This window comes from Lampetra planeri, chromosome 63 (assembly GCF_965212315.1).
Source record: "Lampetra planeri chromosome 63, kcLamPlan1.2.h2, whole genome shotgun sequence".
Lineage (NCBI taxonomy): Eukaryota > Metazoa > Chordata > Hyperoartia > Petromyzontiformes > Petromyzontidae > Lampetra > Lampetra planeri.
Window position 1 is genome coordinate 2,680,373 of NC_136169.1, and position 130,107 is coordinate 2,810,479.

The 130,107-nt window shown below is 46.8% G+C and overlaps 4 protein-coding genes and 54 non-coding genes across 59 annotated transcripts; 57 read left to right on the forward strand and 1 right to left on the reverse strand.

Moving 5' to 3' along the window:
* Positions 1 to 9,514: 9,514 nt before the first annotated feature.
* Positions 9,515 to 41,922, forward strand: LOC144736789 (B-cadherin-like). Its single transcript, XM_078619424.1, has 18 exons — positions 9,515 to 9,979; positions 13,954 to 14,079; positions 16,012 to 16,167; positions 19,281 to 19,425; positions 20,201 to 20,361; positions 21,699 to 21,833; positions 24,055 to 24,240; positions 26,106 to 26,377; positions 27,240 to 27,382; positions 28,937 to 29,058; positions 31,137 to 31,236; positions 34,015 to 34,275; positions 34,615 to 34,736; positions 35,545 to 35,757; positions 36,746 to 36,907; positions 38,456 to 38,548; positions 38,958 to 39,080; positions 39,647 to 41,922. Exons 1-18 carry the CDS (start codon positions 9,941 to 9,943, stop codon positions 39,779 to 39,781), a joined length of 2,694 nt encoding a protein of 897 aa, XP_078475550.1. The 5' UTR covers positions 9,515 to 9,940; the 3' UTR covers positions 39,782 to 41,922.
* Positions 41,923 to 44,622: 2,700 nt separating this feature from the next.
* On the forward strand, positions 44,623 to 44,704 carry TRNAT-CGU (transfer RNA threonine (anticodon CGU)). Its single transcript has one exon. It is a non-coding gene; the product is annotated as a tRNA-Thr (tRNA).
* Positions 44,705 to 44,995: 291 nt separating this feature from the next.
* On the forward strand, positions 44,996 to 45,077 carry TRNAS-UGA (transfer RNA serine (anticodon UGA)). Its single transcript has one exon. It is a non-coding gene; the product is annotated as a tRNA-Ser (tRNA).
* Positions 45,078 to 45,373: 296 nt separating this feature from the next.
* TRNAS-UGA (transfer RNA serine (anticodon UGA)) lies at positions 45,374 to 45,455 on the forward strand. Its single transcript has one exon. It is a non-coding gene; the product is annotated as a tRNA-Ser (tRNA).
* A 464-nt stretch (positions 45,456 to 45,919) lies between these two features.
* Positions 45,920 to 46,001, forward strand: TRNAS-UGA (transfer RNA serine (anticodon UGA)). Its single transcript has one exon. It is a non-coding gene; the product is annotated as a tRNA-Ser (tRNA).
* Positions 46,002 to 46,294: 293 nt separating this feature from the next.
* Positions 46,295 to 46,376, forward strand: TRNAS-CGA (transfer RNA serine (anticodon CGA)). The gene has a single exon. It is a non-coding gene; the product is annotated as a tRNA-Ser (tRNA).
* A 291-nt stretch (positions 46,377 to 46,667) lies between these two features.
* Positions 46,668 to 46,749, forward strand: TRNAS-UGA (transfer RNA serine (anticodon UGA)). The gene has a single exon. It is a non-coding gene; the product is annotated as a tRNA-Ser (tRNA).
* A 292-nt stretch (positions 46,750 to 47,041) lies between these two features.
* On the forward strand, positions 47,042 to 47,123 carry TRNAS-CGA (transfer RNA serine (anticodon CGA)). The gene has a single exon. It is a non-coding gene; the product is annotated as a tRNA-Ser (tRNA).
* Positions 47,124 to 47,419: 296 nt separating this feature from the next.
* Positions 47,420 to 47,501, forward strand: TRNAS-UGA (transfer RNA serine (anticodon UGA)). Its single transcript has one exon. It is a non-coding gene; the product is annotated as a tRNA-Ser (tRNA).
* A 464-nt stretch (positions 47,502 to 47,965) lies between these two features.
* TRNAS-UGA (transfer RNA serine (anticodon UGA)) lies at positions 47,966 to 48,047 on the forward strand. The gene has a single exon. It is a non-coding gene; the product is annotated as a tRNA-Ser (tRNA).
* Positions 48,048 to 48,340: 293 nt separating this feature from the next.
* TRNAS-CGA (transfer RNA serine (anticodon CGA)) lies at positions 48,341 to 48,422 on the forward strand. The gene has a single exon. It is a non-coding gene; the product is annotated as a tRNA-Ser (tRNA).
* Positions 48,423 to 48,713: 291 nt separating this feature from the next.
* TRNAS-UGA (transfer RNA serine (anticodon UGA)) lies at positions 48,714 to 48,795 on the forward strand. Its single transcript has one exon. It is a non-coding gene; the product is annotated as a tRNA-Ser (tRNA).
* Positions 48,796 to 49,087: 292 nt separating this feature from the next.
* Positions 49,088 to 49,169, forward strand: TRNAS-CGA (transfer RNA serine (anticodon CGA)). The gene has a single exon. It is a non-coding gene; the product is annotated as a tRNA-Ser (tRNA).
* A 296-nt stretch (positions 49,170 to 49,465) lies between these two features.
* On the forward strand, positions 49,466 to 49,547 carry TRNAS-UGA (transfer RNA serine (anticodon UGA)). Its single transcript has one exon. It is a non-coding gene; the product is annotated as a tRNA-Ser (tRNA).
* Positions 49,548 to 50,011: 464 nt separating this feature from the next.
* Positions 50,012 to 50,093, forward strand: TRNAS-CGA (transfer RNA serine (anticodon CGA)). The gene has a single exon. It is a non-coding gene; the product is annotated as a tRNA-Ser (tRNA).
* Positions 50,094 to 50,389: 296 nt separating this feature from the next.
* Positions 50,390 to 50,470, forward strand: TRNAS-UGA (transfer RNA serine (anticodon UGA)). The gene has a single exon. It is a non-coding gene; the product is annotated as a tRNA-Ser (tRNA).
* Positions 50,471 to 50,934: 464 nt separating this feature from the next.
* On the forward strand, positions 50,935 to 51,016 carry TRNAS-CGA (transfer RNA serine (anticodon CGA)). Its single transcript has one exon. It is a non-coding gene; the product is annotated as a tRNA-Ser (tRNA).
* Positions 51,017 to 51,308: 292 nt separating this feature from the next.
* TRNAS-CGA (transfer RNA serine (anticodon CGA)) lies at positions 51,309 to 51,390 on the forward strand. Its single transcript has one exon. It is a non-coding gene; the product is annotated as a tRNA-Ser (tRNA).
* Positions 51,391 to 51,682: 292 nt separating this feature from the next.
* TRNAS-CGA (transfer RNA serine (anticodon CGA)) lies at positions 51,683 to 51,764 on the forward strand. The gene has a single exon. It is a non-coding gene; the product is annotated as a tRNA-Ser (tRNA).
* A 296-nt stretch (positions 51,765 to 52,060) lies between these two features.
* On the forward strand, positions 52,061 to 52,142 carry TRNAS-UGA (transfer RNA serine (anticodon UGA)). Its single transcript has one exon. It is a non-coding gene; the product is annotated as a tRNA-Ser (tRNA).
* Positions 52,143 to 52,606: 464 nt separating this feature from the next.
* On the forward strand, positions 52,607 to 52,688 carry TRNAS-UGA (transfer RNA serine (anticodon UGA)). Its single transcript has one exon. It is a non-coding gene; the product is annotated as a tRNA-Ser (tRNA).
* Positions 52,689 to 52,984: 296 nt separating this feature from the next.
* TRNAS-UGA (transfer RNA serine (anticodon UGA)) lies at positions 52,985 to 53,066 on the forward strand. The gene has a single exon. It is a non-coding gene; the product is annotated as a tRNA-Ser (tRNA).
* Positions 53,067 to 53,516: 450 nt separating this feature from the next.
* On the forward strand, positions 53,517 to 53,598 carry TRNAS-CGA (transfer RNA serine (anticodon CGA)). Its single transcript has one exon. It is a non-coding gene; the product is annotated as a tRNA-Ser (tRNA).
* Positions 53,599 to 53,890: 292 nt separating this feature from the next.
* Positions 53,891 to 53,972, forward strand: TRNAS-UGA (transfer RNA serine (anticodon UGA)). The gene has a single exon. It is a non-coding gene; the product is annotated as a tRNA-Ser (tRNA).
* Positions 53,973 to 54,268: 296 nt separating this feature from the next.
* TRNAS-UGA (transfer RNA serine (anticodon UGA)) lies at positions 54,269 to 54,350 on the forward strand. The gene has a single exon. It is a non-coding gene; the product is annotated as a tRNA-Ser (tRNA).
* A 478-nt stretch (positions 54,351 to 54,828) lies between these two features.
* On the forward strand, positions 54,829 to 54,910 carry TRNAL-CAA (transfer RNA leucine (anticodon CAA)). Its single transcript has one exon. It is a non-coding gene; the product is annotated as a tRNA-Leu (tRNA).
* Positions 54,911 to 55,200: 290 nt separating this feature from the next.
* TRNAS-UGA (transfer RNA serine (anticodon UGA)) lies at positions 55,201 to 55,282 on the forward strand. The gene has a single exon. It is a non-coding gene; the product is annotated as a tRNA-Ser (tRNA).
* A 465-nt stretch (positions 55,283 to 55,747) lies between these two features.
* Positions 55,748 to 55,829, forward strand: TRNAS-UGA (transfer RNA serine (anticodon UGA)). The gene has a single exon. It is a non-coding gene; the product is annotated as a tRNA-Ser (tRNA).
* Positions 55,830 to 56,122: 293 nt separating this feature from the next.
* Positions 56,123 to 56,204, forward strand: TRNAS-CGA (transfer RNA serine (anticodon CGA)). Its single transcript has one exon. It is a non-coding gene; the product is annotated as a tRNA-Ser (tRNA).
* A 478-nt stretch (positions 56,205 to 56,682) lies between these two features.
* TRNAL-CAA (transfer RNA leucine (anticodon CAA)) lies at positions 56,683 to 56,764 on the forward strand. The gene has a single exon. It is a non-coding gene; the product is annotated as a tRNA-Leu (tRNA).
* Positions 56,765 to 57,054: 290 nt separating this feature from the next.
* TRNAS-UGA (transfer RNA serine (anticodon UGA)) lies at positions 57,055 to 57,136 on the forward strand. The gene has a single exon. It is a non-coding gene; the product is annotated as a tRNA-Ser (tRNA).
* Positions 57,137 to 57,817: 681 nt separating this feature from the next.
* TRNAS-CGA (transfer RNA serine (anticodon CGA)) lies at positions 57,818 to 57,899 on the forward strand. Its single transcript has one exon. It is a non-coding gene; the product is annotated as a tRNA-Ser (tRNA).
* Positions 57,900 to 69,743: 11,844 nt separating this feature from the next.
* On the forward strand, positions 69,744 to 69,825 carry TRNAS-CGA (transfer RNA serine (anticodon CGA)). Its single transcript has one exon. It is a non-coding gene; the product is annotated as a tRNA-Ser (tRNA).
* A 296-nt stretch (positions 69,826 to 70,121) lies between these two features.
* Positions 70,122 to 70,203, forward strand: TRNAS-UGA (transfer RNA serine (anticodon UGA)). Its single transcript has one exon. It is a non-coding gene; the product is annotated as a tRNA-Ser (tRNA).
* Positions 70,204 to 70,884: 681 nt separating this feature from the next.
* TRNAS-CGA (transfer RNA serine (anticodon CGA)) lies at positions 70,885 to 70,966 on the forward strand. The gene has a single exon. It is a non-coding gene; the product is annotated as a tRNA-Ser (tRNA).
* A 292-nt stretch (positions 70,967 to 71,258) lies between these two features.
* TRNAS-CGA (transfer RNA serine (anticodon CGA)) lies at positions 71,259 to 71,340 on the forward strand. Its single transcript has one exon. It is a non-coding gene; the product is annotated as a tRNA-Ser (tRNA).
* Positions 71,341 to 71,636: 296 nt separating this feature from the next.
* On the forward strand, positions 71,637 to 71,718 carry TRNAS-UGA (transfer RNA serine (anticodon UGA)). The gene has a single exon. It is a non-coding gene; the product is annotated as a tRNA-Ser (tRNA).
* A 464-nt stretch (positions 71,719 to 72,182) lies between these two features.
* Positions 72,183 to 72,264, forward strand: TRNAS-CGA (transfer RNA serine (anticodon CGA)). Its single transcript has one exon. It is a non-coding gene; the product is annotated as a tRNA-Ser (tRNA).
* Positions 72,265 to 72,560: 296 nt separating this feature from the next.
* On the forward strand, positions 72,561 to 72,641 carry TRNAS-UGA (transfer RNA serine (anticodon UGA)). Its single transcript has one exon. It is a non-coding gene; the product is annotated as a tRNA-Ser (tRNA).
* Positions 72,642 to 73,105: 464 nt separating this feature from the next.
* TRNAS-CGA (transfer RNA serine (anticodon CGA)) lies at positions 73,106 to 73,187 on the forward strand. Its single transcript has one exon. It is a non-coding gene; the product is annotated as a tRNA-Ser (tRNA).
* A 292-nt stretch (positions 73,188 to 73,479) lies between these two features.
* Positions 73,480 to 73,561, forward strand: TRNAS-CGA (transfer RNA serine (anticodon CGA)). Its single transcript has one exon. It is a non-coding gene; the product is annotated as a tRNA-Ser (tRNA).
* Positions 73,562 to 73,853: 292 nt separating this feature from the next.
* Positions 73,854 to 73,935, forward strand: TRNAS-CGA (transfer RNA serine (anticodon CGA)). Its single transcript has one exon. It is a non-coding gene; the product is annotated as a tRNA-Ser (tRNA).
* Positions 73,936 to 74,231: 296 nt separating this feature from the next.
* TRNAS-UGA (transfer RNA serine (anticodon UGA)) lies at positions 74,232 to 74,313 on the forward strand. The gene has a single exon. It is a non-coding gene; the product is annotated as a tRNA-Ser (tRNA).
* Positions 74,314 to 74,777: 464 nt separating this feature from the next.
* Positions 74,778 to 74,859, forward strand: TRNAS-UGA (transfer RNA serine (anticodon UGA)). The gene has a single exon. It is a non-coding gene; the product is annotated as a tRNA-Ser (tRNA).
* A 296-nt stretch (positions 74,860 to 75,155) lies between these two features.
* TRNAS-UGA (transfer RNA serine (anticodon UGA)) lies at positions 75,156 to 75,237 on the forward strand. Its single transcript has one exon. It is a non-coding gene; the product is annotated as a tRNA-Ser (tRNA).
* A 450-nt stretch (positions 75,238 to 75,687) lies between these two features.
* TRNAS-CGA (transfer RNA serine (anticodon CGA)) lies at positions 75,688 to 75,769 on the forward strand. The gene has a single exon. It is a non-coding gene; the product is annotated as a tRNA-Ser (tRNA).
* Positions 75,770 to 76,061: 292 nt separating this feature from the next.
* TRNAS-UGA (transfer RNA serine (anticodon UGA)) lies at positions 76,062 to 76,143 on the forward strand. The gene has a single exon. It is a non-coding gene; the product is annotated as a tRNA-Ser (tRNA).
* A 296-nt stretch (positions 76,144 to 76,439) lies between these two features.
* On the forward strand, positions 76,440 to 76,521 carry TRNAS-UGA (transfer RNA serine (anticodon UGA)). Its single transcript has one exon. It is a non-coding gene; the product is annotated as a tRNA-Ser (tRNA).
* A 478-nt stretch (positions 76,522 to 76,999) lies between these two features.
* On the forward strand, positions 77,000 to 77,081 carry TRNAL-CAA (transfer RNA leucine (anticodon CAA)). The gene has a single exon. It is a non-coding gene; the product is annotated as a tRNA-Leu (tRNA).
* A 290-nt stretch (positions 77,082 to 77,371) lies between these two features.
* On the forward strand, positions 77,372 to 77,453 carry TRNAS-UGA (transfer RNA serine (anticodon UGA)). Its single transcript has one exon. It is a non-coding gene; the product is annotated as a tRNA-Ser (tRNA).
* A 478-nt stretch (positions 77,454 to 77,931) lies between these two features.
* On the forward strand, positions 77,932 to 78,013 carry TRNAL-CAA (transfer RNA leucine (anticodon CAA)). Its single transcript has one exon. It is a non-coding gene; the product is annotated as a tRNA-Leu (tRNA).
* A 290-nt stretch (positions 78,014 to 78,303) lies between these two features.
* Positions 78,304 to 78,385, forward strand: TRNAS-UGA (transfer RNA serine (anticodon UGA)). Its single transcript has one exon. It is a non-coding gene; the product is annotated as a tRNA-Ser (tRNA).
* A 464-nt stretch (positions 78,386 to 78,849) lies between these two features.
* TRNAS-CGA (transfer RNA serine (anticodon CGA)) lies at positions 78,850 to 78,931 on the forward strand. Its single transcript has one exon. It is a non-coding gene; the product is annotated as a tRNA-Ser (tRNA).
* Positions 78,932 to 79,222: 291 nt separating this feature from the next.
* Positions 79,223 to 79,304, forward strand: TRNAS-CGA (transfer RNA serine (anticodon CGA)). The gene has a single exon. It is a non-coding gene; the product is annotated as a tRNA-Ser (tRNA).
* A 290-nt stretch (positions 79,305 to 79,594) lies between these two features.
* Positions 79,595 to 79,676, forward strand: TRNAS-UGA (transfer RNA serine (anticodon UGA)). The gene has a single exon. It is a non-coding gene; the product is annotated as a tRNA-Ser (tRNA).
* Positions 79,677 to 82,181: 2,505 nt separating this feature from the next.
* On the reverse strand, positions 82,182 to 95,799 carry LOC144736829 (menin-like). The gene is made up of 10 exons (XM_078619473.1): positions 95,453 to 95,799; positions 92,756 to 93,266; positions 90,537 to 90,772; positions 89,702 to 89,830; positions 88,512 to 88,552; positions 87,978 to 88,065; positions 87,719 to 87,855; positions 86,117 to 86,249; positions 85,719 to 85,895; positions 82,182 to 83,466 (listed from the first exon to the last, which is right to left on the reverse strand). Exons 2-10 carry the CDS (start codon positions 93,219 to 93,221, stop codon positions 82,954 to 82,956), a joined length of 1,920 nt encoding a protein of 639 aa, XP_078475599.1. The 5' UTR covers positions 93,222 to 93,266; positions 95,453 to 95,799; the 3' UTR covers positions 82,182 to 82,953.
* A 1,100-nt stretch (positions 95,800 to 96,899) lies between these two features.
* Positions 96,900 to 100,260, forward strand: H1-10 (H1.10 linker histone). 2 transcript variants are annotated; one of them, XM_078619474.1, is made up of 3 exons: positions 96,900 to 97,140; positions 98,737 to 99,215; positions 99,770 to 100,260. In XM_078619474.1, the coding sequence occupies exons 1-3, from the start codon at positions 96,915 to 96,917 to the stop codon at positions 100,070 to 100,072; spliced, it is 1,008 nt and encodes a 335-aa protein (XP_078475600.1). In that variant the 5' UTR covers positions 96,900 to 96,914; the 3' UTR covers positions 100,073 to 100,260. The 2 variants fall into 2 exon arrangements, with proteins under 2 accessions (XP_078475600.1, XP_078475601.1); XM_078619475.1 differs by having other exon boundaries at positions 98,740 to 99,215.
* A 12,828-nt stretch (positions 100,261 to 113,088) lies between these two features.
* MIOS (meiosis regulator for oocyte development) lies at positions 113,089 to 124,831 on the forward strand. Its single transcript, XM_078619495.1, has 10 exons — positions 113,089 to 114,500; positions 116,045 to 116,140; positions 117,323 to 117,682; positions 118,328 to 118,497; positions 119,316 to 119,381; positions 120,709 to 120,867; positions 121,381 to 121,533; positions 122,787 to 122,994; positions 123,607 to 123,736; positions 124,260 to 124,831. Exons 1-10 carry the CDS (start codon positions 113,171 to 113,173, stop codon positions 124,348 to 124,350), a joined length of 2,763 nt encoding a protein of 920 aa, XP_078475621.1. The 5' UTR covers positions 113,089 to 113,170; the 3' UTR covers positions 124,351 to 124,831.
* The last annotated feature ends 5,276 nt before the right edge of the window (positions 124,832 to 130,107 follow it).

Here is a 130,107-nt window from a genome sequence, read left to right on the forward strand (position 1 = left end):
GTCAGGTGAGGCAGGGGAGGCAGAGCCTCACCTGTCATACTCCAATGAAAATAGCTTTTACGAAAAGTAAAAAAAAAAGAATAATCAGATAAAATAAATATTAATATTTTCCCACTGATCTATGTGTTAAAAATGTAATTTCTGTACGATTCCAATAAATTTCATCGTCAAAATCGCAAAATTTGCGGAGCCCCGCTGCGAATACAGGAAGAGACGAGAGGTGAGGCAGCGACGAGCTCTGCCTCCCCTCAGATTGCGCAACCCCTCAGTAACTGGATGGAGCGCGGCCAATAAGCGCGTGCCTCTTTTTGGTTCTGTCGGTAAAGTCACGTAGAATGGAAATAATAAAATAATAAAAATCAAACATAATAAAATAATTCTCACGACGTTTCGGCCACAACGCAAGCAGCCGTCCTCAGGTGGAGGACAGGTCTGTCGGGAAGACAGCGTCTGAATGACAGACCTGTTCTTCACCTGAGGACGGCTGCTTGCATTGTGGCCGAAACGTCGTGAGAATTATTTTATCATCTTTTATTCTTATTATTTTATTATTTCCATTCTACGTGACTTTACCGAAAGAACCAAGAAGATGCATCCCTGCAGTCACGAAAGCTTTAAATCGAAATTTAAGCGCGTGCCTGGTACTCTCTCTGTATGTCATCAATGTCATGTTTGTAGACCCCTTCAGTTCATGTCCTCCCCTTCCATTCTCCAGGTTAACTTATTGCACGTGTGTGTGTACAGAGATATTTAGGCTCGCTGGTCTCGCCATGAAACTGCAATGAAAAAGCACCTCGCACCGCACGCCACTGATACATGCACACAGACACGCACGCACACACACAGAGAGTCCGATCGGTGTGCACAAGACAACTCAGCCCGTCACGTTGCGTAAGCCGGTGGCGTGTGAGTGAGCTGAATGAGATCGAATTGGATGTCATGCGAGCCACGGTGCCATCGCTATAGGCCCTGGGGCTCAGTGTACACGCCGAAGATGGGAGGAGACGCTGGGAGTTCATAGAGGTTTTTTTGGTGTTAGATCGCGTAAAATATGTGTCGTTAAAACCCGCCACCACCCGACAACTGGTAAGGGTTGTCACGTAAACAGAACATGCCTGTACTAAATTTCGATTTAAAGCTTTCGTGACTGCAGGGATTCATCTTCATGGTTCTTTCGGTAAAGTCACGTAGAAGGGAAATAATAAAATAATAAAAATGAAACATAATAAAATAATTCTCACGACGTTTCGACCACAACGCAAGCAGTCGTCCTCAGGTGAAGACCAGGTCTGTCGGAGAGACAGCGTCTGACAGACCTAGTTGTGGCCAAAACGTCGTGAGAATTATTTTATTATGTTTTATTTTTATTATTTTATTACTTCCCTTCTACGTGACTTTACCGAAAGAACCAAGAAGATGAATGCCTGTACTAGCGTCGAATTGGCACGTTTCGTTTACGTGACAACCCTTACTAGTTGGCTGTGTCAGCTGGTGCCGGGTTTTAACGACACATTTATATATTTACACGATCTAACCCCCCAAGACGAAGAGACAGGGGACAGACAGAGGACACGAGGAGGCAGGTGCACGAGAAGACAGAGACACGGGAGACACGGAACACAGGGAGACAGAGACAAAGGGAGACGTGGTTACAGGGACACGTGGAGACAGGGGACACGGAGACAGGGACACGTGGTTACAGGGACACGTAGTTACAGGGGACACGGAGACAGGGACACGGGGAGACAAAGAGACAGGGGACAAACAGAGGACACGAGGAGGCAGGTGCACGAGAAGACAGAGACACAGGGGACACGGAACACAGGGAGACAGAGACAAAGGGAGACGTGGTTACAGGGACACGTGGAGAGAGGGGACACGGAGACAGGGACACAGAGACAGGGACACGTGGTTACAGGGACACAGAGACAGGGACACATGGTTACAGGGACACGGAGACAGGGACACTTGGTTACAGGGACACGTGGAGACAGGGACACTTGGTTACAGGGACACGTGGAGACAAGGGACACGGAGACAGGGACACGGGGAGACGAAGAGACAGGGGACAGACAGAGGACACGAGGAGACAGGTGCACAAGAGGACAGAGACATGGGGGACACGGAACACAGGGAGACAGAGACAAAGGGAGACGTGGTTACAGGGACACGTGGAGACAGGGGACACGGAGACAGGGACACGTGGTTACAGGGACACGTAGTTACAGGGGACACGGAGACAGGGACACGGGGAGACAAAGAGACAGGGGACAAACAGAGGACACGAGGAGGCAGGTGCACGAGAAGACAGAGACACAGGGGACACGGAACACAGGGAGACAGAGACAAAGGGAGACGTGGTTACAGGGACACGTGGAGAGAGGGGACACGGAGACAGGGACACAGAGACAGGGACACGTGGTTACAGGGACACAGAGACAGGGACACATGGTTACAGGGACACGGAGACAGGGACACTTGGTTACAGGGACACGTGGAGACAGGGACACTTGGTTACAGGGACACGTGGAGACAAGGGACACGGAGACAGGGACACGGGGAGACGAAGAGACAGGGGACAGACAGAGGACACGAGGAGACAGGTGCACAAGAGGACAGAGACATGGGGGACACGGAACACAGGGAGACAGAGACAAAGGGAGACGTGGTTACAGGGACACGTGGAGACAGGGGACACGGAGACAGGGACACGTGGTTACAGGGACACGTAGTTACAGGGGACACGGAGACAGGGACACGGGGAGACAAAGAGACAGGGGACAAACAGAGGACACGAGGAGGCAGGTGCACGAGAAGACAGAGACACAGGGGACACGGAACACAGGGAGACAGAGACAAAGGGAGACGTGGTTACAGGGACACGTGGAGAGAGGGGACACGGAGACAGGGACACAGAGACAGGGACACGTGGTTACAGGGACACAGAGACAGGGACACATGGTTACAGGGACACGGAGACAGGGACACTTGGTTACAGGGACACGTGGAGACAGGGACACTTGGTTACAGGGACACGTGGAGACAAGGGACACGGAGACAGGGACACGGGGAGACGAAGAGACAGGGGACAGACAGAGGACACGAGGAGACAGGTGCACAAGAGGACAGAGACATGGGGGACACGGAACACAGGGAGACAGAGACAAAGGGAGACGTGGTTACAGGGACACGTGGAGACAGTGGACATGGAAGACAGGGACACAGAGACAGGGACACATGGTTACAGGGACACGTGGAGACAGGGACACGTGGAGACAGGGGAACACAGGGAGGCCGGGACGCTTGAGACTCGACAAGCGGACGGGAGAGATGAAGGGAAGGAGTCACCCACCCTGGTGGTGCTGGGGGACCTCACGCAACCGGTTCTCAGGCCCGAGGTCACGCGAGCTCAGAGCGACAGCGACACGGGGGGGGGGAAGATTTATGCGGCTCCTCGGGGCAAGCGGAGGAACTCTGTGGTGGTAGTGGTGGTGGGGGGGGTCACGATGGTAGCGCTGTGGTTTAATTTGATTTGCCGCTGTTGTTTTCATAGCGCGGTCACCTACCGTGCAAATGCATTGATCGTTTCTCAAGTTCGTACTCGCCTTTGTCATCATCGTAACCACAAAACATTGATGGTTATCACCAAGCGAGAGCCCCTTGAGACGAGACCCTTTTAGAGGACATGGCTTAAAAACAAACAGCCGAAATAAATATTTATCACCACAATGATTATTATCATAATCCTTATCACCATCACAATACTCATCACAACATGTATCACCACTATCATTTTGCACCTCCGATTAGCACGATTGGCTACGTACGGGGCGAAATAAGTTCAACATACATATATCATCATCTCCAACATCAGCATCACGACCATCACCACAGTCTTCATCATCACCACAATCATCAGCAAGTTTCAAGTTTATTTTGTTTGAACCAGGTGAGAACTGAAGACGCAAGGATAAGTCTTACTTGCAAGAGTAACCTGTCAGCACAATGATAAAAGCCATACACATCATAGCAGAGTACAACAATGAAGCACATATTAATAAGAGCAAAAACTACCAAATATCAACCAAAAAGCAGCAAAATAACAACCTTACATACATTTCGATTTAAAGCTTTCGTGACTGCAGGGATTCATCTTATAGGGTCTTTCGGTAAAGTCACGTAGAAGGGAAATAATAAAATAATACCAAATAAAACATTATTAAATACAATTCTCACGACGTTTCGGCCACAACGCAAGCAGCCGTCCTCGGGTGAAGAACAGGTCTGTCGGAAAGACAGCGTCTGAATTATTATGTTTTATTTTTATTATTTTATTATTTCCCTTCTACGTGACTTTACCGAAAGAACCAAGAAGATGAACCTTACATACAGGTACGAAGCAGTACATTGGAGTTTAGATTGATGTCGCGCCTAAGGGCTGTACAGACACCGTCGGAGTTACAGAGAGACAGCGAGTCGTAGGCAATGGGTAAGAGGAAAGAAGGTCTTGGGCTTGGACTTCAAGTTAGTTCAAGTTCATGTATTAGGTATAGCCCTGTGAGCCATTCGGCTCTTGAATCGGGTGCAACCGCAACAAACAAAAAACAAAAACATGAACAAATAAACATCTTAAAGTGAATATGTGACTGAGTGCAAACAGAAAATCCAAGAAAAGACAGTAAAATATTGCAGGAAAAATCACCGTACACCAACGCTGTGTGCAAAAATCCCAGTGGGATGCAAGTCAAACAACCAACAACAACCACGAGACAACTTAGATTAAGGCCATCAGTCTAACTCTGTACTACAACAAACAAACATGGCTAAACCAATACACTTTTCGAAATCACCAAAATAAAGCCATAAAAGCAATGAAACATGTGATCATAGGAATTGTGACGGAATTTTCACAATAAACGACATAAACATGTACTACCAAAAACTCTGCAGCCATAGCTGGCTGCATGAGTCACTCCACAACAGCAGCAGGAGCATCAATCGGAGTATTATAATTTTTCAATGCACCTTTAAGATCAGCACACTAAATCAAAACACAGGATCATCAATCGGAGTATTGGAATGTTTCAATGCACCTTTAAGATCAGCACACTAAACTTGAATTGAGGCATGGAGCCGACAGCACGGGCGACTGGGGGGAGCCGGGGGGGGTGGGTGGCGATGACAGACACGTGACCTGTCATCCAGCACTGTGGAGTCAGCAGCGAGGTTGGGTGGCTCGCACGATTCCCGCTCCTGGCCGGTCCTGGGCCTCTCCTAGGTCGACTCGGTCTCAAATGAAAACCCGGTACGGTATCCATAATCAACGTTTTTGGGTTTAGATCGCGTTATTTATAAATGTGTCGTAACCCTCCACCACCCGACACGGCCAATCAGTAAAAAAGTGTCACGTTGACAAAAGACAAATAGTTCACTGCTTTAGCCCACCGGTGTGTTGAAGCGTGAAACCACAACATTTACAATTTGAGTACGACGTTTCGCTGGTAATTGCATCCAGCATCATCGGGCAATTCGCCAGTGTGTAAACATCACCACTGGAAGACAAAGACGGCCGGGCGTGGTGTTGGCCACCCCACCCCTTCGTGTGCCGTGCCGGCCTTCATAGGTGCTACTCGCTAACAGCACTTGCCCCTACAGTCTGGTGACGGCTTCACGTGCAAAAGGTTGATCTTGACCTGTTACTGCGCGTGTGTTTGCTGAAAGGCGTGGGTTTCTGCCAAGACATGTCAGATGTGTGCCTCACTTATCCCCCTCCCCCCATCCCCCCCCCCCCCCAAAAAAAAGTTGAACCTCATTATGAATTAGAGGAATGCGGGAGTGACCCCCCCCCCCTCTCGTGTCGAACAAGACCACGTGATGCTCACGACAGGGCTGGGTCCCTGTCCCTTCACTGATTTGTGCGTATCTGTTAAAGCGGTGTAGAGGAGTAAAATGGGGACGTGACGTCAGGTGTGCCGTTCAGTGCGATGACGTCACGTCTCCTGGGGTACTTAAGGGATACCCCGTGACGTAAGCGGGGTCACTGTGGGAACGGGTAGAGTAAGCAGGGTGAAGAGGGAACCAGGGGTAGAGAGAGGGATCGAGTAGGGAGTCTGGGGAGAAGCCGGTGGTAGCCGTAGAGGTGCTTCTCTCTCCGCTCGGTGGAGCGGTGGTTCTTAACCTTCTACTACAGTCTGCATCCATTTGGTTCTCAACCATTAACCACTGTGGCAACATGCAAAATGGTTAGGGGGCCTGGTTCAGTTATCACTCGGCAATGGATGCGACCAGTGTCCCTGGATCGAACCCAGGTCACTGGGAGGGGGGAGGGGGGGGGTGTTTGTTTCGGAGCGAAATGTTCCACAAGCTGCGCCACATCGCAGCAATGTCCTACGTTTGGTGTGTTTGCTCTGTGGGATGGTGACATCACCACGCGTTTCACAAATCGGTTCGTGGCTGCTTGGGGTTGGGGGAGCCGGGGGCAGCAGGGGAAGAAGGGAGGAGGGAGCGAGGTGTGGGGGAGAGGGGTTACCTGGGCGAGGAGGTGCACGGATAAGTGGTCGCAGATTATGTGGAGTGAGCAGTGATGAGATGATGAGGATTGTCCCCCACCCACCACCCACCCACCCACCGCTCCCATGACACTCCCCAAGGCGCTGTAATTAATTGGGGGGACAAAAAAGAACAGCAAGGAACTCCTCTTCCTCCTCCCTCCTCGTCCTGCGGGTAGGCCAGCCCAGCTCGCCAGGGCAAGACGCCGCAGCGCGCACACCTCAATCCCCGTTCTAATTCACAGCCCCGCGGCCAAATTTGAGGACGGTGATGAACGTAACATTTCAACTGGAAACGCCGCCGCCGCACAGAATTCACTTATTAAAATACATGTTTTTTTTTTTCTTTAACAGGTAAGGCACACTGACCTATAACAGCTCTTTTTCAGAAGCGACCTGGCCACACACGTGATAGCTCAATGAAGTGTTTTTATCACGTGGAAATGTGTAACAGCCAAATACTATAAACGCATGATGTTGATTCCCAATGTGGAGGGAAAAACCGGAGGACCCCGGATAAAAATCCACGAGACCACATGGAGAAAGAGAGACTTTTAAACTCAGAATACACAGCCGGCGTCAGGGTCGAGATCGAACCCATGCCCTCCTGCATACCAGGCGAGGTAGTTAACATCTCCTAGCCACGGTGGTGATGATGAGAGAGAGAGAGACGCAAATATACAGCAGCAGGCGTCAGGGTCGGGATGGAACCCATGACCTCCTGTATACCAGGCGAGGTGATTAACATCTCGCAATCTCTGGCGCCCTCTCTTTTGTTGCGTGCAACTTCATTGTCACCAAAGTCGCCTCCAACACCGAAGCGATCTGTTGCGTGACAAAATCGCTCATCCCGAAATCCGTGTGATTTCATTGCTACCTGCAACTGCTTTGTCCACATCTGAGCAAGCAGGCGCGCAGCAAGGGAACGAAACAGCGAGTGTTGTGGTCAGTATAGTAGCGACCAACCGGAGGTTTGCAAATGTCCATCACGTGATGACGAAACGCGTTGCCGCAGATCGCTCGCTTGAAAACTGAGTGTGTCTCTACTGCGAGCAACCGGTTGCGCAACTCGACTGGAAAGAAGAGAGACCCCAGGTTTACAAAAGCGATGCAGTTCCATGCAACCAAGTTGGACACAGCTGATCGCTCGGGTGAGGAATGTGCGTTTATGTATGCGTGTGTGGACCCCCTCTTGCAACCAATCGCGCAATCAGTTGCTTGCAGTAGATAGTCAAATTCGGCTTCTCAATGGATCTGCTCGGCGGCGATTTGGAGCGATCCGTTTCGTACCAACGCGTGCCGCGCGTTCGCAGACTCCGACCGGAGCGTCCCGATCGTCAATAAACGGGCACGCTCCCTTCGACCGTTCCTCGTGGTGCTCGCCGCTCGCTTGGATGTGGACAGGGGAGTCTATCCCAGGGTTCTAGACTTGAAGCTTTCGTGACTGCAAGGATTCATACTCTTAGTTCTTTCGGTAAAGTCACGTAGGTAAAAAAATGAGATTAAAATTAATAAAAACATAAAAACAATAAAATCACGACGTTTCGGAGGCAACACAAGCTTCCGTCTTCAGGTGAAACTGTCACAGCAAAAAATCTGCATCAAGTGGACTTGATACAGATTTTTTGCTGTGACAGTTTCACCTGAAGACGGAAGCTTGTGTTGCCTCTGAAACGTCGTGATTTTATTGTTTTTATTTTTTATTAATTTTAATTTCATGTTTCATCTACATATCTATCCCAGGGGTTGTTAACCTTGAGGTGCACGCACCCCCTTGGGGTTGCGAGATGCCCTTTCTGAGAACCACTGCGCTGTCCCGTCGCGTTGAAACCTCCCGCCCCAGATTGCGCGAAAAACGAGCAGATAGATAATGAACATGTCAAGATAATTACCAGTCCTAGGAGAGCCCCGGGGTTTTGTTCTATCGTTTTATTCCTTCTTTTATGACTCTCAACCGAGCTGGTATTTAATGTTTATCACCAACTGCGTCGACTTGTTTGCTTGTGACCGACACCACTGTTTGTTAGCATCGTCATTCTTGCTTCACACCCAGAAGGTCCTGCGTTCGATGCCTGACACGGGCGCCTTAAACTATTTGGAGTTGGTATGTTCTCTCCCTGATTTTGAGGAGTGTGTGTGAAAGCGTGCGTTCATGGTCTCAACCCGGTCACCAATTACTGCAACGAAAAAAAATATCCGTATTATATTTTGTGGTTTCACTTATATTTTGGATAACTTCCAGCTCTGAGAATAAAATGTGTTTTGTCATGCGACTGAGGCTAATCTCAAAGGCAGAGTGGGTGATGAAGTGCTGCCCCACGGTATGTGAACCCGAGGTCACTTAGAAGGGATCTCAGAGGTAGCTCTGTGGTATCGGCTTCAGTTGGCCGCTTTTTGACACGAAAACCAAAATATGAGTTTGATCGCCACATAGATAGATGGGTTGCGAGTTCACTTGCGGATTTATAAAGCATCACAACATATTCTTGGTTATTTCGGTAAAGTCACGTAGAAGGGAAAAAAACAATAAAAATTAAACAATAAAATTGTTTATTATTTTCTCTTCTACGTGACTTTACCGAAAGAACCAAGCATATGAATCCCTGCAGTCACGAAAACTTTTAATCGAAGCATCACAACAAAGTGAGTCGTGGCTATCAGAGAGAACAGACAGGGACGAGACAATTCTAGCCGTGGCGCTATCCAACGTTTCTCACATTGCCGATGACTGCCCAACCAAGTCCAGCGGAAGGGCTGACGAGAAAACGCACAGGACCACCGAGCACACTTACCGCCGAGTGAATGTTGTTCATGGACACTCCCCACTGCGGCGCAGGTCAGGGGGACTCGGGTTAGGGTTGGGTAGCGGCTGCGGGGAGAGGGGGGTGTTGGTCAGGATGCGGCGGTGTGGGGGATGGGGAGCGCGTTGTGTGTGAGGTGGGTGTCTGTCGAGACCGGCTTACGCATTTCTCCGGTGAGTTTGCGCAGAGCGTGCGCGTCTACTGCTCAGTGGAGCGGCGGGTGTCGTAGCGGTCAGCGCTCTGCACCGCGACAAACCTCAGCGACGCCGGGCTCGATTTTCACGCTCACAGCCGCCAAGACCGCCGGCGACTATCTGAACCGGTCGTGGGCCTCCCCTTAGGTCGACTCAGCCTCAAATTAGTAGCTTTGCGTGGTGTGTAGTCAACATCGTCACTCGGCAAAAAAAGCGGCCGGGCGCGGTGCTGACCACCCACCGCGCTCGTGTTCCCTGCCGGCCTAATAGCACTTGTCCCCAACAGTCTGCTAAGGCTACAGGGGTGGGAGGATCTTTGTCTTTGTGTCTTCTACCAGTGGACGACGCTGACAGGCTCGCGATCAACAGAAGTTTCGACGAACTGAGCGCGGGGGTCATGGCGCGCGTATGGATTCTCCTCTGTCTCTGTTGTGGGGTGAGTGCCAAAGTTTGTTGATTTTTTTGTGGGGGTCATTTAACTACCCAGAGTTCATCCCAAATTGTGCTCTGGGCATCACGCCCAAGGGAACAATAATCCCCTTTTCGGGATCTCTCTCAAACAAAATGCGATGGAATTGTATTCGCAATGTATTCGCATGGGCGATGTGTCGCGAGGATTAGAGTTTGGGATACCCTGATTCACATTTTTGGTAGAATCAAATATTTGACTAAACCAAGTTCTTTCGCATAGCGAGGGAGCGCTTGGTTTCAGCCATGCTCTGATTTGCATTTTTCTTGCTTCTTAAAATATATTTTTTTAAACTCCTATTGAGACGGCAGGTGGAAATTCCACATTCCCATGACTGAGATCAGTCTACTCATAGTACGATCGCTGATGCGGTTGTGGAATAGATTCGCATTTATTGGGCGCTTACATTACATGGTCGCACTCATCTTCTTGGTTCTTTCGGTAAAGTCACGTAGAAGGGAAATAATACAATAATAAAAATAAAACATAATAAAATACAATTCTCACGATGTTTCGGCCACAACGCAAGCAGCCGTCCTCAGGTGAAGAACAGGTCTGTCGGAAAGACAGCGTCTGAATGAGCGTTCAACATACGTTCAACATACGTACATACATTCAGACGCTGTCTATCCGACAGCCCTGTTCTTCACCTGAGGACGACTGCTTGCATTGTGGCCGAAACGTCGTGAGAATTGTATTTTATTATGTTATATTTTTATTATTTTATTACTTCCCTTCTACGTGACTTTACCGAAAGAACCAAGAAGATGAATCCCCTTGCAGTCACGAAAGCTTTAAATCGAAAAAAAGTATCGCACTCATTACAACACACAATGCTTGCCATAAATGAACCGCAAAACCTTGCTGATCGTCTTGGTTCTTTCGGTAAAGTCACGTAGAATGGAAATAATAAAATAATAAAAATAAAACATAATAAAATGATTCTCACGACGTCAAGGAGCATAAACCATCAACCACGTGAACTGCGGTCACCCTCGCAGCAGCAGCAGCAGCAGCGCTTTTGTCGAACCACCGAACAAAGACGGGTTTCACCGCGTCGTGCGGCGCTTTCAGATACGCTTCTGTGGCCGTCTGGAACGCTCTTCCTTCAGATATCAGGAAGCCGCTGGAGCTAAGCACTTTAAAATAATCTAGGTTGACAAACTCATTTCTTTAGAACTGCTTTTTTGTGTTAAGCGTGTCCTTCCTCCGCAACTCCGATTGACACGGCTGGCTACGTACCGTGCGAAAGACGTTCAACATAAATTTCGATTTAAAGCTTTCGTGACTGCAGGGATTCATCTTCTTGATTCTTTCGGTAAAGTCACGTAGAAGGGAAATAATAAAAAAGATAATGTTTTATTTTTATTCTTTTATTATTTCCCTTCTACGTGACTTTACCGAAAGAACCAAGAAGATGAATCCCTGCAGTCACGAAAGCTTTAAATCGAAACGTTCAACATACGTACATACATGTGCTCGCCTCTCAACGTGTATCCCGTCTCATCTCCATCATTCTACTGCTCGGCTTTAAATTTTGATTTAAAGCTTTCGTGACTGCAGGGATTCATCTTCTTGGTTCTTTCGGTAAAGTCACGTAGAAGGGAAGTAATAAAATAATAAAAAGAAAACATAATAAAATACAATTCTCACGACGTTTCGGCCACAACGCAAGCAGCCGTCCTCAGGTGAAAACCAGGTCCGTTGAAGCGACCTGGTTTTCACCTGAGGACGGCTGCTTGCGTTGTGGCCGAAACGTCGTGAGAATAATTTTATTATGTTTTATTTTTATTATTTTATTACTTCCCTTCTATGTGACTTTACCGAAAGAACCAAGAAGATGCCCGGCTTTACTTTGCACGTGGTCTATCGTAGGAAACCCCGTGATTGAACGCTGTCCCCGTGCGCCACAAGGTGAACGCAAGCAAGTAGGCATTCCTCTATCAGTAGGCGGCGATGGTTATTCCATTGAAGTAATTCGGCAAATGTTGGGTATGACGCCAGCACACATGGTGGTGATGATGATGTTAAAATGTTGACCTGCTTGGGTGTGTACTTGTTTTGAGAATAGGTTTTCTACTTTTTTCTGGCAACAAAACAGGTGTTAAGATGTTAAAACACCAAACTGAAACCTTTTACAAGTAACCATGTCTGCATTAACCACAATACTTGTGGTCAGAATGCAAACAAGAACATACTCTGATAATCTATGCATTGCCTTTGAAACTGATGGGTCCACACCAGAGACAGCTTTCGTTTGAGCCTAGTCTCAAACGGTGTTCGACCAGAGGACGCCAAAAGGGGGAAAACCGATTCTTATATTTTGGTACTGGCAAAGGAGGTCCCATGATGTGTACTTCTTGTTGAGTAGATTAACAACACCCACCCACTCATCAACAAACCCTCCCACCCACTCACCCATGCATACACACAAGCACTCATCCACCTACCCACCCAGCCACTCGTTTATCCACCCATCTGCTCATCCATCCTTCCACCTATTCACCCACTTATCCATCTATCCACTCAACCACTCAATCATCCACTCACCTATGTACTCAACCACCCACGCACTCACCCATCCATCCTCCAACCCACCTGTCCACCTAGCTACCTACCATTCACTCATCCACCTACTCACCCACGCACGCACGAACGCACTCATCATCCACTCACCCTTCTATCCACCCATCCATTCATTCAATAACCCACCCAATATCTCACCCATCCACCCACCCACCCAACCATTCACTCATCCACCCACTCACCCACTCACCCACACACGCACTCATTCACCCACCCATCCACCCATCCACCCACCCAAATACAAAGATCCCCCGTATAGCCTTGACAAGACTGTCGGGGCAAGTGCTGTTCGCGAGTACCTATGAAGGCCGGTACGGCACACGAAGGGTGATTGGCCAGCACCAGGTACTCATTTGATGCTGAGTCGGCCTAGAGGAGGTCCAAGACTGGTTAAAATAATCTTCGCTGGTGTTGGCCGTGAATGGGAACCGAACTTGGAATGCCGGGTTTGGAGCGCAGCGCGCTAACCACTGCACCACCGCTCCCCACCAATTAATTAACCATATTTCAATCCACTCACCCACTCACCACCCACCCCTGACCACGAGGGCGATGCTGCATTCCACTGCATCTTTCTTTCTCTCCCCCTTTTTTTACGATCAGTGGAAACAAGAAGATGCTCGGTGTATTCGGCACTTTGCTTCGTTCATCATTTCGTAATTTTTTTTTATTTAACTTTATTTTTTGTTACTTTGCTTTATATAAACCCCCACCTCTCGCTCACTCTCTCGCTCACTCTCTCGCTCTCTCTCTCGCTCAATCTCTCGCTCACTCTCTCGCTCACTCTCTCGCTCTCTCTCTCGCTCTCTCTCTCGCTCTCTCTCTCGCTCACTCTCTCGCTCACTCTCTCGCTCACTCTCTCGCTCTCTCTCTCGCTCACTCTCTCGCTCACTCTCTCGCTCTCTCTCTCGCTCTCTCTCTCGCTCTCTCTCTCGCTCACTCTCTCGCTCACTCTCTCGCTCACTCTCTCGCTCACTCTCTCGCTCACTCTCTCGCTCTCTCTCTCGCTCACTCTCTCGCTCACTCTCTCGCTCTCTCTCTCGCTCTCTCTCTCGCTCACTCTCTCGCTCACTCTCTCGCTCACTCTCTCGCTCACTCTCTCGCTCTCTCTCTCGCTCACTCTCTCGCTCACTCTCTCGCTCACTCTCTCGCTCACTCTCTCGCTCTCTCTCTCGCTCTCTCTCTCGCTCACTCTCTCGCTCTCTCTCGTTCTGCACGCAGCCCTTCTCGCATTCCGACGGCCTCCGACGGGTAGCTCATATCTGCATGTCCGTGTCCCCCCACCGCTCTCACTTATCCCCACGCCAACCCCTTCCCCCTCTCCTCTCCTCCCGAAATCCAAACTCTTCCTCTAGGTGTCAAAGTGGTGGGGTGCGGAAGGATCCCCCTCCTCTGCCATCAGACGACGCAGGAGCTGGGGGACCCCTCCCATCGCCGTCACCGAGGGCGATGGGCAAGGAGTGCCCAGATACCTCAGATTCGTAAGGAGGAGGAGGAGGACGATGAAGACGACGATGATGAATGCTGATGATGATGATGATGTTTTTTCTTGGTTCTTTCGGTAAAGTCACGTAGAAGGGAAACAATCAAATAATAAAAATAAAACATAATAAAATAATAAAAATTAAACATAATAAAATAATTGTGAGAATTATATGCTATGTAGCTAAATTTCGATTTAAAGCTTTCGTGACTGCAGGGATTCGTCTTCTTGGTTCTTTCGGTAAAGTCACGTAGAAGGGAAACAATCAAATAATAAAAATAAAACATAATAAAATAATAAAAATTAAACATAATAAAATAATTCTCACGACGTTTCGGCCACAACGCAAGCAGCCGTCCTCAGGTGAAGACCAGGTCTGTCGGGGAGACAGCGTCTACGTGACTTTACCGAAAGAACCAAGAAGATGAATCCCTGCAGTCACGAAAGCTTGAAATCGAGATGATGATGTTGTTGTTCTTGCTGTTGCTGATGGCGGTGGTGGCGATGGTAATTGATGGGAGGCTGATTATTGTGGTTGCTCATGGTTGCTAAGGGGCCGTCCATAAATGACGTCACGCACCTAGGGGGGGGGGGGTCAGACATTTGTGACGATGTGTGACGAGGGGGTGGGGTTGAGAAATGTGACGTCACATCAAAATGCGCAACTTTAAATAAACATAGACAACACGTTCTACTTAATTAAATTGACTTTTTAATAAATGTTTTCTCCTACAACATCAGAGTGCAGCGCCACATTAAATACGCACTACAATGACAATAGTTTAAAGCGATTTGAAGCATTTTTTTGGGGGGGGGGGGCAGAGCTTTGTGACGTCATATTTGAGGGGGGGGGGCTCTGACTTTTTGTGACGCCGTATGACGAGGGGGGGGGGGTCAAAAATCGTCCAAAATCGCGTGACGTCATTTATGGACGGCCCTAAATGGTGGCGTTGCTGGCGGTGAAGATTATATCCGTTGCTGTGATTCTAATGATGATTGTGATGGCGGTGGTGATGATCATATCTGGCTTTGTGCTTAAACATCGCCACTGGGGAGGCAAAGGCGGCCGGGCGTGGTGCTGGTCACCCACCCCCTCGTGTGCTGTGCCGGCCATCATAGGTGCTCGCTAACAGCACTTGTTCCAACAGTCTGTTAAGGTTATAAGGGAGATATTTGTCTTTGATGATCATGATTGTGATGATGATTGGAGTGGTGATGATGGTTATGGTGATGGTAATGATTGTTGTGATCGTGATGATTGTGTTAATGAATGTGGTGATGATTGTAATGATGATGATTGTGGTTATGATGACGATTGTGGTGGCGTTGATGGTTATTGTGGTAATTCTAATGATGATGATGATTGTGGTGATGATTGTGGTGATGATGGTGATGATTGTGGTGATGGTGATGATTGTGGTGATGATTGTGGTGATGGTAATGATTATGGTGATGATTGTGGTGATGATTATGGTGATGATTATGGTGATGATGGTAATGATGATAATGGTGATGATGGTGGTGATGGTAATGATTATGGTGATGATGATGGTAATGATTGTGGTGATGATTGTGGTGATAGTAATGATTGTGGTGATGATTGTGGTGATGATTGTGGTGATGATTGTGATAATGAGTATGGTGATGATTGTGGTGATGATGATGGTGATGATTGTGGTGATGATTGTGATAATGATTATGGTGATGATTGTGGTGATGATTATGGTGATGATTGTGGTGATGATTGTGGTGATGGTAATGATTATGGTGATGATTGTGATAATGATTATGGTGATGATTGTGGTGATGATTATGGTGATGATTGTGGTGATGATTGTGGTGATGGTAATGGTTATGGTGATGATTGTGGTGATGATTGTGGTGATGATAATGGTGATGATTGTGGTGATGATTGTCGCGATTTCCGCAGGTGATCTCGGACATCTCAAAGCTCATGGAAGTGACATACGTGATGACAGGGGAGGGGGTCGACCGACCCCCGCTCGGGGTCTTCTCGATGGACCCCAAATTCGGACGCATTTACCAGCAGAAGGTGGTGGACCGTGAGGAGATCCCCACTTACACCGTAAGGCTCACTCGCTCACTCTCTTGACAGCTCAATCACCCAGCCAACCACCATCCTAACCATTCATTCACTCAATCACTCACTCGCTCACTTACTTTCTCACTTGCCTGCTCGCTCACTTTCTCATTCGCTCGCTCACTTACTTCCTCGACGGCTCAATCACCCAGCCAACCACCATCCTAACCATTCATTCACTCAATCACTCACTCGCTCACTTACTTTCTCACTTGCCTGCTCGCTCACTTTCTCACTCACTCGCTCACTTACTTCCTCGACGGCTCAATCACCCAGCCAACCACCATCCTAACCATTAATTCACTCAATCACTCACTCGCTCACTTACTTTCTCACTTGCCTGCTCGCTCAATTTCTCACTCACTCGCTCACTTACTTCCTCGACGGCTCAATCACCCAGCCAACCACCATCCTAACCATTAATTCACTCAATCACTCACTCGCTCACTTACTTTCTCACTTGCCTGCTCGCTCAATTTCTCACTCACTCGCTCACTTACTTCCTCGACGGCTCAATCACCCAGCCAACCACCATCCTAACCATTAATTCACTCAATCACTCACTCGCTCACTTACTTTCTCACTTGCCTGCTCGCTCAATTTCTCACTCACTCGCTCACTTACTTCCTCGACGGCTCAATCACCCAGCCAACCACCATCCTAACCATTCATTCACTCAATCACTCACTCGCTCACTTACTTTCTCACTTGCCTGCTCGCTCAATTTCTCACTCACTCGCTCACTTACTTCCTCGACGGCTCAATCACCCAGCCAACCACCATCCTAACCATTAATTCACTCAATCACTCACTCGCTCACTTACTTTCTCACTTGCCTGTTCGCTCAATTTCTCACTCACTCGCTCACTTACTTCCTCGACGGCTCAATCACCCAGCCAACCACCATCCTAACCATTCATTCACTCAATCACTCACTCGCTCACTTACTTTCTCACTTGCCTGCTCGCTCAATTTCTCACTCACTCGCTCACTTACTTCCTCGACGGCTCAATCACCCAGCCAACCACCATCCTAACCATTCATTCACTCAATCACTCACTCGCTCACTTACTTTCTCACTTGCCTGCTCGCTCACTTTCTCATTCGCTCGCTCACTTACTTCCTCGACGGCTCAATCACCCAGCCAACCACCATCCTAACCATTCATTCACTCAATCACTCACTCGCTCACTTACTTTCTCACTTGCCTGCTCGCTCACTTTCTCATTCGCTCGCTCACTTACTTCCTCGACGGCTCAATCACCCAGCCAACCACCATCCTAACCATTCATTCACTCAATCACTCACTCGCTCACTTACTTTCTCACTTGCCTGCTCGCTCACTTTCTCATTCGCTCGCTCACTTACTTCCTCGACGGCTCAATCACCCAGCCAACCACCATCCTAACCATTAATTCACTCAATCACTCACTCGCTCACTTACTTTCTCACTTGCCTGCTCGCTCACTTTCTCACTCGCTCACTCACTTACTTCCTCGACGGCTCAATCACCCAGCCAACCACCATCCTAACCATTCATTCACTCAATCACTCACTCGCTCACTTACTTTCTCACTTGCCTGCTCGCTCACTTTCTCATTCGCTCGCTCACTTACTTCCTCGACGGCTCAATCACCCAGCCAACCACCATCCTAACCATTCATTCACTCAATCACTCACTCGCTCACTTACTTCCTCGACGGCTCAATCACCCAGCCAACCACCATCCTACCTATTCACTCGCTCGCTCAGTGGCTCGCTCATTCGCTCACTCAATCGACGGCTCACTCGCCCACCATTTAATTCACCATCTATCGCTTCACTCACTTATCTATTCGCTCACTTGCCCATCTACTTGCCTGCGCGCCCACTCACTTGTTGACTCACCTGTTGACTCGCTCATCCACTCGATCGCTCTCTCACTCAAACACGTTCCTTCGGAGTGGACAGGTAGGAACTTATTAAACAAATAATAATTCCTGCAGTCACGAAAGTTCTAAAATTAAGGTAGGAACTTGGTTGGACAGCGCATTCGTGCACGACAGAAAGCTCGCGGTCACGTGAATCACTTCAACCAATCCGGGGGCGTGCTTGTTTGGGAGGGGCTATGCACGACAGACAAATAATCCCTGGTGGGCAGTGTGGAACTGTTGTTCCTACCTGTATAATCCACCGACCTACTCACTCACCCATCCATCCACTAACTCAGTCATTCACCTAGCGACTTACTCACCCATCCACTCTTTAAATGGAGTTTTATTTTTACCGAAATCTAAAAAAAAATTGTTTTTTCTTATTTTGGTTTCCAACCCCTGGTGTAGGCTATATCATACGGTGGCAAGATGTTAACTCCCTCGCCTGGTATGCAGGAGGTCGTGGGTTCGATATCTACAATTACGCCTGTTTGTTTGGAGTTTGCATGTTCTCCCCGTGATCGCGTGGATTTTTATCCGGGTCCTCCGGTTTTCCCTCCACATTTAGAATCAACATGCGTTTAGAGTCAGTTTAACACGTAGGCTTTCGCGACCAATATCATCCAAAATAGAGTTTTTTGGGGGGTTAGATTGCGTAAATCTAACCCACAAAAACCTCTATTATCGATGCGTTTAGAGTATTTGGCTGCTATACATTTCCACACGATGATAAGACACTTCGTTGAGCTGTCATTTTTGATAGCCAGGTCGCTTCTGAAAAAGAGCTACACACAGCTCAGTGACGCCTTCCCGGCCGCGGTGATTGAGATGTTAACTTCCTCGCCTGGTATGCAGGAGGTCAGTAGTAGGGGCCTTGTACATGTGTGGGTTGGTGACCTTGGTGTTAATTCTAGATTTGAAGCTTTCGTGACTGCAAGGATTCATATTCTTAGGTTTTTTCGGTAAAGTCACGTAGGTAAAAAATTTAAATTTAAATTAATAAAAGTAAAATAAAAATAATATAAATATATTTTTCCCCTTTTATTTTTATTAATTTTATTTTTTTACCTACGTGACTTTTTACTTTTAGTAATTTTTATTTTATACCTACGTGACTTTACCGAAAAAACCTAAGAATATGAGACCTTGGTGTTGTTCACGTGGTGTGTGTGTGTCGGGCGGCAGCTGAAGGTGCAGGCCTACGATGAGCAGGGCAACGCGCTGGAGACTCCGTTCGACCTCGTCATCCACGTGAAGGACATCAACGACAACGCGCCGGAGTTCTCGCGCGCCACATACCCGGCCAGCGTCACAGAGGGTGCCGCCAAGGGTACGTCCTCACCACCCCACGGGGCTGCGTGTGGTCGAGCAGTGGAGTGGATTTTTATTTATTTTATTTTGTTACAAAAAATTGTATCAGGTAGAAAGGTCCCCCCACCTCCCCCTCCCCAACTAACTGGAGCTATGTACAGTAGTTTGACACGTAAGGCTTTCGCGACCAATATTATTCATAATAAAGGGTTTTGGGTTAGCTCGCGTTATTTATAAATGTGTCGTAACCCGGCACTACCCGACACGGTTAAAACAGTAAAACATGTACTCTTAGGTTTTGTCGGTAAAGTCACGTAGGTAAAAAATTAAATAAAAAATTACTAAAAGTAAAAGTAGAAATAAAATAAAATAATAAATCACGACGTTTCGGAGGCAACACAAGTCTCCGTCATCAGGTGGGACCGTCACAGCTAGATTTGCTGTATCAAGTGAGGCAGAGATTCCAAGATGCAAGTTCTTAAATACAAGTTAAGGGGGGAGGAGGGAGGGAGGGGCTCATCACGAAAGCTTCAAATCTAGAAGTTAAACATGTGTCACGTTTACAAAGGACAAATAGTTCACTGCTTTTACAGGTAGGAACAACAGGTTCCACACTGCCCACCAGGGATTATCTGTCTGTCTGTCGTGCATATCCGGAATTCCGCCCACCCATGCACCTCCCCACAGAGCACCGAGCTACGCCGAGATTGGCAGTGGATTGACTCTGGCCGACGACAATCGTGATGAGGGTTCGTTGCATGCACGCCATGTGCGTGCACGCCATGTGCGTGCAGGTACATTCGTAGTGCAGGTGATGGCATCGGACCGGGACGAGCCCGGAACCCCGGCCACTGCCCTCGCCTTCCGCCTCATATCCCAGCATCCACAGGGGACCGACTTCAGGGTCAACCCCGCAGACGGTGTCATCCGCACCAATTCCCAGCTCGACCGCGAGGTCAACCCACTTTGATCGCTCGCTCACTCGCTCAGCCACGCAACCACTCGCTTGGTCACTCAGCCACTCACTCGCTTGGTCACTCAGCCACTCACTCACGCAATGATCAGCAGCTCACTCACTCGCTCGCACGCACAGTCACTCAGCCGCCTGTGAAACAATTCAAGCATCCAAACGCTCAGCTACTTAACGGCTCACTCAGCCACTCGACCACTCACTCGCTCATCCGTTCACTCATTCACTCACACAGCCATTCACTAATTCACTCACTCAGCCACTCAAATGTTCACTTGCTCATCCACCCAGTCATTTGCTCACTTGGCCACGTGAGCATGTGAGAGCGTGGTCACGTGTGTGTATGTGTGTATGTGCGAACCTGGGTCTGCCCCGTGACCTCCTGCCAGCGGGCGTTCGACACTTCACGTGGCCTCAACGTGCACATGGCCTGGCACAAGCGTCGTGGTGACGTCACTTCCACTTAGTGGCGAATGGCGGTTGTTGTTGTTGTTGTCTGGTACCATAGTGGTTGGCGCACTGCGCAACGAACCAGGCTAACCGACTTGAATTCCCACTCACGGTCAACGTTCAGGTGTTGAATATCTGAACCAGTTGTGGGCCTCCCCTAGGACAACTCAGCTTTGAATGAGTACCTGATGAGTTGTGCAAAACATCGGCATTGGGGAAGACAAAAAGGCCAGGCATGGTGCCCCCCGCCCCTCCCTCCACCCTTGTAGGTGTGCTACAGTCCCGGCCTTAATAGGTGCTCGCTAACTGCACTTGCCCCCAACAGCCTGCGTAGGCTACAAGGCCGTAATTATAATATACATTGGGGGGGACACATCCCCCCCCAATTTTCAAATGTGCTCAAAATGCCCCCCTCAATATATTGCTGTAAACAATATTTATTGTTTTAATAGCTATGCTGTGTAAATAAAAATAACAATTTGCTAACCCTTGGCCACAATATCTGGACTTGTCTTCATGTAACAATGCATAGATTTCTGTTTATATGATTGTAGTTATGGTTGTATTTTATTCATCCCTATCTCTGCCATTACATACAATGGAACAAGAAAAGGTGAAAAACAGAGCAACGTAATACAATACACTATTCGACATTATTGTAAAAAAGAATAATGACAAGTCCATCCAATGTGTTAGTGAATTTTGAAATATTTTAGGCAGGAAATTAGTTTTCGAATTTAGATTTTTTTTCTGGGGGGGGTGACCTCTAGACCCCCTGGAAGATTTGGTCCCCACCAATGTTGACTCCATGGCTACGGCCTGCGTAGGCTACATGGGTGTTGAGAGATCTGTGCCTTTATCTTTGTGCACAGACGGTGGAGTACTACGCGCTGGTCATGGAGGTGGCAGACAACAACGGAGATGGAAGCGGATTGTCCAGCACGGCCACCGTCTCCATCACTGTGGCTGACATCAACGACAATGCCCCCAAGGTCGTGGCCAAGGAGGTGCGGTAGAAACTTCCCAACGCCCCTCCCATGTCCAGGCTCACGAGTAGGTCATTCGAGGCAGACTGGAGGTCACGAGGCGGAGCGTACAAAGAAGAGCGTGGAAGCTAAAATATGACCGGTTGCCCCAGGGTGTGTGTGTGTGTGGTTTGTATGTACGTAGGTATGTATGTTGAACTTCTCCTTGGATCTTTCGGTAAAGTCACGTAGAATGGAAATAATAAAATAATACAAATAAAACATAATAAAATATCTTTTTTTATTATGTTTTATTTCTATTATTTTAAAATATATTATTTTATTATGTTTTATTTGTATTACTTTATTATTTTCATTCTATGTGACTTTACCGAAAGAACCAAGAAGATGAATCCCTGCAGTCACGAAAGCTTTAAATCGAAAAAAAACATGTATTTATATGATAGGCGACGTTTCGGGCAAGGGCCCTTTTTTGCAGCTATTCCACAAACAAGGCAGGAGAAACGTCGTCAATACTCACTTCTATTATTTGGGTCTTTCGGTAAAGTCACGTAGATAAGTTCAAAGAAAATAACCAAAAAACTACGACGTTTAGATCGCTTGTGTTGCCATCGAAACGTTGTAGTTTTTTGTTATTTTCTTTGAATCTATCTATGTGACTTTACCGAAAGACCCAAATAACATGAAATGCTGCAGTCACGAAAGCTTTAAATCGAAATATGTTGAACTTATTGCGCAATGTACGTAGCCAACCGTGTTAATCGGAGGGATGGATGAAATGTGAAATTCGAAATTCGGGCTCTGACCTCACAGGACGATAAGAATCTTGAGACGGGTGGTCGGTGTGATGAGCCACCCAACTGTTGCTAGGTCACTGCCACAGCTGGACTTTAAGCTGATGGTTTAGGGTTTGATAACACTGGTCAACACACTTTTTCTGGTATGAGGTATTCCAACGGGTTTAAGGTAATTTTGGGGTGCTGATTCCAAATCTGGCATCAGTTTTTGTCTATCACGTCAGGTTTTTGAGATATAAAATATTGCATTTTCAATAAAATCTGCGGAAGAAAAATATTAAATAAATGTGGATATCTACATAAAATGATATTATAAACACACTATCCTAAAAATACAGCACCATATTTTAACACTAAAGCAGTCACTGACTCGCAACAACTTGCAATCATAAGTGACAGAGTTAATTTCGGGTAAAATCAATGAAAATGGGGTATGCCGATAGCATAAAAATCGATGTGATAGAGCAAATCTGAGATCAGATTTGGAATCAGCACCCTGAAATTAGTCTAAAACAGTTGCAAAAGTCCAGGCCAGAAAAAAATGTTTTTTTTTTTGTTGACCAGTGTTATTATTATTCTTTATATTGGCCGTGAAATCCTATGTATAACATATTGCACTATTGTTGTTATCATCTATCAATACGCGTGTATGCGGTGGATCAGTGGTAGAGCGACCAGCTCACAATCCTTATTTCCTGCGGGGGTCGATAAAACGAGTACCAGTTTGTGGGGATATCAACAATGGGTGTCCCGTGGATAGACTCGGCCCCATCGTATGTGTTGAACTTCTTTTGCACAATATGTAGCCAACCATGCTAATTAGAGGCCAACAAACAAAACACAAAAAGCAGTTCTAAAAAAATGAGCTTTCAATCTAGATGATTTAACAGTGCATAGCTCAAGTGGCTCCCTCATATCGGAAGCAAGAACGTTCCAGACAGCCCGGGAAGCGCATCCAAAAGCGCCGCGATGCGGTGACCACCGTCTTTGTTCGATGGCGAACCAAAAGCCACCACCGCTCAGAGGTCGCAACCGGGTACCCGATACCCGTACCCTACCAGATACCCGGCTACCTGTACCCGGCCGGGTACGGGTAGCGTTTGTCACTCATTTCCCAACGTCTTGTCTCTTCTCATAATTCAAGTTCCTAGAATCAACCCACCCGCGCCTGCAACATGGCTTCATCCCAGAGGTCGCAATCGGGTACCCGTACCCTACCCGATACCCGGCCGGGTACGGGTAGGGTACGGGTACCCGTTTTTGACCCTGGTGCGGCCGGGTACGGGTAAGGAATCAAAACCCGTTTGCGACCTCTGCGACCGCTGCAAGGAGTTCGCGACTGGGAGCAAGAGACAGGGCATCAATTACCCCGACGCCCATTGTTATTGAATCAGCACAACAGCCCCAACTCCTAACCCTGACCCTGTCCATCTCCTCCTCCCCAGCTGTCCGGGGAGGTGGACGAGAACACGAAGGAGGTGGTGGTGGGGCGCGTGCGCGTGTCGGACGCCGACAAGGTGAACACGAGCGCGTGGCGAGGGCGCTACACCATCGTGCGGGGCAACGAGGGAGGCCAGTTCCGCGTGGACACCGACCCCGTCACCAACGAGGGCGTCATCACGCTCATCAAGGTGCCCAGCCACACCCCCACACCCAGCCCCCACCCCCCCACCCCACACCCATATATACAGATAGTCCCCGAGTTACGATGGGGTCCGACTTACGATATTTCGAACTTACGATGACGATAGCGATTCGACAAAATTGCCATCAACAACCTAACATCGTATTCTTGGTTCTTTCGGTAAAGTCACGTAGAAGGGAAATAATAAAATAATATAAATATGAAAATATATATAATAAAATAAAATAAAAATTTGTTTTAATAATAAAATCATATTAATATACAACTATTTTTATTTTTTAAAGTCACGTAGAAGGGAAATAATAATAAAATAATATAAATATAAAGAACCAAGAATATGAATCACTGCAGTCACGAAAGCTTTAAATAAAAATTTTACCTAACATCGTTCAAGTATGCAGACGACGGACAGAATCTTGGTGAGTACAGTACAATATGATACGTTACGATACGTTCAATGCATGTATGATACGTATCTTTAGCGATTTCATTTTAAGGTTACCACGATACGATACGTTCAATGCATGTTAAACGTTTTTTTAGCAGATAGGATTGTTTCCTGAAAAAACTTTCTATTAAATTGCAGTTCATATAGGTAGGCTAAGAATTTACCTTGTTTTTTTTAGTTTACACTGTACTGTGCAATACAGTATTGTAATTAATAAATGCATACAGTGGATAGTTTATACAGTACGGTAATGTAAATTGCTGTTTTGATAAATTATCACCATTCTTTAAGACTCTTGGGTAGGCTAGGCCATCTTCGACTTACGATATTTTTGACTTACGATGGGGTCGTCGTAACGCATCTCGATCGTAAGTAGAGGACTACCTGTACTACACTTTACTATTTTTATTTTAGCAGCAGATGAGGCTCACACTGAGGTACGTAGCTCAGAAGCGGCCTGGCTATCACTAATGGTAGCTCAACGAAGTGGTTTATCATCGTGTGGAAATTTATAGCAGACAAATACTCTAAACGCATGTTGATTCTACCACTACTACCAGGTAAGGCCCACTGAGCTATATAGATATGTTTAGAAGCGATTTGGCTACCATAAATGAAAGCTCAACGATATTGGCGAAACTGTCATTTGGAAATTGATAGCAGCCAAATACTCTCTAAATGCGTGACGACGATTCTAAATGTGGAGCGTAAAATTGGAGGACCTGGAGAAAAAATCCATGCGACCATGGGGAGAGAGACATGGATACTCCAAATGTACAGGTGTCAGGGTCGGGATTGAACCTCCTCCTGCATTCCAGACGAAGGAGATGTATTTATGTTGAACTTTTCTTTCACACTGTACATAGCCAACCATGCTAATCGGACGTGCGGTGGTTAAACACAAAAAGCAATTCTAAAGAAATTAGTTCCAGTGGCCTCCTAATATCGGAAGAGCATATCAGACTCGCTCCACCACTGCTCCCCACCCAGAGGTCGCAACCGGGTACCCGATACCCGTACCCTACCCGATACCCGGCTACCCGATACCCGGCCGGGTATGGGTACGGGTACCCGTTTGCGGCCCTGGTGCGGCCGGGTACGGGTAGGCCGTGAGTCACTGGTGAGTCACCGTTTGTCACTCATTTCCAAACGTCTTGTCTCTTCTCACAATTCAAGTTCCTAGAATCAACCCACCCGCACCTGAAACATGGCTTCATCCCAGAGGTCGCAATCAGGTACCCGATACCCATACCCAGGCAAGTACGGGTAGGGTACGGCCGGGTACGGGTGCAGGTACCCGTTTTCGACCCTGGTGCGGCCGGGTACGGGTAAGGAATCAAAACCCGTTTGCGACCTCTGACCCCACCCCACCTCACTGCCGCCTCCCCCCCCCTCCCCACCAGCCACTGGACTTTGAGAAGGTGAGCTCGCTCAAGCTGGCCGTGCTCGCCGAGAACGAGGTGCCGTTCATGGGGCCCCCCCCAGACTCGGCCACGATCGCCTCCTCCATGGCCAAGTTCACGCTGCGCGTGCGCGACGTGGACGAGCGGCCCGTGCTCACGGCGCGTCACTTGGACGTGAAGATGCTGGAGGGCATCAGCTCGGGGGGCACGATTGCCACAATGCACGCCGTGGCCTTCGCGCGACCTGATGGTCCGGCGCAGAGCGACATCAGGTGGGGGCAGGTGTTTGTCTCACGGTGTTGTGTACGCGTGCGCGTGCGTGCATTTGGTATGTGTAGCGGTTAGCGCGCTGCCCTATGAGTTCGATTCCTGCTCACGGCCAACACCAGTAACGATTATATTTCGATTCAAAGCTTTCGTGACTGCAGGGTTTCATCTTCCTTGGTTCTATTTGATTATGATAAACGTTTTTTTACCCTTCTATCTGGCAACAAAACTGACACCTTTTTTACAAGGAGTCATGTTTGCATAGACCACAATACCTGCAGTCATAATGCAAACAAAAAACATAACTCTGATAATGTATGCACTGTCCTTGAAGTTGATTGGTCCACACCCGAGACAGCTTTCCTTAGAGCCTAGTCTCACATGGGTTGGACCAGATGACGCCAAAAGGTGTCAGTTTTGTTGCCAGATAGAAGGGTAAAAAAACAATTATCATATTTTTTTACTGGCAAATGAGGTTCCCATGGTGTAAATCTATTTTATTATGTTTTATTTTTATTATTTCCCTTCTACGTGACTTTACCGAAATAACCAAGAAGAGTAACGATTATCTGAACCGGTCCTGAGCCTCCCCTAGGTCGACTCAGCCTCAAATTAGTACCTGGTGTGGTGTGTAAACATCGCCACTCGGGAGACAAAGGCGGCCGGGCGTGGTGCTGGCCACCCACCTCCTCGTGTGCCGTGCCGGCCTTCATAGGTGCTTGCGAACAGCACTTGCCCCAACAGCCTCTTTGGGCTATACCGGGGATCTTTGTCTTTGGTGGCTTTGGTGGTGGCTCCCTACCACCAGTATCCACTTGGCCGAATTGATCTTAATAGGTGCTCAGTCATTACTCTTCTTCCTGGCAGGTATGGTGTGCTGTCTGACCCGGCAGGATGGCTCATTATCGACCCAAAGACCGGCGCCATCACCACAAAGCGTCCACCCGATCGCGAATCGCCCTTCGTGGTCAACAACACCTACACTGCCACCTTCATAGCAGTCGACCCAGGTGTTGTCACGTGGGCGCCGCAGTGGCGAGATGTTAACTGCCTCGTCTGGTATACAGGAGGTCGTGGGTTCCATCACGACCCTGACGCCTGCTGTGTATTTGGAGTTTGCGTGTCTCTTTTCCCGTGGGCACGTGGATTTTTCTCGGGTCCTCCGGTTTTCCCCTGCATTTAGAATCAATATTGGCTACTCGAAATGTCCACGTGATAAACCAATTTTTGTGAGCTATCATTTGTGGCCGGGTCATTTCTGGTAACGAGTTATACAGCTCGTTGGGCCGTTCCTGATAAAAAAAATAAAAACACTTAAAATATGTTTTAGTTTATCCGCCCTATCCCATAGACATCTACCCTAGAGCCAGGTCCGCATCTGAGCCATCAGTTGCACAACCAAATCGCTTTCGACATCACGCAACATGATCGCCTGCAACTGCTTCGTCCGTGTCTGAGCGGGGCTGCAACAAGGAGCTTGAACAGCTTGCGCAGGATTTTAACGACCAATGTTGGTTGCCTCAACGTTGCTACGTGATTAAATACATCACTGAGCAGATCGCTTGGAGGGTGAGTCCGTCTCTCATCGAAGCAACCGGTTGCACAACTGCTCACAACCGGTTGAGTTGCATGCAACCAAGTTGTGCAACTGATTGCTCAGGGTGTGGACACAGCTTAAATGGGACACATGGTAAGCTGTCAGCCTCTTCCTCTGTCAGTTTAGCCCCTTTATCAATAACCACGCCCGCTCAATTTCTTTTTGTTACAAACTATTATTAACATAATTACTTTTTACGTAATAATTGGTGATCAAACGTGGTCTAGTTAAACTAACTTGAAATGCTACCCTGCTACAAGCAAAGTGTATTCATGAGTAATTGGCCCAGATAAATGAGTCGTGAATAATATCATTGGTCAATAATACTAATTAGTTGTGAATAATATAAATCGTCACACCGATCGCGAATCACAATATTGCCAATTGTGAATCACAATATTGCCTGCAAAATCCTGCCTGCTAAGAGACTGTGACGACGATGATGATGCCAATGATAACACTGGTCAACACACTTTTTCTGGAATAAGGTATTCCAACGGGTTTAAGGTAATTTTAAGGGGTGCTGATTCCAAATCTGGCATCAGTTTTTGTCTATCCCATCAGGTTTTTGAGATATAAAATATTGCATTTTCAATAAAAACTGCAGAAGAAAAATATTAAATAAATGTGGATATCTACATAATATGATATTATAAACACACTATCCTAAAAATACAGCACCATATTTTAACACTAAAGCAGTCACTGACTCGCAACAACTTGCAATCATAAGTGACAGAGTTAATTTCTGGTAAAATCAATGAAAATGGGGTATGCCGATAGCATAAAAATCGATATGACAGAACAAATCTGAGATCAGATTTGGAATCAGCACCCTGAAATTAGTCTAAAACAGCTGCAAAAGTTCAGGCCAGAATTTTTTTTTTTGACCAGTGAATCAATGAGAGGACAGCGTCACACGGAAACCGGCCGCCGTTTCAATCCCACGTCCCCCCTCCCTGTGCAGATTCTCCTGGAGGCACGAGCACAAGCACCCTGACCATTCAACTGGACGACGCAAATGACAACCCCCCTGCATTGGTACAGCCTGCCGTGGCCCTGTGTGACACGGGGCCCAACTATGTCAAGGTGAAACCACTTCGCCGCTCTGTTGGGGGTGTTTGGTTTTGGTTTTAAAAGGAAATAATAATTTCGATTTAAAGCTTTCGTGACTGCAGGGATTCATCTTCTTGGTTCTTTCGGTAAAGTCACGTAGAAGGGAAGTAATAAAATAATAAAAAATAAAACATAATAAAATACAATTCTCACGACGTGAGTCCTCACCTGAGGACGGCTGCTTGCGTTGTGGCCGAAACGTCGTGAGAATTTTTATTTTATTATGTTTTATTTGTATTATTATATTATTTCCCTTCTACGTGACTTTGCTGAAAGAAGTCCAACATACGTACGTGTTTCGATTTAAAGCGTTCGTGACTGCAGGGATTAATCTTCTTGGTTCTTTCGGTAAAGTCACGTGACTTTACCGAAAGAACCAAGAAGAGGAAACAATAACCCGCACTGTGCATAAATCTTGCTCCAGGGTTCAATGAATGTGGGGTACATCGAGCTACACTCGGACGCACTTCATGCTCCTTTAATTCACCAGCAGATAAAGTGCAGTGCTCTTCTTGGTTCTTTCGGTAAAGTCACGTAGAATGGAAATAATAAAATAATAAAAATAAAACAAAATAAATAATTCTCACGACGTTTCGGCCACAACGCAAGCAGCCGTCCTCAGGTGAAGAACAGGTCTGTTGAGAAGACAGAGTCATTCAGATTCTGTTCTTCACCTGAGGACGGCTGCTTGCGTTGTGGCCGAAACGTCGTGAGAATTATTTTATTATGTTTTATTTTAATTATTTTATTATTTCCCTTCTACGTGACTTTGCCGAAAGAACCAAGAAGATGATTCCCTGCAGTCACGAAAGCTTTAAATCGAAAAAGTGCAGTTCCTTTGGGAGACTTGCAACATCGCCCTGCCTTGCAAGGGTGGCCTGGGTTACGTCGATACAATTTGTTTGGCGAAATAATTAGACAATTTTTTAAAATATATATATATGCATTACAATTCTTAACGTAAATGTAACGATCATTTAGCACAGATTTTAATACGGCGAAGAAGGTGAATTGAACTTCACGGAAATCCCAAGGAAACCTGTGGCACACGCACGAAGGCCCAGGAAAATCTATATATTGTTGATATTTACCGGAGAAAATACATTTAATGTATACATATATTTATTCATGTAGGGACTCTGTTTAGAAAAAAAATACATTACAGACCCCCCCCCCCCGCCCATTCCAGCACTGTGTATTCATATGGTGCTATAATGAAAGATATAAACCATACATCCTTTACTACATGTCATTATTTTCTGTAAGGGGAGGAGAAGACATTTAATGCTCTGGTTTTCCCAGAAAAGATTCCCAATTCCAGCCCTGGTCATCGCCAATACCCAGAATATTGATATTTACGGGAGAGAACACAGTGCATGTTTTTTTATTTATATCATTATTATCTTCATGCAGAGAGGTCAATAAAAAAAAATCTGAGAGTTCAGGATTCCACACTCCCACCCTTTTCCACTCCTTAACGTTTTAAATCAGGCTCTGGCAGGATCTCTGTTGACGTGACACGTGGTGTGTGTGTGAGTGCGCGTGTGGGTGTGTGAGTGCGCGTGTGGTGTGCGTGCGGTAGTGTAGCGGTTAGCGCGCTGCGCTACGAACTCGGCGACCCGAGTTTGATTCCCCCTCATGGCCAACACCAGTGACGATTATCTGTACCGGTCCTGGGCCTCCCCTAGGTCGACTCAACCTGAAATGAGTACCTCGTGCGGTGTGTAAACATCGCCACTGGGGAGACAAAGGCGGCCGGGCGTGGTGCTGGCCACCCACCCCCTCGTGTGCTGTTCCAGCCTTCATCGGTTCTGGCTAACAGCACTTGCCCCAACAGTCCGTTAAGGCTATACGGGGATCTATGGCTTTAGGGTGTGTGTGTGGTGTGTGTGTGTGGTGTGTGTGGTGTGTGTGTTTGTTGTATGTGTGTGTGGTGTGTGTGTGTGGTGTCTGCCTGTGTGTGTGGTGTGTGTGTGTGTGGTGTGTGTGTGTGTAAGTGCGCGCGTGTGTGCGTGCGTCTCTGCGTGTCCACAACCCCCATGTGCTCGCAGGTCACGGCCAACGACTCGGACTCGGACGCCAACGGAGCTCCGTTCACGTTCGAGATCCCAACGGAGGCTCAGGAGACCTGGGCCATCACCGAAACTGATGGTGGGCAGTCCGACTGACCCATAGTCCCAACAAAATTCGTCACGGCCGGATTCCCATCCGAGCACGATCTCTCCCGCTCACACGAACCATGCCACTAAGCCTACCTCTAACACAAGCTGGACTATAACACGAGCCCTACCATTGAAACTAACCATGTCACGAACACTAGCTCTACCACTAACACTAACCATCCCACTAACACTAGCCCTACCTCTAACACAAGCTGTACCATAACATGAGCCCTACCATTGAAACTAACCATGTCACTAACACTAGCTCTACTGCTAACACTAACCATGTCACTAACACTAGCTCTACTGCTAACACTAACCATGTCACTAACACTAGCTCTACTGCTAACACTAACCATGTCACTAACACTAGCTCTACTGCTAACACTAACCATGTCACTAACACTAGCTCTACTGCTAACACTAACCATGTCACTAACACTAGCTCTACTGCTAACACTAACCATGTCACTAACACTAGCTCTACTGCTAACACTAACCATGTCACTAACACTAGCTCTACTGCTAACACCAGAGGTGGGACAAAGTCATTGTTATGCAAGTCCAAGTCGAGTCGCAAGTCATCAAATTCATGACTCGAGTCTGACTCGAGTCCAAGTCACATGACTCGAGTCCACACCTCTGGCTAACACTAACCATGTCACTAACACTAGCCCTACCACTAATACTAACCATAACATTAGCACTAGGCCTACTACAAATCTTGCCCCACAATTAACCCACTACAACTAACCGAACCACGACACTAAGACCTACCACCAAATCTGTCACTATCTGGTACCATTACTACGCCACTGACACTAACCGGGACTTTTTACTGTGTCTGATGGGATTATCAATCCCAGGGGAGTTACCTTTTGTTCTGGATTACAAGGCACACTTACCCTCCCCTCCCCACCTCCCCACTTAGTTTAAAGTAAAAAGTCGGGGGTGGGTCTTACAATCTGGTGCGTGCGCGCGTGTGTGTGACAATATTTGTGTAACTTTATTGGCACCTTGTACAAGTTTGGGGTGCATTTTGCTTTGCGAAGCATCTTATGTATGCATTTATGTTGAAACTTCTTTCGCACCGTATGTAGCCAACTGAGGATTTGGTACTCACTACCTGCTATGATGTATGGTGTGTAAATATGGTCATGAACAAAAAGTACACAAAGCAGCGTGGAGAAATGAATGCTTTGAATTACACTGAGAAACAGGAGGAGGAACCACGTGGATAAGAGAGCACAGGCTATGTACCAACATCATCCAAACTATTAAATATAATTTAAAAAATTGTAAATGTTGTGGCTTGGCTCTCCAAGACAAATTGGCATGTTCTGTTTACGAAACAATCCTTACTAGTTGGTTGTGTCGGGTGGTGGTGGGTTTCACGACACATTTATATATTTACGCGATCTAACGCAAAAAAACCTCATGGATGAAATTGGTCGCGTACGCTTACGCGACCAATATTTTTTTTCTCTCCACCTGAAGAAGGCCGCTTGTGTTGCGATCGAAACGTCGTGGGTTTTTTGCTTTTCATTTTCATTTTGGTTTTCTATCCACGTGACTTTACCGAAAGTACCATGGATATGTAAGCCAGCGTGTTAAACCAAAAAAAAATTAAGTGGGGACTTGGGCAGGACATGTCATGGCTAAAACGGATGATGGACGGTGGTCAAGAATAATGAGAGAGGGACAGCCAAGGAATGGGAACGGCATTTTAAAACGCGTCCACCAGGGAGATGGAGTGACAAAATCCGTTCATGTGCGGGTGCTTAATGGATTATTGCATCGCGGGATCTTCAGAGGTGGTGGTGACTTTGTTATGCTTTCGTGCGGAATGATCACGGCTGCTGCTGATGATGGTGATGGAATGTGTGTATGTATGTTGAATTTCTTTCGCACCGTACGCAGTCAACCGTGATCATTGGCGGTGCGGGGTACCTTAGATGGAGGGCGACTCTGGGATAAGTAAAACCGGGGCGGGCACTTACTCAGAGTCAGAATATTTATACTGGAGGAATCCGATGAGCTATTAAGCTCTTTTGAACACATGTTCCCACTGGTACGCGCACGCATGCGCACACACACACGTTGTTTAAGCTTTATTTTGGTGATTTCGAAAAGTTTTTTGGTTTAATTTCAATTTAAAGCTTTCGTGACTGCAGGGATTCATCTTCTTGGTTCTTTCGGTAAAGTCACGTAGAATGGAAATAATAAAATAATAAAAATAAAACATAATAAAATAATTCTCACGACGTTTCGGCCACAACGCAAGCAGCCGTCCTCAGGTGGAGAACAGGTCTGTCGAGAAGACAGACCTGTTGTGGCCGAAACGTCGTGAGAATTATTTTAGTATGTTTTATTTTTATTATTTCCATTCTACGTGACTTTACCGAAAGAACCAAGAAGATGTATTCGTTTAGCCATGTTTGTTTGTTGTAGTACAGAGTTAGACTGATGGCCTTAATCTAAGTTGTCTTGTGGTTGTTGTTGGTTGTTTGACTTGCATCTTACTGGGATTTTTGCACACAGCGTTGGTGTACGTTGATTTTTTTCTGCAATATTTTGCTGTCTTTTCTTGGATTTTCTGTTTGCACTTAGTCACATATTCACTTTAAGATGTTTCTTGTTCATGTTTTTGTTTGTTTTTTTGTTGCGGTTGCACCCGATTCAAGAGCCAAATGGCTCACAGGGCTATACCTAATAATTGAACTTAAACTTGAACTTGTTGTACCCGTGCGTGCGTGCGTGCGTCCAGGCGTGTCGGCGATTGTGAAGTACCGTGGAGGCCCCAGAATACCACGTGGCCTCCACTCGGTGCCCGTGCACATGTCGGACCGGGCCGGCCTCGGGGCTACGCGGACCCTCAACGTCTCCGTGTGTCCATGCGGCACCAGCGGTCATCCCGAACCGGACTGCGTCGTTGCGGCCGGGGAGGCTGGGAAGGCCCTGGGTAGCCATCTCTCGGACGGCGCCATCGCTGGGATCCTGGCCGGGCTACTGGGACTGCTCTTGGCTGGTGCTGGTTTTTGCACACGCAAAGACAATGGCACACTTACACAAAACTAACACACAATCACACGCAATCACACTCACAAAACTGACACATTTTTTGCAAGGAGTCATGTTTGCATTGACCCCAATACCTGCGGTCGGAATGCAAACAAAAAACACAACCCTGATAATGTATGCACTGTCTTTGAAATTGATCGGTCCACACCCGAGACAGCTTTTCTTAGAGCCTAGTCTCACATGGTGTTGAACCAGATGACGCCAAAAGGAGGTTCCAATGGTGAGTCTCTTGAGCTTATATGGGGGGGTGGACGGGGGGCCTTTTTGTCTGTTTTGTGCACCACAGCAATCCTGTTGCTCTGCTGTTGCTGTAAGCGTGGGAAGAGCGCCAAGTCGGTCCTCTACTCGCTGGTGGACGCCCCCCACAGCTCGCTGTCCACCTGGACCAAGGGCGAAGAGGTGGACAAGGTGAGCACCCGTCCACCTCTATAGCCACAGCTCACTTCCAGCCCCGCTCGCACGTGGGCCCTCTTAGCGCTCGACCGCCCAGGTTGCTGTGGTCACAATATAGGGAGGGAGAGAGAGAGGGAGATCTGCATGTCCACGTGTTGTGTCAACACTGGGTTAGTATAAGGTACGTGGTAAAAATGTTTTTTAAACTCAACAATTTTTTGTTATTTTACCAGGTAAGGCCCACTGAACTATTATGTTATTTTTCAGAAGCGACCTGGCCACAAATGATAGCCCAACGAAGTGTCTTATCATCACGTGGAAATGTATAGCAGCACAAATACTCTAAATGCATGTCGATTCTAAACGTGGAGGGAAAAACCGGAGGACCCGGAGAAAAATCCACGTGACCACGAGGAGAGAGACACGCAAACTCCAAATATACAGCAGCAAGCATCAGGGTCAGGATCGAACCCACGTCCTCCTACTCTTAGTTTTTTCTGTAAAGTCACGTAGGTAAAAAATTAAATTAAAATTAATAAAAAATAAAATAATGATAAATATCACGACGTTTAGGAGGCAACACAAGTCTCCGTCATCAGGTGGGACCGTCACAGCCAGATTTGCTGTATCAAGTGAGGCAGGGATTTCAAGATGCAAGTTCTTAAATACAAGTTAAGGGGGAGGAGAGGGAGGGGGGAGCTTATCAGAATGTGGTAGCCAATGAATGGAACGTATACCAGGCGAGGCAACATCTTGCCACCAACAACGCGGCTGCACCAGCAAAATTAATTACGAATCATTATCGTTGTTCCTCCTCCCACAGGTTCCGATCGCAGGAGCAGTGGCGGCAACATCGCTAAATGCGCCCAACGGGACCCAGGTTGCAATGGCTGCAGGGTCCAGAGCCGCCGTCCAAGAGTCGCGCTTTGTTTCCGAAACCAAAACGTTCACGGCGGCAAATGGAGCTCGCGCGGCACACGGATCATCTGCGGCAGCGGCGGCCGTGGCAAATGGAGGCGCAGCCGTGAGAACGGAGGTACGTTTCGTGGGTATATGTGGCGGTACCAGCGGTGCCAAAATCGGCCTCCATGGGGGAGGCTCGTAAAGGACACTATTGGGCGGCTTGGGGCGTCCACCTCCAACAATAGGGAGGGGGCTGGGGGGGGGCGTGAGCGGAGGAGCGATGTTCACAACAACGAGCAGAGCGACGGGCGGATAAAACGCAGCGAGTTTGCACAGTTGCGGAGCACAGTTGGTGCATCTGCTAGTCAATTGAGTCAGTTATCCCATCATAATACTTTAGATTGTTTGCCTGCTATAAATTGCCACATGATAAGCTATCATTTGTGGCCAAGGGCGCTTCTGAAAAAGAGCTACTCTATATAGCTCAGCGAGCGTTACTTGGTAAAATAAAGATTTTGTTTTATTTGTATGTATTTTTTGTGTGATTTCATTACCTTTCTTATACTTTACACTCCTATCGTGTTTTTGTATCGTTTGTCGTTGTAACGCTTTGACCCGATCCCTACTGGACATCTGTGAAACAAGAGTTTTACAGCTCATCGGATTACTCCTTCAGCCTAAACAAATATTATGATTTCGATTTAAAGCTTTCGTGACTGCAGGGATTCATCTTCTTGGTTCTTTCGGTAAAGTCACGTAGAATGGAAATAATAAAATAAGAAAAATAAAACATAATAAAATAATTCTCACGACGTTTCGGCCACAACGCAAGCAGCTGTCCTCAGGTGGAGAATAGGTCTGTCGAGAAGACAGAGTCTGAATGACCGTTTTCTACCTGAGGACGGCTGCTTGCGTTGTGGCTGAAACGTCGTGAGAATTATTTTATCATGTTTTATTTTTATTATTTTATTATTTCCATTCTACGTTACTTTACCGAAAGAACCAAGAAAATATGATTCCGATTCTCGAACAGGTATCCGATTGCGAAAATGGTTGCAAGGTGAACCGGCTGTTGTTGAGCGAGCCTAATGCCACCAAAACACCCCCTGGGCTTCCCTTAGCAGGGCACCGCGGTCGGGCTGGGAAGCGCCGCTCACATCACCGCCGCCGCCGCTACGGACGACGGAGCTCAGAGATTGGGGGGTTGGGCCTTCGCGTCCGGCGGGACAGGGGCCGCTGTGGGAGGCATGACGGCCCTGCTGGGGGGCGACGGTGCGGCCCTGGTGAGTGACACTCACGGACCACCACACCTACCCCCCCCCCACTCCTCTACCCCCCCCCTTTTCCCCAAATAGTCCGTGAGCCAAAGGGGGTTAATCGGCACCGTCTAGGGTGGCAAATGCTACCACCGTCCTCCATCATGGACTAATTGGGCTGTAAAATTTCGATTTAAAGCTTTCGTGACTGCAGGGATTCATCTTCTTGGTTCTTTCGGTAAAGTCACGTAGAATGGAAATAATAAAATAATAAAAATAAAACATAATAAAATACTTAATAAGAAAACATGAAACATTATTTATTTTACAATGTTGTATTTTTATTATTTTATTATTTCCATTATTAGGTTTTATTTTTATTATTTTATTATTTCCATTCTACGTGACTTTACCGAAAGAACCAAGAAGATAATTTGGCTGTGTGCACCCTGGGCAAAGTCCACCATATATACCAGCTGTTTTATAGACACGCTCGACTATGTATTTTGATGTTTCGTAGATGTTTCACGTGACATTTAGTGACGTATTCAATCTCCGCACCAATAATCAAGATCGCACGTACTCCAGTGCCCTTGTGTGACGACATTTCTGTCATACAAGGCTACGACGCTGACCTTGCTGTCATACATGTGTAGTTTAGAGGTGAAATTCTTCAAGAAAATCGCTAATTAACTTGGCCACCCCGAGGGGTCCTGATAACGCATGTCTTGAGTTTGATGGCTCTAAAGGACATCTCTGCACTCCCACGTTCCCATGACGAATGGGAAAGGAATTAACTGGCCTCGGTTTACAAATGTATCTTAACGAACTGGTTCCAACTTCTGGTGAAATAACGATTGGATTGGACTGCATTTAATAAATAAAAACGTTGATAATATGAATTTCAAGGTCAGGCCAGGTCAAAGTGATTAAATATATTTCAAATGAGTTGTTTACCTTTCCGCTACTTTGCACTGAAATAATGTTTTTGTATTGTTTGCTGCTATAACGTTCTGACCCGCCCTCATTGGACATCTGTGAGAAAGAGCTTCGTAGCTCATCGGATTCCTCCAGTATAAATACTCTGATTTCCAGCTCAAATGAGCGAGCGGTGCTGATCGCCCGCTTGCAGCTCTGTCCCTAGCGGTGGACATTCCTCATTCCTATGGCGGGGGACGGGGTGGTTGAGTCTATCCATTGGAGAAGCACTGTTGACTTCCCCACCTCAATCAAACGCTCGATCTTTATTTTACTAAAAGTGGCCATCAGTGCGCATCGAAACAGCCGAATGGGAAATTGTGCTGGGGGGGATGGGGTGGGGGTAGAGAGCAGCAGCAGGGAGTGAGTAACGCCGACCGAGCAACAGCCAAATTGCAGCCGCGCGCAAAATCACGTGCAGCCGTGCACAGCGAATCGCGTAAGAAATGTACGTCGTGAATAAAAAAATTAATTAAAAGTACCACCCTAAGTAGTACTCGTTTTATCGACCCGGAGGGTGACGATGGGCTGAGACGAGTTGCGGTTTATAGGGTCGCGGATAAAAAGGACCTCCACCGCATGGCGCTACGTGTGCAGGAATCGTGGCCGATAACCACACTGGGCTCCTCGGGGTTCCGCGCGGGAGTCGCGACTTTGAGCCAAGAGAACAGAGGATGGGCGGACAACGAGGTGAGAGATCCTGGAGGAGGAGGTGGAGGTGGTGATGATCACTGCCATCATCATCGTCATAATCGAAACCATCTTTACCAATACCGTCATGGTCATCAATGACCACAACAACACTGCTGTCATCACCACTAACACTACCGTCATCATTATTATCATCAACACTGCCAACACAAGAGCACTGGCCGTGATGATGATTTTTTTTCACTGTTGTTGTTGTTGCCGCTGTCGATGTTGTTGTTTATTATAGTCGGTTATTGTTGCTTGTTGATTTTTAATTCATATTTTTGTCGTTGTTTGTCGATGTTGCGTATTTGTTGTTATTGGTTGGTATTGTTGTTTGTGTTGTTGTTGTTGCTGCTGCTGCTGCTGCCCATTGACGTTGTTGCTACCGTGCGTACATCGCGAGCAGCACTCCGAGTTTGCGTCTATGGGCCTCGCCTCGGAGGGGATCCTCGCCTCCGCTGTGGATCGTCGCGATGGCGCGTTCGTTGACGCCTCGAGGGACAGCCAGATCTACAGCTTCATGGCCGAGGTGTGAACGCCCCAACCATGAACATGTGTTTCTTCATCATAATCTACATCAACGTCGTCATCATTTGTGTATGTTGAACTTGTTTCGCCCGTACATAGCCAACCGTGCTAATCGGAGGTGCGGGGGAAGGACAACAAACTCAAAAACAAACAAAAATGCACGCACCCTGCGATTGAGATGTCCGTCGTATGTAACTCTTAACTGATTTTTGTATTCCTTTTCGGGTGAGAGAATGGCCCACAGAAGTGGATACCACAGAGCTGCCTTTGAGATCCTTTCAAGTGACCTCTTATCCCCACTAGCGGTTGCTGGACTTTTCCACACAGCCTGCTATTGAGAAATGTTAATTGCAATGCAGTAAAAATAACGGCTTGATTTTAAGAACCATGAATTTAACGAAATTAAGTGAAAAAACCCAACTCTTCTTCCTCCCTCCCCTCCTTCTGTTCTTCTTCTTTCTTTGCCCCCCCCCCACCTCACAACTAAAACACTCAAAACCCCACCCCATATATTCCGGCATCCACCACAACCAACGACACACACACACAACACGCGCACGCACGCAGAGCCTGCGGATTATGGACTCGGACTCCAGTAACGCCGCCGCGGACTCGCTGCTCATCTACAGCAGGGAGGGCCAGGGAGGGTCCCTGCTGTCCCTCTCCTGCAGCGAAATTCTGCCCCGACAAGAACCTAAATGACCCGAGCCGCCCCGTTTTTTTCATGCGAGCGGTTCAAGATGGTCGCAGTTAAATGTCACGTCTGGGTCTTGTTCGGGTATCGCCGTCCGCAACTTTTTTTATTTTTATATATTAAAAAAAGCTTTTATTCTCATTCAAGAAAGGCAGAATGCAAAGTCGATTTTAATAAAAGGGGGAAGGGAAAAAACCCAGCAGGCAACGCGAAACAAACTCGGGCAATACATTCCCGATCGATTGGGATGTGTTCAGGCTCGCTGCCCCACCGCGATTAGCACGTTTGGCTACATTCCGTTCAAGAAGTTCAACATACATACGTCCGTAGGGGTAACGGTCGGGAGCAGTATATTTAAGGAGGAAGGGGGTGACGATGGAAGAAGGGAGCAGGAAATAATGTAACTCCGTTTGCTACTTTTTAAAAACGTTGATGTTGTGTATTTTTTTAGATCCCTTTTCACACCACTCCTCGGTTTATATTGGTTGCGTCGACGGCAATCGTTGCATGGATGAAGAATCCATTCCGAAAGAGGGCATCTAAAAAAAATAGGGCCTAGGATAGGGCGTCACAGTGGCTCGGAGATGTCGCCCCCTACTGCGATAACGTAGTGGCACCCTCCTCGTTCTAGAGCCTTGAAAGTCAGTGAGGGTTGTCATTATTTAGTTTTGAACAAGTTTTGAACACAACTAAATAAAAACAAACAATACAAACTAGGTGCTAAAAATAAGACAAAAAAATATTGAGATTATTAAATTGCAACCTCATATGGTGACAATATAATGTCTGGGTTGCTGGGTGTAGTTAATCGCTCCTCGCTTAGTGGTTCGTACATTTTTATTTTTCAAGCACTGGTAAAAGACCGACCACTGCCATAAGGAAAAGTTAAATTTCCAATCTCAGTTCTGGTCTGCCAGTGGGACACGAGTACTGCTCATTGCTTATATTGAGTAGGGAGACCGCGACGCATATTGGCTTTTGTATCGGTAAATTTGCTGGAGTGGGTGGCTTTTAATTTCCGTCTGAGACAAATGTTTATTACTCGTACCGTAATTAGATACTTTTCTTTAAAAATTATATATTTTTATGTCAGACCATGTGGTTAGTATAATTACGCTTTTGTCAATTTCGCTGCTGGATTAAGGCCTCCACATGCCTTGTCAGCCGTTTGCCGTCTTATCATATTTCGCTAAACTGGTCATTGTGGGTTGGGGAAGAGGTTGCTCTGGACTGGTTCAACTTATCGCCACTGGTGTTAGCCATGGACAGTCATTCTCACTCAATTCACTGCTTGATCAGAGCCTGCCCATGTGGGTCGTGGGGGGTTTTTTGACCATATTTCACCACTCTGGTCAAGTGTGAGTTGGTGAAGGCGGGGAGTGTATTTACGCAGGATCATTGAGGTACAGTCTAACAATGTATTTTTGCTGCGCTGCCCGCAATGTAGCCCTGCTGTGGGTTAATGTTTATCGAATAACAATCACTACTGATAATTATGAATGGTTACCCATTAAAGCGAAAGTCATGGAGTTTGTCATTCATAACCAATTTCCCAAGGTCTAATACTCAATAGGAGCCCACCTAAAAGACAAGACGATATTATTTCAGAGAGAGCAGGACTCTGTATTCATATCGTGTTAAACTGAACGATATAAACCACACAACCTTTGCTACCTTCATGAATTGCTGTAAGGGGAATGGAAGGTTTTTTTCTGTTCTGGTTTCCCCATGAAAGTTACCTGATTCCAGCGCTGGTCGTCGCTGATTCCCCGAAAAACGTGTGTTTTATTGACATTTACAAGAGAGTATCGACACTCTATGTTTTATGATGAATGTAGAGCCCAATAAAAAAAAGAGTTAAAGTTCAGGCCTCCAGCCCTCTGACCCCACAACTTGGAACGTTTCTCAATCCACCTCTCCCGTGATGAATTGATCAGGTGTAGCTTATTTTGACGTTACGCTTATTGCCACCTTTATGAATGCTAGCATTTGCCGAAATATATCGGACACGTAAATTTGCTGTATCCCATTCACGAGCAGGATAAGTATTTGGAAGGACAAAAACATTCTCATGTGTCCTGCCTATTTACCAAAACATTTCCATTGACAAAAATAAAACACTGATTAAAATAAAATTGTGTGAGTGAAATGTGTGTCAGGACTCTTTTATAGGCGGGTCTGTCTTGGTCCGTTCAACTAATAATTTGTATTAGAAGAAAACTTGAGTACGCGGAGAAAACCCATACACATAAGGGGACTGAAACACTAAAATTGCAGATGAGCCTCCTATAACTCAAAAATCACATAAAAAATAAGTGAATAGTATGTTTTTAAAAAAATATATTTTACGTGTTGGGATTTATTTTGTTATCTGTGTCACGAGCACCCCTAGGAGTACTTGCACTTTCGTCTGGTTGGGAACCAGAGTATGGACAAATGTCAAAAATGGACGAATTTCAAGGCAGAGCCTTTATTTAGCCTGCAAATGTATTATGCCCCGCGAAAAACGTACATGCAAATAACTACAGTAAGTATAAAAACGTACGTGCAAAAAACTACAGTAACTATATAACACATGCGTGCGAAACCTAAATAAACAAATACAAGAAAAATAAACAATAAACAAAACTAAATAAATAAGCAAAACTAAATAAATAAGCAAAACTAAATAAATAAACAAAATGATACCTTAAAATATTTTTATTCACCAATAAAAATGTGCCGTTTTCTAATGAGTTTGGTATGCACTGGCGTAGCGTTTTTGATTTCCTCTAACACTAGCTTTATTCTTCAGAATTGTCCCGTTGTGTGGGGTACGCCGAGCTTGCGACTTAGGGGCCGTCCATAAATGACGTCAGGCACCTAGGGGGGGGGGGTCAGACATTTGTGACGATGGGGGGGGGGTTGAGAAATGTGACGTCACATCAAAATGCGCAACTTTAAATAGATATAGACACGTTCTACTTAATGAAATAGATTTTTTAATAAATGTTTTATTCTACAATATCAGAGTGCAGCGCCACATTAAATACGCACTACAATGACAATAGTTTGAAACGATTTGAAGCATGCTTTTTTATGGGGGGGGGGGGGGGCAGAGCTTTGTGACGTCATATTTGAGGGGGTGTCTGATCTTTTGTGAAACCTGATGACGAGGGGGTGAGGGTTAAAATCGTCCAAAATCGCGTGACATCATTTATGGACGGCCCCTTATATCAGCAGGGGAAATACCTTGCTAATTACGTTTGTCAAGATTTTCTTGCAAATTGAGAACCTTATGGGATATTTTAGCTTTACTATCACCATACTTAGGACCCATTATGAATATATTAAAGTACAAAAATTAATATTTTACAGTAATCACGAAAATAAGCACAACATGAATACTGTACACGTGTTTTATATATAACTATGAACACTGTAGTATTATACGATTATCACAAAAATAACTATGAATTGTTTACAATATAATCACAGAAATAAGTATAGTATTAATAATACATGAATAAACACAAATATAAGAGATGCTCACTGAACGACTTCTATTCAAAGACTGAACGAAAAAGATGACGCGTGGCGCGAACGTCGTGGAAGGTTTGGGGATGAAAAAGAGAGCCACGTGGACCAAATTTCAAATGTGGTTATTATTGAAAACGGCCGAAAGAGCGAAGCGACGAAAGTCAAGGTATCGCTGTAGTTTGATGTCCTTGCGCCGCACCTCCGATTAGCTTGGCTACGGACGGTGCGAAATAAATATGCCTGACGTATACGTGACGTCACTATGGGGGTGTGCGCGAAATGACATAATGGCGGTTGCCAAGTGTGGTACAGTTACGTGGAGTTACCAAGCAGTGTCGCTGTGCGTGTGTAATTAATGTCAATTCTAAGCTATGTCAAGTCCACACTTATCTGTGGTATAGAATTCTGCCTCATTCTTCCACGTGCCCTGTTAGAGCTATCGCTCATTTTTTCACATTTTACAACTGCACAAAATAAGTTCGTTAAGTCCCGTCGGAAAAAAAAGTTTCAGCATTCCACTTCCAGTGAACCTCAGCCTCCCCCTTTGCTTTTGACACATCATTCGATCGAGATGTCGGAAGTGCGGAGCCCTTAGCTCAAAGGCCCTCGTGTCCCAGCCTGAACAGGTGAGCGTTGAGCTGATGCTTGAAGGTGGGTGGTGCTTGGATGCTGTCTGTGATTGATGCACCAACAGAGAAACACGACTCAGCCAGGACAGTCCTGGTTCTGAGTATGATCTTCTGGCGTATGGCAAGTGTTTGTCAATTATGTGTCCAAGTTTAAGTTTGTGAGCCATGTGATAGCTTTCGTAGGAGTGCGACGAATACTCTCCAGTCTGCCGGACAACATGCGTAAGATGTAATTGTTTGGGTAATTGTTTGGGCTGTTTTCAGGCATTAAACGTGATTCCAATCGGGTATGGCCATACATATTCAAATCATGTTGTAAGCGGATTTTAGTTTTGTCACGTATTTTTTAGATATTTATGAGTTGTCTTTCCGACAGACCTGTTCTTCACCTGAGGACGGCTGCTTGCGTTGTGGCCGAAACGTCGTTAGAATTGTATTTTATTGTTTTATTTGTATTATTTTATTATTTCCCTTCTACGTGACTTTTCCGAAAGAACCAAGAAGATGAATCCCTGCAGTCACGAAAGCTTTAAATCGAAATGTTTATGAGTAATTTGAGGTTTTTGAATAAACTTAGATATTCGCTAGAAGAACACATGCATCAGGGTGTCATGGTATTTTTGTGACGTTTATAAGGAATTTCGAGATTTCGGAATAGACTAGGAAACTCAGATATCTGTTAGAGGAAAAGAAGTTTCAGTGTGATGGTGGCCGAGTGGTTAAGGTGTTGGACTCGTAATCCATTGGGGTCTCCCCGCACAGGTTCAAATCCTGTCCATGACGGTGTGAGGTTTTCTCACTTATTGTGAGAAGTTTATACGTAATTTTTGCTGTTAATGGACCGGACTAATAAACTTAGATATTCGTTAGAGGAACACATGGATCAAGGTGTCATGGTGGCCAAGTAGTTCAGGCGTTCGACTTGATTTCTAATCTAAATTGGCCACACACATTCAAATCCTTCCGACTAAGGTTTTAAGTGTTCTCACATATTTTTGAGATGTTTACGAAGCATTTTGAGTTATTGGATGAGACTAAGAAACTCAGATATGTTAGAGGAACGTAGGTGACAGTGTCATGGTGGCCGAGTGGTTAAGGCGTTGGACTTGAAATCCAATGGGGTCTCCCCGCACAGGTTCAAATCCTGTCCATGACGGTTTGAAGTTTTCTCACTTATTGTGAGAAGTTTATTCTTAATTTTGATGTTAATGGACCGGACTAATAAACTTAGATATTCGTTAGAGGAACACATCGATCAAGGTGTCATGGTGGCCAAGTAGTTCAGGCGTTCGACTTGATTTCCAATCGGAATCAGAATTGGCCACACACATTCAAATCCTGTCGATTATGGTTTTAAGTGTTCTCACATATTTTTGAGATGTTTACGAAGCATTTTGAGTTATTGGATGAGACTAAAAAACTCAGATATGTTAGAGGAACGTAGGTGACAGTGCCATGGTGGCCGAGTGGTTAAGGCGTTGGACTTGAAATCCAATGGGGTCTCCCTGCACAGGTTCAAATCCTGCCCATGACGTTTTGAAGTTCTCTCACTTTCTTTTTTCAATGTTTATAAGTAATTTGAGGTTAATGGACCGGACTAATACACTTAGATATTCGTTAGAGGAACACATGGATCAGGGTATTCTGGTGGCCAAGTAGTTCAGGCGTTAGATGTGATTTCCAATTGGTTATGGTCATACACATTCAAATCCTGTTGTTAGCTGATTTGAGTTTTTCACGTATTTTTGAGATGTTTATAAGTAATTTGAGGTTATTGAATAAACTTAGATATTCGCTAGAAGAACACATGCAGCAGGGAGTCATGGTGGCCGAGTAGTTAAGGCATTCGACTTGATATCGAATGGGGTATATCCACACAGATACAAATCTTATCCTTTGAAGTGTTCTCAAGTATTTTTGTGACGTTTATAAGGAATTTTGAGATATTGGAATAGCCTAGGAAACTCAGATACCTGTTAGAGGAATATCAGTTTCAGTGTCATGGTGGCCGAGTGGTTAAGGCGTTGGACTTGAAATCCAATGGGGTCTCCCCGCACAGGTTCAAATCCTGTCCATGACGTTTTGAAGTTCTCTCACTTTCTTTTTTCAATGTTTATAAGCAATTTGAGGTTAATGGACCGGACTAATACACTTAGATATTCGTTAGAGGAACACAAGTATCAAGGTATTCTGGTGGCAAAGTAGTTCAGGCGTTTGACTTGATTTCCAATCGGGATTGGCCACACACATTCAAATCCTGTCGATGATGGTTTTAAGTGTTCTCACATATTTTTGAGATGTTTACGAAGCATTTTGAGTTATTGGATGAGACTTAGAAACTCAGATACCTGTTAGAGGAATATCGCATTCAGTGTCATGGTGGCCGAGTGGTTAAGGCGTTGGACTCGAAATCCAATGGGGTCTCCCCGCACAGGTTCAAATCCTGTCCATGACGGTTTGAAGTTTTCTCACTTATTGTGAGAAGTCTATTCTTAATTTTGATGTTAATGGGCCGGACTAATAAACTTAGATATTCGTTAGAGGAACACATGGATCAAGGTGTCATGGTGGCCAAGTAGTTCAGGCGTTTGACTTGATTTCCAATTGGGATTGGCCACACACATTCTAAATCCTGTCGATGATGGTTTTAAGTGTTCTCACATATTTTTGAGATGTTTACGAAGCAATTTGAGTTATTGGATGAGACTAAGAAACTCAGATATGTTAGAGGAATATAGGTACCAGTGTCATGGTGGCAGAGTGGTTAAGGCGTTGGACTTGAAATCCAATGGGGTCTCCCCGCACATGTTCAAATCCTGTCCATGACGGTTTGAATTTTTCTTACTTATTGTGAGAAGTTTATACGTAATTTTGATGTTAATGGACCGGACTAAAAAACTTAGATATTTGTTAGAGGAACACATGGATCAAGGTGTCATGGTGGCCAAGAAGTTCAGGCGTTCGACTTGATTTCCAATCGGGATTTTCCACACACATTCAAATCCTGTCGATGATGGTTTTAAGTGTTCTCACATATTTTTGAGATGTTTACGAAGCATTTTGAGTTATTGGATGAGACTTAGAAACTCAGATACCTGTTAGAGGAACATCGGTTTCAGTGTCATGGTGGCCGAGTGGTTAAGGCGTTGGACTCGAAATCCAATGGGGTCTCCCAGCACAGGTTCAAATCCTGTCCATGACGGTTTGAAGTTTTCTCACTTATTGTGAGAAGTTTATACGTAATTTTGATGTTAATGGACCGGACTAATAAACTTAGATATTCGTTAGAGGAACACATCAATCAAGGTGTCATGGTGGCCAAGTAGTTCAGGCGTTCGACTTGATTTCCAATCGGAATCAGAATTGGCCACGCACATTCAAATCCTGTCGATTATGGTTTTAAGTGTTCTCACATATTTTTGAGATGTTTACGAAGCATTTTGAGTTATTGGATGAGACTAAAAAACTCAGATATGTTAGAGGAACGTAGGTGACAGTGCCATGGTGGCCGAGTGGTTAAGGCGTTGGACTTGAAATCCAATGGGGTCTCCCTGCACAGGTTCAAATCCTGCCCATGACGTTTTGAAGTTCTCTCACTTTCTTTTTTCAATGTTTATAAGTAATTTGAGGTTAATGGACCGGACTAATACACTTAGATATTCGTTAGAGGAACACATGGATCAGGGTATTCTGGTGGCCAAGTAGTTCAGGCGTTAGATGTGATTTCCAATTGGTTATGGTCATACACATTCAAATCCTGTTGTTAGCTGATTTGAGTTTTTCACGTATTTTTGAGATGTTTATAAGTAATTTGAGGTTATTGAATAAACTTAGATATTCGCTAGAAGAACACATGCAGCAGGGAGTCATGGTGGCCGAGTAGTTAAGGCATTCGACTTGATATCGAATGGGGTATATCCACACAGATACAAATCTTATCCTTTGAAGTGTTCTCAAGTATTTTTGTGACGTTTATAAGGAATTTTGAGATATTGGAATAGCCTAGGAAACTCAGATACCTGTTAGAGGAATATCAGTTTCAGTGTCATGGTGGCCGAGTGGTTAAGGCGTTGGACTTGAAATCCAATGGGGTCTCCCCGCACAGGTTCAAATCCTGTCCATGACGTTTTGAAGTTCTCTCACTTTCTTTTTTCAATGTTTATAAGCAATTTGAGGTTAATGGACCGGACTAATACACTTAGATATTCGTTAGAGGAACACAAGTATCAAGGTATTCTGGTGGCAAAGTAGTTCAGGCGTTTGACTTGATTTCCAATCGGGATTGGCCACACACATTCAAATCCTGTCGATGATGGTTTTAAGTGTTCTCACATATTTTTGAGATGTTTACGAAGCATTTTGAGTTATTGGATGAGACTTAGAAACTCAGATACCTGTTAGAGGAATATCGCATTCAGTGTCATGGTGGCCGAGTGGTTAAGGCGTTGGACTCGAAATCCAATGGGGTCTCCCCGCACAGGTTCAAATCCTGTCCATGACGGTTTGAAGTTTTCTCACTTATTGTGAGAAGTCTATTCTTAATTTTGATGTTAATGGGCCGGACTAATAAACTTAGATATTCGTTAGAGGAACACATGGATCAAGGTGTCATGGTGGCCAAGTAGTTCAGGCGTTTGACTTGATTTCCAATTGGGATTGGCCACACACATTCTAAATCCTGTCGATGATGGTTTTAAGTGTTCTCACATATTTTTGAGATGTTTACGAAGCAATTTGAGTTATTGGATGAGACTAAGAAACTCAGATATGTTAGAGGAATATAGGTACCAGTGTCATGGTGGCAGAGTGGTTAAGGCGTTGGACTTGAAATCCAATGGGGTCTCCCCGCACATGTTCAAATCCTGTCCATGACGGTTTGAATTTTTCTTACTTATTGTGAGAAGTTTATACGTAATTTTGATGTTAATGGACCGGACTAAAAAACTTAGATATTTGTTAGAGGAACACATGGATCAAGGTGTCATGGTGGCCAAGAAGTTCAGGCGTTCGACTTGATTTCCAATCGGGATTTTCCACACACATTCAAATCCTGTCGATGATGGTTTTAAGTGTTCTCACATATTTTTGAGATGTTTACGAAGCATTTTGAGTTATTGGATGAGACTTAGAAACTCAGATACCTGTTAGAGGAACATCGGTTTCAGTGTCATGGTGGCCGAGTGGTTAAGGCGTTGGACTCGAAATCCAATGGGGTCTCCCAGCACAGGTTCAAATCCTGTCCATGACGGTTTGAAGTTTTCTCACTTATTGTGAGAAGTTTATACGTAATTTTGATGTTAATGGACCGGACTAATAAACTTAGATATTCGTTAGAGGAACACATCAATCAAGGTGTCATGGTGGCCAAGTAGTTCAGGCGTTCGACTTGATTTCCAATCGGAATCAGAATTGGCCACGCACATTCAAATCCTGTCGATTATGGTTTTAAGTGTTCTCACATATTTTTGAGATGTTTACGAAGCATTTTGAGTTATTGGATGAGACTAAAAAACTCAGATATGTTAGAGGAACGTAGGTGACAGTGTCATGGTGGCAGAGTGGTTAAGGCGTTGGACTTGAAATCCAATGGGGTCTCTCTGCACAGGTTCAAATCCTGTCCATGACGTTTTGAAGTTCTCTCACTTTCTTTTTTCAATGTTTATAAGTAATATGAGGTTAATGGACCGGACTAATACACTTAGATATTCGTTAGAGGAACACATGGATCAAGGTATTCTGGTGGCCAAGTAGTTCAGGCGTTAGATGTGATTTCCAATTTGTTATGGTCATACACATTCAAATCCTGTTGTTAGCTGATTTGAGTTTTTCACGTATTTTTGAGATGTTTATACGTAATTTGAGGTTATTGAATAAACTTAGATATTCGCTAGAAGAACACATGCAGCAGGGAGTCATGGTGGCCGAGTAGTTAAGGCATTCGACTTGATATCGAATGGGGTATATCCACACAGAGTAAAATCTTATCCTTTGATTTGTTCTCTCGTATTTTTGTGACGTTTATAAGGAATTTTGAGATATTGGAATAGACTAGGAAACTCAGCTACCTGTTAGAGGAATATCAGTTTCCGTGTCATGGTGGCCGAGTGGTTAAGGCGTTGGACTCGAAATCCAATGGGGTCTCCCCGCACAGGTTCAAATCCTGTCCATGACGGTTTTAAGTTTTCTCACTTATTGTGAGAAGTTTATACGTAATTTTGATGTTAATGGACCGGACTCATAAACTTAGATATTCGTTAGAGGAACACATCGATCAAGGTGTCATGGTGGCCAAGCAGTTCAGGCGTTTGACTTGATTTCCAATCGGAATCGGAATTGGCCACGCACATTCAAATCCTGTCGATTATGGTTTAAAGTGTTCTCACATATTTTTGAGATGTTTACGGAGCATTTTGAGTTATTGGATGAGACTAAGAAACTCAGATATGTTAGAGGAACGTAGGTGACAGTGCCATGGTGGCCGAGTGGTTAAGGCGTTGGACTTGAAATCCAATGGGTCTCCCTGCACAGGTTCAAATCCTGTCCATGACGTTTTGAAGTTCTCTCACTTTCTTTTTTCAATGTTTATAAGTAATTTGAGGTTAATGGACCGGACTAATACACTTAGATATTCGTTAGAGGAACACATGGATCAAGGTATTCTGGTGGCCAAGTAGTTCAGGCGTTAGATGTGATTTCCAATTGGTTATGGTCATACACATTCAAATCCTGTTGTTAGCTGATTTGAGTTTTTCACGTATTTTTGAGATGTTTATAAGTAATTTGAGGTTATTGAATAAACTTAGATATTCGCTAGAAGAACACATGCAGCAGGGAGTCATGGTGGCCGAGTAGTTAAGGCATTCGACTTGATATCGAATGGGGTATATCCACACAGAGTAAAATCTTATCCTTTGATTTGTTCTCACGTATTTTTGTGACGTTTATGAGGAATTTTGAGATATTGGAATAGACTAGGAAACTCAGATACCTGTTAGAGGAATATCAGTTTCCGTGTCATGGTGGCCGAGTGGTTAAGGCGTTGGACTCGAAATCCAATGGGGTCTCCCCGCACAGGTTCAAATCCTGTCCATGACGGTTTTAAGTTTTCTCACTTATTGTGAGAAGTTTATACTTAATTTTGATGTTAATGGACCGGACTAGTAAACTTAGATATTCGTTAGAGGAACACATGGATCAAGGTGTCATGGTGGCCAAGAAGTTCAGGCGTTCGACTTGATTTCCAATCGGGATTTGCCGCACACATTCAAATCCTGTCGATGATGGTTTTAAGTGTTCTCACATATTTTTGAGATGTTTACGAAGCATTTTGAGTTATTGGATGAGACTTAGAAACTCAGATATCTGTTAGAGGAATATCGGTTTTAGTGTCATGGTGGCCGAGTGGTTAAGGCGTTGGACTCGAAATCCAATGGGGTCTCTCCACATAGGTTCAAATCCTGTCCATGACGGTTTGAAGTTTTCTCACTTATTGTGAGAAGTTTATACTTAATTTTGATGTTAATGGACCGGACTAGTAAACTTAGATATTCGTTAGAGGAACACATGGATCAAGGTGTCATGGTGGCCAAGAAGTTCAGGCGTTCGACTTGATTTCCAATCGGGATTTGCCGCACACATTCAAATCCTGTCGATGATGGTTTTAAGTGTTCTCACATATTTTTGAGATGTTTACGAAGCATTTTGAGTTATTGGATGAGACTTAGAAACTCAGATATCTGTTAGAGGAATATCGGTTTCAGTGTCATGGTGGCCGAGTGGTTAAGGCGTTGGACTCGAAATCCAATGGGGTCTCCCCGCACAGGTTCAAATCCTGTCCATGACGGTTTGAAGTTTTCTCACTTATTGTGAGAAGTTTATACGTAATTTTGATGTTAATGGACCGGACTGATAAACTTAGATATTCGTTAGAGGAACACATCGATCAAGGTGTCATGGTGGCCAAGTAGTTCAGGCGTTCGACTTGATTTCTAATCGTAATCAGAATTGGCCACGCACATTCAAATCCTGTCGATTATGGTTTTAAGTGTTCTCACATATTTTTGAGATGTTTACGAAGCATTTTGAGTTATTGGATGAGACTAAGAAACTCAGATATGTTAGAGGAACGTAGGTGACAGTGTCATGGTGGCAGAGTGGTTAAGGCGTTGGACGTGAAATCCAATGGGGTCTCCCTGCACAGGTTCAAATCCTGTCCATGATGTTTTGAAGTTCTCTCACTTTCTTTTTTCAATGTTTATAAGCAATTTGAGGTTAATGGACCGGACTAATACACTTAGATATTCGTTAGAGGAACACATGGATCAAGGTATTCTGGTGGCAAAGTAGCTCAGGCGTTAGATGTGATTTCCAATTGGTTATGGTCATACACATTCAAATCCTGTTGTTAGCTGATTTGAGTTTTTGACGTATTTTTGAGATGTTTATAAGTAATTTGAGGTTATTGAATAAACTTAGATATTCGCTAGAAGAACACATGCAGCAGGGAGTCATGGTGGCCGAGTAGTTAAGGCATTCGACTTGATATCGAATGGGGTATATCCACACAGAGTAAAATCTTATCCTTTGATTTGTTCTCACGTATTTTTGTGACGTTTATAAGGAATTTTGAGATATTGGAATAGACTAGGAAACTCAGATACCTGTTAGAGGAATATCACTTTCCGTGTCATGGTGGCCGAGTGGTTAAGGCGTTGGACTTGAAATCCAATGGGGTCTCCCCGCACAGGTTCAAATCCTGTCCATGACGGTTTGAAGTTTTCTCACTTATTGTGAGAAGTTTATACTTAATTTTGATGTTAATGGACCGGACTAGTAAACTTAGATATTCGTTAGAGGAACACATCGATCAAGGTGTCATGGTGGCCAAGTAGTTCAGGCGTTCGACTTGATTTCCAATCGGAATCAGAATTGGCCACGCACATTCAAATCCTGTCGATTATGGTTTTAAGTGTTCTCACATATTTTTGAGATGTTTACGAAGCGTTTTGAGTTATTGGATGAGACTAAGAAACTCAGATATGTGAGAGGAATATAGGTTCCAGTGTCATGGTGGCCGAGTGGTTAAGGCGTTGGACTTGAAATCCAATGGGGTCTCCACGCACAGGTTCAAATCCTGTCCATGACGGTTTGAAGTTTTCTCACTTATTGTGAGAAGTTTATACGTAATTTTGATGTTAATGGACCGGACTCATAAACGTAGATATTCGTTAGAGGAACACATGGATCAAGGTGTCATGGTGGCCAAGTAGTTCAGGCGTTCGACTTGATTTCCAATCGGAATCCTGTCGATTATGGTTTTAAGTGTTCTCACATATTTTTGAGATGTTTACGAAGCATTTTGAGTTATTGGATGAGACTAAGAAACTCAGATATGTTAGAGGAACGTAGGTGACAGTGTCATGGTGGCCGAGTAGTTAAGGCATTCGACTTGATATCGAATGGGGTATATCCACACAGAGTAAAATCTTATCCTTTGATTTGTTCTCACGTATTTTTGTGACGTTTATAAGGAATTTTGAGATATTGGAATAGACTAGGAAACTCAGATACCTGTTAGAGGAATATCAGTTTCAGTGTCATGGTGGCCGAGTGGTTAAGGCGTTGGACTCGAAATCCAATGCGGTCTCCCTGCACAGGTTCAAATCCTGTCCATGACGGTTTGAAGTTTTCTCACTTATTGTGAGAAGTTTATACTTAATTTTGATGTTAATGGACCGGACTAGTAAACTTTGATATTCGTTAGAGGAACACATCGATCAAGGTGTCATGGTGGCCAAGTAGTTCAGGCGTTCGACTTGATTTCCAATCTGGATTTGCCACACACATTCAAATCCTGTCGATGATGGTTTTAAGTGTTCTCACATATTTTTGAGATGTTTACGAAGCATTTTGAGTTATTGGATGAGACTTAGAAACTCAGATACCTGTTAGAGGAATATCAGTTTCCGTGTCATGGTGGCCGAGTGGTTAAGGCGTTGGACTTGAAATCCAATGGGGTCTCCCCGCACAGGTTCAAATCCTGTCCATGACGGTTTGAAGTTTTCTCACTTATTGTTAGAAGTTTATACGTAATTTTGATGTTAATGGACCGGACTAATAAACTTAGATATTCGTTAGAGGAACACATCGATCAAGGTGTCATGGTGGCCAAGTAGTTCAGGCGTTCGACTTGATTTCCAATCGGAATCAGAATTGGCCACGCACATTCAAATCCTGTCGATTATGGTTTTAAGTGTTCTCACATATTTTTGAGATGTTTACGAAGCATTTTGAGTTATTGGATGAGACTAAGAAACTCAGATATGTTAGAGGAACGTAGGTGACAGTGTCATGGTGGCCGAGTGGTTAAGGCGTTGGACTTGAAATCCAATGGGGTCTCCCCGCACAGGTTCAAATCCTGTCCATGACGTTTTGAAGTTCTCTCACTTTCTTTTTTCAATGTTTATAAGCAATTTGAGGTTAATGGACCGGACTAATACACTTAGATATTCGTTAGAGGAACACATGGATCAAGGTGGCATGGTGGCCAAGTAGTTCAGGCGTTTGACTTGATTTCCAATCGGAAATGGCCACACACAGTCAAATCCTGTCGATGATGGTTTTAAGTGTTCTCACATATTTTTGAGATGTTTACGAAGCATTTTGAGTTATTGGATGAGACTAAGAAACTCAGATATGTTAGAGGAATATAGGTGCCAGTGTCATGGTGGCCGTGTAGTTAAGACATTCGACTTGATTTCGAATGGGGTATATCCACACAGAATAAAAGCTTATCCTTGGAAGCTTTGAAGTGTTCTCACGTATTTTTGTGACGTTCATAAGGAATTTCGAGATTTTGGAATAGACGAGGAAACTTAGATATCTGTTAGAGGAAAATAAGTTTCAGTGTCATGGTGGCCGAGTGGTTAAGGCGTTGGACTCAAAATCCAATGTTGTCTGCCCGCACAGGTTCAAATCCTGTCCATGACGGTTTGAATTTTTCTTACTTATTGTGAGAAGTTTATACGTAATTTTGATGTTAATGGACCGGACTAAAAAACTTAGATATTTGTTAGAGGAACACATGGATCAAGGTGTCATGGTGGCCAAGTAGTTCAGGCGTTCGACTTGGTTTCCAATCGGAAATGGCCACACACATTCAAATCCTGTCGATGATGGTTTTAAGTGTTCTCACATATTTTTGAGATGTTTACGAAGCATTTTGAGTTATTGGATGAGACTAAGAAACTCAGATATGTTAGAGGAACGTAGGTGACAGTGTCATGGTGGCCGAGTGGTTAAGGCGTTGGACTTGAAATCCAATGGGGTCTCCCCGCACAGGTTCAAATCCTGTCTATGACGTTTTGAAGTTCTCTCACTTTCTTTTTTCAATGTTTATAAGCAATTTGAGGTTAATGGACAGGACTAATACACTTTGATATTCGTTAGAGGAACACAAGTTTCAAGGTATTCTGGTGGCCAAGTAGTTCAGGCGTTAGACTTGATTTCCAATTGGGTATGGTCATACACATTCAAATCCTGTTGTTAGCCGATTTGCGTTTTTCACGTATTTTTGAGATGTTTATAAGTAATTTGAGGTTATTGAATAAACTTAGATATTCGCTAGAAGAACACATGCATCAGGGTCTTCATGGTGGCCGAGTAGTTAAGGCATTCGACTTGATATCGAATGGGGTATATCCACACAGATTCAAATCTTATCCTTTGAAGTGTTCTCACGTATTTTTGTGACGTTTATAAGGAATTTTGAGATATTGGAATAGCCTAGGAAACTCAGATACCTGTTAGAGGAATATCAGTTTCAGTGTCATGGTGGCCGAGTGGTTAAGGCGTTGGACTTGAAATCCAATGGGGTCTCCCCGCACAGGTTCAAATCCTGTCCATGACGTTTTGAAGTTCTCTCACTTTCTGTTTTCAATGTTTATAAGCAATTTGAGGTTAATGGACGGGACTAATACACTTAGATATTCGTTAGAGGAACACAAGTATCAAGGTATTCTGGTGGCAAAGTAGTTCAGGCGTTTGACTTGATTTCCAATCGGGATTGGCCACACACATTCAAATCCTGTCGATGATGGTTTTAAGTGTTCTCACATATTTTTTAGATGTTTACGAAGCATTTTGAGTTATTGGATGAGACTTAGAAACTCAGATACCTGTTAGAGGAATATCGCGTTCAGTGTCATGGTGGCCGAGTGGTTAAGGTGTTGGACTCGAAATCCAATGGGGTCTCCCCGCACAGGTTCAAATCCTGTCCATGACGGTTTGAAGTTTTCTCACTTATTGTGAGAAGTCTATTCTTAATTTTGATGTTAATGGACCGGACTAATAAACTTAGATATTCGTTAGAGGAACACATGGATCAAGGTGTCATGGTGGCCAAGTAGTTCAGGCGTTTGACTTGATTTCCAATTGGGATTGGCCACACACATTCTAAATCCTGTCGATGATGGTTTTAAGTGTTCTCACATATTTTTGAGATGTTTACGAAGCATTTTGAGTTATTGGATGAGACTAAGAAACTCAGATATGTTAGAGGAATATAGGTACCAGTGTCATGGTGGCCGAGTAGTTAAGACATTCGACTTGATTTCGAATGGGGTATATCCACACAGATTAAAAGCTTATCCTTGGAAGCTTTGAAGTGTTCTCACGTATTTTTGTGACGTTCATAAGGAATTTCGAGATTTTTGAATAGACGAGGAAACTTAGATATCTGTTAGAGGAAGCTAAGTTTCAGTGTCATGGTGGCCGAGTGGTTAAGGCGTTGGACTCAAAATCCAATGTTGTCTCCCCGCACATGTTCAAATCCTGTCCATGACGGTTTGAATTTTTCTTACTTATTGTGAGAAGTTTATACGTAATTTTGATGTTAATGGACCGGACTAAAAAACTTAGATATTTGTTAGAGGAACACATGGATCAAGGTGTCATGGTGGCCAAGTAGTTCAGGTGTTCGACTTGGTTTCCAATCGGAAATGGCCACACACATTCAAATCCTGTCGATGATGGTTTTAAGTGTTCTCACATATTTTTGAGATGTTTACGAAGCATTTTGAGTTATTGGATGAGACTAAGAAACTCAGATATGTTAGAGGAACGTAGGTGACAGTGTCATGGTGGCCGAGTGGTTAAGGCGTTGGACTTGAAGTCAAATGGGGTCTCCCCGCACAGGTTCAAATCCTGTCCATGACGTTTTGAAGTTCTCTCACTTTCTTTTTTCAATGTTTATAAGCAATTTGAGGTTAATGGACCGGACTAATACACTTAGATATTCGTTAGAGGAACACATGGATCAAGGTATTCTGGTGGCCAAGTAGTTCAGGCGTTAGATGTGATTTCCAATTGGTTATGGTCATACACAGAGGTGTGGACTCGAGTCATGTGACTTGGACTCGAGTCAGACTCGAGTCATGAATTTGATGACTTGCGACTCGACTTGGACTTGCATAACAATGACTTTGTCCCACCTATGAGATGTGGACTCGAGTCATGTGACTTCGACTCGAGTCATGAATTTGATGACTTGCGACTCGACTTGGACTTGCATAACAATGACTTTGTCCCACCTATGGTCATACACATTCAAATCCTGTTGTTAGCTGATTTGAGTTTTTCACGTATTTTTGAGATGTTTATAAGTAATTTGAGGTTATTGAATAATCTTAGATATTCGCTAGAAGAACACATGCAGCAGGGAGTCATGGTGGCCGAGTAGTTAAGGCATTCGACTTGATATCGAATGGGGTATATCCACACAGAGTAAAATCTTATCCTTTGATTTGTTCTCACGTATTGTGACGTTTATAAGGAATTTTGAGATATTGGAATAGACTAGGAAACTCAGATACCTGTTAGAGGAACATCAGTTTCCGTGTCATGGTGGCCGAGTGGTTAAGGCGTTGGACTCGAAATCCAATGGGGTCTCCCTGCACAGGTTCAAATCCTGTCCATGACGGTTTTAAGTTTTCTCACTTATTGTGAGAAGTTTATACTTAATTTTGATGTTAATGGACCGGACTAGTAAATTTCGATTTAAAGCTTTCGTGACTGCAGGGATTCATCTTCTTGGTTCTTTCGGTAAAGTCACGTAGAAGGGAAGTAATAAAATAATAAAAATAAAACATAATAAAACAATTCTCACGACGTTTCGGCCACAACGCAAGCAGCCATCCTCAGGCGAAGAATGAAACACCCCAAGCTTGGAGCGTATATTTAAGCTGGGTTAGAGGGGGGGGAGGTGGGAAGAAGAGCGCCTAAACAAAATAATTTGCATATCAAGAGGAATTCAGCATATGGAAAATGCGTAGGAGGTGGGCGGGGGGGGTTCCAAATCAATACTATGCCCGTGCATTATGCAGGATTAGCAGCATCAAAGGGGGGGGGGGGAAGGGGGGGAGCATTAACAAAGGAAAGGAATGTTAATAGTATGTAGCTGTAGTTACTAAACAACCACGTAAAAAACTACAGTATAAACTGCATGACAAACTAAAGTATAAACTACATAGCATCATCAGTAAACTTACTATACTCTACAATAAGCTGAGTTACTAACAGTAAGTAATACATGAAAAATTCTACGTTGTAAAAAATTATATAATATGCTTCCATCTAAACTTTATTCTCTTACATCACACGCGTCTATACCGTACTATATACTTCCATAGGCAAAACCAACATTAAATTACATACTGTATTGCTATAAACCACCCTATACCTTATACATTTTTAATATAACACTATGTATTATTCTACCCACCCTAATGTGTATCAAAATGGTTTATTACGTCCTTCCAGTGATTGCTAAGCCAGAATCCATCTTCTCGGTTAAAATTGTCTCTGTGTTTGTAAATGTGGATCGCCTCATGTACGAATCTCTCATGATAGCCAGATGGCTTGCAGAGAACCTCTGTCTTGGAGAAGTCAATGTCATGTGAGCCCACTGAGTTGTAACAGTGATCTGCCACGGCTGAGGTGTTTGTCCTACAGTGTTTCAGGTCAGCTTTATGTTCACGGATGCGGTCCGAGACATGTCGTTTGGTTTCCCCAATGTAACTGCTACCACAGAGGCAACTTAGTTTGTAGACACCAGGGTACTGTATGTCTGGAACCACATCTTTTACAGACGGTACCAGATCACGGATTTTATGTACTGTGTTGAATCGGACCTGGATCTTGTGTTTAATCAGGATTTTGGAGATCTTTTTTGTGACCCCAGCAATGTAGGGTAAGGTGATGGTCTTGAAAGGCTCCTCAACAGGATCCTTCTTGGTGGTTGGAGTGATGGCTTTGCGGATTGTGTAGTCGGAGTAACCATTAGCCTTAAGAGCTTGGCGTACGTGTTTGAGTTCACTGGAAATGTGTTCATGGTCGGAGATGCATTGGGCTCTATGATATAGAGTCTTGATGAGGGAATTCTTCTGGGATGGATGGTGGTGGGAATCCGGTTTTAGATAAGCATCCGTGTGGGTGGCTTTCCTGTAGACAGAGTGGCTCATTGAACCATCAGGTCTCCTTTTGATTAGGACATCCAAAAAGGGTAGCTTGCCATCATTTTCGACTTCCATGGTGAATCTGATGGCTGGGTGTATGGAATTGATATGGTCGAGAAATTGGTCTAGAGCAGGCCGGCCATGTGGCCAGATGACAAAAGTGTCGTCTACGTACCTCTTCCATAAGGTCGGGCGTAGAGTGGCAGTCTGGATGGCGTCCGTCTCAAATTTCTCCATGAAGATGTTGGCTACAACCGGAGATAAGGGGGAGCCCATTGGGGTGCCCTCAATTTGCTTGTAGAAGGTTCCATTCCAGGTGAAGTATGTATTGGTTAAGCAGTGTCTCACCAGGGGGGGTACCCCAGCATTCAGTCCTTGATGAACCAAGTCTTCAATGATTGCGATGGTGTCAGGCACAGGCACCTTGGTGAACAAGGAAACCACATCAAAACTGACAAGCAGGTCGTCTGGGGACAGGGCAATCCCCTTGATTGTTGATACCAGGTCAGTAGAGTTTAGTACTGCAGAGGTGGTTTTTCCAGTGAAAGGCCGTAGGATTTCGGACAAAAAACGAGCCAGTTTGTAAGTCGGGGAGTTGATAGTAGAGACAATGGGACGAAGAGGTGTATCTTCTTTATGTATCTTTGGCAAGCCGTACAATCTTGGTGGCCTGGCTGCAGAAGGTTTCAACGAGAACTGTTTGGTCTGATCAATTAATGCGGTTGAAGCAGAAATGATGTTGTTGGTTTTGGAGACGAGGCTGTTGGTGGGGTCTCTTTTTATTTTTGTATAGCTGCCATCGGTGAGTAGTTCTTGAATTTTGTTGTTGTATTCTATTTTGTCCATGATGACAGTGGCATTGCCTTTGTCGGCTGAGAGGATGACAATGTCATCCCTCTTTTTTAATTGAGCTAATTCAAAACGCTCATCTTTGCTGATGTTGCTAGCTGGCATCTTAGCGTTTTTGAGGGTTACAGAGATTTCCGATCTTGCTACGTCTGCAGCGATGTGACTCAAGCCCTTGAGAGCTACATCTACTCGAGCAATTATATCATTAACTGGTATGTGTCTAGGTGTGACTGCAAAGTTTAGTCCTTTAGCTAAAACGGATTTCAAACCTTCAGAAATAGGACTGTTACTGCGATTAATTACGACTTTGTTAACATCTAGCTTTTTAATGTGTGGGTCCGGTTTCTTGTTTGAGAGGCGGTTGAATTTGGAAATCAAGTTGTCCTTACATTTAGTCGACATAGCGGCAGCTGAAGAGGCAGTCATTTTTTCCACATGTTCCCAATCCGATGTGGACATTGTTGCACTCAAGGATAAGTGTGATTTGTAGAGTGTCTTGTCTAACTGATCTAGTTCGGTGCGCGTAAGTCTGATTTTCTCTGAGATAAGAGCTAAGCTAGTTCTAGACAGAATTCGTTTCGCATTAGAAGAAGTTACAGCAGCAGATGTTAGTGTAAATGCGTTCGGTATTACCTTAGAGTCGCGGCATCTCTTCAGAAAGGTGAGAGACTCGATTAGCTGAGCCTTCTTGTCCCGGAGCTTGTTGAAGGATCTCAAAGTTATGTGGAAACCCTCCCCGTAGAGGCGGTTAAATTTCGATTTAAAGCTTTCGTGACTGCAGGGATTCATCTTCTTGGTTCTTTCGGTAAAGTCACGTAGAAGGGAAGTAATAAAATAATAAAAATAAAACATAATAAAACAATTCTCACGACGTTTCGGCCACAACGCAAGCAGCCATCCTCAGGCGAAGAATGAAACACCCCAAGCTTGGAGCGTATATTTAAGCTGGGTTAGAGGGGGGGGAGGTGGGAAGAAGAGCGCCTAAACAAAATAATTTGCATATCAAGAGGAATTCAGCATATGGAAAATGCGTAGGAGGTGGGCGGGGGGGGGTTCCAAATCAATACTATGCCCGTGCATTATGCAGGATTAGCAGCATCAAAGGGGGGGGGGGGAAGGGGGGGAGCATTAACAAAGGAAAGGAATGTTAATAGTATGTAGCTGTAGTTACTAAACAACCACGTAAAAAACTACAGTATAAACTGCATGACAAACTAAAGTATAAACTACATAGCATCATCAGTAAACTTACTATACTCTACAATAAGCTGAGTTACTAACAGTAAGTAATACATGAAAAATTCTACGTTGTAAAAAATTATATAATATGCTTCCATCTAAACTTTATTCTCTTACATCACACGCGTCTATACCGTACTATATACTTCCATAGGCAAAACCAACATTAAATTACATACTGTATTGCTATAAACCACCCTATACCTTATACATTTTTAATATAACACTATGTATTATTCTACCCACCCTAATGTGTATCAAAATGGTTTATTACGTCCTTCCAGTGATTGCTAAGCCAGAATCCATCTTCTCGGTTAAAATTGTCTCTGTGTTTGTAAATGTGGATCGCCTCATGTACGAATCTCTCATGATAGCCAGATGGCTTGCAGAGAACCTCTGTCTTGGAGAAGTCAATGTCATGTGAGCCCACTGAGTTGTAACAGTGATCTGCCACGGCTGAGGTGTTTGTCCTACAGTGTTTCAGGTCAGCTTTATGTTCACGGATGCGGTCCGAGACATGTCGTTTGGTTTCCCCAATGTAACTGCTACCACAGAGGCAACTTAGTTTGTAGACACCAGGGTACTGTATGTCTGGAACCACATCTTTTACAGACGGTACCAGATCACGGATTTTATGTACTGTGTTGAATCGGACCTGGATCTTGTGTTTAATCAGGATTTTGGAGATCTTTTTTGTGACCCCAGCAATGTAGGGTAAGGTGATGGTCTTGAAAGGCTCCTCAACAGGATCCTTCTTGGTGGTTGGAGTGATGGCTTTGCGGATTGTGTAGTCGGAGTAACCATTAGCCTTAAGAGCTTGGCGTACGTGTTTGAGTTCACTGGAAATGTGTTCATGGTCGGAGATGCATTGGGCTCTATGATATAGAGTCTTGATGAGGGAATTCTTCTGGGATGGATGGTGGTGGGAATCCGGTTTTAGATAAGCATCCGTGTGGGTGGCTTTCCTGTAGACAGAGTGGCTCATTGAACCATCAGGTCTCCTTTTGATTAGGACATCCAAAAAGGGTAGCTTGCCATCATTTTCGACTTCCATGGTGAATCTGATGGCTGGGTGTATGGAATTGATATGGTCGAGAAATTGGTCTAGAGCAGGCCGGCCATGTGGCCAGATGACAAAAGTGTCGTCTACGTACCTCTTCCATAAGGTCGGGCGTAGAGTGGCAGTCTGGATGGCGTCCGTCTCAAATTTCTCCATGAAGATGTTGGCTACAACCGGAGATAAGGGGGAGCCCATTGGGGTGCCCTCAATTTGCTTGTAGAAGGTTCCATTCCAGGTGAAGTATGTATTGGTTAAGCAGTGTCTCACCAGGGGGGGTACCCCAGCATTCAGTCCTTGATGAACCAAGTCTTCAATGATTGCGATGGTGTCAGGCACAGGCACCTTGGTGAACAAGGAAACCACATCAAAACTGACAAGCAGGTCGTCTGGGGACAGGGCAATCCCCTTGATTGTTGATACCAGGTCAGTAGAGTTTAGTACTGCAGAGGTGGTTTTTCCAGTGAAAGGCCGTAGGATTTCGGACAAAAAACGAGCCAGTTTGTAAGTCGGGGAGTTGATAGTAGAGACAATGGGACGAAGAGGTGTATCTTCTTTATGTATCTTTGGCAAGCCGTACAATCTTGGTGGCCTGGCTGCAGAAGGTTTCAACGAGAACTGTTTGGTCTGATCAATTAATGCGGTTGAAGCAGAAATGATGTTGTTGGTTTTGGAGACGAGGCTGTTGGTGGGGTCTCTTTTTATTTTTGTATAGCTGCCATCGGTGAGTAGTTCTTGAATTTTGTTGTTGTATTCTATTTTGTCCATGATGACAGTGGCATTGCCTTTGTCGGCTGAGAGGATGACAATGTCATCCCTCTTTTTTAATTGAGCTAATTCAAAACGCTCATCTTTGCTGATGTTGCTAGCTGGCATCTTAGCGTTTTTGAGGGTTACAGAGATTTCCGATCTTGCTACGTCTGCAGCGATGTGACTCAAGCCCTTGAGAGCTACATCTACTCGAGCAATTATATCATTAACTGGTATGTGTCTAGGTGTGACTGCAAAGTTTAGTCCTTTAGCTAAAACGGATTTCAAACCTTCAGAAATAGGACTGTTACTGCGATTAATTACGACTTTGTTAACATCTAGCTTTTTAATGTGTGGGTCCGGTTTCTTGTTTGAGAGGCGGTTGAATTTGGAAATCAAGTTGTCCTTACATTTAGTCGACATAGCGGCAGCTGAAGAGGCAGTCATTTTTTCCACATGTTCCCAATCCGATGTGGACATTGTTGCACTCAAGGATAAGTGTGATTTGTAGAGTGTCTTGTCTAACTGATCTAGTTCGGTGCGCGTAAGTCTGATTTTCTCTGAGATAAGAGCTAAGCTAGTTCTAGACAGAATTCGTTTCGCATTAGAAGAAGTTACAGCAGCAGATGTTAGTGTAAATGCGTTCGGTATTACCTTAGAGTCGCGGCATCTCTTCAGAAAGGTGAGAGACTCGATTAGCTGAGCCTTCTTGTCCCGGAGCTTGTTGAAGGATCTCAAAGTTATGTGGAAACCCTCCCCGTAGAGGCGGTTAAATTTCGATTTAAAGCTTTCGTGACTGCAGGGATTCATCTTCTTGGTTCTTTCGGTAAAGTCACGTAGAAGGGAAGTAATAAAATAATAAAAATAAAACATAATAAAACAATTCTCACGACGTTTCGGCCACAACGCAAGCAGCCATCCTCAGGCGAAGAATGAAACACCCCAAGCTTGGAGCGTATATTTAAGCTGGGTTAGAGGGGGGGGAGGTGGGAAGAAGAGCGCCTAAACAAAATAATTTGCATATCAAGAGGAATTCAGCATATGGAAAATGCGTAGGAGGTGGGCGGGGGGGGTTCCAAATCAATACTATGCCCGTGCATTATGCAGGATTAGCAGCATCAAAGGGGGGGGGGGGAAGGGGGGGAGCATTAACAAAGGAAAGGAATGTTAATAGTATGTAGCTGTAGTTACTAAACAACCACGTAAAAAACTACAGTATAAACTGCATGACAAACTAAAGTATAAACTACATAGCATCATCAGTAAACTTACTATACTCTACAATAAGCTGAGTTACTAACAGTAAGTAATACATGAAAAATTCTACGTTGTAAAAAATTATATAATATGCTTCCATCTAAACTTTATTCTCTTACATCACACGCGTCTATACCGTACTATATACTTCCATAGGCAAAACCAACATTAAATTACATACTGTATTGCTATAAACCACCCTATACCTTATACATTTTTAATATAACACTATGTATTATTCTACCCACCCTAATGTGTATCAAAATGGTTTATTACGTCCTTCCAGTGATTGCTAAGCCAGAATCCATCTTCTCGGTTAAAATTGTCTCTGTGTTTGTAAATGTGGATCGCCTCATGTACGAATCTCTCATGATAGCCAGATGGCTTGCAGAGAACCTCTGTCTTGGAGAAGTCAATGTCATGTGAGCCCACTGAGTTGTAACAGTGATCTGCCACGGCTGAGGTGTTTGTCCTACAGTGTTTCAGGTCAGCTTTATGTTCACGGATGCGGTCCGAGACATGTCGTTTGGTTTCCCCAATGTAACTGCTACCACAGAGGCAACTTAGTTTGTAGACACCAGGGTACTGTATGTCTGGAACCACATCTTTTACAGACGGTACCAGATCACGGATTTTATGTACTGTGTTGAATCGGACCTGGATCTTGTGTTTAATCAGGATTTTGGAGATCTTTTTTGTGACCCCAGCAATGTAGGGTAAGGTGATGGTCTTGAAAGGCTCCTCAACAGGATCCTTCTTGGTGGTTGGAGTGATGGCTTTGCGGATTGTGTAGTCGGAGTAACCATTAGCCTTAAGAGCTTGGCGTACGTGTTTGAGTTCACTGGAAATGTGTTCATGGTCGGAGATGCATTGGGCTCTATGATATAGAGTCTTGATGAGGGAATTCTTCTGGGATGGATGGTGGTGGGAATCCGGTTTTAGATAAGCATCCGTGTGGGTGGCTTTCCTGTAGACAGAGTGGCTCATTGAACCATCAGGTCTCCTTTTGATTAGGACATCCAAAAAGGGTAGCTTGCCATCATTTTCGACTTCCATGGTGAATCTGATGGCTGGGTGTATGGAATTGATATGGTCGAGAAATTGGTCTAGAGCAGGCCGGCCATGTGGCCAGATGACAAAAGTGTCGTCTACGTACCTCTTCCATAAGGTCGGGCGTAGAGTGGCAGTCTGGATGGCGTCCGTCTCAAATTTCTCCATGAAGATGTTGGCTACAACCGGAGATAAGGGGGAGCCCATTGGGGTGCCCTCAATTTGCTTGTAGAAGGTTCCATTCCAGGTGAAGTATGTATTGGTTAAGCAGTGTCTCACCAGGGGGGGTACCCCAGCATTCAGTCCTTGATGAACCAAGTCTTCAATGATTGCGATGGTGTCAGGCACAGGCACCTTGGTGAACAAGGAAACCACATCAAAACTGACAAGCAGGTCGTCTGGGGACAGGGCAATCCCCTTGATTGTTGATACCAGGTCAGTAGAGTTTAGTACTGCAGAGGTGGTTTTTCCAGTGAAAGGCCGTAGGATTTCGGACAAAAAACGAGCCAGTTTGTAAGTCGGGGAGTTGATAGTAGAGACAATGGGACGAAGAGGTGTATCTTCTTTATGTATCTTTGGCAAGCCGTACAATCTTGGTGGCCTGGCTGCAGAAGGTTTCAACGAGAACTGTTTGGTCTGATCAATTAATGCGGTTGAAGCAGAAATGATGTTGTTGGTTTTGGAGACGAGGCTGTTGGTGGGGTCTCTTTTTATTTTTGTATAGCTGCCATCGGTGAGTAGTTCTTGAATTTTGTTGTTGTATTCTATTTTGTCCATGATGACAGTGGCATTGCCTTTGTCGGCTGAGAGGATGACAATGTCATCCCTCTTTTTTAATTGAGCTAATTCAAAACGCTCATCTTTGCTGATGTTGCTAGCTGGCATCTTAGCGTTTTTGAGGGTTACAGAGATTTCCGATCTTGCTACGTCTGCAGCGATGTGACTCAAGCCCTTGAGAGCTACATCTACTCGAGCAATTATATCATTAACTGGTATGTGTCTAGGTGTGACTGCAAAGTTTAGTCCTTTAGCTAAAACGGATTTCAAACCTTCAGAAATAGGACTGTTACTGCGATTAATTACGACTTTGTTAACATCTAGCTTTTTAATGTGTGGGTCCGGTTTCTTGTTTGAGAGGCGGTTGAATTTGGAAATCAAGTTGTCCTTACATTTAGTCGACATAGCGGCAGCTGAAGAGGCAGTCATTTTTTCCACATGTTCCCAATCCGATGTGGACATTGTTGCACTCAAGGATAAGTGTGATTTGTAGAGTGTCTTGTCTAACTGATCTAGTTCGGTGCGCGTAAGTCTGATTTTCTCTGAGATAAGAGCTAAGCTAGTTCTAGACAGAATTCGTTTCGCATTAGAAGAAGTTACAGCAGCAGATGTTAGTGTAAATGCGTTCGGTATTACCTTAGAGTCGCGGCATCTCTTCAGAAAGGTGAGAGACTCGATTAGCTGAGCCTTCTTGTCCCGGAGCTTGTTGAAGGATCTCAAAGTTATGTGGAAACCCTCCCCGTAGAGGCGGTTAAATTTCGATTTAAAGCTTTCGTGACTGCAGGGATTCATCTTCTTGGTTCTTTCGGTAAAGTCACGTAGAAGGGAAGTAATAAAATAATAAAAATAAAACATAATAAAACAATTCTCACGACGTTTCGGCCACAACGCAAGCAGCCATCCTCAGGCGAAGAATGAAACACCCCAAGCTTGGAGCGTATATTTAAGCTGGGTTAGAGGGGGGGGAGGTGGGAAGAAGAGCGCCTAAACAAAATAATTTGCATATCAAGAGGAATTCAGCATATGGAAAATGCGTAGGAGGTGGGCGGGGGGGGTTCCAAATCAATACTATGCCCGTGCATTATGCAGGATTAGCAGCATCAAAGGGGGGGGGGGGGAAGGGGGGGAGCATTAACAAAGGAAAGGAATGTTAATAGTATGTAGCTGTAGTTACTAAACAACCACGTAAAAAACTACAGTATAAACTGCATGACAAACTAAAGTATAAACTACATAGCATCATCAGTAAACTTACTATACTCTACAATAAGCTGAGTTACTAACAGTAAGTAATACATGAAAAATTCTACGTTGTAAAAAATTATATAATATGCTTCCATCTAAACTTTATTCTCTTACATCACACGCGTCTATACCGTACTATATACTTCCATAGGCAAAACCAACATTAAATTACATACTGTATTGCTATAAACCACCCTATACCTTATACATTTTTAATATAACACTATGTATTATTCTACCCACCCTAATGTGTATCAAAATGGTTTATTACGTCCTTCCAGTGATTGCTAAGCCAGAATCCATCTTCTCGGTTAAAATTGTCTCTGTGTTTGTAAATGTGGATCGCCTCATGTACGAATCTCTCATGATAGCCAGATGGCTTGCAGAGAACCTCTGTCTTGGAGAAGTCAATGTCATGTGAGCCCACTGAGTTGTAACAGTGATCTGCCACGGCTGAGGTGTTTGTCCTACAGTGTTTCAGGTCAGCTTTATGTTCACGGATGCGGTCCGAGACATGTCGTTTGGTTTCCCCAATGTAACTGCTACCACAGAGGCAACTTAGTTTGTAGACACCAGGGTACTGTATGTCTGGAACCACATCTTTTACAGACGGTACCAGATCACGGATTTTATGTACTGTGTTGAATCGGACCTGGATCTTGTGTTTAATCAGGATTTTGGAGATCTTTTTTGTGACCCCAGCAATGTAGGGTAAGGTGATGGTCTTGAAAGGCTCCTCAACAGGATCCTTCTTGGTGGTTGGAGTGATGGCTTTGCGGATTGTGTAGTCGGAGTAACCATTAGCCTTAAGAGCTTGGCGTACGTGTTTGAGTTCACTGGAAATGTGTTCATGGTCGGAGATGCATTGGGCTCTATGATATAGAGTCTTGATGAGGGAATTCTTCTGGGATGGATGGTGGTGGGAATCCGGTTTTAGATAAGCATCCGTGTGGGTGGCTTTCCTGTAGACAGAGTGGCTCATTGAACCATCAGGTCTCCTTTTGATTAGGACATCCAAAAAGGGTAGCTTGCCATCATTTTCGACTTCCATGGTGAATCTGATGGCTGGGTGTATGGAATTGATATGGTCGAGAAATTGGTCTAGAGCAGGCCGGCCATGTGGCCAGATGACAAAAGTGTCGTCTACGTACCTCTTCCATAAGGTCGGGCGTAGAGTGGCAGTCTGGATGGCGTCCGTCTCAAATTTCTCCATGAAGATGTTGGCTACAACCGGAGATAAGGGGGAGCCCATTGGGGTGCCCTCAATTTGCTTGTAGAAGGTTCCATTCCAGGTGAAGTATGTATTGGTTAAGCAGTGTCTCACCAGGGGGGGTACCCCAGCATTCAGTCCTTGATGAACCAAGTCTTCAATGATTGCGATGGTGTCAGGCACAGGCACCTTGGTGAACAAGGAAACCACATCAAAACTGACAAGCAGGTCGTCTGGGGACAGGGCAATCCCCTTGATTGTTGATACCAGGTCAGTAGAGTTTAGTACTGCAGAGGTGGTTTTTCCAGTGAAAGGCCGTAGGATTTCGGACAAAAAACGAGCCAGTTTGTAAGTCGGGGAGTTGATAGTAGAGACAATGGGACGAAGAGGTGTATCTTCTTTATGTATCTTTGGCAAGCCGTACAATCTTGGTGGCCTGGCTGCAGAAGGTTTCAACGAGAACTGTTTGGTCTGATCAATTAATGCGGTTGAAGCAGAAATGATGTTGTTGGTTTTGGAGACGAGGCTGTTGGTGGGGTCTCTTTTTATTTTTGTATAGCTGCCATCGGTGAGTAGTTCTTGAATTTTGTAAATATACGCTCCAAGCTTGGGGTGTTTCATTCTTCGCCTGAGGATGGCTGCTTGCGTTGTGGCCGAAAATATTCGTTAGAGGAACACATGGATCAAGGTGTCATGGTGGCCAAGAAGTTCAGGCGTTCGACTTGATTTCCAATCGGGATTTTCCACACACATTCAAATCCTGTCGATGATGGTTTTAAGTGTTCTCACATATTTTTGAGATGTTTACGAAGCATTTTGAGTTATTGGATGAGACTTAGAAACTCAGATACCTGTTAGAGGAACATTGGTTTCAGTGTCATGGTGGCCGAGTGGTTAAGGCGTTGGACTCGAAATCCAATGGGGTCTCCCAGCACAGGTTCAAATCCTGTCCATGACGGTTTGAAGTTTTCTCACTTATTGTGAGAAGTTTATACGTAATTTTGATGTTAATGGACCGGACTAATAAACTTAGATATTCGTTAGAGGAACACATCAATCAAGGTGTCATGGTGGCCAAGTAGTTCAGGCGTTCGACTTGATTTCCAATCGGAATCAGAATTGGCCACGCACATTCAAATCCTGTCGATTATGGTTTTAAGTGTTCTCACATATTTTTGAGATGTTTACGAAGCATTTTGAGTTATTGGATGAGACTAAAAAACTCAGATATGTTAGAGGAACGTAGGTGACAGTGTCATGGTGGCAGAGTGGTTAAGGCGTTGGACTTGAAATCCAATGGGGTCTCTCTGCACAGGTTCAAATCCTGTCCATGACGTTTTGAAGTTCTCTCACTTTCTTTTTTCAATGTTTATAAGCAATTTGAGGTTAATGGACCGGACTAATACACTTAGATATTCGTTAGAGGAACACATGGATCAAGGTATTCTGGTGGCCAAGTAGTTCAGGCGTTAGATGTGATTTCCAATTGGTTATGGTCATACACAGAGGTGTGGACTCGAGTCATGTGACTTGGACTCGAGTCAGACTCGAGTCATGAATTTGATGACTTGCGACTCGACTTGGACTTGCATAACAATGACTTTGTCCCACCTATGAGATGTGGACTCGAGTCATGTGACTTGGACTCGAGTCATGAATTTGATGACTTGCGACTCGACTTGGACTTGCATAACAATGACTTTGTCCCACCTATGGTCATACACATTCAAATCCTGTTGTTAGCTGATTTGAGTTTTTCACGTATTTTTGAGATGTTTATAAGTAATTTGAGGTTATTGAATAATCTTAGATATTCGCTAGAAGAACACATGCAGCAGGGAGTCATGGTGGCCGAGTAGTTAAGGCATTCGACTTGATATCGAATGGGGTATATCCACACAGAGTAAAATCTTATCCTTTGATTTGTTCTCACGTATTGTGACGTTTATAAGGAATTTTGAGATATTGGAATAGACTAGGAAACTCAGATACCTGTTAGAGGAACATCAGTTTCCGTGTCATGGTGGCCGAGTGGTTAAGGCGTTGGACTCGAAATCCAATGGGGTCTCCCTGCACAGGTTCAAATCCTGTCCATGACGGTTTTAAGTTTTCTCACTTATTGTGAGAAGTTTATACTTAATTTTGATGTTAATGGACCGGACTAGTAAACTTAGATATTCGTTAGAGGAACACATGGATCAAGGTGTCATGGTGGCCAAGAAGTTCAGGCGTTCGACTTGATTTCCAATCGGGATTTTCCACACACATTCAAATCCTGTCGATGATGGTTTTAAGTGTTCTCACATATTTTTGAGATGTTTACGAAGCATTTTGAGTTATTGGATGAGACTTAGAAACTCAGATACCTGTTAGAGGAACATCGGTTTCAGTGTCATGGTGGCCGAGTGGTTAAGGCGTTGGACTCGAAATCCAATGGGGTCTCCCAGCACAGGTTCAAATCCTGTCCATGACGGTTTGAAGTTTTCTCACTTATTGTGAGAAGTTTATACGTAATTTTGATGTTAATGGACCGGACTAATAAACTTAGATATTCGTTAGAGGAACACATCAATCAAGGTGTCATGGTGGCCAAGTAGTTCAGGCGTTCGACTTGATTTCCAATCGGAATCAGAATTGGCCACGCACATTCAAATCCTGTCGATTATGGTTTTAAGTGTTCTCACATATTTTTGAGATGTTTACGAAGCATTTTGAGTTATTGGATGAGACTAAAAAACTCAGATATGTTAGAGGAACGTTGGTGACAGTGTCATGGTGGCAGAGTGGTTAAGGCGTTGGACTTGAAATCCAATGGGGTCTCTCTGCACAGGTTCAAATCCTGTCCATGACGTTTTGAAGTTCTCTCACTTTCTTTTTTCAATGTTTATAAGTAATTTGAGGTTAATGGACCGGACTAATACACTTAGATATTCGTTAGAGGAACACATGGATCAAGGTATTCTGGTGGCCAAGTAGTTCAGGCGTTAGATGTGATTTCCAATTTGTTATGGTCATACACATTCAAATCCTGTTGTTAGCTGATTTGAGTTTTTCACGTATTTTTGAGATGTTTATACGTAATTTGAGGTTATTGAATAAACTTAGATATTCGCTAGAAGAACACATGCAGCAGGGAGTCATGGTGGCCGAGTAGTTAAGGCATTCGACTTGATATCGAATGGGGTATATCCACACAGAGTAAAATCTTATCCTTTGATTTGTTCTCTCGTATTTTTGTGACGTTTATAAGGAATTTTGAGATATTGGAATAGACTAGGAAACTCAGCTACCTGTTAGAGGAATATCAGTTTCCGTGTCATGGTGGCCGAGTGGTTAAGGCGTTGGACTCGAAATCCAATGGGGTCTCCCCGCACAGGTTCAAATCCTGTCCATGACGGTTTTAAGTTTTCTCACTTATTGTGAGAAGTTTATACGTAATTTTGATGTTAATGGACCGGACTCATAAACTTAGATATTCGTTAGAGGAACACTTCGATCAAGGTGTCATGGTGGCCAAGTAGTTCAGGCGTGCGACTTGATTTCCAATCGGAATCGGAATTGGCCACGCACATTCAAATCCTGTCGATTATGGTTTTAAGTGTTCTCACATATTTTTGAGATGTTTACGGAGCATTTTGAGTTATTGGATGAGACTAAGAAACTCAGATATGTTAGAGGAACGTAGGTGACAGTGCCATGGTGGCCGAGTGGTTAAGGCGTTGGACTTGAAATCCAATGGGTCTCCCTGCACAGGTTCAAATCCTGTCCATGACGTTTTGAAGTTCTCTCACTTTCTTTTTTCAATGTTTATAAGTAATTTGAGGTTAATGGACCGGACTAATACACTTAGATATTCGTTAGAGGAACACATGGATCAAGGTATTCTGGTGGCCAAGTAGTTCAGGCGTTAGATGTGATTTCCAATTGGTTATGGTCATACACATTCAAATCCTGTTGTTAGCTGATTTGAGTTTTTCACGTATTTTTGAGATGTTTATAAGTAATTTGAGGTTATTGAATAAACTTAGATATTCGCTAGAAGAACACATGCAGCAGGGAGTCATGGTGGCCGAGTAGTTAAGGCATTCGACTTGATATCGAATGGGGTATATCCACACAGAGTAAAATCTTATCCTTTGATTTGTTCTCACGTATTTTTGTGACGTTTATGAGGAATTTTGAGATATTGGAATAGACTAGGAAACTCAGATACCTGTTAGAGGAATATCAGTTTCCGTGTCATGGTGGCCGAGTGGTTAAGGCGTTGGACTCGAAATCCAATGGGGTCTCCCCGCACAGGTTCAAATCCTGTCCATGACGGTTTTAAGTTTTCTCACTTATTGTGAGAAGTTTATACTTAATTTTGATGTTAATGGACCGGACTAGTAAACTTAGATATTCGTTAGAGGAACACATGGAGCAAGGTGTCATGGTGGCCAAGAAGTTCAGGCGTTCGACTTGATTTCCAATCGGGATTTGCCGCACACATTCAAATCCTGTCGATGATGGTTTTAAGTGTTCTCACATATTTTTGAGATGTTTACGAAGCATTTTGAGTTATTGGATGAGACTTAGAAACTCAGATATCTGTTAGAGGAATATCGGTTTTAGTGTCATGGTGGCCGAGTGGTTAAGGCGTTGGACTCGAAATCCAATGGGGTCTCCCCACATAGGTTCAAATCCTGTCCATGACGGTTTGAAGTTTTCTCACTTATTGTGAGAAGTTTATACTTAATTTTGATGTTAATGGACCGGACTAGTAAACTTAGATATTCGTTAGAGGAACACATGGATCAAGGTGTCATGGTGGCCAAGAAGTTCAGGCGTTCGACTTGATTTCCAATCGGGATTTGCCGCACACATTCAAATCCTGTCGATGATGGTTTTAAGTGTTCTCACATATTTTTGAGATGTTTACGAAGCATTTTGAGTTATTGGATGAGACTTAGAAACTCAGATATCTGTTAGAGGAATATCGGTTTCAGTGTCATGGTGGCCGAGTGGTTAAGGCGTTGGACTCGAAATCCAATGGGGTCTCCCCGCACAGGTTCAAATCCTGTCCATGACGGTTTGAAGTTTTCTCACTTATTGTGAGAAGTTTATACGTAATTTTGATGTTAATGGACCGGACTGATAAACTTAGATATTCGTTAGAGGAACACATCGATCAAGGTGTCATGGTGGCCAAGTAGTTCAGGCGTTCGACTTGATTTCTAATCGTAATCAGAATTGGCCACGCACATTCAAATCCTGTCGATTATGGTTTTAAGTGTTCTCACATATTTTTGAGATGTTTACGAAGCATTTTGAGTTATTGGATGAGACTAAGAAACTCAGATATGTTAGAGGAACGTAGGTGACAGTGTCATGGTGGCAGAGTGGTTAAGGCGTTGGACGTGAAATCCAATGGGGTCTCCCTGCACAGGTTCAAATCCTGTCCATGATGTTTTGAAGTTCTCTCACTTTCTTTTTTCAATGTTTATAAGCAATTTGAGGTTAATGGACCGGACTAATACACTTAGATATTCGTTAGAGGAACACATGGATCAAGGTATTCTGGTGGCAAAGTAGCTCAGGCGTTAGATGTGATTTCCAATTGGTTATGGTCATACACATTCAAATCCTGTTGTTAGCTGATTTGAGTTTTTGACGTATTTTTGAGATGTTTATAAGTAATTTGAGGTTATTGAATAAACTTAGATATTCGCTAGAAGAACACATGCAGCAGGGAGTCATGGTGGCCGAGTAGTTAAGGCATTCGACTTGATATCGAATGGGGTATATCCACACAGAGTAAAATCTTATCCTTTGATTTGTTCTCACGTATTTTTGTGACGTTTATAAGGAATTTTGAGATATTGGAATAGACTAGGAAACTCAGATACCTGTTAGAGGAATATCACTTTCCGTGTCATGGTGGCCGAGTGGTTAAGGCGTTGGACTTGAAATCCAATGGGGTCTCCCCGCACAGGTTCAAATCCTGTCCATGACGGTTTGAAGTTTTCTCACTTATTGTGAGAAGTTTATACTTAATTTTGATGTTAATGGACCGGACTAGTAAACTTAGATATTCGTTAGAGGAACACATCGATCAAGGTGTCATGGTGGCCAAGTAGTTCAGGCGTTCGACTTGATTTCCAATCGGAATCAGAATTGGCCACGCACATTCAAATCCTGTCGATTATGGTTTTAAGTGTTCTCACATATTTTTGAGATGTTTACGAAGCATTTTGAGTTATTGGATGAGACTAAGAAACTCAGATATGTGAGAGGAATATAGGTTCCAGTGTCATGGTGGCCGAGTGGTTAAGGCGTTGGACTTGAAATCCAATGGGGTCTCCACGCACAGGTTCAAATGCTGTCCATGACGGTTTGAAGTTTTCTCACTTATTGTGAGAAGTTTATACGTAATTTTGATGTTAATGGACCGGACTCATAAACGTAGATATTCGTTAGAGGAACACATGGATCAAGGTGTCATGGTGGCCAAGTAGTTCAGGCGTTCGACTTGATTTCCAATCGGAATCCTGTCGATTATGGTTTTAAGTGTTCTCACATATTTTTGAGATGTTTACGAAGCATTTTGAGTTATTGGATGAGACTAAGAAACTCAGATATGTTAGAGGAACGTAGGTGACAGTGTCATGGTGGCCGAGTAGTTAAGGCATTCGACTTGATATCGAATGGGGTATATCCACACAGAGTAAAATCTTATCCTTTGATTTGTTCTCACGTATTTTTGTGACGTTTATAAGGAATTTTGAGATATTGGAATAGACTAGGAAACTCAGATACCTGTTAGAGGAATATCAGTTTCAGTGTCATGGTGGCCGAGTGGTTAAGGCGTTGGACTCGAAATCCAATGGGGTCTCCCCGCACAGGTTCAAATCCTGTCCATGACGGTTTGAAGTTTTCTCACTTATTGTGAGAAGTTTATACTTAATTTTGATGTTAATGGACCGGACTAGTAAACTTTGATATTCGTTAGAGGAACACATCGATCAAGGTGTCATGGTGGCCAAGTAGTTCAGGCGTTCGACTTGATTTCCAATCTGGATTTACCACACACATTCAAATCCTGTCGATGATGGTTTTAAGTGTTCTCACATATTTTTGAGATGTTTACGAAGCATTTTGAGTTATTGGATGAGACTTAGAAACTCAGATACCTGTTAGAGGAATATCAGTTTCCGTGTCATGGTGGCCGAGTGGTTAAGGCGTTGGACTTGAAATCCAATGGGGTCTCCCCGCACAGGTTCAAATCCTGTCCATGACGGTTTGAAGTTTTCTCACTTATTGTTAGAAGTTTATACGTAATTTTGATGTTAATGGACCGGACTAATAAACTTAGATATTCGTTAGAGGAACACATCGATCAAGGTGTCATGGTGGCCAAGTAGTTCAGGCGTTCGACTTGATTTCCAATCGGAATCAGAATTGGCCACGCACATTCAAATCCTGTCGATTATGGTTTTAAGTGTTCTCACATATTTTTGAGATGTTTACGAAGCATTTTGAGTTATTGGATGAGACTAAGAAACTCAGATATGTTAGAGGAACGTAGGGGACAGTGTCATGGTGGCCGAGTGGTTAAGGCGTTGGACTTGAAATCCAATGGGGTCTCCCCGCACAGGTTCAAATCCTGTCCATGACGTTTTGAAGTTCTCTCACTTTCTTTTTTCAATGTTTATAAGCAATTTGAGGTTAATGGACCGGACTAATACACTTAGATATTCGTTAGAGGAACACATGGATCAAGGTGGCATGGTGGCCAAGTAGTTCAGGCGTTTGACTTGATTTCCAATCGGAAATGGCCACACACAGTCAAATCCTGTCGATGATGGTTTTATGTGTTCTCACATATTTTTGAGATGTTTACGAAGCATTTTGAGTTATTGGATGAGACTAAGAAACTCAGATATGTTAGAGGAATATAGGTGCCAGTGTCATGGTGGCCGTGTAGTTAAGACATTCGACTTGATTTCGAATGGGGTATATCCACACAGAATAAAAGCTTATCCTTGGAAGCTTTGAAGTGTTCTCACGTATTTTTGTGACGTTCATAAGGAATTTCGAGATTTTGGAATAGACGAGGAAACTTAGATATCTGTTAGAGGAAAATAAGTTTCAGTGTCATGGTGGCCGAGTGGTTAAGGCGTTGGACTCAAAATCCAATGTTGTCTGCCCGCACAGGTTCAAATCCTGTCCATGACGGTTTGAAGTTTTCTCACTTATTGTGAGAAGTTTATACATAATTTTGATGTTAATGGACCGGACTAATAAACTTAGATATTCGTTAGAGGAACACATGGATCAAGGTATCATGGTGGCCAAGTAGTTCAGGCGTTCGACTTGATTTCCAATCGGAAATGGCCACACACAGTCAAATCCTGTCGATGATGGTTTTAAGTGTTCTCACATATTTTTGAGATGTTTACGAAGCATTTTGAGTTATTGGATGAGACTAAGAAACTCAGATATGTTAGAGGAACGTAGGTGACAGTGTCATGGTGGCCGAGTGGTTAAGGCGTTGGACTTGAAATCCAATGGGGTCTCCCCGCACAGGTTCAAATCCTGTCCATGACGGTTTGAAGTTTTCTCACTTATTGTGAGAAGTTTATACTTAATTTTGATGTTAATGGCCCGGACTAATAAACTTAGATATTCGTTAGAGGAACACATGGATCAAGGTGTCATGGTGGCCAAGTAGTTCAGGCGTTTGACTTGATTTCCAATTGGGATTGGCCACACACATTCTAAATCCTGTCGATGATGGTTTTAAGTGTTCTCACATATTTTTGAGATGTTTACGAAGCATTTTGAGTTATTGGATGAGACTAAGAAACTCAGATATGTTAGAGGAATATAGGTACCAGTGTCATGGTGGCCGAGTAGTTAAGACATTCGACTTGATTTCGAATGGGGTATATCCACACAGATTAAAAGCTTATCCTTGGAAGCTTTGAAGTGTTCTCACGTATTTTTGTGACGTTCATGAGGAATTTCGAGATTTTGGAATAGACGAGGAAACTTAGATATCTGTTAGAGGAAGATAAGTTTCAGTGTCATGGTGGCTGAGTGGTTAAGGCGTTGGACTCAAAATCCAGTGTTGTCTCCCCGCACATGTTCAAATCCTGTCCATGACGGTTTGAAGTTTTCTCACTTATTGTGAGAAGTTTATACGTAATTTTGATGTTAATGGACCGGACTAATAAACTTAGATATTCGTTAGAGGAACACATGGATCAAGGTGTCTTGGTGGCCAAGTAGTTCAGGCGTTCGACTTGGTTTCCAATCGGAAATGGCCACACACATTCAAATCCTGTCGATGATGGTTTTAAGTGTTCTCACATATTTTTGAGATGTTTACGAAGCATTTTGAGTTATTGGATGAGACTAAGAAACTCAGATATGTTAGAGGAACGTAGCTGACAGTGTCATGGTGGCCGAGTGGTTAAGGCGTTGGACTTGAAATCCAATGGGGTCTCCCCGCACAGGTTCAAATCCTGTCCATGACGTTTTGAAGTTCTCTCACTTTCTTTTTTCAATGTTTATAAGCAATTTGAGGTTAATGGACCGGACTAATACACTTAGATATTCGTTAGAGGAACACAAGTATCAAGGTATTCTGGTGGCCAAGTAGTTCAGGCGTTAGACTTGATTTCCAATTGGGTATGGTCATACACATTCAAATCCTGTTGTTAGCCGATTTGAGTTTTTCACGTATTTTTGAGATGTTTATAAGTAATTTGAGGTTATTGAATAAACTTAGATATTCGCTAGAAGAACACATGCATCAGGGTGTCATGGTGGCCGAGTAGTTAAGGCATTCGACTTGATATCGAATGGGGTATATCCACACAGAGTCAAATCTTATCCTTTGAAGTGTTCTCACGTATTTTTGTGACGTTTATAAGGAATTTTGAGATATTGGAATAGACTAGGAAACTCAGATACCTGTTAGTGAAATGTTGGTTTCAGTGTCATGGTGGCCGAGTGGTTAAGGCGTTGGACTCGAAATCCAATGGGGTCTCCCCGCACAGGTTCAAATCCTGTCCATGACGGTTTGAAGTTTTCTCACTTATTGTGAGCAGTCTATACTTAATTTTGATGTTAATGGACCGGACTAATAAACTTAGATATTCGTTAGAGGAACACATGGATCAAGGTGTCATGGTGGCCAAGTAGTTCAGGCGTTTGACTTGATTTCCAATCGGGATTGGCCACACACATTCAAATCCTGTCGATGATGGTTTTAAGTGTTCTCACATATTTTTGAGATGTTTACGAAGCATTTTGAGTTATTGGATGAGACTAAGAAACTCAGATATGTGAGAGGAATATAGGTTTCCAGTGTCATGGTGGCCGAGTGGTTAAGGCGTTGGACTCGAAATCCAATGAGGTTTCCCTGCACAGGTTCAAATCCTGTCCATGACGGTTTGAAGTTTTCTCATTTATTGTGAGAAGTTTATACTTAATTTTGATGTTAATGGCCAGGACTAATAAACTTAGATATTCGTTAGAGGAACACATGGATCAAGGTGTCATGGTGGCCAAGTAGTTCAGGCGTTTGACTTGATTTCCAATTGGGATTTGCCACACACATTCAAATCCTGTCGATGAGGGTTTTAAGTGTTCTTACATATTTTTGAGATGTTTACGAAGCATTTTGAGTTATTGGATGAGACTAAGAAACTCAGATATGTGAGAGGAATGTAGGTTCCAGTGTCATGGTGGCCGAGTGGTTAAGGCGTTGGACTTGAAATCCAATGGGGTCTCCCCGCACAGGTTCAAATCCTGTCCATGACGGTTTGAAGTTTTCTCACTTATTGTGAGAAGTTTATACGCAATTTTGATGATAATGGACCGGACTAATAAACTTAGATATTCGTTAGAGGAATACATGGTTCAAGGTGTCATAGTGGCCAAGAAGTTCAGGCGTTTGACTTGATTTCGAATCGGGTATGGCCATACACATTCAAATCCTGTTGTTAGCGGATTTGAGTTTATTCACGTATTTTTTCAATGTTCGTAAGTAATTTGTTATTGGACCGGACTAATACACTTAGATATTCGTTAGAGGAACACATGGATCAGGGTGTCATGGTGGCCGAGTGGTTAAGGTGTTAGACTTAAAATCCAATGAGGTATGTCCACACACATTCAATGCCGATGACTTGTTGCAAATGTACTTTCATTTATTTTTTCATTGTAACTATGGCTGCGTTTAAGAGGCTTTTTTTTGCTTCTTTGGGTCAGCTGTTGTTAAGTTGCTGACCTTTTGATTTGCTCTCGGAGAATCAGGGGTCCCTTTGCTTTTGCTCCTTGGGTCATCATTGGCCAGTTGCGGTCCTTTTTATTTCCTCTCACAAAGCAGCTGTTGCCTTGAGGTCATGAACCCTTTTGTGTCTGGGTGTGTGTCTTCACCACCGCCATGTTTGGTTCGCTTGTGAGCAGGGTTCACAGCACTCGCATCGCAGTTGGAACTCTTGCATGGTACGTGATCAATCAGAGGGAGGCCCTCCCCACATAACATAATTTTCTGCTACCACGTGCTATGATAGCTACTGGGAAGACAAAGGTGGTTGGGCAGGCTCTGGTTATACCCATGGAATACATATTATTTTGGTCATGGAGAATTGACATAATTTGTATTGTATATCTTTTAAATGATCCTTTGGTTCACTACTTCAATACAAAACTTCCATAATTCGTTATCATGTGTAACCCAGATCTCATGACACTTATGTATAAATAGGTGGGTGTTCACAAACATGCAACTCGTTGTATTCAAAACCTCCTGAGCTACATCATATAACAATACATTCTATTAAGTTAAATATTACGATGAGGTGGTGGTCAATCCAACTTTACCACTTTCCCAAGACAAAGCTTGTGAATAATTCATCTCCAGATGTCTTTTTTGTATGGAGCGGGGCAGCGGGGGGGGGGGGGGGGGGGGGGGGGGGGGGGGGCTCCTCTCCATTACTGCGTTTAAAAAAAAATCCTTTATATTAAGTTCGCTTGCTTGCTTGCGTGCTTGCGTGGTTGCTTGCTTACGACCGTGCAAATCTTTCGGTCGTTTTTTTAACCCACTTCTCGTCCCCAATCGAGCTGACATTTTCCACAGACTCGTTGTGCGTGAAAATGAATTTTCGTGAAATTTTTTTTCCAAAATTGTACACTGTTTAGGGGATATTTATTTATTTACCAATTGCTTAATGCTGGCAGACAATCATCTGACCCATAGGTGGCAGCCATCTCAAGCCAGAGGACGAGAGGACTCTAGCCGCCACGCATATAAAGGATTTAAGAGTGATAAACTTAATTTTTACGGGTTAATTTTTTCACTCGCTAAATTCAGCGAGGTTGTTGACCGAGACCCCACCTCCTGGGGCTGACTGAAGGGGGGGGGGGTCTCCTCTTCGTCCTCTTCCTCATCATCCAAAGTCGCTTCAGGTGGGTTTTTTTGCCGGTTATATCGTGACATAATGATATCAGCACTTCTGACACCAGTTGTAACGACTCCAGGAGACACTGCCTTTTGATGATTCTTTTTTAAAGACACAGTTGTAACTTGACAGGCGAAGACCCCGACTCCAGCAGCAGCCTCAGTCTCTCCTATAGACCCCTTTTATCCCCAGCGTGGCCATCCCTTGACTCTTGGCCACGCCCATACTCTCGAACCCTCTCACTGGCTCTCAATCCTTGATCCACACCTGTCCCCTTCGATCACTTGGCCACAGCCCTTATTCTCGATCCTTCTCGTAGACCCTAGATCTTCCCGTCTGTCCCTAAACTTGTGATTACCCCCTGTGGCCCCTAGTCTCTTCCTATGATAATTCCGCTGTCATTACCCCCTGTGGCCGCTAATCCCCTGTACTGTCTTTACAAATGCATTGCTTTCTCTGGAACGTTAACAACAGCGGCTACTCAAAAACAATAAATATAAGTGCTACTCTATATGTAGATATAAAAATATATATTAGTTTGGAGCTGGAGAGTTCTCCCGCAAAACGACTTGCCGAACATAAGCATATACATCAGAACGGAGGTCAAAGTTATTCAACAGGACAGAAGATTACTTCCAAAAAAATGAACTGGAGTAACAGAGGTATAAATATGAATGGAGAAAATATTAAGAATCATAAAAATACGACAAACACATGTATACAATATCTCTACATTAATGTGTTTCATGAAAGAGGCAGTGTTCTGATATTTCCCAGTTGAATTGTATTGCTGGATGGACGGTGTGAGCATAAAATCTTGACTCAAAGCATAAGGGATTACTAAACAGGAAACCGAACAGTGTTACTCGAACTTATATATTTAATATATACACACAATCACACATACGTTTAGTACTATACAATCTTATAAAAAACGCACAAACGTGTATGTTACATTGCAAAATAAATTTGACGCACTGCTGAGTTGACCAGTACTCAGTAACAACATATATCGGTTCCCAAACTTTCTTGGCCCTTTCTGAGCTCACAGAACTTTGTTTACCCTCACACATATTTCACGGCCCACCAATGCAGTAAAAAATACGGGTTTGTGAAAAAAATACGGGTTTGTGAAAAAAATCCTATCTACAAACGTGCCAGGGAATACTTCCAAAGGTCTTGCGGACCCACCAGTGGTCCGTGGCAACCACTGATCCCAAGGTTTCCGAACTGCCATGCAACCTTGCCCAGTGGACCATATAGTAAACCATTGTCGTCTGCACTCCTTCAATGGAGGAATAGCAAAACTACACAAATTCTTTCCTGAAACTTATTTAGCTCTTAAAGATATTAGAATGAAGAGCTCTGCTGACCGACTATGCTGTGGAGGCTATTAGGTTTTCTGCTGCGGTGGACATGTCTAATTTACTAAAACTAAGGCTGGTGATGGTCTCAGATCCACCTTGCCTTGAGATATAGTCATATATGACCAATTAAAACGTAGATTTTCACAACCAATGTTGATTCATTATAGATTTTTGGATGAGGTGACGTCATGATCTGTCCAAATGTATGTGGAAAGACCCTCCACCACCCGACAGCCAAACCATGCAGCCTCGCGCCCCGCACGTGGCTCAGCTGACTAACTTGCGCTGCCTCTTGCCGGCGGCTGGGCTGGCGTAGTCACCTGCGCCGCTGCCCCCGGCCGGCTTGGCGCGCTTGCCCATCTGCACCTGCGACTGCGCCGTCAGCTGCAGCTTGATGGCGCTCGTGTTGAGCTTGGCGCTCACAAACAGCTCCTTCATGCCCTTCATCTTCTTGCTGAGCAGGGCAAGGCCTGGGTTGCCGGTCGCCGTGGGGACGGGCGGGGGAAGCTGCTGGTGGCACGTCGCGGCCCGATCGCCGTCTTCCGAGGGAGCTGGCGGCGCTGCGTCACCAGAGTTCTGGCGCGACACACGGCGGCTTGCCGCTGCCTCGTCACGGCCGCCCCTCCCTGACGCGGCCGACGCTGTAGCTGCCGCGGCCGTCGCAGCCCCCTTCTTGCCGCCCGCAGCTCTGACCCCATCTTCGCGAGCCCCGGCCTCCTCCTGGCTCTCGTCCGAATCCGATTCTGGGTCCTGAGACTCCACCGTCACCAGCTGCCGTGCCTAAACCGATCATCACACGGTACAAGTGCAGGAGCAAGGAAATTATTGCGTGCGTTTATGCTGGCTAGGTGTGTAGGTATATTTGGTTGTGTGCTGGTTGTTGGGCGGAGTGGTAATGTCATCGGTTAGTGCACTGTGCTGCGAACCTGGCGACCTGTAATCAATTTCCGCTCAAGCCAAACATCATTAACGAATATATTAACTAGTCCTGGGCCTCTCCGAGGTCAACTCGGCTGTAAATGAATACTGCAGTGTGTTGAAAACATCACGATCCCCTCGGGCGCCTTGCTGGCCTTCATAGGTGCTCGTCAACAGCACTTCCATACTGTGCACCTGTATATCCAGGTTTTATCCGGTCATGCCTAATATAAGTGGGAAAAAAGCTGTATAATTGCTGAGCCTCGCCTGGTCAACTCAACCTAACATAAGCACTGGAGAGATGACGGCGATCAGGCGTGGTGCTAGACCAGAGGTCGCAATCAGGTACCCGATACCCGTACCCTACCCGATACCCGGCTACCCGTACCCGGCCCGGGTACACGTTTGCAACCCTGGTGCGGCTGGATACGGGTACGGGTAGGCCGTGAGTCACTGTTTGTCACTCATTTCCCAACGTCTTGTCTCTTCTCACAATTCAAGTTCCTAGAATCAACCCACCCGCGCCTGCAAACATGGCTTCATCCCAGAGGTCGCAATCGGGTACCCGTACCCTACCCGATACCCGGCCGGGTATGAGTAGCCGGGTATCGGGTAGGGTACGGGTACCCGTTTGCGACCCTGGTGTGGCCGGGTACGGGTAAGGAATCAAAACCCGTTTGCGACCTCTGTGCTAGACACACCATCCCCACATGTTCTGTGCCAACCTTCACAGCTGCTCACTACCAAGCACTGCCTCAAAAGCCTGTGAAAGCTGCGAGCTGGGTGTGAACATGCGAGCATGTGTGTATGTGGGAAGCGGTAATGTAGCGTTTAGCGTGTTGCACCATCAACCCAGCGACCTGAGTTCAATTCTCGCTCACGGCCAACACCAGTGATAATTATCTGAAACGGCTCTGGACCTCCCCTAGGTCGACTCAGCCTCAAAGTAATATCTCGTGTTGTGTGTAAACTTTGCCACTTGGAAGACAAAAACGTGGTGATGGCCACCCACTCCCTCATGTCCTGTGTCGGCCTATAAAGGTGGTCGCTAAGAATAGAATTTATCTTTCGATTTAAAGCTTTCGTGACTGCAGGGATTCATCTTCTTGGTTCTTTCGGTAAAGTCACATAGAATGGAAATAATAAAATAATAAAAATAAAACATAATAAAATAATTCTCACGACGTTTCGGCCACAACGCAAGCAGCCGTCCTCAGGTGGAGAGCAGGTCTGTCGAGAAGACAGTCTGAATGCTGCTTGCGTTGTGGCCGAAACGTCGTGAGAATAATTGTATTTATGTTTATTATTTTATTATTTCCATTCTACGTGACTTTACCGAAAGAACCAAGGAGAAGAATTTATCTTGTTTTGTATGGCCAACAACGGCGACAAATATCTGAACTGGTCCTAGGCCTCCCATAGGTAGACTCAGCCTTCAAATGAGTACCTGGTACGGTATGTAAACATCAGCACTGGTCAGACAAAGGTGGTCGCGTGTGGCGTTGGCCACATCAACCTCTAGTGGGCCGTGCTGGCAGCTCCCGCCGCTGCTGGCCATCTGTGCAAAAGAGCTTCACAGATCTTCAGATTCCTGCTCCAGTCTAAATAAAGATTCTGATTTAACAACTCTGGCACCCCACCCTCTCAGCCAGTCTACATAACAAAGGCTCAGTCCTTTGTTATGTAGACTAGCCGTAGTTTCAGCCGCACCAACCTTACCATAATAATAAAAAGGGGGCCTGTCCTGGCTCCTCCCCCCTCAACCAGTATATATACGGGGTCGGATCTCTTGGAATTTCTCATTTACTTGATACAGCGAGCGTGCTGTGACGGTTCCACCTGAAGACGGAAGCTTGTGTTGCCTCCGAAACGTCGTGATTTTTATTTTATTTTTATTTAACTCTTATTAAATTTAAATTTTACATTTTTACCTACGTGACTTTACCGAAAAAACCCAAGAATATGAATCCTTGCGGTCACGAAAGCTTCAAATCTAGAATTCTGATTCCGCTTTGTAGCCGCCACTCACTAACAGCGCATGCCTCAAACATTTTGTTCGGGTCACGTGGATGGACCTTTGCGTGCATGCGTGCGTGCGTTTCGTGTGCGCGTGCCTTGCTGTCGAAGCGCGACACGGACTGCACGAGGAAGGTAGCCCAGCCGACGTGCAGCACGGGCGTCGTGCTGCCCTCCTCCCACTTGCAGATGCCGTCGTAGAAGCGGAGTAGGTGCGCGAACGCCCAGGGGTCGTGGAGCCCCGTCGCCTTCCCCGCTGCTCCCACCGCACCGTCCTGGTCACGGCCAGCAGCATCGGATCAACAGCGGTAGCAGCAGCAGCAGCAGCAGAACTAGCAGAGTGGCCAGCTAGCGGTGTGGTCGGGGTGGAGGTGTGGCTGTGGGTGAAGGGGTGGCTGAGATGGTGGCGTGGCCAGGATGCCCGGGTTTGCGGTGTGGCCCAGTTGGCAGTGTGGCAGGAGTCTGGCCAGTGTAGTTAGCGTGGTGCGGCAGCTACCTTGCCCTCGCTACCTTCTGCCTCCACCTCCTCCTCGCTGCTCGCCATCTCCTTGAGCAGGCTCGGGATCACATCGTTGGCGATGTCAAAGAACTCCTTGTATATTTCTTCATCCTCCCGGTTATAATTGTAGCTGCCAAGACAGAGAGAGAGAGAGCATCGCGCCTTGACCAATTGCGAACGCCGACGCGCGGACTGCCGTGACCCTTCAACGCTACGGAACAATACAACGAAATGCATTTACCTGACGTCTACAACGGGACTGTATCTCACAACGATGCTCAGAGACGTTGGGCATGTTTACAGAGACCGCTGGTCAGGCATGAGCAGAGGATAAAGCGAAGGTCTTTAGCCCTGAACTTGGAACAGCACGGACAGGTAGGGAAAACCCAAGAGGAACTTTCCACTATTTAAACTATTTTTAGTTTACCAGGAAAGGCCCACTGAGATATGTAGATATTTTTCAGAAGCCACCTGACCACAAATGATAGATCAACAAAATGGCTTATTACGTGGTAATTTATAGCAGCCAAAACACTCCTTAATACCAGCGAGGCAGTTCAAATCTTGCCACCGCTGCACCCCAGACCCATCACACACTGGACACAAGACCCATCACAAACTGGCTCACACAGTGCTTTGCCTCCTTTTCCCCCCATCTGTTTTGCCCACTGAACGAAAATCGGGAGTTGGTGCAGGTGCCCATTTCCACAATGGCAGCATGTGACATAGAAACCTTAGTACGTGATATCCGTAACTCAGCGCGTGGTAGGGAAACCTCAGTCCATGATATCCAGAACTCGGTGTGTGGGTGGCTGTGTCTCGAGATACCTTGGCAAAGTCTTCGCCATTTTCTCATTAAATGTCTGGGTGGTCCAGGTAAGCACTGCCTGATATGTGGAACTCTTTTGCACCATACGTAGCCAACCGTCCAAATCGGAGACTCTTGGGCAAGTGCTGTTATCGAGCACCTATAAAGGCCAACAATGCATACAAGGAGGTGGGTGAGCAACACCATTCCCGGTCGCCTTTGTCTCCCCAGTGGTGATGTTTACGACACACCACACCAGTTAACTCATTTAAGGTTGAGTTGACCTAAGGGAGGCCCCGGACCTGTTCAGATAATTGTTACCGATGTTGACCGTGAGCGGGAATCCAGCGCGTGTCACCGGGTTCGTAGCGCAGCGCACTAACCGCTACACCACCACTCCCCGGCACTGCCTGACACAGCACTGCCCGACAAACACGGCCGGGTAAGTACTGTAGCTTAGTACTGTGGGTTGGTGCTGTGGGTTAGTGCTGTAGGTTAGTGCTGCGGGTCAGGGATGCGGGTCAGTGCCGCGGGTCAGTGCAGTGGGTTAGTGTTGTGGGTCAGGACTGCGGGTTAATACTGCGTGTTAGTACTGCGGTGGCTTAGTACTGCGGATCAGGACTGTGAGTCAGTACTGCAGGTAATTACTGCGGATAAGTACCGCGGGTAAGTACTATGGGTCAGTACTATGGGTCAGTACTGCCGGTTAGTCCTGCCAGTTAATACTGCGGGTAAGTATTGCTGGTTAGTACTGCAGGTGAGTACTGCAGGTCAGTACTGCGACAACTCACGTCTGCACCACGCTTGCTGCCTCGCCCCAGGCCTGCAGCGCGCTGCGCAAGTGACGGTGGCGCTGGTGGAAGCTGGCCAGGTACAGGTACGGGTAGACGTGCTGGTTCCGGTAGAACTTTTGAGCCGTACCGATTGCCTGCGAGGTGAATAAGAAATATATAATAATAATAATCGCCGCCAATGATGGGTTACACAATTCACGTATTCTCCCGAACCGTGACTCCTGCACTCGTACAGCTCAAGAGTTCGGTGGTGCACCTGCTGATAGAGGGCGAGGGGTTCGGGTCGGCCTGGCGTCGCCTCCATGTCCTCCAGGTCGGCGAGCGTGCCCAGCGCCATGGGATACCTACAAAGACAAAGATCCCCCGTGTAGCCTTAACAGACCGTCGGAGCAAGTGCTGTTCGCAAGCACCTATGAAGGCCGGTACGGAACACGAGGCGTTGGGTGGCCAGCACTACGCCTGGCCGTCTTTGTCTCCCAAGTGACGATATTTACACACCGCACCAGGTACTCATTTGAGGTTAAGTTGACCTTGGGGAGGACCAGGACTGGTTCAGAAAATCGTCACTGGTGTTGGCTGTGAGTGGGAATTGAACTCAGGTTGCGGGGTTTGTTGCGCAGCGCACTAACCGCTACACTACCGCTCCCCATAGTGGACACACATACACAGTAACACACACACGCAGAGACACGCAGAGACACCGCATTGATAAGTGTACACACACACAAAGTCACTCGCGGACACAGGCAGATGACACATGGCACCGAACCAAATCAAGAGATGTGCTCACCTGTCCAGGTGGCCCAGGTCATAGAGCAGCCACAGGAGTTTCTGTGGAATACAGCACAAACATAATCATCTACACAACAAAGGCTCAATCCTAACAGCGTCCTTCAGCCTCACAATAATAATATCCAGGGCCTACCTTGGCTCCTCCCACCCTCAACCAGTATATATACAAGGACTGTTTTCTTGGAATTTCTCTTACTTGATACCGCTATCGTGCTGTGACGGTTCCACCTGAAGACGGATGCTTGTGTTGCCTCCGAAACGTCGTGATTTTTATTTGATTTTTATTAATTGAAATTTTTTACCTACGTGACTTTACCGAAAAAACCTAAGAATATGATCATCGGGGTTCCACTCAGAATTCAAGTTTGCTATTTTCAAGGTCACACCGCCCAGTAGTATTCATTCCCCCGTTAAACTGAAGCCACTGCGCTATAGAGGCGAAGACCCAGAGAAGAGTAGGAAGTTCTGAATGAGTGGGTGAGTAGGTACGTCAGTAGTTTAGGTGAGCGAATAGGTGAGCAGGTGCGCGAGTAGGTGAGTTATTAGGCGAGTGATTAAGTGAGTGAGTAGGTGAGTTGTAGGGTGCAACTCAATGCACACAGAGTCGCGGTATAGAGGAATAGACGCAGAGAAGGGGAGGAGGGGGGGGGGGGTCCAAGAGCGAGCTGTGATGATGAGCAGAATAGAATGTGACACGTTGAGAGGAAGGGGTGGGATCCCAGAAAACTGACTTCACTTTTCCCACGTGCACATCGAGGGCTTACCGAGTGTTTCTCGTCAGTGTGACACCGAGCCCCTGCTGAGCTGACATCATCACGTCCCTCACCGACTCCCCCGTGTTTCACTTTTTACTGCATTAAAATCGCAACTAATTCCACACGTCTATACGCTCGCCTACAACATTAGCTTATGACCACATCTCTTAGGTATGTTGAACTTATTTTTCATCGTACGCAGCCAACTGTGCTAATCAGAGGTGCGGGGGAAGAACAACAAACTTAACACAAAAAAGCCACTGCCGATGACGGTAGTGGCGAGGATGATGGTGGAAAAATCTTCCAAGAATTTTCAGAATTTAATTGGATTTTTTAACGCACGTCCAAAATAATTTCGAGCAGAATTATTTTGTGTGTGTTGGTGTAATGGCTCGTTAGGCAGGGCCCATGGCGGCCATCGGCAGGCTCCCACCTGCTGCAGCTGGCACAGCTCCAGGCTGTCGGTGTGGCTGTCAATGGACGGGTTGATGGCCGCCACCATGCACGCCACCTCCATCTTCCTGGTGCACCGCAGATACGCCCCGTTCAGGTACAGCCACATCTGTTGGGCAAACATCACAGAGTGGGACCACAGAGCTCGGGCAATTGCTGGTGCCGGTTCTGGCTGCCTTCCTGCGGGTTTCCCCCCCCCCCCGCCCCCCTCCGTATGAAAACGGTGCGCATTACAAATCCAGACTCACGGCACAACCCATCATTTTCTCATCAAGGAACATAAACCATCACGCAAAATCGCAGCGGCTTTTGACCAGCCATTGAATAAAGACAATGACCGCATCGCGTGCTTTCAGATGATCTTCTGCGGCCATCTGGAATGCTCTTCCTTCCGATATTAGGAAGCCACCGGAGCTATGCACTTTTAAATCATCTAGATAAAAAAAGTGCGTCTTGTATTTAGTTTGTTGTCCTAGCCCCACACCTCCGATAAGCACGGTCGGCTACGTACGGCGCGATAGAAGTTCAACATACATAAGTACAGGTAGGTAGTCCTCTACTTACGATGAAGATGCGTTACGACGACCCCATCGTAACTCGGGGACTACCTGAGCTTGGCTCCGCGCCTCTGAGTTGCGGCCACTACGTCTGCAAATTTGCGCGCGTTACAAATTGAACTATTATTATTATTAAACCCATGGCTCTTGGCAGTGTCTTCTCAGCTACCGGTTAGGAGCCTCAGCCCCCCCCCCCCCCCCCGAGAGGCTCCTAACTGTGAGCAGCGACCTGTTACCACCCAGCCGCGGCTCGCTCACCTTCTCGGCGACCCCGGCGTCCACCGTCTGTCCACGCTTGTCCTCGTTGCCCTTGCCGTGCCACGTCACCTCCACCGTCTCCTCGCCGACGGGGCCGAACGCGAGCCACGCGTGGTCCTCGGACAGCGCCAGGTGAACGTCGCGCAGGCCCAGGGCCTGGCACGCGGCTGACACGGCGAACGCGACGCCGAACGCATCGAGTTTCGCTCCCGAGAAGTTCACGGGCTTCTCAAAGCCTGCACCGGCACATGGCAGCGGGGGGAGGTGGCGAATCATCAGTATAGGCATTCACTCATTGCCGGATCATCGTTATGTATTATGCACAATGTCATCACCATCACCCACACAGCATCTTCATTCGTATAGCATTAAAAGCGAGCTGGCCACAAACCATAGCTCAATGAAGTGGCTTATCACGTGGAAATGTCTAGCAGCCAAATACTCTTAAACGCATGTTTAGAGATGTGGAGGGAAAAACCAGATGATCCGGAGAAAAATCTACGCCTCCACGGGGAGAACACGCAAGCTCGAAGTATGCATGTTGAACTTAATGCGCACCGTGTGGAGCCAACCATGCTAATCGGAGGTGCGAATTACATGGTCAGCTAAGGAGGTCAGAGTCGGGATCGAACTCACAACCTCCTGTATACCAGGCGAGGTAGGTAACATCTTCGCCACCAGAACAACCAGGTTTTTACTCATCCTAATCTACGACTCTCCTGAAGGCAGGATCAACTTACTTAATGAACTTTCAGACTTTTTTTTTTATCTCCAACGTGACCAAACGGTTGGTGTTCACAGGCGACTTCAATTGCCCAGGCCTGACAGCTGTCTCGAGGTAACTTTGGCTCATGCTATAATGTGGCAATTACCACCGCTGACCCAATCCGAATATCACCATCAGCACCTCTTCATTGAATCTGATCTTGGCTGTTGACCCTCTCCGGTCGGGTCGTTCCAAGTCAGCTATTCTGACCGACCACCTGATTCGTCACTTCTCCACAATCACCCAGACCTCTCGTCATCAAAACTACCCACTACCTGCGCATTCTCAAAGGCATCGAATTTCCCACTCTCTTATCCCCTTCACGCAAACTGTGCGTTTGCGTCCATCACAGCAAAGCTCATCTCAGGACAGCATTGACCAAAACTGGCTGGACTCTCAGACCTCGAACCACCCCACGCATCATTCCATGACCCCTGCTGGCTATCCGCTAATTTCATCCACGTTGAGGGATTCAGGAGGCGATCGGAACGAACCTACTCCCACAGTGGGCTCACCAACGACTGGACCCGTTGCAAGATAGCCAACAAGCTGGGTCTTGATTCACACACCTCCTGTATCATAACTCACATCGAAACTGCCTCGGGATGCCCTCGCGACCTCAGGAAAGTCCTCAAAGACCTCCTCCATCCCAGCAGCAGCCTGGTGCCTCAATCACAATGCTCCACAAGCATCGTTGAAGCTCACAGCCTCCTTCAGCACCGACTTCATCGACAAACTTGTCACCTTTAAATTTCGATTTAAAGCTTTCGTGACAGCAGGGATTCATCTTCTTGGTTCTTTCGGTATAGTCACGTAGAAGGGAAATAATAAAATTAAAACATAATAAAATAATTCTCACGACGTTTCGGCCACAACGCAAGCAGCCGTCCTCAGGTGAAGAACAGGTCTGTCGGGAAGACAGCGTCTGAATGAAACACCCCAGGCTTGTCACCATCATCGCCGAAACCATCAACGCATCCCTCAAATGTCACCCAAACCCATTTTGTGGTTTGGGTGACGTTGGCTACACACACCCCAGCCCCCATACCGCAGACTCTACCTCCCTCGGCGAGCCCTAGCCACTTCACGTGAAGTGTACCTAGCCTGGCGTGAGCGCTGCGGCGACGTCACCGGCACTCTGTGGCGAAACAGCGGCTGCCAGAGGTCACAAACGGGTTTTGATTCCTTACCCGTACCCGGCCGCACCAGGGTCGCAAATGGGTACCCGTACCCGGCCGGGTACGGGTACCCGTTCCCTACCCGTACCCTACCCGAAATGAGTGACAAACGGTTATTCACCGGTGACTCACGGCCTACCCGTACCCGGCCGCACCAGGGTCGGAAACGGCTAACCGTACCCGTACCCGGCCGGGTATGGGTAGCCGGGTATCGGGTAGGGTACGGGTATCGGGCACCCGGTTGCGACCTCTGGCGGCTGCCACCGTCGTCCTACCGGTGAGGTAGCTGTAGAGCGAGTGGATGTGCGCACGGTCCTTGTTGTAGGAGCGGTGCAGCGTGCCCCACACCACGTCCGACACCTTGTTCACGAGCTCGCGGCCCGTGCCGCCACCCGCGCCACGCCGGAACTGCGTCAGGTCGACGGTGCCGAGCACGTGGCTCACGAAGCGGCAGCGCAGCGCCTCCACGGGCTGCCAGGGAACGGGCGGGAATGAGCACGCCGCTTCCTCCTCCCCCCTCTCCTCCTCGACCGCCTCTCCCGGCGGTGGGGCGGCGGCTATTGTTGTGGCGGCAGTGGCACGGGCCGCGACGGCCACCGTGAGCTGGTGCTCGACGTAGCCCAGCACGATGGAGAGGAGCGCGAGGTCGGGCTCGTCCGAGCCGAGCTCGAGCGCGAAGAGGCGCACGACGCTGTCCACGCTGAGCAGTGGGAACAGCCTCCTCGCCTCCTTCATGCCCATCGCGGCGCAGGGAAACGGCGCCGCACAGCACCACACGGAGCAAACCTGCACCGCACAGATCCACACCACAGCGTACCACACAGCACTACAATGCACTACTCCACACCAATCCCTGCACCACACCACCACCACACAAAATCACAATCACACAGAACCACACCACCCTATACCACACCGCTCCACACTGCACACTACACCACACCACATTACACCAAGGGTGAACCGGAAGAATGAGAATGGTTCATAGAATCGAACCGACGACCTCTGATTGCAATTCTCGTATGCTAACCATCACAGCTCTATGGCAGCTCCCTTCATTTCTTAGTTGACAGGTTAACCCGTTGTGTATTGCCAGACACATCGATATACGTATTTGCAAAAAACAGTGTTTTTTAAACACATTCCTGCGGAGGAGGCTGGTAGGAACGTTGGGTTGCTCGGTCAATGGCCAGGGTCAACGGCGGCGTGGTGTATTCCGCAAATATGCCCGACCGTGAGGGCGGGCACAAGCCGGTGCGAGTAGGTTAAACGTTGAGTTTTATAAGGGCACCACGGGGTGACCAGCCCCTACCCACCCCTCCCACCCTCCCCACCCAGCCCCTCCCTCCCGACCCAGCCCATCCCTGCACGACGGACGGGCACAATAATCCCCTGTGGGCTGGTGTAACCAGGAGGGTCCTACCAGTAATCCACAGTATATAGGTGCTACTCGCTAACACTTGCCTCAAAGGTCTGTGAATTAAAGGTTTTTACAGCACAACATATGGGGGTGGGGGGGATATTTGCGTTGGTGTGACCGACACGCAGCGTGATGGTTGTGGTTGAGCATCGTGTGTGGGTGCGATTAAGGGCCGTCCATAAATGACGTCACGCACCTAGGGGGGGGGTCAGACATTTGTGACGAGGTGGGGGGGGTTTGAGAAACGTGACGTCACATCAAAATGCGCAACTTTAAATAAACATAGACAACACGTTCTACTTAATTAAATAGACTTTTTGATAAATGTTTCTCCTACAACATCAGAGTGCAGCGCCACATTAAATACGCACTACAATGACAATAGTTTAAAGCGATTTGAAGCATGTTTTACTTTTTGGGGGGGGGAGGGTGGGGGCAGAGCTTTGTGACGTCATATTTGAGGGGGGATCTGACTTTTTGTGACGCCGTGTGACGAGGGGGGGGGTCAAAAATCGTCCAAAATCGCGTGACGTCATTTATGGACGGTCCCTTAAACAGCCGGATGGGGCAGTCGACGAGCTGCGTGCGAGATGCGCTGTGCGGTGTGTTCCGTTACCACCAAATCGTTAAAACACGACGGTGGAGGAATCAATGGGTTCACGTTCATGGGGGGAGGGGGGTACAGGAGAAACGCACGACCCCTGCGCGTAGCGTGGGTTGGTTAGTTAGGTGGTGAGTAGGTTGGTGAGTGGGTTGGTGATTGAGGTGATGAGTGAGGTGGTGAGTGAGGTGGTGAGTGGGTTGGTGGTGAGTGGGTTGGTGGTGAGTGGGTTGGTGAGTGAGGTGGTGAGTGAGGTGGTGAGTGGGTTGGTGAGTGGGTTGGTGAGTGGGTTGGTGAGTGAGGTGGTGAGTGGGTTGGCGAGTGGGTTGGTGATTGAGGTGGTGAGTGGGTTGGTGAGTGAGGTGGTGAGTGGGTTGGTGAGTGAGCGAGGTGGTGAGTGGGTTGGTGAGTGAAGTGGTGAGTGAGCTGGTGAGTGGGTTGGTGAGTGGGTTGGTGAGTGAGGTGGTGAGTGGGTTGGTGAGTGGGTTGGTGAGTGGGGTGGTGAGTGGGGTGGTGAGTGAGGTGGTGAGTGGGTTGGTGAGTGAGTGAGTTGGTGAGTGAGGTGGTGAGTGAGGTGGTGGTGAGTGGGGGTGGTGAGTGGGGTTGGTGAGTGGGTTGGTGATTGAGGTGGTGAGTGGGTTGGTGAGTGGGTTGGTGAGTGGGTTGGTGAGTGAAGTGGTGAGTGAGCGAGGTGGTGAGTGGGTTGGTGAGTGAAGTGGTGAGTGAGCTGGTGAGTGGGTTGGTGAGTGAGTGGGTTGGTGAGTGGGTTGGTGAGTAAGGTAGTGAGTGAGGTAGTGAGTGAGGTAGTGAGTGAGGTAGTGAGTGAGGTGGTGAGTGGGTTGGTGAGTGAGGTAGTGAGTGCGTTGGTGAGTGGGTTGGTGAGTGGGTTGGTGAGTGAGCTGGTGAGTGGGTTGGTGAGTGAGTGAGGTAGTGAGTGAGCTGGTGAGTTACCTGCGCAGGAGTCGGGGCTTGTCGTCACACAGCTGTTGGTGGATGGAGCCGAGTTGAACGAAATGAATGAACGTGAAAAATGCGCGGGAAAGCGCAGCTCGGGGTGGAGGGGATTACTGCAAGTCGATGAAGAAGCTGTTTCTACACCAACCTCCTCAACCTCCAACACCGTGACCACGACGATGATGATGATGATACCGCATGCTGACTGATGGCGATGATGATTGCCGGTGGTTGTTTGCACGATGGCGTGGTTTTCTCACCGCTTCTCTTAACGGGAGTTGCGCAGGCCGCCGAGGTGGTGTGGATCGATTCCCGGTAACGATTAAAATCGCGAACGAATCAATTCTCGGATTGTAGGGAGGCGCGCATTGAATTCCGATTCCTCGCGATTCCATTAATCGTAGGATCGATTTAGAAATCGATTACTTTGACGGATTAAGAGCCCCTCCCCCCCCAGCTGCCGCGAGGGGGTTGTTTGACCATACTTCACCACGCTGGTAAGAGCGGTTGGATGAAGTGGATCGTGCCGTGGCCGAGAATTGAGCTTAGATTTGCTTTTGGGGAGAATCGATTAGACCTTTTCAATTCTCGGATCGCGATTCTTAACGTTAGTGAAGCCAAATGATCGATTCTAACGATTTCCTCGTGTACGGAGAATCGTAAGGATTGATTCATTCATGAAAGTAAACAATTCCAAATGTGTCTCACCAAGTGCAAATTTCGATTTAAAGCTTTCGTGACTGCAGGGATTGATCTTCTTGGTTCTTTCGGTAAAGTCACGTAGAAGGGAAATAATAAAATAATAAAAATAAAACATAATAAAATAATTCTCACGACGTTTCGGCCACAACGCAAGCAGCCTTCCTCAGTTTTATTTTTTATTATTGTATTACTTCCCTTCTACGTGACTTTACCGAAATAACCAAGAAGAAGTGCAAATTTGTTTTGGTATTTTTTTTATTTGCATTTTTTTCACATTTAATCAGCCTTCACAAGAGGGCCTTCATTCACGTTGTGCAGAATTTCAGCATCCATTGGTTCAACACGAGCAGAATCAGAATCTGTATTTATCCTTTGAGGAATCCGATGAGCTATCAAGCTTTTTTCACGTCGCCATTGCGATGGTGACGTCACCATAGCGCCGGTGCCAGGCTAGGTGCACCCCGAGACCATGTGGCATTGTAACGGGCGAGTTCAGCTTCAGCTGATGCTCTTATTTCAGCCAATGAGAGCCTAGCTTTCACCTTCACTGCAGCCAATAGGAGGCCACGTCTCACTCCCTCCCCCCCCCAGCTACGACCAGTCGCAGCCAATGGGGGAGCGCGCGTCTTCCTCCCGGTCGAAGGCTCTCAGCCAATGGGAGCTCGCGTCTCATCCCTGGTGTCAAGCTCCTGGCCAATGGGAGAGCGCGTCTCATCCCACTGCAACAGCTCCCCCCTTCGTCTCGAGCTCTCAGCCAATGGGAGCTCGCGTCACATCCCTGGTGTCAAGCTCCTGGCCAATGGGAGCTCGCGTCTCATCCGCTGGTCTCAAGCTCTCAGCCAATGGGAGCGCGCGTTTCATCCACTGTCGCTGGGGTGGTTGTTTACCTCACCGCAGCGCGTCAAACCTTCCCCGCGTCTCCGTCTTTTCGTCTCTCCTCCTCCTCTTCGTCGTCTCCTCGGGCCCCCCTAGACACTTCCAAGGTGAGGGGGGGATGGGGGGGGGCTCTTGCGCAGCGATGCAATTGTTGAGAGGCGAGGTCTCGGCCATAGGAACGTGGAAAGCGCTCTCGAGGCGAGGCGGGAGTTTCCGTGCTGGATTTTTTTTGTTGCGTGAGACTCGACGATTCGCGTCGTGACGCAGTTAACGCCGCGCTAATTTATTCTCTGCCACGTTAGCCCCCTTCCCCTCCTGCGTTACGTTACACCGTGTGGCGTTACATTTGCATTACAATGTAACATTCATCTCTCGTTGCGTTACGTTACTCTGCGTTACGTTACTCTCTCGTGTTCACGTCAATCTGCTGCTGCTGACACGAGATGCGTTTCGTGGGTCCCCGTAGCATTTCGAGTTTGTAGGAAATCGGGCGTGGAATCACATGACATGGATTCGACCATTAGTTGTATTTATCTGATAAGTCACGGGCCTCCCCTAGGTCGACTCAGCCTTAAACGAGTGTAGTGTGTACTGGGGAGATAAAGGTGGCCGGGTGTGGTGGTACTCGCTCACAGCACTTGCCTCAAAGGTTTTTGTCTTTGTGTGTGCGAGTGTATGGGGAGCGGTAGTACAGTGGTTAGCGCACCGCGCTATGAATCCGGCCATCCAAATTCGTTTCCCGCCCAGGACCGATAACACTGATCAACACACTTTTTCTGGCATAAGGTATTCCAACGCTTTTAATGTAATTTTGGGGTGCTGATTCCAAATCTGGCAACAGTTTTTGTCTATCACATGTTTTTGAGATATCAAATATTGCATTTTTTATAAAAACTGGAGAAGAAAAATATTTAAATAACGTGGATATCTACATAAAATGATATTATAAACACTATCCTAAAAATACAGCACCATATTTTATAACTAAAGCAGTCACTGACTCGCAACAACTTGCAATCATAAGTGACAAGTTAATTTCGGGTAAAATCAATGAAAATGGGGTATGCCGATAGCATAAAAATGAGATGTGATAGAGCAAATCTGAGATCAGATTTGGAATCGGCACCCTGAAATTAGTCTAAAACAGCTGCAAACGTCCAGGCCAGATTTTTTTTTTGTTGACGAGTGTAATCAGTGGCGAATATTTGAACCAGTCCTGGGCCTCCCCTAGGTCGACTCAGCCTCAAGTGGGTACTTGGTGCGGTGTGTAAACGTCAGCAGTGGGGAGACAAACGCGGCCCGTCGTGGGGTGTGGACCGCCTGCCCCGTTCTTGTGCCACATTAGCGTCTAAAGGTGCATTTCTAACAGCACTTTCCTAGTCTAGATTTGAAGTTTTCGTGACTGCAGGGATCCATACTCTTTGGTTCTTTCGGTAAAGTCACGTCGGAATAAAATAAATTAAATCACGACGTTTCGATTGCAACACAAGCAATCATCGTCTGATGATGATCATCGTCTGATGATGATTGCTTGTGTTGCAATCGAAACGTCGTGATTTAATTTATTATATTTTATACCTAAGTGACTTTACCGAAAGAACCAAAGAGCACTTTCCTAGTCTGGTGAAGGCTACATGGGGGACGTCGTTGTTGTTGCTGCTGCTTCTTGTTTGTGTGGCCGCAATCACCCCCCGTTATTGCAGCAGTCGTAGTGGTGCCGGTGATGTCCTCGGTGGAAGCGATGGACTCCCTGGAGGTGGCACCGGTGGCGCCTGAGCTCCACGCTGAGGCGCACTCCGACGACCAGGACCCGGACGTCGTCGCCAGGAAGGGCAAGGCCAGGAAGGCCAAGGTGGCCATCAAGGTGGGCGTCAAGCCGTCTCCCACCAAGCCGCCCTACCTGCACGTCGGTGGCGGCGGCGGTAGCATTGGCGCCGGCGGCAAGAAGAAAAAGAAGAAGAAGAACCAGCCGGGAAAATACAGCCGGCTGGTGATCGACGTGATCCGCGCGCTGGGTGAGCGCGGCGGTTCATCGCTCGCCCGCGTGTACGCCGAGGCGCGCAAGGTGGAATGGTTCGACCAGGAGCACGGGCGCACCTACCTCAAGTACTCGGTGAAGGCACTGGTGCAGAATGATACGCTGCTGCAGGTGAAGGGCACGGGCGCCAACGGCTCCTTCAAGGTAAGTGGGGCCGGCGGGCGGGCGGGCAGGCGGTCGGGTGGCAGTCGGCGCCTCTGGGATATGTTGGAAATTGTCAAAAATTTTATTGGGCTTTGCAGCATTCTGGTGTTGCTGAAAAACGGAATCAATTGGTACATTTGCCCACATGACAACTACATTTGATTCTCCGTCGCAAAGCAGAGGGTTATAGTAAAAAAATTACATACTTGCACGGCGATTCAAACCCAAAATAAACGAATTCTAATTGGTAAAACTTTTAATTGAGTCTCTGTGCATTTCATTTTGTGATTAAAATGAAATATGCTGACTTAAATTAAGTCAGCAGACTGAGACTTGACTACAAATCCACAGGTGGTCCTCGAAGGAACGGAATTCTGTCTAAATTTACACTGAGGACCGATGTTTGTCCCGTACTATACTGCATGTCCACCCTGTGTGTGTCTCCAGCGCGATTGAATTGTCTCACTAGGCTGTCGGCTGATTCTCTTGAGCTCGTGTCTCCACCTCGTGTGTGTGCGAGAGTCTCTCAATGTTCTCACGTCATTTTCCGGCAGCTGAACAAGAACAAGCTGGAGAAGAAGGCGGCGGAAGAGAAGGGCAAATCCAAGCCTCCCGCCCCCACCTCCTCCAAGCCGGTGGTCAAGAAGAGCGTGGTGAAGGCCGAGCCCAAGGCGCTGAGGGGCATTGCCGAGGAGAAGAAAAAGAAGAAGGAGCAGAAGCAGAAGAGCCTCAAGGAGAAGAACAAGAAGGCTAAGCATTCCAAGAAGTCCGTGAAGACCTCGGTGGGAAAGTCGGTGTCCAAGGCCATCGCAAAGGGGAAGAAGCCGACCAAGGTGTCAAAGGTCAAGAGGGTGTAGGTCCCCCGCGGCCAGCGCTGGCGTTCTGTAACCAGCCCCGGGCTTTCTAGCGTCACTGAGTTAAGGAGTAAATGCCGTCGTCGGTTTTCGCCGCCATTATTATGGAGCGTAATTGATTTTTTCGGTAATTCGGCCAAGTTTATTTCGCGAGACCTTCCACCAGCAGATAAAAGCCAAAACCAGGTCAATGGTCGCGTGTAAGAGTGTTTAACAATGCGCCGATTATTCATGCGTCGGGTCCCTCACTGGAGATTTGACGAAACATTTTTCGAATGGCTGAATTTAGCAGCAATTGGGTTCTGGAATTTGGTTCTGAAAATTACGTAGCCTAACCCGGAGCTCGCTTCTCAGTTGCCAGCATTAGTCTCGCGCTGCTGTGGTTGTCAGTTTGGTTCTCGGTTGGTTATTGAGTACACTGAGTAAACGTGACATTCTTGTCGGGTGGTAGAGGGTTAATGACAAGACATTTGGCATAAAACTATAACGTGGCCTAACACCCAAAAACAATGGGATTGTCTTATTGGCTGCAGACACCTACATTTCATACGTTTTCTATTTCATTGGGATGGTCAGCGACCAGAATCAGAATCTTATTTAGACTGTAGGAATCCAATAAGCTATGAATCTCTTTTTCACAAATGTCCATTATTTCAAAGGTGTCCAGATTAACAATCCAAACGAGGCGTAATTGATCACACACACATAGTCAATGCAGCTCTACATTGACGCAGTCATTAATGTTGGGTTGTTTTTTTTCTTTCTCAAGGCTTATGTTGCTATAATTGTGCGTGCTCCTCTCTACAGAGCTCCCTTTACCCTGCAAAAATATCCGAGCTCAACTATTTTCATAATGTATGTCCGCCACGGTATCAAAATATTCTATTGTCCAGCGCTGGGGGATTGTGAATCGGTCACTCCGTGCCCTCGCTCAAGAGACAAATTCGCTTGGCGAGAATCGCTTAGCTGGCATCCCCTGAGCCACGAGATCGGCAGCAGTGTCGTACACACTCAGTGCCCGCCCACTCCACTCTCACCAAATTGACCGCCGCCCCGCCTTGGGTTCCTTACAAATTCGGGATCACTCTGAAGATAACGTTACCTCGGACGACTCTCACACCAACTCGGAATCGTTTGCGGTTGATGCTGTTGCTACGGCAAAGTCCTTGAGTTGGTGCTTTGGTCTTGCTGGGTGTGTGGGCTTAATGCCGCTGTGGTTGCTCACGTTGGCTGGCCGTGCTGCCCCCCCGCCCACCCACCCTCTCCCGCTGAGTGAGGACACCAGAAAGTAATTTTAAAATTTGAATTGAACAGTTTAATGGGCAAAAACATTGAACAGAAAGTCACATCTGTCAATAACGCCTCAACAAAAAATGAATAACACTGAGGCCTTAATAGGAAAAGTATACGATAGGCCATGTTTCGGGCAAATGGTCCTTTATCAAAGCTAAGTATTCAGTAGTGCACAAGCACAATTCATAAACTCGCATTCGTGAACAACAACAGCGTCTCCACAAAAAACAGATCGTTGTGCGCAAATCAAGTTTAATGTTGCACAAAATTAACTGCATTGTACAAACACTTCCATGGGTGGTATCTCGTCAAGGAGCACAAACCATCGCGTGACCTATCATCGCTCGCAGTGACGGCTTTTAGCTCATCAGCGAACAAAGACTCCACGTATTGCGCTTTTGCAGATGCGCTTCTGCGGCAATCTGGAAAGCTCTTCCGATATTAGGAAGCCACTGGAGCGATGCGCTTTTAAATCATATAGATTGAAAACTCATTTATTTGCAACTGCTTTTTGCGTTCACTTTGGTTGCCCTTCCCCTACACCTCCGATTAGCACGGTTGGCTATGTATGGTGCGAAAAAAGTTTGACATACGTACACACGTAGGGTGGACCGCCTGATTCGAACTGCGTACTCTGGACTCCAGGGTGCATGAGTGGCCAATGTTTTTTATTCTAGGTCAAGGCTTGAACGTCATGGGCTGGGTCAGTGTCAAGTAGGTCAAGGTCAACGTCTGGGAGGCCTACACCATAATCCACAATCCAGATTCTGGACTCCAGCGTCCTGAATCCAGTCTCTAAACCCAAGAATCTGGAGTGCAGGTTTTTGTATTCCAAGCTCCATGGTCTGGGTCTTTAGGCGAAACTCTCCTCGCTCAGCACGGAGGCAGAGAAGCAGAGCCAGGAAGTGAATTTGACATTGGTGTAGATCAGGGGTCAGAAACCAAAATAACAAGAAGAGCCTTTTTCGAATTCGGAAAAAAATGCTATATTTGAAGAGCTGCAATACATGTGAATATGAGACGGTGATCCTGAATACATAACATCACGAAGCAGTCCTGAAAGAGCCGCAGGTTTCTGACCTCTGGTGTTGATGAACCGAGGCAGCTTGCACGATCCAAATGTCAAGTGTAGATCCCTGTGTGATGTCTTTATCGAGTGTACATGTGGTGCAGCTGCACCAGACCTATGAGCCGGAGGGTTCCAGGCATTCAGCTTAAGAGAAGGGGGTGGGGGAGGGATAGTGGACACTGCCAACCACGCTACGTCACTGATGCCAAAACACGGCTACCCCGGTGATCTGTGCACCTATTTGTGTCAGGTCACTTTGCTGCACAAATTACCATCTGGTGAAGTGGAGTTTTCTCATCATTTTGGTCAAGCACCGCTTGGAGGGCAATATGTGTGTAGTTAATAGGATGATGTAGTGAACCACTGCATGTGCGGTTTATTTGTCAGTCCGCCGCTGCATGATGGCCTCTCCATGCCATGCGGTTCGTGAGGGTTATTTGACCATACTTAACCGTGCTGGTCAGTGTGGGTTGGTGAAGGTGGGGAGCAGAGTTGTCAGACTCGTACATTACGTAGCTGAGCCGCCCTGTCCCTGTGGGGGACAGGTTAGCTCAATAGACAAAAAAAAGTTCGGAGACGATGAGTAGATACTGTGTGTTGTGTTCTGTCCTCCAGAGAAGTGGGCGACTCCATAGCAGTTGAGCACCAAAGGTTTGTCGAACGGCTAAACGTTATTTCAAAGTGCTCAGCACGAAGTCCGCCTAAATTTATATTGAGGGCGTGCCACGTGCTCTACAGTGCATGTGGGGCTCGCCGTCCTTTCCCTAGTCATTGCCTTCTCATATAATACAAAAACGCACTTGTAGCAATTAGAGTACACAATTATAAGTGTAATTGATCAAAGGTGAGCTCACACCGGCTACAATTAAAACTGCACGTTTCTGCACTACCCTCTACTGATAATGTAGCGAGTGCCGTGCAGGAGTGTGGAGACAGGACATGGACAAGGGAGGTCGTTTGAATGGTCACCTTCAGGGTTTGTGAGTGATATCTCCCTGCTCCCTCGTGTTTGGCCAGTCCTACGAATGGACCCTTTGCCTTGTGTCTGGGGAAGCGGTGCGGTAGTGATCGTGCAGCGGTAGTGATCGTTGCCCCTTCAGTTTTACAACCACCGGCTGAAGCTTAAGAAATGTTTAAATGATACCTTTTTGCAAACAGGTAAAGCCTTATATTTACTTGTGTGGCCATATTACAACATCTGGGCGGTGGTGACTATGCACGTGGCCTGCAATCCATCACTGTGAAGGCAGTAAGGGTTCGTGGATCACCGCACACATTTTGCATAACTTCTTTCCCGTGGGAATCAAGGAGGAGCCATACCCTGGCTCGCCAGCAAAAGGGAGTAATGCAAAGTACGGACAAATATCTGTACTGGATAGAGTGTTTCCCCCTCGCACGGGTGGGTTTTCTCCTAGGTGCTCCGGTTTCCTCCCACACGTAAAAACGCTCATCAATTGTCAGAAAACATCTAAATATATAGAGGACCGCAGAGCTTGGGCAATTGTTGGTAGTGCCGGCTCCGTGCGTGATTGCTACCTTCCAGCTTTTGTGGTTCGCAAGGAGATTGGGAGATGCTATTTGTATGGACGATGACGCTATATGTAATACTAAACAATTATGCATTGGCAATTTGCATTATTATTGTTGTGACTGGCCGCTGCGTATTAAAAAACGATTGCAATACAAAGGTGAAACATTTTAAATTTCTTGTAAATAACAGACCCAGGACCAAAAGCTTTGCCCACCTGGGGTGTCGCAAATTGGTGTCACATAAACCCTGTCACATTCTAATTTTCTATCATTTGTCCAATCCAAGTTCTTTTGCAGAACATTTTCACCAAGCAGACACTTGCTGCCACAACAAAAATTGTATAACCCACGTACAAATATATTTTCTTGGGTTGCCACACTGACGATCACACCTTCAACTCCGTGACTTAGAGGTAAAGGTTGGTGAACCACAGAGATCGGAGATCTGCATCGGGTTAGGTGACATGGCTCAGCGTTCGCGGAGACAACCGCTTATTGCAGATGTTCCCAGCTGAAATATGGCAAGCCGGCCTGGTTAATACTATTAAGTGTCCGTATACTAAGCGCCGTCTGCATCACTTAGTGGACAGTAAAGATCTTGTGATGTCATTCGCAAGAGAAGGCTATCGTGTGCTGGCTTCGTGATCCAAATTCTGAAATATTTAGTAAATTTCAGATAATTTTTCAGCTTTCGGATGTCTTGGTGAATTCCAGTTTACTCAATTGAGATTACACAGCAGCAACCATCGCCCCCCTACTGGCAGACTAATGGACTCATATTCTTAGGTTTTTTAATAAAAGTTAAATAAATTGTATTTTATTTTACTTTTATTAATTTTAATGTTTTTACCTACGTGACTTTACCGAAAAAAACCTAAGAATATGAATCCTTGCAGTCACGAAAGCTTCAAATCTAGACTAATGGACTTTGCTGCACTGCCCTCTGCTTTTAATATAGCCCAGCAGCAGCCTACCACCACTGAATCCCTGCATGATGGTTGCCCATCCAGGCAATAGCCAGGCTGCAACCTGTTAAGCTTCTGATATCTGATTAGATTGGCCACATTCTGGGTGATTTGGTCGTCGGCTCCCTATGGAGTCAAAGTGTCCACGTGTTGCCCCCGACTCGAATGAGCCGTCCAGCGTCATCGGACCGACGGCTGACCCGATGGTTTAGCTTGCCTGGCTTTGTGCTGTCCGCTTACCGTTTTGCGAAACACGTTTTTGTTGTGTTGTTTGATTTTTATCGCTTTTTTTCTATACATAAAATGTTTTTCAATATTTGTCAGTTGTGAAGACCATTTTTGTTTAATTTGTTTGGCCTTTACAGTACGTCCGGGTGACGCGGTGGCGAGATATTCACTCTCTTGCATGGTATGCAGGAGGTCGTGAGTTCAATCCCGACCCTGACGCCTGAATATTTGGAGTTTGCGTGTTCTCCCCGTGGTCGCTTGTATTTTTCTCTGGGGACTTCCGGTTTTCCCCTCCACATTTAGAATCAAAATGCGCTCAAAATATTTAGCTGTTATACATTTCCACCTGATAAGCCACTTCATTGAGCTATCATTTGTGTGACCAGGTCGCTTCTGAACAAGGGCTATAAATGCAAGTTCCTTTGTCAAGGCGCTCTTCCCCCTCCAACCCAGCTTAAATATACGCTGCCAAGCGTGGTGCTGTTCATTCAGACGCTGTCTTTCCGACAGACATGTTCTTCACCTGAGGACGGCTGCTTGCGTTGTGGCCGTAACGTCGTGATAATTATTTTATCATGTTTTATTTTTATTATTTCCCTTCTACATGACTTTTACCGAAAGAACCAAGAAGATGAATCCCTGCAGTCACGAAAGCTTTAAATCGAAATTTAAGGACTATAAACTTCAGTGGTGCTTACCTGAGTACTGCAGATGTTGGGCAATTGTTGGCGCCGACACGCCGCGTGGCTGCCTACCAGAGGTTTTGATTCCTTACTCGTACCCGGCCGCACCAGGGTCGCAAACGGGTACCCGTACCCGGCCGTACCGTACCCGGCCGGGTACGGGGTAGGGTACGGGTATCGGGTACCTGATTGCGACCTCTGGGATGAAGCCATGTTGCAGGTGCGGGTGGGTTGATTCTAGGAACTTGAATTGTGAGAAGAGACAAGACGTTGGGAAATGAGTGACAAACAGTTACTCACCAGTGACTCACGGTCTACCCGTACCCGGTCGCACCAGGGTCGCAAACGGGTACCCGTACCCGGCCGGGTACGGGTAGCCGGGTATCGGGTAGGGTACGGGTATCGGGTACCCGGTTGCGACCTCTGCTGCCTACCTGTTTGTGGTTCCTCGTGGCTCCGAGCCTGCCATTAGTTGAAATTGTCATGCTCATTGCACAACCCACCACGTTTATGCCGCTCTCACATTTATTATGAATGAATCGTCGCTACGGCCTTGCCTTCGTGTCCTCAAGATGTCATCACCAATGCCACTGCTACGAACCCGGCCGCCCGAGTTATATCCCCGCTCACGGCCAACACCAGTGACGATTACCTGGGCCTCCCCTAGGTGTACTCAGCCTCAAATAGGTACCTGGTGCTGTGTAATCATTGCTGCTGGGGAGACAAAAGCGGTCGGGCGTGATGTTGGCTACCCACCCCCTCGTGCTCATAGGTGCTCACTAACAGCACTTGTCCCAACAGTATGTCAAGGCTATACGGGGGATCTTTGTCTTTAGTTACTTCCCCACACCTTGAAATCGGTTTCTTCTAATGGCAGGTCTCACAACTGCCACATGATGAACTCAACTCTAAAGGGTCTGTTTTATTGTCTCAACGCCATCACCAGCAGACAATTTAGTTTTTGCTCACACCCATCACATGAATTATAATCACTAATTAAAAATGCTATACAATGAGAAAATTATATACACTATGCAAAATATTCACGTGTTATATAATGTTTACATCCAACTAGGAACCAATATATTTATTAATAGTAGTCAGACTTGCCTGGATCATGGCTGGTCAACTCGGCAAGGGCCCCCTGTTAGAAATGGGTCACAGTTCCACGCAGCAAACCGAATTGGATTAACACGACAGCTTAGCCCAGGCATGTCCAAAGTCCGGCCCGCGGGCCAATAACGGCCCGCGGTTAGATTTCATACGGCCCGCAGCTTCGGTCTTATAATGTGTTATTTATGGCTCGCTAGCTCTGTCAGAATAAATACATCATAAAACTCATGGAAATGTAAGGTATTCTATACAGTTTGTTCAATGTTATCTGACTGAATGAAAGGCAGAATTGCGTTTTTAGAGTTGTTCACGTTCTGCCTGCGTGGTTTATATTTGATTTTTCGATTTAAAGCTTTCGTGACTGCAGGGATTCATCTTCTTGGTTCTTTCGGTAAAGTCACGTAGAAGGGAAGTAATAAAATAATGAAAATAAAACAATAAAATTATTTAATTATGTTTTATTTTTATTATTTTAGAAAATTATTTTATAATAAAATTATTATGTTTTATTTTTATTATTTTATTACTTCCCTTCTATTATTTTATTACTTCTCTTCTACGTGACTTTACCGAAAGAACCAAGAAGGTTTATATTTGGTTACATTGTCATTTGAAAAATAAGGGTAATTGTGACAATGAAAATTGTTTTATAACAGTGTGTATTTCCACGTAACTTTTGTGGTTAAAAAAATGTCAGAAGGAACTATTGTCCCCCGGGCATCTTCACTTTATCAAATGTGGCCCTCTTTGCAAAACGTTTGGACACCCCTGGCTTACTGGCTTAGCCAATCGGATAGGGGGTGTGGTCACTGGACATGGGGTGTGACTTGTGTAGGAGGTGCAGACTATTGGGCAGGCCGCGTGACGACTAATTAGGGGGCGTGGCAACGGCCCACGTTGCCACGCCCCCAAATGCGTGCACACTGGATAGGGGGTGTGGCCTTATAGAGGCACCGTCACGTGATGCCGCCCGAAAGGGCACAGTATTCTTAATATGGGCAAACCTTACTCCATATATGGGACTAAAACATTAACATAATTTATCATTCTGTCGCGGATTCATTTCATTTGGTGCAGCGCGCATCCCCACCCCCCCGGCCGTGTTGGGCTTGTTAGCATAAGAGGGTTGGTGTGGCTACCGGGCAGGAGGACACTGGAAAGGGGACGTGGATATTAATGTAGGCGTGGCTATTGGACAATTGGGGGGGCGTCAAGAATGTGAGGGGCGTGGTTACTGAACAAGGGGGCGTGGCGGTTGGGCGAGAGGGCGTGGCTGTGGAGTAAGGGGGCGTGACTACGGAGTAAGGGGGCGTGGCTACTGAGTAAGGGGGCGTGGCTACTGAGTAAGTGGCGTGGTTACTGAGTAAGGGGCGTGGCTGTGTAGTAAGGGGGCGTGGCTACTGAGTAAGGGGGCGTGACTACTGAGCAAGGGGGCGTGGCTGCGGGCTAGGAGGCGTGGCTGTATTAGGGGCACGTGGGTTGCCGGTCTTAGGCCGCGGTCCGAGGCCGCGTTGTTTGTGTTTGTGCGGGTGGAGGCCGGGCCGCTTGGACGGAGAGAGACGCCGAGAGAGAGACACCGAGAGAGAGAGAGACGCCGAGAGAGGAGAGGCACTTGAGCACGGCGGAGCGAGACACTGGGGTTGCGAGCCCCGTGTGGAGGTGGACCCCCCTTCGCCTGTCTCCCTTCCTCGCGGGGCAGTGAATCTCCCCCTCGTCGCGTGCGGCTCCAGGCGAGGAGAAGGCTCCGGTGCGTGCCCCGTGTGGTTTGAGGAAACAATCGGCGGGTTTTTGTTGTTGTGTCAACACCGATAACCAAAAAAAAACCACAACCGGTCATCGGTTTGCCGCGCGGCTGAAATGTCGAGCGATACACGCAACACGTTTACGCCTTTTTGACCGACCCTACCATCCCTGTATTAGGCAGATCGCATATTTGGTGGGGTAAAGTGTGGGTACGCCGAACCTCTTTACAAGACGTCTCGTAAACGTGGAAGAGGAGACCAACACATACAACCACCCTCTAGCGCAGGGCTGAGGCCCGCGAAATCATTTGGGTCTGGCCCTGCCAAAGCAACCACAGGCGGGACTCGAAATTCAATAAATCTAAGAGCAAACCTGGAAAAGCATACTATTAGTTCTTTCGGTAAAGTCACGTAAATTTTTTTTTTAATTATTAATTTTAAATTTTTCTACCTACGTGACTTTACCGAAAGAACTAAGAGTATGAATCCTTGCAGTCACGAAAGCTTCAAACCTGGAAAAGCATACTATTAGTTCTTTCGGTAAAGTCACGTAACATTTTTTTTAATTAATTTTAATTTTTTCTACCTACGTGACTTTACCGAAAGAACTAAGAGTTTGAATCCTTGCAGTCACGAAAGCTTCAAACCTGGAAAAGCATACTATTAGTTCTTTCGGTAAAGTCACGTAAAAATGTTTTTAAATTAATTTTAATTTTTTCTACCTACGTGACTTTACCGAAAGAACTAAGAGTATGAATCCTTGCAGTCACGAAAGCTTCAAACCTGGAAAAGCATACTATTAGTTCTTTCGGTAAAGTCACGTAACATTTTTTTTAATTAATTTTAATTTTTTCTACCTACGTGACTTTACCGAAAGAACTAAGAGTTTGAATCCTTGCAGTCACGAAAGCTTCAAACCTGGAAAAGCATACTATTAGTTCTTTCGGTAAAGTCACGTAAAATTTTTTTTTAATTATTAATTTTAATTTTTTCTACCTACGTGACTTTACCGAAAGAACTAAGAGTTTGAATCCTTGCAGTCACGAAAGCTTCAAACCTGGAAAAGCATACTATTAGTTCTTTCGGTAAAGTCACGTAAAATTTTTTTTTAATTATTAATTTTAATTTTTTCTACCTACGTGACTTTACCGAAAGAACTAAGAGTATGAATCCTTGCAGTCACGAAAGCTTCAAACCTGGAAAAGCATACTATTAGTTCTTTCGGTAAAGTCACGTAAAACATTTTTTAAATTTTAATTTTTTCTACCTACGTGACTTTACCGAAAGAACTAAGAGTTTGAATCCTTGCAGTCACGAAAGCTTCAAACCTGGAAAAGCATACTATTAGTTCTTTCGGTAAAGTCACGTAAAAAAATTTTAATTATTAATTTTAATATTTTCTACCTACGTGACTTTACCGAAAGAACTAAGAGTATGAATCCTTGCAGTCACGAAAGCTTCAAACCTGGAAAAGCAGTTGCGAGTAGCGGCAACATCATCAATAGCAGCTAACATCACACACACCTCGCTAAAGAGAAGCAGTTCCAGCCATCGCATTAGGGGCGTGTTAATTAAATGTTTGACCAAATTTCACAGGCTAATTTTTAAGTTGATACTTTTGTATGGCCCGCGAATGATGTTATACATATTCAAATGGCCATTGGCAGAAAAAAGTTTCCCCACCCTCGCGAACGCTACAGAAACGAGAGGGCAGACGTGCCACTACTGATATTCTATTGTAAACGGTTACCGGTTTACCGGTAGAACCAATGATACATCCCACCACAGCTGATCTTCGTAGCGTGCTCAGGGCGCCGCGGTGGCTAGGAGATGTTAACTACCTCGCCTGGTATACATGAGATCGTGGATTCCATCGCGACCCTGACGCCTGCTGTGTATTTGGAGTTTGTGTGTCTCTCTATCTCATCATCACGGTGGCTAGGAGATGTTAACTACCTCGCCTGGTATACAGGATATCGTGGATTCCATCCCGACCCTGACGCCTGCTGTGTATTTGGAGTTTGTGTGTCTCTCTATCTCATCATCATCACGGTGGCTAGGAGATGTTAACTACCTCGCTTGGTATAGAGGAGATCGTGGATTCCATCCCGACCCTGACGCCTGCTGTGTATTTGGAGTTAGTGTCTCTCTCTCATCATCATCACGGTGGCTAGGAGATGTTAATTACTTCGCCTGGTATACAGGAGATCGTGGATTCCATCCCGACCCTGACGCCTGCTGTATATTTGGAGTTTGTGTGTCTCTCTCTTCCTGTGCACGCTTGGATTTGTCTCCAGGTCCTCCGGAGTTTCCGTCCACATATAGAAGCGTGCGTTTAGAGTATTCGGCTGCAGTACATTTCGTTTTACGCGGCCCGTTCGCCACACGAGACCGATTCCTCGTTATCCGGCTACCGTAATCCGAGTGCCAGTTCTCAAATGTATTTTGTCTAAACCAGGTGTGCGAACTCGGAAAGAGGCCAGCCAGGATGAGTCTGGTTTGCAGGAATCACCCGTGGCATTAGTCTCCCATTCCTGGGGGAGCGGTGTGGGGAGGCGGTAATTGCAGCTGTGTTGTTCGTGTGTGTGTGTAATCCAAATGTAGTTGATTTATAGTGACAATTCCGAACGTGGCAAATTTGAAATGCCATCACACGATGGCTTACGCTTGCGATATATGTTTGGGGGGGGGGCAGCTTTAAACATCTACTGTGAATGAAGCAGACGGCATGTGTTAATATGGTGAAACATCGCATATTAATTAGGGCGGCTGCTGGATTTGAACCGTGCACCTCTGGTGGATCACGATGTCACCTACCCTGCAAGCATCTTAGCTCCACTAATCCGGGCGGGGGGGTGTTATATGTTTGACCTGCAAGCAACAGTGCCTAATTCTGGTGCACTGCTCGCTTTAAGTGACAGAAGTGACCGCCTTGGAATATCATTAGGCCGATGCGTAGTAACATCACCTTCGTGAACGGAACATGAAAGACCCCCACTGCGGTTGTGGCCATGTAACCCCAACTATGGATCGTGCAGTCAACTAAAGCACTGTGGTTTTAAGTTTGTTTTCTCTCTGTGTTGTCTCTCTCTGCCCGTGTGTCTGTCTTTGTGTCTCCGTGTCTGTGTTTTGTCTATCTCTCAAATTTCACACTTAACTTCTAATTTAGCAATCCTTGGAAGAACGTAATCAACCAGGCCATGCGTTAATTGTGTGTTGTATTGCATTATATTTCTAGGTTTTGTTTTCTCTTTCATTTGTACCTGATGATGATTGCTTGTGTTGCGATCGAAACGTCGTATGCTATTATTTAATTTAATATTTTATCTTTCTACGTGATTTTACCTAAAGAACCAAAGAGTAATAGTGAAACTATACACAAACTCTCTTCCTTAAGCCCTCTAGTCGTGCCTGTGAGACCTTGACATTGGCGTTTAGCTCCTGTACATATTGCTACCATACGCAAGAACAGAGTAGAAACAAAATTGACCGAGGTGCGAATGTTAATGTGTGGCCCCTGTTTAAATATTCACCCACTGGTATGTTGCGGTTATTAATTAATATACAAAGCAAGCACAGGTGGACGCCACAGAACCAGTGGTGTCATGCCACCCAGGTCACATTAATTCTGTGACCGTACTTCACCACGGTGGTTGCTACGGTTGGTGATGGAGTGGGGGAGCATAGACGGAGCTTAGACGTACAGGACAACAATGGATTGAAAAATATACCCCCATATATTTATTTCATTATCGTCTTGGCCTTCCCAAGACTTGTGTTAATTAAGGAGTCAATCTTTGCGCGCTAGTTTCTCTCTTCTGGGTCTCATCAGTGCAGTCAGGCGTTTTAACATTTGCTGGTTTGCCACTAGTTATTGGCTGGAGCCCTCTCTTGACACCATGGGCTGTCTTCACCATGAGCGTAAAAAAAACTTGGCGTAAAACATTGTTTAAAAATAAGGCTGATTTTACTGTTGAGCCCCATCAGTCAGCCAGGGATTTTTAACGACATTTCCCGGTGAGCAACATCGTAATATTGCTGGTCTGCTAGCATCCACATCGACGTTATAACTTTCTGAGCCACCCTTACTGGACATCTGTGAAAAAAGGCTTCGTAGTGCATTGGATTTCTCCAGCATAAATAAATATGATGATTCTGTAGTAGTAGGTTTTTACCCTTTAAACTGGTACAAAAACTGACACCGTGTACCAGTTTATAGGGTAAAAACCTACTACTATATTTTGCCACTGGTAAAGGAGATGTCTCATGGTGTAAATGATGATTCTGATTCAGTAGTAATGTGTAATCTCCATCATTGTCTCGGCCAGGCTTGGTGGAGCAGGAATCTCTGCATCTTGGTCGTAACGCTCAGCTGCGGTGTCGCGACAGACGGCCCCACGGATTTCGCCCGTGTATAGGCCGGTGCCCGGGCCCAGGCGGCGGGGGGGGGGGACCCCGGTCGTGAACCGCCCGCCGCCATGAGCGGCTCCCGGCCGGATGTGGTGTGGTGCCCGCAAAACGGCAACCGCTTCGTGATCTGCGACTCTGAAATCTCGCTGTACCGCGTGGACGCGGCGCGTGGCGGCGGCGGGGAGGCGCGCGATGGCAGCCACCGCCTGTCGGAGGATTCGACCGCCACCCTCCTCGACGTCAACTCGGAGACTCCCTACATGAAGTGCATGGCCTGGTGCCCTTGGCAGAAGTCCGAGTGCCTCCTGGCCGTGGGCCAGGCCAACGGGCGCGTCGTGCTGACGAGCTTGGGCCAGGACGGCCTGGCTCGCCACAAGGAGCTCGTGGGCAAGGAGTTTGTGCCGAAGCACGCGCGGCAGTGCAATGCGCTGGCGTGGAACCCGCACGACCGCAGCCTGCTGGGCGCCGGACTCGACAAGCACCGCGCGGACTTCTCCGCGCTGGTGTGGGACGTCAACGCCAAGTTCGCGGCCTCCGAGGGCGCCTCGGCCGCCGCCATCATGGAGCGCGGGCGGCTGCTGCTGTCTGGCGAGGCCGAGACGAACATGGTGGTGACGAAGCCCGTGTGCGAGTTCGGGCAGAACGACGCGTGCCTCTCGCTGGCGTGGCTGCCCCGGGACGCCCGCCTGCTGCTGGCGGGGATGCAGCGCAACCTGGTGACCTACGACCTGCGCGACACGACGCAGAAGAAGCTGTTTGCCAACACCAAGGCGGTGCAGGGCGTGACCTTCGACCCGCACTTCCCCGACCGCTTTGCGTCATTCTTCGAGGGCCAGGTGGCCGTGTGGGACCTGCGCGTGCCCGACAAGCCGGTGCTCACGCTCAACGAGCCGTCGCGCCAGCTGAGCAAGGTAGCGTGGTGCCCGACGCGCACGGGGCTGCTGGCGACGCTGGCGCGCGACAGTGGCGTCGTGCGGCTCTACGACATGCAGCACACGGCGCCCGGCGCGCTGGGGGACGAGGCGGAGCCGCCCATCATCGAGCGCAGCGTGCAGCCGTGCGACGGCGCCGTGGCCTCGTTCGCGTGGGTGCCCACGTCGCAGAACGGCATGCTGGCGCTCAGCCAGTCGCGCGCGCTTGTCGACTTCACGGTGTTCGAGCGCATCGCGCTGGACTGGTGCCCCGCCGCCTCGCTTGTGTGGGCCTGCGGCCGCCAGCTCTACAACTGCGCCGAGAGCCCTGCGGGGGCCGGGCAGGCGGCCGAGCAGGACATCTCGGCGAAGATGAAGCGGCGCGCGCTGAACCGCTACGGCGTGGAGACGGAGCTCGTGTGGACCAACCACGTGCTGGCCATGGACGACGACCCGCAGCTCAAGTCGCTGTGGTACACGCTACACTATATCCTTTTTGGCGCAGAGGCCGCGGGAAGCAAAAAGCCCCATGCGCTCGCTCGCTCGTCCGCTTGCTCGTCCGCTCGTTCGCCGCTCCCTTACCGCTCGCCGGTCGCTCAAACAGCTGCGAGCTTCACGGGAAGGAAGGGGATGAGCGGTGTGGGGTAGCACAGGGGTGCCCAACCTCTCTGGGCCCATGGACCGCCACCACACAGTGAATGAAAATGTGGCTTTAGGTGAAAATAATTGGTGTCTGCAGAGTGGCTGTGTGGACCGCCTCCACCCCTCCGGCTGTGCGGATCACCAGGGGTTCCGCAGACCATGAGCACGCCGATAGTTTAGAACGTAGGTTTTGGTTGCCGATACTTTTGAGTGGTATTTGTGTTCAGCTTTGGGCCGCGTGGTAATAGTTTAATGCCAAATTTACCATCCTTAACCATGCACCACACGGATTGATTGCAACCTTGACAAAGAAATGACTTTTACGTGCGATGAATTGGTTGTATGTATGTTGAATTTCTGTTGCACCGTACGTAGCCGACCGCGTTAATCGGAGGTGCGGGGTAAGGACAAACAAACTAAACACAAAAAACAGTTCTAAAGAAATTCGCTTTCAATCTAGATTTAAAAGTGCATAGATCCCAGTGGCATCCGAATATTGGTTGATATAATGAGTACCACATTGTCAACAGTGGTGGTCCACTAAGGAGTCTCATAGCGCCCCACAATAGGAATGGGTAATGTTCGCCACTGGCTTTGCAGAGCTGTGTATTGGATGAGCACTGATGCCGCAATGCTCACGTGAGCAAGGGAATCACTTTGATTTGATACATTGGCGGCAGGTGTGATGTTGCTCCCTCGCCTCATATACAGGAGGTCGTGGGTTTGATTTGGACCCTGATGCTTGTATGTTTGGAGTTTGCGTGTTCTCCCCAAGGTCGCGTGGATTTTTCTCCGGGTCCTCCAGTGTTTCCCCTCCACATTTAGAATCAACACGCGTTCAGAGTATTGGGCTGTTATAAATTTCCACGTGATAAGCCACTTCATTGAGCTATCATTTGTGATCGCCAGGTCGCTTCTGAAAAAGAGCCACATAGTTCAGTGAGCCTTACCTGGTAAAATGAAAAAATGTTTAAATAGTCTTAGAACCTTACCTGCACGCCTCTGCATTCATCACGAGTGTAAGAGTTAATACAAATTGACGAGTCGTTAAATTCTGCGTAGGTTCTTTCATGGATGGGACTCCCCCCCCCCCCCCCCCCCCCTCGTACGACTCCCCTCCGATGCGTTTACGTTTCGCTCCATGTACCATGTGCCGCTGCTGCTATTGGGAGCATGGAGCGGAACATCGGACACCTTGCCCAATAGCACACGGTTCAACCCGCGGTGCGGCGATCGTCGGTTCACAGGCAAGCACAACTCGCGGTTTGCGAATCCCACCTCCTCCCACCCACCCCGTAGCCATCGGTCGCGTCCCCCACGGCTGTTGCTGCTGTAGGGGACGCAGCATCATCGCCGTCCGTCGTGTTCATCGTCCTTGACGGGAGACACTCATGAAGCGCTACGTGCAGGAGCAGGAGGACAAGCCCGGCAGCCAACCGCCCGCCGTCTACCAGGGCATCAAGGCCATCGTGCGGCCAGATCCCGGTGAGCTCCAACCCCCACCCGTACCGTGACCGCGCATGCTCACTCAGGGGGTGCTGCGCGATGAGTTTAATGCCGGCCCGGTCTAAACTCCTGCCGATGTGATGTGTGAGTGATTTGTGTGTGTGTATGGTGGTGAGCTCGCTGTGTTACGAACCTGGCGATCCGAGTTCGATTCCTGCTCAGGGCTAACACCAGTGATGATTATCTGAACCAGTCTTAGGCCTCCCCTAGGTCGACTGGTGCAGTGTGTAAACATCGCCACTCGCGAGACCAAGGCGGCCGGGCGTGGTGCTGGCCACCCACCCCTCGTGTGCCGTGCTGGCCTTCATAGGTGCTACTCGCTAACAGCACTTGCCCCAACAGTCTGTTACAGGCTATATGGGTAATATAATATATAGTATCGTAATTGTATAGTGAATATACAGCAGTGTGGTATACAGTAGGGTGGGTAGAATAATACATAGTGTAATATTACAATGTATAGTCTAAGGTGGTGTACAGTAATGCAGTATGTAATTTAATGTTGGGTTTGTCTATGGCAGTATATAGTACAGGGTAGATCCGTGTGATGTAAGAAAAAAGTTTAGCTGGAGGCATATTATATTTTTTGCGACATAGAATTGTAATGTATGACTGACTGTTAGTAGCTCAGCTTATTGGAGAGTATATTTAGTATATTGATGATATTGATGTAGTTTATATTTTAGTTTTTTACGTGGTGGTTTGGGCTCCTGCAGCTCCTTACTATTAAAATTCCTTCCCTTTATTACTGCTAACCCTACTTCCTCCCTTTGTTGCTGCTAATCCTACATACTACATAATGCACGGGCATAATATGACTTTGAGACCCCCCCCCCCCTTACCTACTACACATTCCACAAGTAGTGACTAATCCCATATCTGCTTTTTCCATAAATATGCTAAATCCCTCTGTTTATATGCAAATTCCTTTGTCAAGGCGCCCTTCCTCCTCTAACCCAGCTTAAATATACGCTGCCAAGCGTGGTGGTGTTCATTCAGACGCTGTCTTCCCGACAGACCTGTTCTTCACCTGAGGACGGCTGCTTGCGTTGTGGCCGAAACGTCGTGAGAATTGTATTTTATTATGTTTTATTTTTATTACTTTATTATTTCCCTTCTATGTGACTATATGGGGGATCTTTGTATTTGCGCGCGTCGCAGGGAAGCCGGAGAGCCTGCGCTTGTCGTGCTCGGACCCCGAGCGCCGCCTCGAGGTCTACACTTTCGACAGCGCCGAGCGCCGCTTGGCGCTTCGGCTCTGCGGGTGGACTGGGCCCCCGGCGCTCGCCGGGGACGAGCGCGATGACCAGGGGGGCGACGAGGCCTCCACCGTCACGTCCGCCGCGGCGCCGTCGCGGCCCTCTCCGGGACCCGCGCCGGGCCCCGCTCAGGAGCGGCCGCCACTGCGCTCGGCGCTGGAGCCGGACGAGGAGTGGGAGCGTCGCGCCGCGATGGCGCTCTTCCACCTGCGCATGCGCGCCGCCATCGACATCCTGCAGCAGGGGGCGGCCTGCGCGAGCGGTGAGCGGGAGCGGTGAGCGGTGAGCAGGAGCGGGGAGGGCGCGCGCCGAGCTGAAGCGGGAGTCCTACTGTTTCGTGCGCTTGATGGTGGTGCCGGTAGCGGCAGCATGGGTATCAGGAGCTAGATGCCCATTTTCTTGGTTCTTTCGGTAAAGTCACGTAGAAGGGAAATAATAAAATAATAAAAATAAAACAATCAAATTCTCACGACGTTTCGGCTACAACGCAAGCACCTGAGGACGGCTGCTTGCGTTGTGGCCGAAACGTCGTGAGAATTATTTTATTATGTTTTATTTTTATTATTTTCCTTCTACGTGACTTTACCGAAAGAACCAAGAAGATGAATCCCTGCAGTCACGAAAGCTTTACATAGAAATTTAGATGCCCATTGTTGGCAGCGGACTCCATGGTGGCGAGATGTTAACTACCTCGACTGGTATGCGGGAGGGGCTATGGTTACGATCCCGACCCTTTGGAAGTTCGTGTGTCTCTCTCCCCGCTATTGCGTAGATTTTTTCTCCAGGTTCTCTGGGACAGGGTAGCCTGGGGGTGTGAGGGAAGAGGGGCAGCGTGACCCTATATCGACCCCCTTGTTAACCTCACCTGTGACCCCCGCGTTGACCCCTGGCGCCACCACCACCACAGGCGACGTGAACCTGAACGTGGTGGCCATGGCGCTGTCGGGCTACTCGGCAGAGCGCGCGTCCCTCTGGAGAGAGATGTGCGCCGCGTTGCGTCTGCAGCTCTCCAACCCGTACCTCCGCGCAGCCTTCGCCTTTCTCACCAGTGACGCAGGCAGCTACGAGCACGTGCTGGTGAGGGGCCTACGCGGACACTCGGCGACGCACGCCACGTGCAGGCGTGTGCGCGTCTTTCTGTCTGTTGGGGGAGCGGTAATGTAGCGGTTACTGCGCTACGAACCTGGCGTGACCCGAGTTCGATTCCCGCTCACGCCAAACACCAGTGACGATTATCTGAGCCAGTCCTGGGCCATCCCGAGGTCGACTCAGCCTTGAATGAGTACCTGGTGCGGTGTGTAAAACATCGCCACTAGAGAGACAAAAGCGGTCGGGCGTGGTGCTGGCCACCCACCTGCTCGTATACCGTTCCGGCCTTCATAGGTGCTACTCGCTAACAGCACTTGCTCCAACGGTTTGCTAAAGGCTATACGCGGGATATTTGTATATGCGTGTGGTCTTAAAATTTACACAGCCTGGCACAAGCGCCGTGGTGAAGTCACCGCCGCTTAGTAGCGAATAGCAGTTGTTGTCTTCGTGTGCGTCTATATATACACCCTCTATGGGGGTCTTGGTACAGAATTTGTCTTAAATAAGTGCCCGCTTAAAAACACTTTCTCCAAAAGTCTAAGCATGCTGTATGAGGATCTTTATCGTTGTATGTATCATGGCGTGCTGTGTGTGTTCACATCTATCTATCTATCATCATGCCAATTTGCTCGCAATTGCCCACCAGTGTGCGGGGGCTCTATGGGGGTCTCTTTAAGATGTCGCTTTAAGATGTTTTCTTGTTCATGTTTTTAGTTTTTTGTTTGTTGCGGTTGCACCCGATTCAAGAGCCGAATGGCTCGCAGGGCTATACCTAATACATGAACTTGAACTCTGTCTCTGTGCAGAACGAGCGAGGCATGGCTGTGCGTGACCGCGTCGCCTTCGCCTGCATGTTCCTCAGCGACGCTCAGGTGAGAGCGGGGGGGGGGGGCGTAGTGTGGGGCTGCGAGTCAGAACATCGCTCGTAGATCGGCATGTGTGAGTGGTCACGAGATGTTCACTACCTCGCTTGGTATGCAGAAGGTTGTGGGTTTGATCCCGATCCCGACGCCTGTATATTTGCAGTTTGCGGTGTCTCTCTCCCTGTGGTCGCGTGGATTTTTCTCTGGGTCCTCTCGTTATACCCTCCACATTTAAAATCAACATCACAAGTTTAAGAGTAATGGCTGCTATACATTTCCACGTGAGAATCCACTTTGTTGAACTATCATTTTTGGCTAGGTTGCTTCTTAAAAAGAGCTCAGTCGGCCTTCCCTTGTAAAACAAAAAAAATTGTTTAATGAGTGTGTTTAGGGAGCGGTAGTGCAACGGTTAGGGCGCTGCACTACAAACCCGGCGACCCGAATTCGATTCCCGCTCATGGCCAACACAAAAACAAAGCCACCTGCCTGGCTATTTTATGTCATCAAATGGTCCCCTCTGCTGAATTCCCCATGAGTAATGGGGGCAGTTGTTGTGGAGGAGTTTCCATACCTGGGCAGCGTGCTCATGGCCAGCTTTGTTCTGGCAGTGGGAGGTCTCGCTACTAATCAGTCGAGCTGCATCTTTTCATCAGTTGCTTCATGCTGTGTGAAAAGCTACCCGTCCTGTTGCTCAGTACGAAGCTCCGAGTCTTCTCAGCCACAGTTTTGCCTTCTCTGCTTGCTTGCAAAACATGGGCCCCTTTAAATGATAATCTGCACTGGTTTGAAACACTCAGGCTGGTCTGGCAATTATCAGTCATGGATTCAATCAGACTGGATTGAGCTCAGAGATCCCCTGAAAGATCTGGACAAAGTCCCATCAGTGAGCTCCTCCAGCAGGCAAGGATGCATTGGCTGGGTCATGTAGCTCACATGCCCAGCCTCCGCATGCCCAGGCAGTTTCTGTTTAGCTGGATATAGGGGGACTAATTTGGCACTGTACAGGCTGGAGATATAGGCTCATGTGGTACAGAAAGATGTGGAGCTGAGTGAACTTGCCGATGAATGGAACCAGCAGTGTCAAGATCAGTCTCTGTGGAGAAGGAGGTTCATGAAGGACGCTACTGGACAGTTTATAGGAAGTAACCCTCCAGCAATAATGGTGGTCAGAGGAGCGGTGCTCAGAAGTTGGCACAGTGGGGAGTACAGCTGGTGCATCTGCCAGTCCAACCCACACCACCTGGGTCTGTCACGTGACCTCCTGCCAGCAATGGTGTCAAAGCGCACCTAGCCTGCCACAAGCCCTGTGGTGACATCGTCGTGTGTGCGTGTGCAGCTGTCGCGCTTTGTGGAGAAGCTGGCTGTTGAGATGCGGGAGGCAGGGAACCTGGAGGGGATGCTGTTGACCGGCCTCACCAGGGATGGCATCGACCTCATGGAGAGCTACGTGGACCGCACGGGCGACGTGCAGACGGCATGCCTCTACATGCTGCAGGTGCTGGCCCTCGCTCACCCCGGTTACTGTGGTCCCTCACCCGTCGCTCACTCGCCCCGCTCGCTCGCCCCACTCACTCGCCCCGCTCGCCCCAATCACTCGCCCTGCTCACCCCACTCGCTCGCCCTGCTCGCTCCACTCGCTCGCCCCGCTCGCCCCACTCACCCCACTCACTCGCCCCGCTCAGTCGCCCTGCTCGCCCCACTCGCTCGCCCCACTCGCTCGCCCCGCTCGCTCGCCCCGCTCGCTCGCCCCGCTCGCCCCGCTCACCCCACTCACTCGCCCCGCTCACTCGCCCCGCTCGCCCCACTCGCTTGCCCCGCTCACCCCACTCACTCGCCCCGCTCGCCCCGCTCACTCGCCCCGCTCGCCCCACTCGCTCGCCCCGCTCACTCCACTCACTCGCCCCGCTCGCCCCGCTCACTCGCCCCGCTCGCCCCACTCGCTCGCCCCGCTCACCCCACTCACTCGCCCTGTAAAGAGCGCCGCTCTCTGCTCGCGCGCGTGCCCCAGGCCTCGTCGAGCGACATCGTGATGGAGGCGCGCGTGCAGCACTGGGTGGAGAGCTACCGCACACTGCTCGACACGTGGCGCCTGTGGCACAAGCGCGCCGAATTCGACATCCACCGCAGCAAGCTCGACGCTACGGCCCGCCCCCTCCAGCAGGTGTGCACGCACGCACACCCGGCTCGCAAGCGGAGCCTTCCGCTCTCTCTCTGCCTTCACTACGAGCACCAACAGCAGCTGCTGGCAGCTGCTGGCAGCTGCTGGCAGGTGCTGGTAGTGCTAAAAGCAGCTGGCAATAGCTGACAGTGCTAACATCAGCTGGCAATTGCTGACAGTTGCTGACAGCATCTGCCAAGTGCTGGCAGCAGCTGGCAGTGCTTGACAGCAACTGGCTGTGCCGGCAGCAGCAGAAGTGGGGGCAACCTCTTCCTTACCGAGCGTCAAACAGGGAATAGAGCGCACGCCTTGGCGAGGCGGTCCAATAGAAACAAGGGCCTGCTCCCCGCTCTACCCTCGCGCTCACATGGCGTTGTCGGTACGTCACATCCCAGAAAAGCAGGGCGGCGCATGGTGGAGGTGAGGACAGTTTGTGTTGTGATGGCCGCTCTCAATGGCGCACGGAAGCGATTACAATTCTCCCTCGTTTATCAGTTGAACGGTAAAGCCGTAGTCCTGCAATTGCTTTCTCACGGTGCTGTTTGAGGGAAGGGCCATCGCTTAGAGGGAGCTCTCGGGGATATTTGGCCTACTCTTCCAAGCTGAGCAGACGTCTTGGAAGAGGAGGGGCGTACACATACTTTACCCTCCCGTACCTCCGATTAGCACGGTTGACTACATATGGTGCGAAAGAAGTTCAGCATGCAACACCTAAACGTGCCGACCGTAGACTCAACTATGGCGAACCCTGGGCGGACAGAGGCGGCGGGATTGGGGCGAGGGAAGAAAATTTAAGAAGCTTCCACCGTTATTTCAACTGCCTCGCCGGTAGGTGTAGTTTAACTGGTGACTTGGTACGCTGACTTTCATCCCAATGGTGGTGGTGGTGGTGGCGGCAGCTGCCTCCGTGTCTCTACTGAAGAGGACGTTTCCATTGTATGGCAAGTAGAAACCCGATGTTAACTTCCTCGCCTGGTGTGCGATTCCGGCCCTGACCGCCTGCTGTATATTTGGAATTTGCGTGTCCCTCTCTCCGCTTGGTAGTGTGGATTTTTTTCCAGGGTCCTTTAATTTTTCACCTCCACATTCAGAATCAACATGCATTTTAGAGTATTCGGCTGCTACAAATTAACACGTGATAAGCCACTTGTTGAGCTATCATTTGTGATAGACAGGTCACTTTCAGAAAAGACCCAAAGCGGGTAAAATAAGAAGTTTAGTTTATAACTTACTCCCCCCCCCCCCCCCCACCACAGGTGTTTGTGAGCTGTAATTTCTGCGGGAAGTCCATCTCCTTCAGCGGCTCGACCACCACTCACCCCACCCGCAGCGGCTTCTCGCAGTATGGGGGCAGCGGCTCCCCCGTCAAGTCAAAGGTCACGAGCTGCCCCGGCTGCCGCAAGCCCCTGCCGCGCTGTGCCCTGTGTCTCATCAACATGGGCACGGCGGCCTCCAACTACACAGGTGCCGCGGGGGAGGGGCACGGGGACAGGGATAGGGGGACAGGGACAGGGGGATATACGCAGACATGTGGATATGGGGCAGAGGTCGCAAACGGGTTTTGATTCCTTACCCGTACCCGGCCGCACCAGGGTCGCAAACGGGTACCCGTACCCGGCCGTACCCGTACCCTACCCGTACCCTACCCGTACCCGGCCGGGTACGGGTAGGGTACGGGTATCGGGTACCTGATTGCGACCTCTGGGATGAAGCCATGTTGCAGGTGCGGGTGGGTTGATTCTAGGAACTTGAATTGTGAGAAAGAGACAAGACGTTGGGAAATGAGTGACAAACAGTTACTCACCAGTGACTCACGGTCTACCCGTACCCGGTCGCACCAGGGTCGGGTACCCGGTTGCGACCTCTGATATGGGGTACAGGGACAGGGTGACACGGAGAGGAATAGAGGGCAGGGGAATAGGGTGACGTGCAAACGGGGATATTGGGTCAGGGATGGGGTGGACGCAGATAGAGGGGGACATGAGCCACCTGGACACACCACTGGACGTGGCGACGCAGGGGCTGGTGCTGTGGTTGACGGCTGTCACCAACTGCTGTGGCTGCCGCTGCTCTCAGGTCTATCCAAGCCGGAGGCGAAGGGAGGCCTCAGCAAGGAGCGCAAGCTCTCGCAGTTCAACAGCTGGTTCACCTGGTGCCAGAACTGCCGGCACGGTGGCCACGCAGGCCATATGATGAGCTGGTTCCGGTGAGCTCAATCTCCGTCTTTGTGCCTCTCCGTGGCAAGCTCGTAGCTTGACTGTTAGCTGCAGGGAGGTCTTGGTAAAGTACTGCAATATCGATTTAAAGCTTTCGTGACTGCAGGGATTCATCGTCTTGGTTCTTTCGGTAAAGTCACGTTGAAGGGAAATAATAAAATAATAAAAATAAAACATAATAAAATAATTCTCACGACGTTTCGGCCACAACGCAAGCAGCCGTCCTCAGGTGAAGAACAGGTCTGTCGGAAAGACAGTCTGTCTTCCCGACAGACCTGTTCTTCACCTGAGGGGGATGGCTGCTTGCGTTGTGGCCTAAACGTCGTGAGAATTGTTTAATTTTTATTATTTTATTATATCCCTTCTACATGACTTTACCGAAAGAACCAAGATACTGCAATATCATCGTCGTCATATCCATTACCCCTATAGTTTAACCCAACGCTGCAGGAAAGTCCTCGAAGTGCCGACGTTGTGTCTGTGTGCCGCCCCCCCCACCTTCCCGTGTCTCAGAGAGCATGCCGAGTGCCCCGTGTCCGCCTGCACCTGTAAGTGCATGCAGCTCGACGCCACGGGCAGCCTGGCCCCCGCAGAGCCACTCTGAAGCACGCCGTGTGGGCCTGGGACACTTGAGACCTGGGACACGGAGCCCTCGGCCACAGCGATCTTGGCAACGGGAATTCTGATATCGCCACTGTGCTTGCTGACCCTGACACTACCAACCTCTTCATTGTTAAATGGACATGAGGGTTTCCCCAGGGCGTCTCCTTGGGTGAGGTTGTGTGAGCGAGTCTGTGCATCTGTGGGTTTCGCCGTGTGTGTGTGTGTGAATCCAGTGCCTTGTTAGCTGGGTTTGTGTGTAATACATGGGGGCGATATACACACACACTGCGTGAAGGGCAATGAGAGGTGTGCTGGTCGCGATAGTAAAGTAAGGAGAATTCTGTTTTGGGTTGGTGGCGTATTAGCACACTGTGCTCTCCGAACTTGGTCATCTGAATTTGATTCACAGCCACGGCCAACGATACCTGCACCGGTGTGGATAAAGCAAATTAGGTTGAGTTGTCAATAAAAGTGAATTGTAACAGTGTGTGGAATGTTTTTCTGTGTGAATTACAATGGGAAACAGATCCCAAATGAAGTTAAATATGCACCTATCACAAAGGAAGTGTACGTGAATGACACCAATTATACCTGCGCAAAAATAATTTACATCAAAGAATTAAAAAGACTAATGGACATTTACGACTTAATAATTGTAAATATTTACCAAGGAGACCCTCGCCCCTCCTCGCCCTGTCTCAATGGCTATTGGGAAGAAACCGCTGACTCGGGTTTGATCTCTCGTCCCAGGCAGAGCTTAGTAAATCAATGATTGTGTTGTCTTATATAGTTTAGCATCTAACTCAAGGACCCATAACGCAAACGTTAACCTGCTTAGCAGGCTCGGGTGAACGTAACAACACAACAAGAGTTGAGACGGACTCGAAACAGACAACGCAACAGAGACGGACAGAGATTAAAAAAAAATGATTATTTTGAATCACACTGTGAACTTGAATCGTGACAATTTATCATACATGCCCATTCTCGAACGCGACGAGACCAAAGTGCCGGCAGCCAGCACTCTGCTCCACTGCACACAAAACAAGGCGTGCTGCTCATCACCACTTGACGATGGGTGTGAGCAAGTGGTGGAAATTCCACATTTCTCATGACGGGAACCGGTCTTTCCACAGGAAAACAGGCGTACACATGTACAATTAACACCTCGATGGAAACATCCACGACGCTACTCCTGTTCATAAAAGTGTAAATGGCACGGATCAAACCGCTACTGGTGCCTGGTCACTCAAGTCTTTTATTAAACCACAGGCTCTGCTCCAAGGCATGACAACCACAGTTTCGACAACACTGTCGCAATCGTCATGCTTCAGTGAAAAGCGGAAACAAATAAAAATGCACTCAAGACACTCGCGACGTAAGAAGCGGACACATTACAAATCCCGCGGTTCGTGGGGGCAGCCAATATTCTACATGGGCAACGTCGCCACTCGGGCCCTGTAACAACACACGGACATGCCCTCGACCCATATTGGAAGCCAAGTCTTGTGAAAAATGTTGTGCTTTGTAACGCTGCCGAGAGAGGAGGAGGGAAAAAAAAAAGTCTTGAACCGTGTTGAATCCACACGAAGACCTTACAAAAAAAACCCTTGGCATGCGGCCCACCCAGTGAATGTGGTCAACACCCCACTGATGTGTGACCATTTCACCTGGGGGTCAAACGCAGGTGCGAGGGAGCCACCGGAGAGAGTGTGCAATGTCACGAGAAAAGTTGACACATAATCTGCTTTGAATGATGAAGCTTAAATGGAAGCTTTTGACAACGTTGGGCCAGAATAATACAAACCCTCACCTTGGACAGACACTCTCGCGAAAATGATTATCATATTCAACTTGTTTACCCACGAGAGCCTCAGGACTCTTTTTGCAAGAGGGTCCTGCCAAATGTTTGCGGGAGGGGTGACGTTGTTGTGCGTCTCTGTGTGATCACCAATTGAGTAATTTGATTGGCCGATAGCATTTACATTAGCCTTTTGTTGTTCTTAGCTACGAAAGGAAACCAGAGGACTCGGATGAAACCCATTCAGAACGGAGAAAGGCGCCTCTCCCATCCCCCCCCGCCCCCCCGAGTAGGGAATTAAAGCCAGACCCTTCTTGCGAGTGTTCCCGCTGCGCCATTCGAGTTTACCCGCGACAAGAATGGATCTCGTCTCTGCCGAGCCTACGCACGTGTATGTACGCAGACGTGTCTTACGTTCAACTGAATTTTGCGCCATGCGTAGCCACACCCGTGCGCCGATGTTGTGTGCATTTCGGGGCACATTTACGCAAAGGGAGACTTTCTTGATACTCTTAGTTTTTTCGGTAAAGTCACGTAGGTAAAAAATAAAAAAAAATTCTTATTTAATTTAAAAAAATTTTCAAAATGAAATTAAAATTAATTATGTTATAATTTTTTTTATATTTTTTAAAATAAATTTTTTCTTTCAAAATGAAATTAAAATAAAAAAACAAATTTTCATTTTTTACCTACGTGACTTTACCGAAAAAACTATGAATGATTACAGTCACGAAAGCTTCAAATCTAGACTTTCTTGAGCCTGGCGACTAAACACGCCGAGGGCATGGGCCACGCGGACGGCCGACATGGCCCAGTGAAGGTGACCGCGTGACAGCAAAACAACAGGAGGAGCCAGTGGCGGCGAGTGACGGGACGCTTCAGATGCCACCAGGACACCGGGGCATGAATCCGCACAATAATCCAGCGTCCCCCCTGGCGGTTACAGAGACCTACGTGGCCAAGGGCAAAATCGGGATGGTTTCGCAGTCAGTACATTTCAACTGAAATTCACTTAAAACATCGCACTAACACTTACTAATAAGAATACTAGTACGAGTAAATTGAAAGCTCGACCGAGCAAAGCCTCGGCTGAGTCTTCACGCCTCTTTGCAGAGAGGCCCTGCTGGTAAATGTCAAGAACCAAGTCCTTTTTGATTTATACTTTGCACGAAACAAAGCAACAAAAAAATCCCACCCTCCCACACACACACAGGAGAGCACCACTCAAACTCGGCTATCGCAAACAAAACATCCAGCCAAAAACCTACTTGCCACAACTACCCCCATCGCAGGCAGAAACTCGTGAAAATGTCTCGCGTGTGCGCAACACACCAACTCTAACAGACATCGACTACACGCGTACCACCGCACAAGGGGGGCCAGCTCAATATGTTGCTGTCTTTTCTTGGATTTTCTGTTTGCACAAAGTCACTTTAAGATGTTGTCTTGTTCATGTTTTTGTTTGTTGCGGTTGCACCCGATTCAAGAGCCGAATGGCTCACAGGGCTATACCTAATAAATGAACTTGAACCACCCACGGGTGAAGCCACCCAGACCTGGGTCGAACGCGGGCTATTGCGTTTACACGACCTACGGTGGACCAAACCTGCACAGATGCTGAAGGGCAGGTGAAATGTCACGCGCCATGCAACCCAGTGACCGGTCTAGCGCAGTGTTCTTCACTGCAATGCCACCGCGGCCCCCTGATTTGCTAGCCCCCGACAATACGCAAATGTGAAAACACTCCCTCGTGCTGTCACAAATCAAATTGTTTCAAATGCGTGGCGGCCCTCGGCGAAAGCCGCATACGCCGCTCCCTGTGAAAATTAGTGAAGAACGCTGGCCCAGGGGCACGGCAGTTGACTCGACGATCATTATTGCACTGCGTCATTTCAAACGTGAAATCTGTCCCGTTAAAAGGAACTCTAGTGGCACTCCTGGGTTTCGGCGTATTGTGTGCATACGACACGTTAAATGACCGCGCAAAATGTATGCTTGTGACACGTGGGTGATCGATGCAGTAGATACGAAGGTCGCAGCTTTGTGAACTACGGCGCTTGAACGAGAAGACCGTCGCGTGAACATCATGAATAAGCAACGGAGGCGTACGGTGAAAAAGGAAAACCGCCAGAACTGTGCACCGTGATGGAAAGCTGGAGAGTGAAGTATTTATGGACGCGTAGCTATAGGACCTATGGGGCCAACACTTGGGATTCAAAACAACGACAGCGGGGAGGGTGCTTAAAATTCAGCTCCGATTGTAACCTGGCATGAGATTTGCCCTGAGCTGCCCTGGCGACTTGAATCACATCGCAGCCGTTTGGCAAATCTCGTCAGTGCTACCTGTGGAAATTATTTTCTAAATTAGCGACGCCCTTTCATCGTCAGTGTACCCCAGCAGCAGTAGCAGCAGCAGCAGCAGCAAGCGAGCGACTGCGACCACAGGGCAACACGGCTGAGCCGAGGGATTGCCTCGGCCAATCGCGCACGAAGGGCTTGACACGTACATCGAATCCTCGTTTAACGCGGCAGTAGTAGATGCGTTCCTGAAATGTGCCACGCCAAGCGAAAACAATTTTCCCCATAAATAATGTGACGATAAAGTTTGGTTGCGATACGATGCTACTACGACTACGCACACCGCGCGGTGAGGTGGTGGGACAGATAACGGAGGGAACCCCGCCACTGCGTTACTGTTTCATTCTGCGTTCTGTAGCACTCAGCTGCTCAGCTCAAGAAAGTAGTTCGTCGTCGACCGCGCAGAACCGCGTTATAACGGGGCGCGCGTCCGGCGTTATAACGGGGGGGGGGGGGGGGGGGGGACGTCTCGCGTTATAACGGGGGAGGGACGCACACTTTCGCGTTGTGCGAAAAGTGTTCCCGAATGGAAGAACCGCGTCACAGCGTCACGTGGGCAAGCGCGCGTTAAGCGAGGAGGCTTTCCGTATGGTGGCGCCTCCCTCAGCAACTCAAAAGCACCTTACATCTCGCCCCCCCCCAGTGGCATTCGTCCCCTCGCGGCACAATGTCGCGGCACCGGCATGCGTCTAAAACGTCGGTGGTCGCCGTTCCACATAACGGCGTTAGTGGACTTTGGCTATACAGGGGGGGGTTTGGTAAAAAAAAACCACGACGGCCGTACGTTTCATCTGTGTGCGCGCGTTCACTTGGCGGCGTGCGTGTGCGTGCGTGTAGTTCAGCGTTAACCCGAGGAATAAATCGGACGTCGTTGACCGGGAGGTGTCCTCGCCGAATTCCCCGGGGGACTTTGAACGGCAACATCCCGCATCTCAGGGTTAACTGCCCCCCCCACCCCATGCCCCTCTCTCCGCATTCCGAGTAAATCTGCGCATGAGTGGTGGTGGTGGTGGACTCGTGCAAAAGCTAGGCGGGTGTAACCTCATCCACGGCCTCATCGATCGCGATCCATCCTTAGCGCTCATAGTGCCACGCGTGCGAGAGCCGATCGTTTAGAATGTATGCAAACTATAAGCAGTGATATGCTGTTAAGATCAGGCTAATGGAGCAACAACAAAACTGTACAGAATGAGACGTAATACCTAGGAGACAATAAAAAAAAAACATGAAATTCTTGAATCGTGCACCGAGTCAAGACCATTCACCGAACTACTTTGGGGTTTCATTGATACCTGCTTATTACATACCTACTTGCTGTACCTCCCCCGTAAAATCAGGCAGGCACAGTGCTATTTACCACTCACTTTGCTCCTCGGCGGACCTTTCTTGTTATCGTAACGCTTGTGACCCATTGCTCGTTTTCCAGTTTAAAAAAATTGACGTATTCTTGAAAATGACAACAGTTCTAAGTGTATAAAACATCAGAATGGGTTGGGTGCAACAGGGAGGGGGAGAGAGACAGGGTCGATGGAAAAACGCGCAAATGAGAGCTGGACAATGGCTTCATCGTGAGCGAGACGACCAAGGCAACAGCCATAA

Coding starts and splice junctions, on each gene's coding strand:
- LOC144736789 (XM_078619424.1), top strand. CDS start 9,941: ATGGCGCGCGTATGGATTCTCCTCTGTCTCTGTTGTGGG. Junction 16,168..19,280: donor AGGAGATCCCCACTTACACC/GTAAGGCTCACT, acceptor GTCGGGCGGCAG/CTGAAGGTGCAGGCCTACGA. Junction 39,081..39,646: donor TCTACAGCTTCATGGCCGAG/GTGTGAACGCCC, acceptor GCACGCACGCAG/AGCCTGCGGATTATGGACTC.
- LOC144736829 (XM_078619473.1), bottom strand. CDS start 93,221: ATGGGCATGAAGGAGGCGAGGAGGCTGTTCCCACTGCTCAGCGTGGAC. Junction 87,856..87,977: donor CCCTCGCCCTCTATCAGCAG/GTGCACCACCGA, acceptor TTCACCTCGCAG/GCAATCGGTACGGCTCAAAA. Junction 83,467..85,718: donor TGTCGCGCTTCGACAGCAAG/GCACGCGCACAC, acceptor TGATCGGTTTAG/GCACGGCAGCTGGTGACGGT.
- H1-10 (XM_078619474.1), top strand. CDS start 96,915: ATGGGAGCTCGCGTCACATCCCTGGTGTCAAGCTCCTGGCCAATGGGA. Junction 97,141..98,736: donor CCCCCCTAGACACTTCCAAG/GTGAGGGGGGGA, acceptor CCGTTATTGCAG/CAGTCGTAGTGGTGCCGGTG. Junction 99,216..99,769: donor GCGCCAACGGCTCCTTCAAG/GTAAGTGGGGCC, acceptor ATTTTCCGGCAG/CTGAACAAGAACAAGCTGGA.
- MIOS (XM_078619495.1), top strand. CDS start 113,171: ATGAGCGGCTCCCGGCCGGATGTGGTGTGGTGCCCGCAAAACGGCAAC. Junction 122,995..123,606: donor GGCGGCCTCCAACTACACAG/GTGCCGCGGGGG, acceptor CGCTGCTCTCAG/GTCTATCCAAGCCGGAGGCG. Junction 123,737..124,259: donor CATATGATGAGCTGGTTCCG/GTGAGCTCAATC, acceptor CCCGTGTCTCAG/AGAGCATGCCGAGTGCCCCG.